The 144,179-nt window shown below is 43.3% G+C and overlaps 1 pseudogene; it reads left to right on the top strand.

Annotated features, from left to right (window-relative positions):
- Window positions 1–21,364: 21,364 nt before the first annotated feature.
- LOC141144834 (glutamate decarboxylase 1-like) lies at window positions 21,365–87,148 on the top strand (annotated as a pseudogene).
- The last annotated feature ends 57,031 nt before the right edge of the window (window positions 87,149–144,179 follow it).

Consider the following 144,179-nt stretch of genomic DNA (forward strand, 5'->3'; position numbering starts at 1 on the left):
TATGCGTCAGTGGATCAGGCAATACAACGTATCATCGGGATGGGAGAGGGCGCTTGGTGTCAGAGGAATAGTAGAATTACAGCCTGTCAGTATCGGTGCGTCCCTGTGCGCCTGCGTGGTGGAGTAGCGCACCAGCACATACTGGTGCGCGATCTGACGGGTGGACGAATGCGGGCGCGCAATACAAACGGGTCAGCGCACGTGGGTGCGCGATGCAGTGCATCTGCGTGGGCACGTGCACGCACAGCATGTGAATTCCCCTGGCGGGCCTATAAAAGGTAGCTCTGCCTCCTGCTAGTTGCTGGTTTGTCTCTTCAGCTTTCAGTGTTCCTGTTCCTAGCTCTGTGTACCTGTGCCTGCCTGTTGTGACCTGGATCGTCTTGACCACTCCTGAATCTCTCCAGTACTTGACCCTAGGCTTGTTTAAGGACTTCTCTGCTTGACTACTCTCCGTGTTTGACCCCCGGCTTCTCTCAAAGGACTTCGTCTCTGTCTGACTTCTGTGCTTGACCCTTGGCTTTGCTCAAAGGACTTGCTATTGTTGATGCCCTGTGTTTGACCCTCGGCCTGCCCTAAGGACTTGCTTTTGCCTGACCCTGTGTTTGATCCTCAGCCTGCTCCAGGATCCCTTCTATTTGCCTGACCCTTGTGTATGACCTCAGCCTACCTAAGGACTCCTCTACACTCGGACCTCTGTGTTCGACCCTCGGCCTCTTCAGCTGACCCAACTCCAGTTCCTGTCTCTGGATTGAGGTGTTTGAGTCCCAGTCGGGCGTCTCATCGGTCCAGCAACAAGTCCACTCTGCATGGGTCTACTCTTCACTTGAAGATATCCTCGCAAGCCTTGACCACCTGCTGGCAACCCGTGCCTCTCCGTGCCCGATACCCTCTGTGCCACCTTCAGGGGTATAGCGCACTCAGTTGCAAGGGAAGCCGCTCTCAGCATTTCGGCCCTGGTGAGTACCTGACACTTGGCTGTCCAAAGCTGACATAGCAGACGCTTTTAAACTTCTTCCGATTCTGTCATCACTCTGGCAGTGGCATGGAGTGGAAGGGGTTTTATTATTTTGTCACCAAACTTACCTTTGGCTCTAAAAGTATCCCTTGGCTGTTTAATTCTTTCGCACAAGCACTCAGCTGGATCCTCACACACAGAGAAAATTGTCAGGAAGCTATCCACTATTTAGATGATTTTCTCCTCATTGAGAGTTGTAAACAGGCCCCTGCTGACCTACAGGAACTGACGTCAGTTTTCTTGGCACTCGACATCCCACTGGCAGTTAAGAAGATGGAAGGCCCGGTTACTAAACTTACGTTCCTGGGGATCATGCTTGATAATCAGTCCATGCAGGCCAGTCTTCCTGCAGACAAGTTAGTAAGGATCAGAGATCGTATACATGCATTTACGTTCTCCCAAGTCTGTACCAGGGTTGAGTTACAGTCTCTGCTGGGTGCTGAGACGCTGAATTTTGCGATGAGGATCATTCCCCAGGGGAGGGCTTTCATTTCTAGGTTATTGGCTTTGTTACCCTCAGTTCCCGACCCTGATTCTCATATTAAAGTAGATCCTTCTGCTCTATTTGATTTACACATGTGGAACGAGTTCCTCCAACATTGGAATGGTGTCACCATGTTTATCCCCGCAGAGTCAGAGTTTTCCCCTCAAGTCTCAACAGATGCAGTGGCCACAAAAGGCTATGCAGCTATTTTTGACTCACACTGGCTGGCGGGGCTTTGGCCGGATGAGGTTTTGGCTATTCCAGGGTTTACAGAGACATCAGCTTTGTTTGAAATCTACCCCATAGTTGTGGCAGCACAGGTGTTGGGGTATTTGTGGTCAGGTCAGACTGTGTTTTTTCCATGGATAATCAGGCTACATCAGAAATTGTCAACAGAGGCAGATCCAGGTCTTTACTTATCATGTGTTTTGTAAGTAGGCTTATTTGGCTGTCCCTCCAATCTAACTTTCGCATACACTGCAGGTTCATCAGTGGTGTAGAGAATATAGCGGCAGATGCTCTGTCCCGTTTTAACTACCCACTGTTTTTCCAGCACACCATCCCCTCATTAATGATGGACTAGATACCCATTAGGCTGACGCGGCAGCCTTGATCGACAAATCATTGTCTGTGAACACCAGAAAGGCTTATGTCACAGCCTGGAATGTTTTCCAGGCCTTCCAGTCATGGTATCCCAGGGTTGATGGCTACAGCATTCAGTATCTACTGGCTTTCACTGCCTTTTGCCACTCTCAGTTTAAACTGGCGCACAACACCATCAGAACTTATCTGGTGGGTATACAGCACCTTTTGTCTTTACAGGACCCCAATAGGCCGTCTATTTTTTCAGCACACCCCATTAAGGCTATCCTTAAAGGGATTCAGAAGAGTAGCCCTCCTACTGTGGTTAGCAGACTTCCCATCACTGGACACATATTTCGGGACATGTCTGTGTATTGCGTTTGTTACAATATGATTTTTTTTTATTTAATCAGACTTACGATACATGGGACATAACATTACACAATAGTGGTTGGTCATAGAGATATTATCAGTTTTTGGCTTGAGTAGATTTCTCAAACAAATGCTGTTTTATACAATGGGGTAAATATCATTGTTGTATTCAATTGACAGTTCAATTAACAGGCTATTGTCTCTATTGGTACAGTACACAAGAAAGAGATTTAGTTGTTTGAGGTCTTTTTCAGCTCTCAAACTGAAAGAATGACTGTTAGACAGTCAGGTGTTGGTTTGATTAGACAATGGGTACGTAGATACAGTTTACAACAGTCCATTGTCTACACAGCTACAGCAAACAAGTATGTTTTCTGTTGTTTGGTAACTATAGTAAACAGCCTAGCACATAAAAGCGGGATTCAGGCATAAGACACACACACACCATCATGCTGTAACATCTGACGCCACTCATGATAGAAGAAACTTGCCTGATGCTCCAGGAGAAACGTTGCCAATGGAGATCACGAACATACAGTAACAGAAGATAAGTAACCTTTAAGTGTATTTGTACTATTATAGACCATAGGCTGTTCAGTTTGCTAGGCATTTTGCTTGTTATAGATATCTGTCAGTCTTGTATTGTATTCCTAATATTGTAATAGTTTTTGTATGTACAGCATCTTTGTATAGTAAAGCACATTTACACACTGCAGAAATTTCAGCTTCCTTGCTTATACCACAGAGGAACCTTGGTAGATAGACCCAAGCAAAACATTTGGGGGCTCGTGCCGCGGTCTGTGCTATAGTTCAACTGAAGCAGACCTGTTTTTCTGTAGTGTGTTGTGTAGCTTGTGCTAGGTAAAATGCTGCATAAGCTGTTTAGGAAAAGCAAGGCTGCAGAGGGTTCTGGTGGCCAGAAGGAAGTGTGCAGCTTACCTATCTGGGCCAGAGACAATGAGTGGGAGCCTCTTGCTAAAGAATTTGTGAAGTATGCTTCTCCCTTGAAGCTGACTTGGGGTGATAAAGTCTCAGATCATTTTGTAGATTTTAGCCTTAAGGGGTTGGATTTAAAAGGGAAGAGGACAGTGTCCACAGTGGGCTGGTATTTCCTTAATGCTATTTACACTGAATTGCAGAGAAGGGAGAAGGCAGAGGCAGAAGTTAAGGTATGAAAAAATCAGCTAGCAGTTGCTTCAGAGTGTGTGCGTTAAACTGCTAGTCGGGCCGATGATTTGCAAGAGCGGTGTGCAGCCCTCATGACCAAATCAATTAATGTCTTAAGGAAAAGGAAGGGCTGTGAACCTGTTAGTAAAGCCAGGGTACGTGCCATTGTCACATCCCAAAATTGGGATTGTGAGGATGTGCTCTCCTCAAATGATAGTGAGGATGTGGAGATAGAGTTTGATATTTCGCATGATAATCTGCTAGTGCGAAAGAAAAAGTATGCGAGACCTCTCATTACTAAGCATAGGAAAGGGCAACATAATAGAGAGGATATGGCAGATGGGGAGGTGCATTATCGCAACCCCAGAGATGTTGAATTTGAAGAAGTACGGGAGTTTACACAAACTGAACTCCATGAGCTGGCAAAACAATACAAACAAAGGTCTGGGGAGCCCCTATTGACCTGGCTCCTACGCTTATGGGATGAAGGGGTGGACAGTGTTGTTTTGTCAGGTAAGGAAGCAGTGACTATGGGAGTGTTAACCCATGATCCACAATTGCGTCAGGCAATGCGAAAAGCCCGAGAGTTTAGCGTGAATTTTTCACTGTTAGACCTCGTGAGAGATGGAATAGTCTGAGTATACGCTAGTCCTACTGACCTGGAAAATACCTACTCCTGGAGATCAATAGGAGAGGGTATTTCCAGGTTACGTGAGATGGGTTGTATAACCGGATTAAATACGTTTCCAGAATGGATGGGTCCAGATATGGAACCCTTTACGTCTGCTCTGCGCTCTAAGCTGATGAAGTCTGCGCCATTTAATCTCAGGGCTCCATTATTGTCCTTGTTGAGAGGCCTGGGATTAAACAGCAAGATTCATGAAGCCACAACCCTTTTAAGCCAGTTGGGGGAGCTAGAGGAGACTAAAACAAAACCTGTCAGGGCAGTAGATAAGGTCAAGGCCAGACAGGAAGAATACAAGCAGAAAAAAACAGAGAAGAAAGGGAATGGGGTAGAGAAGACAGGAGGTGAAGAGAAAACCAGGCTAGTTATTTCTAGGAAACAAATGTGGGTGGACCTATTAAAGGCAGGAGTACCTAAATATGATATAGATGGCATTTCTACTGCAGAAATGCTGAAGAGGTGGAAACATTTAGTAAGGAAAACTGTCAGGGTTAGAAACACTACTCCTAGTGAAGATAACATCAGCCTGGACTTAGAGAAAACAGAACAGACCCCTCCTGTTAGCCCCAAACCAAGTCCCAAAACTGAACATGAACCCAAATCCCTTTATCCTGGGGAGGAGTTAGATAGAATCAGAAAAGGGGATTGGGAGGTTCCTTATCCTTTATGAAGGGAAGGTGAGTCTCCTGTAATAGCCGTGAGAGCAGTGACAGCAGGAGACCGACGCCCATATGCACCTGTCACTGTATGGTGGGGGAAGTCATCTTCTCCTACACACGTAATGGCTTTAGTTGATAGTGGAGCCGAAGTTACAGTTTTGCAAGGAAATCCTTCCCATCACAAAGGAGAATTGATTTATGTAGAAGGTTTGGGAGGGCAAACTACACCAGCAGTTAAGTTACGGGTGAAATTGGCTATTGGCAAGGGATCAGGATTTATGACAAATGTTTTGGTATCAGAGTTACCCGAAAATATTCTTGGGATGGATGTACTTCCTGAACTTCCTGTACAAGGACAGTCAATTCAGACTGAAAGAGGTACATTCACATTCGGGTATCCTGATAAAGCGTATCTGGTTAGGGCGGTAAAGGCTGTGGTCAGAGGTCATGCGAAATGGACCCCTGTCTACATTCCTGCACCAGAGAAGCCAGTCTGTCTCAAGCAGTACAGACTTCCTGGAGGCCACAAAGAAATTGGGGAGAAATTGGGGATTCAGGCATAAGACACACACACACACCATCATGCTGTAACATCTGACGCCACTCATGATAGAAGAAACTTGCCTGATGCTCCAGAAGAAACGTTGCCAATGGAGATTACGAACATACAGTAACAGAAGATAAGTAACCTTTAAGTGTATTTGTACTATTATAGACCATAGGCTGTTCAGTTTGCTAGGCATTTTGCTTATTATAGATATCTGTCAGTCTTGTATTGTATTCCTAATATTGTAATAGTTTTTGTATGTACAGCATCTTTGTATAGTAAAAGCACAATTTACACACTGCAGAAATCTCAGCTTCCTTGCTTATACCACAGAGTAACCTTGCTAGATAGATGCAAGCAAAACAGTCTGATATACTCACCAGGTCTCCTTTCATGTTGCTTACCTAGCTTGGTGCTTAAGGCAGCCATGCATCTGGCCTTTTATAGTTTCCTGAGGCTTGGGAAGTGTACACGTACTGGGACAGGGTTCCGTATACTTTTGGCCAATCAGCTAGTCAGGTACCCCGGCCACTACCGGTTGCATCTGCACGCTTGCAAGACACAGCAAATGGGAGTCGGCACTGACATCAGATTCTTCAAGACCAGTAATGGTTGGTGCTCGGTCTTTGTCTTAGACCAGCTCGTTAGGGCAACAACGGACAAGCCCAGGGAAAGTCCATTGTTGCCTTTCATTTCTACAGCTCAGTTCATGCAACATTGCAGCACCCTACTGTCTAATTTGGGTTTGGACCCCAAAGCATATTCTGGCCATTCTTTTAGAATAGGAGCAGCTTCCACTGCTTCTCACCAAGGGGTCCTTGTTCATGAGATTAAAAAATTAGGTAGGTGGAATTCATCATGCTTCGCCAGATACATCCCGAATCCACTGGTTGAGATGTCACAAGCTTTTGCTAATTTGACTGATTAAATGTTACATTCAGTTTTCAATAAATCTGTTGATAGCTTCATCCTACTGTTTTTATTTTTGCCCTCTTTTAGGCATACTGACCACGTGACCACGGCACACCCCAGGTCAATTCTCTGTTACTCCTTCCTTTTCTAAAACAATTCATAAGAAGACTCCGAGTACAAGTTTAAGGCTGACCGCAGGTCAGCCGGTGTTTGTAGGAGGAGTCAGGCTGCATAAAGGCTGCCTTCCGTTCCTCCTCCCCTGTCAATGTTTGCTCACGTGTCCCACCCACACATTCCCTTCCTTTTTTTCTTTTACTTTCACTTTCCATTTAAATTCATACTTGGGTATGCCCCCTTTTAAGCATACTGACCAAGTGACCACAGCACACCCCAGGTCAATTCTTGGTTTCTCCTTCCTTTTCTAAAACAATCCATAAGAGTACAAACAAACTATGCTAATGTTACAGTGTGTAAACGGATACAATCCATGTATGTGCAAACAGAACACAAACGTGACACCTAAAGTAATCATCTCTTTAATTGTCTTCAAAGAAGGAGCCATGTGGCCATTTTGTTGTAGCCCATGTTCTAAAAATGGTAGTAAACCTGATTTTTTTTAAATTGCTGACAGACAGGATATCTATGATAGAAGGGTCTCTTCTGTCATAAATGCTTCCTTCTGCCTATCTGCCAGCATATACACTAAGCCACGCATGCGTAGCTCAGCGAACATTTACGGCCCTGATCTATGCCTCTGTGACGTGATGTGACATCATTGTGGTCCACCCATTCAAGAGACTGAAGTTATGGAAGACCGGGGGCAAAGATGGAAGTGCCTGGGACCTTCCAGATGGATCACAAAGCAGTCCTAGAGGGCTCAGTTTGACAGGTAAGACCATTGGCCTATTGGTATTGCATTTGCTTTAAACAATATTTTTACAAACTGCACATTCTATTTGAAACTATTGGGTCTCCTAGTCTGTATGGGCAAGTTTATGAAAAAAATAAATTTTACCTTTAACCTCTTAAGGCCCGCCCCATGCAGATACACTGCGACAGGGTTGCCCTCCTGTGCGAAATCACATACCTGTACGTAATTACGCTTATTGGGATTTTTTTTTTACAAAAAATATGTAGCATAATACATATTGGCCTAAATTGATGAATAAATTTGATTTTTTTAAATTTTTTAATGAATATGTTTTATAGCATAAAGTAAAAAAAATATTTTTTTTTCAAAATTGTCTGTCTTTTTTTTTTTATAGCGCAAAAATGTAAAACCACAGAGGTGATCACATACCGCCAAAAGAAAGCTCTAATTGTGGGAATAAAGGACATCAATTTTATTTGGGTACACAACCACGCAATTGTTAGTTAAAACAATGCAGTGGCGTATTGCAAAAAATGGTCTGGTCATGAAGGGGGGTTAACCTTCTGGGGCTGAATTGGTTAAACAAATAAAGGAAAGCTGTGTTCACTTAAATTTTCCAATTATGTGCAAGCAAAGAATATCTTAACGCCTATACACGCGCTTTGATTTTCCGATGTCAATTGTGTTACGACGACCGGTCGTCCACAAATCTTACTGTTGGTATGGTGCTTTCGACAGCCGATTTCACTTTTTCGTCAGACAAAAGCTGGGTGTGCAGACTATAACATTTTTGTCGAATGTGAACTCAACATCTGATTTTCGTTTCATTAGTACGGTTTTCATATGAAAAAAATCATAAGAGCAAGACTACGCATGCTCAGAAATGAAAGAATACATACAAAACTATTCAACACGTTACGTCACTTCTGATGTTGTCTTCTTTCAAATGAAAATTCTCGTATTGTTAGTAACCTCTTCACTTTCGACATGAGACTAGCATGCCACAAAAATCGGACATTCTGTCGTCCGAAAATCAAGGCGTGTGTGTACAAAGCTTTACTTTCTCTTGCACATCATTGGGTAAAACACAGCTTTGTAAATATTTATCATTTAACATTCTCTATACCTTTTAGAAAAACATCCCCAATGAATGTAACTTCAAAAATAACAAGGAATCCAACCTCATCTTTAGATAAATAAAATTTACAAGTGATTTGCAAGTGCAACAAAAAAGCTACTTATGCAAATCAATCTCTCTGTTACAGAGGTACTTTTGGCCTGATGTAAATCTTTTAAGCAAAAGTTCTAATGTTCCATTTATAGTGTATAAGCAGCTCTGCACAGGACCCAGTCATAATAGAGTTTGCAGAAACTAAAGCTGAACTTTTATATGTGGTTATATGTGGTTATATTATATGTGGTTATAATATTTTGTTTTGGCATGTAAGGTTCACTGCCCACGGGCTGCCGTGTCCGCTCCGTGTCCCGGGGTTGACATTCCCTTCTCCATCTGACTTCCCGGCACGTGGGGGGGAGACGCATTTAACATTTGCGATTCTCCCCCTTGTGATCTCCACGGCAAGGCTTTTGCCCAAGAGCAGCCGTGAGGAGCTTCTCCCGTGCCAGCGGCGTCCTGTGATCACCGCCGGACTGTCAGTGACGTCACGTGTGTGCAGGTCCTCTCACGCACGCGTGTGGCGTCGTGACGTCACGCAATTGCGTTGGAGGTGACGGCGATTGCCGGGGCTTCCGCCTTCCGGAACGCCGAGAGGGCCACACAGACGCCGCCAGTGGACGTGTGGGGGTTGGTGTGTCGGGGAGGAGTCTACCACCTGGAAGTCGTAGGTGAGCCTCCTGAGACCATATAAATTGGGAGTTCCCGAATGATCCTTAGCTGTATTTCGGGAAAGCTGCCACTATATTGAGAAGCACTAGGTAAGTGCTATGTTTCGTATACCTACTACAGTTGACATTGATCTTCTTATCATTATTAGCACTATCACTAACTCACTACTTTTTGGCTTTAGGTATGCCTATATACCATACTTGTTTCACTTTTGCCATCACCACTCACACACATGTCCTGGTCCATACTTCATCTTTTTACACTTACCCCATACAACTTATGGTATCTAATTTAATAATTGAGACATGGCTTTTCGTTCACTGGCATTCAATTTACATTTTCAGTTTTTATCACTGTTTGGTTTGTTTTAGTTTTTCACCATTTTGTTTCCCACTTTACGCTCCAGTGCACTCTCACACGATTAATTCACATCCATTATCATCACTACTCACCTACCCCATTTAGACACATTTTTATTCATTTGTATCTTATATTTATTACACTATTACTAAAATACATATTTTAAAGTAATAGGTTCAATCAATAATATATATACATATATACTAACAATTATCTCAGTGAGGACTAATGGGCTATTGCCCTACGGCACTAGATACTTTTAGAATATTTACCATTAAGGTTCCTAATAAAGTCCTTTTATATATAATGGCAGGTGCCTCGCCCCCTGTCCTCTCCCCCGTCCAAGTGTGTGGTCCCTTGTAAGTCTGATGGACTGCGGATGCGCCTGTGGGGCACGAAGGGATATGTGTGGTCTCTGGGATCTCTGAGCCTTCATGTTTTTAAACAATCTGGTTTGTGTGGTGCATCTCCACCATATCATCCACTCAATGGTAAATATACCTCCATAGATATGATGTAATACAGTTATTTACTAACGGAAAATGCTGTGTAAATGTTTTACATCTTGAAAAAAGTTTCAAGTTTAAACTCTAACTGTGATATATTTCCCTAGAATCTAAATCCCCCTGAAGAAGACCAATGGGTCGAAATGCATCGGGGTGTTCATGTGGATATTAATTTTATGATACGCTATTCATCTGGGGGCCCTTTTAGCCATAGGTGATGTTTTATGCTGATGTTTGTTACACGTGAACCAGAGTCTCTATTTTACAATAAACTTGTTGCATATTCAAATTTATTATGAACTTGATTTACTTTATGTTATAATATTATTCAATGTATTGCTGCCTAAAAAACCCCCCTGGGGAATCTTTGTCTTGCTTTTTTTGTATTACACCTTTGGGCTGTGCAGCCTTGAGTGCTCTCGTATGTGTTTTCTCCATTGTTTTCTTCTATTTGGGTGGTTAAACACCCACTTCCCCCTCCAACACATGAGAGACCCAACATAAGCCAGAGCATATTCCAATGGTTTGAAGATGTTGCCTGGTATAGATTGCACTTATCATCAATTGGCATAGGAGAACATTACTCCTGGGATGGAGGAAAACATTCAATCCCCCCCCCATCCTTGCTCCAATTGGTTTTCCATTCCAACGGTTTAAGAATGTTGCCCGGTATAGATTGCATCTACCATTCAAGCATAGAAGAACATTACTCCTGGGACGAAGGAAAACATTATTTTTCCCTCCCCATCTTTTGACCTTTTTGGTTTTACAATATGTCCCTGGCTTTTTCAACAAATTGTTTAACATCTAGATATAGATTATCAGATCAATATTACCACCTTAAATATTTATGAACTATTATATGTGGTTATAATATTTTGTTTTGGCATGTAAGGCTCACTGCCCATGGGCTGCCGTGTCCACTCCGTGTCCCGGGGTTGACATTCCCTTCTCCATCTGACTTCCCAGCACGTGGGGGGGAGACGCATTTAACATTTGCGATTCTCCCCCTTGTGATCTCCATGGCAAGGCTCTTGCCTAAGAGCAGCCGTGAGGAGCTTCTCCCGTGCCGGCGGTGTCCCGTGATCACCGCCGGACTGTCAGTGATGTCACGTGTGTGCGGGTCCTCTCGCGCACGCATGTGGCGTTGTGATGTCACGCAATTGTGTCGGAGGTGACGGCGATTGCCGGGGCTTCCGCCTTCCAGAACGCCAAGGGGGCCACACAGATGCCGCCATTTGGCGGCGTGGACGTGTGGGGGTTGGTGTGTCGGGGAGGAGTCTACCACCTGGAAATCGTAGGTTAGCCTCCTGAGACCATATAAATTGGGAGTTCCCGGATGATCCTTAGCTGTATCTCGGGAAAGCTGCCACTATATTGAGAAGCACCTAGCACTAGGTAAGTGCTATGTTTCGTATACCTACTACAGTTGACATTGATCTTCTTATCATTATTAGCACTATCACTAACTCACTACTTTTTGGCTTTAGGTATGCCTATATACCATACTTGTTTCACTTTTGCCATCACCACTCACACACATGTCCTGGTCCATACTTCATCTTTTTACACTCACCCCATACAACTTATGGTATCTAATTTAATAATTGAGACATGGCTTTTCGTTCACTGGCATTCAATTTACATTTTCAGTTTTTATCACTGTTTGGTTTGTTTTAGTTTTTCACCATTTTGTTTCCCACTTTACGTTCCAGTGCACTCTCACACGATTAATTCACATCCATTATCATCACTACTCACCTACCCCATTTAGACACATTTTTATTCATTTGTATCTTATATTTATTACACTATTGATAAAATACATATTTTAAAGTAATAGGTTCAATCAATAATATATATACTAACAATTATCTCAGTGAGGACTAATGGGCTATTGCCCTATGACACTGGATACTTTTAGAATATGTACTATTAAGGTTCCTAATAAAGTCCTTTTATATATAATGGCAGGTGCCTCGCCCCCCGTCCTCTCCCCCGTCCAAGTGTGTGGCCCCTTGTAAGTCCGATGGACTGCGGATGCGCCTGTGGGGCACGGAGGGATATGTGTGGTCTCTGGGATCTCTGAGCCTTCATGTTTTTAAACAATCTGGTTTGTGTGGTGCATCTCCACCATATCATCCACTCAATGGTAAATATACCTCCATAGATATGATGTAATACAGTTATTTACTAACGGAAAATGCTGTGTAAATGTTTTTACTCAGCAGGCAGGATACCTGCATGAGGCAAGCCATCACTCCGGAGCAGAGGCTCGTCGTTACCCTGCGGTACTTGGCGTCAGGGAGAAGCCTGCAGGACTTGAAGTTCTCGACAGGCATCTCCCACCAGGCTCTGGGTATCATCATCCCAGAGACCTGTTCTGCCATCATCCAGGTCCTACAGAAGGAGTATATGAAGGTAAGATTTTTATCCTTTAATGTCACATTTTATTGTATTGAATGTTTGCTAATATATTGTATTTCTTTCCTCATTCCCTAATTACCATGATTGGAATATGCTGTGAATGTCCCCTTTCTCCTCATGCATGCTGGATTTTTATGTAATTATTATTTTAGGTCCTTCATACATATTTGCCCTTCAATAACCTCCCCAGCATGGTGTCTCCTGGCCTATATTCACCTCATGTAGTCACTTAACAATGTATTTTATCAGCTCCATAGTAGTGCTTTACCCCAAACACCCCCTAAAATGTTTTGAAATGTTATTTTTTCTTTAAATTCAGGCAGAGTGCCAGAGGCTTTTTTTTTGTGGTGTCCCCAAATAATTTTTAGTAACCCTCCCTCCCCCAACTGCTAACTCAGCTGATCCCAATTCTCTATCTATCCTCAATCATCTATCTGCTGACTTTGCCAAACCCATACACACTATACCCATCTATTTTGTGCTCAGATGTATGGATGAATTACCCAAAGTATGTAGTGCAAGGGCCTGCCTGTATACTTTCCAATGGTACTGGTTAAAGTTTTTGTATTCTATTATTATCTTGATAGGTAATAGCAGAATGTCCAAATGTCCTCAAATGTGTACAGTGTGTATTTATATCTTTGTATTGTGACACTTCTTACCTGTTCAGTGGGCTGCCAATAGTGTAACTAAGGAGGGGCTGTTCCAAGTAATACCCATTATTTAGGCATTCATCTCTCAATGAAGTGAAGAGGGTTACCTGTCCAATATTTCCACACACCCCATAATGTTAGAAATGGCCCATGAGAGGGGGGGGGATGGGGAATATGATAGGTGTACCTTATACTTTGGCGTTGATAAATTCCTCTTACTAAATGCTATATGGAGGTTGACCCATAATGTTTGTGCCTAATCTGCTTGCCATGTTTCTGAGCAAAAATAGTAATGTTTTATTTTTTCCCTCAACAGTTTCCTTCAACGCCACAGGAATGGCAGACTGTGGCCTCCCACTTTGCCCAGCGGTGGGACTTTCCTAACTGCGGAGGGGCAATTGATGGGAAACACGTCCACATCGTCCCACCACCCAACTCGGGGTCGTACTATTTCAACTATAAGGGGTTCAATAGTATAGTGATGTTGGCGGTGGTGTAGGCTAATTACGACTTCTTGTATGTGGACGTGGGGAAGAATGGCCGGATGTCCGATGGTGGAGTCATCACCCAGACGGAGTTCTACAGGCGTCTCCAGAATGGCAGCTTGGACTTGCCACCTCCAGAGGACAATGTGGAAGGACTCCAATTTGTGTTCGTTGCTGATGAAGCGTTTGCGCTGGGGGACCACCTGATGCGGCCATTCCCGATGAGGACCCTCACCCCGGAACAGAGGGTTTTTAATTACCGGCTGGCCAGAGCCCGAAGAGTGGTGGAGAACACATTTGGAATCCTGGCCAGCCGGTTCCGCCTATTTATGACACCCATCCATATGGCGGAGTATAAACTGAACCATATTATACTGGCGTGCTGTATTCTCCATAACTTTTTAAGGAAACATTCAGCCAACTATGCTGGCTCAGTTGGGCCTGAGGCCGGAGTGATACCTGAAACACTGACGGCGCTTGAAAGCGGCCGTCCTGGCTTGCCCTCCCTGAGTGCCCGTGATGTCCGGTTACGCTACCTGGAGTTCTTTGCGTGTAGGGGGGCTATCAATATGCCAGCAAATCTGTGAAGCCTTTTTATAATAAAAAACAAAAAGAAATTCTTTGTGGACATTTACTGCTTGTGTTTGTTTTAGCTGACCCTGACAGAAATGTGTTGAGTGCAGAAAATGGCGTGATTGTGTAACCTTATACAAAGCACTGTTGGCTGTTATTTACTAAATGCAAAAACACTTTTCACCACAAGTGCACTTGCAACTGCACTGAACCTGCACTTGTAGTGCAACGTGGATTTGCCCTTAGGAAATAACCCCCATTTTCCCTGAAAACAGCAATTACATCACCCCAAAAGTGTTGTAGTGTTGAGACAATAATAATCCACACATTCTTGATGAACCAACTTTTTTATACCTGCACAATCACATGTGCATTTACCAAAGGTTTTTAAAACAAACCAACATGTTTGTTATATAACAATTTTTTGGGTGGCATTATCAAAAATAGAAATGTCCATTTATGATAAAACAGGCCTGTGTAAAACCAAGAAGAAGACAAAAAACTTGAACTTACAAAGTTCACATTAGGTAAAACCTGAAGGCAATATCAGACATCAGTATTTAGGAACTGTGTTTGATATTGCGTTCAGATGGGGGGAAATCACCCCTGGAAAAGCCAAATTTGGAAGATGCACAGCAATTTACGAATGTCAACATGTGCTAGCTGCCATCACGGGGGATCAAGGGACGTGTTTTAGGGGAGCAAGCCCTTCCTCACCGCTACTTTATAATTGTGGAAGGGGTTGCACCCCCAAAATGCGTCCATTGATCTCCCGTGATGGCAGATAGCACATGTTGGCACACTGTGTGCATCCTCCAAATTTGTTTTTTGAAAACATTGCAAAAAGATTTAAAACATTGTACCACAATCAAAAAAGTGATTTGGTGGGGTTTTAAATTCGCCCCAAAACATCAATGATGTTATTATTTCTTTTAATCACATCATTGATTTTTGTCTTTAGGTTCTCCAATTCCAAATTACACCCCATGATCTCCCCGATCAGCATCTGGGCACTTTCGGATGTGAAAGGATCTCGATCATCTAAAAAGAGAGAAACCAAACAAAAACAGGTATCAAAAATCTGCCAGCATCCATCTCTTACCTGAGTCTGTGGTCGCAGACACTCACCTGTTGTGGTGGCAAGTTCAACCACATCTTCTTCCTCCTCCTGCTCTTCTTGGGATGGTGGTATTTCCCCTTCTTCCCGAGGTGGGAGGCCTCTGTTCTCCTCAGATGAGGGGTGTCCTCCGAGTCTTCTCTCCCCTATATAAAACAAAAATTGTATAATTAGCACACAGTGATTTAATGGCAGAACTATAAATAGGAAACATTGCTTGGAAGTGGGGTACAATGGTCTATTTTAGCAGAGTTCCAAGATGTCACTTTTTTTTTGTCCTTTGCCAACCTGCAATACTTTACCTGTTTAGTACAAGCTTCACAGATGGAGACCCCCCTATAGTATACACTGGAGCACCTGTGTGCCCCCCCTAATAAAAATGGTGTTCTTGTGTCCCACACTAGTGCTCCGGTGTCCAGATGTGAAAACAGCTGCTGAGTGTCCTCTCCTTACACAGAATCTAGTTTGCATTTCATTCTAGTAACAAACCCATCTACACAACCAAATATTTTTCATCCAAGTAGGCCCTAAAAAATGTGGGCAAATTCAAATGGCAGAAACAATGTTGTTTTAGAGGGTAAAAAAAATTTTTGTAGAAGAACGAATAATGGGTCCATGAACATTAAAGTTGACAGTTTAAACTGTACAATTAAGATAAGCATATGGAGCAGCACGAACGTAATAAAGACAAAAATAATAGGAACACAGCACAACTACTTACTTTTTTGCAGCACTCTCCGGATCTTTCGGTACTGCTCGGGCTCTCTTAATTTTAGGTCCGACCACCGCTTCCTGAACTGATCTTTCAATCGTCGTACCCCGAAGTTTCTGTGCAGACTTTTGATCACTTTAGCAATGATTTTGGCCTTTCTGATGTTGGGGTGGGGGTAACGTCCATACTTGCCGTTATAGTTGGCCTTCTTCATGATGTCCACCATCTCCAACATCTCCCCAAAGGACATATTTGTCGCCTTAAATCATCTCCTTCTGGATCGGGACATTTCCGGATCCGGGCTTTCCTCCTCCTCCTCCTCGTTGCTAGAATTAACACGCACCTGCTCTAACTCCGCCATGTGCTCTTCACCCACTGCGCCGAACGAAAAGGGGCAGGGAATAGACTAGAAAGAACGTCAGGGGAGGGCGGAGTTACACGCATGCGCAGTGTGTATAAAGCGTAACACGCACGATCTGTGAGAGGAGGAAGGAGCATTGGACGCGCCGATCATAAGAACGAAGGTAAGAGACAAACTTGTGCCTATACTGCTTCTATATTGAGGCCTATATTGTAACAAGATTAGGAGAGTTTAATCTGACATTAGGCTTTGTCTTGTGTTGTGTCTTGCAGTGAACATGGATATGCTACTGAAAGACAATGACTTCATGTCAGTATTCCTAGATATGTTAAGGGAGCTGCCATGTCTGTGGGAGGTTAACCACCCACATTACAAGAACCAAGCAAAGAGGAAGACAGCACTGGGGCAATTGTGTGAAATTGTGAAGCAGGTGATCCCCACGGCAGACATCACATATTTGAAGATCTTAATTGGTGGCCTGAGGAGCACATATCTAAGGGAGCACAAGAAAGTCCTGGATTCGCAGAGATCCGGAGCAGCAGATGACATCTATGTCCCCAGGATGTTGTACTACGACAGGCTGCATTTTCTGGCAGGCCAGACTGAACCCAGGCCATCCCTCTCCAGTCTTCCTTCCACGCTTCCTTCCCCCCCGGCTGAGGCTTCTGACGCCCAACCTGGGCCTTCCAGGCCGCATGTGGAGGAGCCCAGATTGAGCCAGGTATAGCATTCCTCTAAATATTTCTGCTTGTCCAATCAATGATGTTACCTAGATGTTAGTTTGGAGTACTAATTTAGGATTGTGATTGAGGAAGCAAAAACTAAAACCATGTCCCTTTTTCATACACAGGGAAGTCTCAGCCAGGAGGTGGCCAGGCCGAGCCAGCTAGCTGATCTGCAGGTCCCTCCCCTATACCTGGAAAGAGAAAGTGGCAGGAGGAGGAGTGCCCTAGAGGAGGCTGCCAGAGGACTCTTTTGGAGGGCTACAGAGGCCCTGGGAGCACCACACACCGTGGAGGAGGACATTGCTGCCACCATTGCCTATAAAATGCAGAGGATGGAGGAGGGCCAACAAGCCATGTGTGAGTCGCTCATATTGGAGGCTCTTAACAAAGGTATGAGGGGCCTAATTACAGCTCAGACACACCTTTGCGATGGTCCTCCTCCTCCTCCTGCAGGTCCTCCTCCTCCTCCTCCTTCTCATCCAGGTCCTCCCAGTCCTTCTCCTCCTCCAGGTCCTACTCCTCATCCTGCCACATCTCCAACAGCACAGCCACAGCCCAGAAGGAAGCGTGGAAGGAAGACCAGAAAGTGAGGACCCTGGATCCAGTCTGGTTGGCCAAAAAATGCAGCCTCTTTTGGTACCACAGCCTGGGGACACAGATGTCATCTGCTGCTTTCCAGATCTCTGCGACTTCGGGACCAGACTGCCCTCCCTTACATATGGACTCCTCAGGCCACCAATTTTGATGTTCAAGAATTGATGTCTGCCCTGGGGGTCCCAGGCTTCGCTAATTTCTCCTGTTGATCCAGTGTTGCCTTCCCCTTTGTTTGGTTCTGATCCCTTAATAAACGATTTTTGTTTTGAATTATACTCTCCTATGTGCTTTACTTCAAAAAGGACAGTTTGTTTGTTAGGATTCAGGTACATTTCAAATATACAATGTGAAATGAACAAGGGACACCAACACCAAACAATCTCCTTGAGATTAAATAATACAAGATATCAATGGTGTTGGGGTAACTTGACACACAAAACACACACAAAAATATTCTGGAGTAAAAATAAAAATAACATTGAACAAAGATCAGCCTTGGAAAAAATACAAACATTAAATCTAAAAAAAAAAAAGGCTTAAAATCCCCAAAAAAATAAATAAAAAAAAAACATTCTGTCAGATGTGACAACTAATAACAATATATTCAGGGAATCCCAATAAAAAAACAAAAATAAAACTTTGTGAGAAGTGTGTGTGAATATGAGCAGCAAAACTACTTAATTCTTGTCACATTATAAAGAAGAAGAGAGTGCGCTGTATTAAACCATTTTTGACATTGCAGCGTGACGAAAGTGCTGTATCCATTGCGAACGCTAAGTTTACCAGAACGAGCTGTTCCGTGCCGGAATTTCTTCTGAGCATGCGTGGCACTTTGTGCGTCGGAACAGGCCACACACAGTCGGAATTGACGCGATCGGATTTTGTTGTCGGAAAATTTTATCTCCTGCTCTCCAACTTTGTGTGTCGGAAAATCCGATGGAAAATGTCCGATGGAGCCCACACACGGTCGGAATTTCTGACAATACGCTCCGATCGGAGATTTTCCATTGGAAAATCCGACCGTGTGTACGGGGCATAACTGTGATATATTTCCCTAGAATCTAAATCCCCCTGAAGAAGACTAATGGGTCGAAATGCATCGGGGTATTCATGTGGATATTAATTTTATTATACGCTATTCATCTGGGGGCCCTTTTAGCCATAGGTGATGTTTTATGCTGATGTTTGTTACACGTGAACCAGAGTCTGTATTTTACAATAAACTTGTATTCGAATTTATTATGAACTTGATTTACTTCATGTTATAATAATATTCAATGTATTGCTGCCTAAAAAAACCCCTGGGGAATCTTTGTCTTGTTTTTTTTGCAGAAACTAAAGCTGGCCATACACTAGTAGATTTTCAAACAACTTCTCAGTGCATTTGACAGTTTGACAAATTTTGATTTAGCATGCGTCAAAATGTTGGGCTTTACCAAAGGAAAACCACATTCACTGTTAGAAATTTGCTAGTTCTAGAAAAATTTTCCATCCTGCTCCTTGGAATATTCTCATCACTGCGGTCGAAAATGAATGTCGTTTTGACCCCACTGCTGATTTGAAAATTATATGATTTTTCTCAAAAAGAAAGATTTCAAACAAAATTCTACTGGTGTATAGCCAGCTTAAAATCCAAACCGTACATTTTGGATAGAGTGGAAAAATGTTATACCATCTGTCAAAATTTTATTGCTAACTATGCCCCTCTTGGGTAGCTTCATCTTTTCCATTTGTTCTAGTGACCATTGTCACCAGGATGAAAAATCAATCTAAATCTTAGAGTCACCAGAATAGGAGGTGAGGGTAAGTTTTCCAGTGGAGAAAATTGTTCTAGTGACAGTGGTCTACAAAGTGAATTCACCTCACTTTGGGAGAATTTCTTTAGGCTGAGTACACACTTATGCAAACTGAATGCGGGTTTCCCTGTATCTAATTCACATGACAGGAGACTGTGACCGGCTCTCAATGGTTCTGGTTCACACATCTCTGGGGCGGCTGCAGGATGAATTGCACAAGGGTCCTATGCGTCTTTGGCTCAGTTTCAGGTCCATAGAACGGACGCACCTGACCCCTGCTGTCAGCCACATCTGAATCAAGTGTGAACCCAGCTTTAAAGTGGTTCTAAAGGCTCAATATTTTTTACCTTCATGCATTTTAATGCATGAAGGTAAAAAACCTTCTCTGGGCAGCATTTCCCCCCCCCCCAGGCCCCCTAATACTTACCTGAGCCCCATCGTGATCCAGCAATGTGCACGACAGCCTCGGCTATCTCAGGACTCTCACTTCTTCCATTGGCTCCTGCTGTTGTCAATCACAGCCAGTGAGCCAATGAGGAAAGTGAGAGGGCGGGGCCAAGCTGCGGCTCTGTGTGTGAATGGACACGCGCAGCATCGGCTCAGGAGTGCGCAAGCTGCTTGCACTGGGGGCACTCAGCAGGAGGGAAGGGCCTGGAGCGCCGATGGGGGACCCAAGAAGAGGAGGATCTGGGATGCGCTGTGCAAAACCACTGCACAAAGCAGGTAAGTATGACATGTTTATTATTTTTTTTTTAAACAACAAGCCTTTAATATCACTTTACATTTCTAGTGTACATCTAGGAGAGATGCACAAAGGGGGATCTCCTGAACAGCACACAGACAGCAATACGTAATCCAGCAGGGGTTCTAACCCTTCCCTACTCTATCGAACTAAGTAGAAATGCTTATCTATAAATAAAATTTAAGCCTTTTATGACCATTTGTTTAAGCTTAAACGCCCAGGATGTTTAGCAGTGTTGATATGCATCAGTGAATTTGACAGTAACTCTATGGCCTCATTCCCACGGCCAAATTGGCTGTGGTGCGCCAAGTTTCTTGTGAAAAACTGAACCAGGGAACCCAGGTGTGTGAAGACAACTGCCTGTACAAAGCAATGATAGGCTGACAATGGCCACAGATGTCTGCCTGTGTTTGGATGTACTTGCACAGCTGTGGTTGCTACCTCATCCCTTTAAACCCGAACACATATTAATTACACAGGTTCTGTGGCTGATTAAGGTGGTAATTAAACTTACTTGGTGCCTTATCTGCATTTAATTAGCCTCAGAACTTGTGTAATTCAAAGGTGTTCGGGTTTAAAGGGATGAGGTGGCAACTCTATGCACAGACAGAAATTACCTGCTGTGATCATCTGTCCCTAACCGCTGGTAATTGTGCTATTACTTCCAAACACCAGTGCACAGCTGCAGACAGCTGAACCCAGCCTGTTAGTACTGTGCATAGGCTTCCTGGCCACAAATGTCCATGCATATCTTTGCTCCCAAGCCATGTTTTTCTCTGGATACTTGCTGCACCATGGCTTATTTGGCTGTGTGAATGAGGCTTCTGATAGACAGCAACCTGTGAACTAGGAGCATATGCAGCTGCACAATCCTAGATCTTTGCTGCAAAATTAGTTACATTTTCACAGCAATAGGCATACAGTATATATGAGGATTTACAAAGTTGTTTTGAGGTCACTCACAAAGAAGGAACAGAGCAAATATAGAACTATTATTTTTGCTGTAATCAATCATATTGAATTTACCTGGAAAGTTTAAAGTTGCTGTGAAGTAACAGCTGCAACCTTACCACGTTTCTGCTCCAGGCAAGAACAAGAAACTACAATGTGTGCTACTAATTGTTAGACTGTCACACCCGCTGCAGAGGGGTACAAAAGGTACCATTCTGCCTTATGATCAGTTTTGTTGTGTTGTAGGTGGACATGTTTCTGTGAAGGTGCAGGCTTTCTGGATGTGGTGTCTGTGCAGGGATGGATTTTAAGACTGTTATCAGTGATCAATGTAAGACTTCTTTTACGTTTGTATTTCTGGTAATGTTGCAGCTATATAATAGGAGCCCAATAGTCACTTAACCTGTTTTAGAATCCTGACATGCTACAGCTTGACATGTACTGTGGTTGTTTTGCTTACTTGAAAGTACATCCTGCTATTGATTTAAAATCTTGTATGATGTTACAATATATACAATTGTCTTCAGCTCTTGGACATATGAATGTTGGGAAATATTAGAATGGAGAACAAATTTTTTTTTTTGTCCCTGCCGTAGCAAATTGGATCATGCTTTGCTGGGGCTTTTCGCCTTCCTCTGGATCAACTTTGGGTATAGGATTGGGTATATGGAATTTTTTTTTTTTTTTCTAGATGGCCTTATCTTATTTATTATTATTATTATTATTATTAAAATTTATTATTATTATTATTATTATTATTATTATTATTATTATTATTATTATTATTTTTTTTGTCTGACTACACATAGGGGGTTATTTACGAAAGGCAAATTCACTTTGCACTACAAGTGCACTTTCAAGTGCAGTCGCTGTAGATCTGAGGGGGACATTCAAAGGAAATAAAAAAACAGCATTTTTAGCTTGCACATGATTGGATGATAAAATCAGCAGAGCTTTCCCTCATTTCAGATCTTCCCTTCAAATCTACAGCAACTGCACTTCCAAGTGCAAAGTGGATTTGCCTTTTGTAAATAACCCCCATAGTGAGGAATGCATTGCATCCAAAATACAGGGCATGTACAATGTAAAGTGTCTGTGCATCCTTTCATTGCACAAAGTGAAAATAAAGACCCATTCAGGACAAATAGGAAAAACAATCCAGAGCTATGAACACCGTACTAACCCCCAATTTATTTTTTCTTTTGCAGGATGAGGAATGCAGTGTTGAAGGGGGATAGGAGGGAGGAGTAAAAATTGGAAAGGGGGGGGGGAGGGAGAAATCCCTTGGGATAGCAAGCCAAAGTGAGCAGAATATCAAGGGTCCCCATCCACAGCAAGTTAAATTAATTGAAATGTCATGGGTCTCCAGCTAGATGTGCATTTTCTTCAGAAAATCTAGTAATTCCAGTGGAACCTCTTCCCCTTTTTTTTTTTTTTTTTTTTTTTTTTGGGTAGATTTGATGTTTATTCTGGGAGGGGAGAACATGATCTTCTATACTGTTTATGTCCTCAACCCAGCCAAAGTGTGATTTCAGGGGGATACAGGCATTTGTTGTGTTCAAGAGGTGGCGCAGTACAGATTCCTTGTAGGTTTTGAGAGGGATCGAGAATGATGTAGTAGGAAAAATGAAGGACAATCGGGGACACTAAAGTTTCTGAATTTGTAAGCTATTGATCTGATCTCTATCCAGAAGAGCTGTATAAGGAGGCCAGACGAAAATATATGTGAAGCTGAGCCTATAGCCTCTTTACATCTCCTGCATCAATCTGTAGGGAAACTGTCTATAAAATTTTACGGGCATTCTGTACCACCTCGTAGAGATCTTAAAGTTAGTTTGCGGAGTACATGTACAAATGGAAGATTTTTGGGAGAGGTGGGGGATTCTGTGTCTTAGCTGCGGAGAAAAGGTTAAGGTCATCTTTCTATTTGGCCAGAAATGTAGGACAATGGTCATGCCTTATTCTTTTTATTATTGGAGACTAATAGAGACAATGGGGGTTATTTACTAAAGGCAAATCCACTTTGCACTACAAGTGCACTTGGAAGTGCAGTCGCAGTAGATCTGAGGGGGACATGCAAGGAAAATAAAAAACAGCATTTTAGCTTGCATATGATTGGATGATAAAATCAGCAGAGCTTTCCCTCATTTCAGATCTACCCCTCAGATTTAAAGGGACTGCACTTCCAAGTGCACTTGTAGTGCAAAGTGGATTTGCCTTTCGTAAAAAACAACCCCCAATGTCTGCATCTTCTCAAGCTCTCCCTGCACCAGTCACAGCAGTGTGGAGATCAGTGGGAGGCAAAAGCTGACCAAAGTAAAATGCTACTTCACATGCCTGACCAGCCCCTCCTATACAGGCACACACACAATGCAATATTTCATGGGACTTGTAGTTTACTATTAACTTAGTAAACTACAGTCCCAGATGACCTTGCCAGAAAGCAGTAGAAAGCAGAAAGGTAAGCTATGAGTGCATTTAAAAAAAAACAAAAAAAAAACTTAAGAAAATGAGAGATACAAAACACGGAGGTAAGTAATTAAAGAAAAAAAATTGTCATCCATGTTGGGCATGATATCTCAAGGGATTAGATTTTAGTGTTGAAGGTGAATTTATGCTTTATTAAACTTAACAATGGCCCCTAATTTCCTTTCTTCTAAATACATTCCTTAACAGATAAATCTCCCAAGATAAGCCAAAATGAAGAGAATGATCAAGACAGCAAATGTCTGAAGGATACATTTATTGGTAATCTGAAAACTGGAGATAAATTGGATAAAAATCACTCCGGGCAACATAATGACTTTTCAAATGTATTTGCTTCAGGTAAATAGCCATCTGTAAGATCAATCTAATATTGTACTGTACATAATATACTGCTCAGACATGAATGCCACTATTGGCTTTGACACTTGGTGTTTCCAGATCTGTAGGGCCATAATGAACTTAATGAATACAGTTGACAAACAGCTTAGTTAAAGCTGTCACAAGAGATAAAATGTATGGAGTGTTGCCATGCAGGAAAGGCTGGCAAAGGATGTGGAATCCTTGTCAGACACAGAATGATCTTCTGTTCTTTGTTCTTTCAATTATTCCTAAAGTAACTAGATAACCCAGTATTTTTAGAACATCCAGGAAAAAGCTATCTGCTTTTTATAGAACACAGAACTTCTCATACACTGTAAAATCTACTTTTGGGAAGAGAGTATCTTCACTTTATGCTATGTGTGAAATGACTCCTGTTGATACATATGCTTTGGAGATGCCATAAATTATGAAGGGCAGGAGAGTGGTAAAATGAGTGCCTGTCTGCAGGCAACGGTGAAGCATAAAGGAGGTTCCTTGCAAGTTTAGGGCTGCATTTCTGAAAATGGAGTTGGAGATTTCGTCAGGATCAATGGTGTTCTCAATGCTGACAAATATAGGCAGATACTTATCCACCATGCCATACCATCAGGAAAGAGTGTGATTGGGCCCAATTGTTTTTCTGCAGCAGGACAATGACCCCAAACACACAGCCAATGCAATTAACTATCTTCAGACTAAAGAACAACAAGGAGTCCTGGAAGTGGTTTGGCTCCCACAGAGCCCTGATCTCAACATCAAGTCTGTCTGGGATTACATGATAAGACCAAAAGCAGACAGAAGGATTTTTAAACAGTTGGGCAATAAAGGATTGCATAAAGGACTATGCTAACACCCCCCCCCCCCAATCCCGCTAAATCTCATATAAATAAGCTTGTGTAATGCAGGTATGTGGAAGTTGGATAAAATCTTAAATCTACCTTGTTTAATTTTGGGTGGGGGGATCTTTCAGCTTAATCTGGGTAAATAATTCTAGGTCTTGTTTGAATATATATCTCCAAACAATCATTTCACTGTAGAGTTTAAAAATTACCCCAGTGAAGTGGTTTTGAAGGTGATATGCCAATGAAATGTTCACAAACAAGCAAAATAATTATTTCCAGTGTGTTTTTAATTGCAGAACCATGTTTATCTATAAGAAATGGCAATATGTTCCAATGACAAAGCCTTGCTGCTACACCAATGACTTCCCTTTGTTGGAAGTATTGGGGATACGCTAGACTTCTAGAATCTATTCATGGAAGCCTTCCAAGAAGGGCAACGCTGGGCATGCACAGTTTGAATGCTAAGACTGGACTAACTCTTCCATGAAAAGTTTTTTCCAAGTCATCTTCCAGGACGGCTTACAGAGTGATGGGCTCTTCCCACCTAGCACAGGAAACACATGATCCAAATGATAAAAGTACAACACATGCAATAGCCCCTCGGTATTTGTGTTTTCTCCAGCCAGACAGGAGCTCCAAACAATGTTTATTTTTTTTTTTTTGTCCGGCCTTCATGCTAGGTGGCAGGGGCCACCTGGCGTCCATACCCAGTGTAACAGGGGCAATCCCCCAGGGGTATGAGTCAGCTTGGGCCACCCATAGACCTGGAAAAGCGGTCGGGGTGAAGGTAAGGGACCCCCTCTCCTGCTTTGTGGTTGTAGCCTCAGTGAGGTACCTGTTAGGAGTGGAGGAGGTGGCCCAGTGGGGTCCATCTAGAAGCACAGCAGGGTGTTCTCCTGGTGGAGGTGTGGCATGCCACGTAGTTCCAGGTGCTCTTCTCCGTTGCTCGTTTACGGAGATCCCCATGTTTCAGGGCTTCTCTATCCTCAGTGTGTGGACCGCGCTGGGGGCGCGGAATAATGATGTCGCTTGCGGCAGGAAGTGATGCAGCAGCCATCTTGGTACACCCAGACACCGTGAAATAAATCCCTAGCAAGGGTAATTAAAAGATAACAGGCGTGCTGTGCTAGAGGGCAACACGGGATCCATATTGCCGCCCCGGATTCTCAACACCTCCTTAACTAGGGGCCTGAATAAGAAGATGGTGCCGAAGGCTTCCAGGAGCAGCATGGAGATGCTAGGATCCATGGAAGCAGGTCTGGAGGCGCCATTGGTGGAATCAGGCCTTAAGGTAAGAAAATAGGGGGCAGGCTGCTCCTTTCCTTTTCTTATCCTGCTGTGGTGGGGGCACAGGGGCTTTTTTTCCAGAGTCTATTTTGTTTATGCTTATGGTGGACAGGTGTCACACATACTAGCATAGACTCTGGTGGTGGGTACTTTAAAAATTCTTAGATTAGAATTATGTTATCTACTGGGTGTTTTGATAATTGCTATTTACTTCAGTGGAAGTAATGTGCTGGTGTTTGTCATCTGATTCATTGCAGGACAAAGCCCATGAGCCCAAAGATAACAAAACAGACACCCAGAAAAAAGTGCCCAATGTGCACCAAGAAAATGACTTTTCTTATCGTACATAATGGGACACAGAGCCATAGTAGTTACTATGTGGCTTATAGGCCACCTTCAGATGATGGACACTGGCATGCCCGAAGACAAAATGTGCACTCCCTATATAACCCTTCCCACTACTGGGAGTACCTCAGTTTTTTCGCCAGTGTCTAAGGTGTTGGTCACGAGTGAAGATGTACTGTGCTGAGCTCCTCTGGAGCAATCCTTGCTGGGGCTAGCTATGCAGCTGGATCCATTCAAAGTGTCTTTTAGGCCGAATTGAATGGTACCCGGGCCTCGTGTCCGAAGAAACAATGTTTTGCCTGTAAAAGCTTCTCTTTTAGAGAGCTGGACCCCAGGATCCAGTACTTTTGGTATTAAGGCCATAAAGTTTTACTGGCAGTGGTGCTATTACAGGTCCAGGATTGTGGGTTTCCCTGAGGATCCCCGGCTCCTGAAGGTTTGTTAACAGAACCCACCATGAGGGGTGAAGATTCTGTTGGTTTTTACCACAAAAAACCCTGCGGCTGGAAAGGTAAGTGGAGTTTTCTAAGAAATTTTTTTGAATTTTCATATGAAATGTCTCCTTTTAATCAGTAAATGTTGTCATGCCTAGGTGTCACCACTGGGGGCTGTATAGAGCACATAACTTCTCATGCTTCCTCAAGAGAACATACTGGGTCCGGAGCAGCAGGCTTCTTTTCTTTATCGTACATCATAGGACACAGAGCCTCAAGTAATTACTTGGTGGGTTATGGGCCTACCTTCAGGTGTTGACACTGGTATAACCAATACAGGAAGTTGACTCCCCTATATAACCCCTCTTCCTTCCAGGAGTCCTCAGTTTTTTCACCAGTGTCTAAGGTGTTGGTCACGAGTGAAGATGTGCTCTGAGGAGCTCCAGGGAGGGATCCATGCTGGATTTAAAAAAACCTCCACAACCGGATCCATCCTTGCCACTGGGCCTCGCATTGAAGAACAAGGTTTTGCCTGTAAGCTTCTCTGTGAGAGCTGAACCCTAGGAACCAGGACTCTTTTTGGTTTTTCATATTACCTAAAGTTGTTCCTGAGGGGTGCTATTCAGGTCCAAAGGAGTGGAACCCCTATTAAAAGGGCCCCAGTCTTTGAAGGTTTAACTACGTTGCCCGCAATGATGGGTGAAAGTTGGATCTGTCTGTTAAATCAGCAGTATCCTGCAGCGAGGATAAGGTAAGGGGAGAAGCCTAGGAACTGTAAAAAGTCCACCTATGCCTTTTTCTCCAAAAAAAACCCAACAAAATATATAACTGTATGCCTTAAAATGTCTCCTCTAGAGGGAGTATATTACACTTACCTAGTACGATGCTTTTTCAGCAGCTCTGAGTCTGGCTATAGCAGCGGGTGTGGTCCCTGCAGCCAGGGGGGAGTTCTTAATTGAACAGTTGGTGTTCCTCTTCTGAGGGATCTAAAGGGGTTACAGCATTTGCATTTTTTTGTATAAAGTCTTCCTTTAAAACTAGGAGCTTAAACACTGCTGATAAAAATTACCCTCCCCCTCCCCTCTCCTCCTGGTGAGGTGCGGTAACAGCTGACACTTATGTGTAATCAGGTTCTCACCTGATGCTTAACACAGACGCTCTCAGTTCATATGCTGAAGACAGAAGTCTGTCACACTAAGAGACACAGGAGCGCTGGGCATGTAAAGGTGTGTAAACAGGCATTTCCAGAACAGGAAATATTATGGTACTCAGCATCAAAGGCTGATCCTTATGGTGACATTGTTTTCTTTTGCTAAAACTATTGTTCAGCAAATACCATAATTTGTTAAAGTGCCTCTGCTGTTGTGCTTAGCACATTTTGATTTCCAGTGTACCACAAAGGTACCAAGGATTCCACCCCCAGGTGCTGTGAACTCCAGTCATGCCTCCACGCTGTCATCCTCTCCGGAGATACCTGACATGGCAAGCCAGGGTGAATCATTGGAAGCAATTGGTGGTGCAACTGCTTCTCACACTTCAGCCCCTGTGTATGTGACTGAAGATGCATTCTCCTCTGCCCTGTTGGGCTTAGAAGGAAGATTAGTGGCTTTAATCGCATTCTCCATCCAAGAGGATAGGAAGCATGCTAAATCCCCCTCCCCCACCTCAAACCCCTTTTTCCAAGGGAACAGTGGGCACAGGATGAGGTGTTATCCTCAGGTGATCATGGGGAAAAACAATTTTCCTCTGCGGAGGAAACAGTTGAGGAACCTTATGCAACCTCACAATCTGACAGATTAAAGGTACAAACTCTTACAGAGATGGTTCATTTCACTTTTTATACTACTCCTAACAGAGTAAGCTGAAAGTCCAGGTCCCTTCTTTGTTTTTTTTTGTTTTTTTAAAAAAAAAACCTTTTACAGCCCTTATTTATGCTGAATGGGATCATCTGCATAAGCATTTTTTCCCTCCAAAGAGTTTCTCAGTTCTCTATCATAGAGGAAAAATTCACAAAGGTTGGAAAGTACCAGCAGTAGATGCTGTGATTTCCAGCATCAATAAAGATGCATAATTGCTTAAGCATCCAACAAATGAGTCAGCATTTTTTTGGTTAAAATCCTCCTTACCTGGAAAGGTCTGGGTTGCGTTCTCAACCTAGTAAAGTCTCCATTAAAATCGCTAAAAAAGGGGCTGCAGTATTTGGGTCTGATCATAGATACAGCCCAGAAAAAGGGTCTTCTTGCCCAGAAAGAGAAAAACAAAAACAAAAAAACACAACTCCATAAAAGAGTTGGTGCGGATGGTCAGGTCAAAAGGAGGTTCCTCCATTCGCCTTTGCATGAGGTTGTTAGAAAGGATGGTGGCTTCATTCGACGCAGTTCCCTTTGCCCAGTTCCATTCGAGAATGTTGCAAAACAGTATTCTATTTGCTTGGAACAAAACGATCCAAGCTTTGGACTTGCCAATGCGGCTGTCCCCAAGGCTGTCCCAAAGCTTCAATTGGTGGTTACTAAAGAATATCCTAAAGGGTAAATCCTTCAGACCACTTATCTGGTAAGTGGTAATGGCAGAAGACAACTGTCCAAGGACAGTGTTCAAGTACCGAAAGAGCCTTGCCCAGCAACATCCTAGAGATTCGGGCAGTGCGCCTGGCTCTAAAAGCCTGGACTTCCAGGTTAAGGGATTGTCCCAACAGGATCCAATCCGTCAATGCCACGGCTGTGGCCTATATCAATCACCAAAAGGGGCACCAAGAATCTATCAGAGCAGAGAGAAGTGAACCATAATCTAACTTGGGCAGAAAGAAATATTCCGTGCCCATCGGCAGTCTTCATTCCGGGAATAGAGAATTGGCACGCGCACTAAATGTGCCGCCAGCAGATTATTCCCAGGGGATGGTCTATTCACCCCGACATGTTTCAGGCTGTTTGTCAAGGATGGGGGACTCCGGATGTAGATCTTCTAGCATCCAGTGCAACATAAAGTTGGTCAACTTTGTGTCCACAACAAAGGATCCATTCGCATGCAGAACAGATGCGTTGGTGATACTGTGGGATCAGCTTTTACTGATCTATGCATTTCCCCCTATTCAGTTGCTACCTCGACTTCTTTGCAGGATCAAGCTGGAAAGAAAACCAGTAATTCTGGCAGCACCAGCATGGCCCAGAAGGTCATGGTATGTAGAGGTCGTAAAGATGGCAGTGGAGGATCTGTGGTCCCTTCCACTAAGGCCAGACCTGCTCTCACAGGGGCCGATATTCCATCCTACTTTACGAATGCTAAATTTAACGGCCTGGCTATTGAGACCCACATTCTGAAAAGACGTGGGCTTTCCAGGGCAGTTATTTCTACTTTAATGCTAGGAAGCCAGCTTCTAGAGCTATATATTGTAGAGTCTGGAAAGCTTATGTTTCCTGGTGTGACTCCAAGGGTTGGCACCCTCGGAGATATATTAGAGGCAGAATTCTTGCCTTTCTACAAGTAGGCGTAGAGATGAAGTTGGCCCTGAGTACTAGTGCTATGACAGCTCTATCCTTTAGGCCTTGCGCCCTTCGCTAAGCATCATGCAAGAAGCTCCTGGCTAGTTTTCCTTTTTTGCGGTAAAACCGCTATCTGGGGATATTTTGGATAAATATATCCAAAGTATTTCTAGTAAAAGAAAGATACCCCTTTTGCCATTTAAGTGAAGGAGTAAATGTATTTTTCAAAGCTCTTTCTGTGCCAGGGGCATCAGCCTCCAGGCTGTCACGAAGGTTTCCGCCATCAGGTTCAAAGGGTAATCCTCAGGGTTAACCCCAGGGACAAAAGAGGTCTTAGGGGAGGAAGCCTACAAGATACTGTAGCCTTTGAGGAGGTGCCCCCCACTTGCTCAATAGGGTGAATTCTTCTGCAGCTCTTGGGGATCTGGCAGAAGGAGTCTCAAGACGAATGGGGGACTTTCTCAATACCTCAGAACAAATGTTTCTAAGGTTCCAGAGAAAAATAAATCTTTCTCTAGCATTGAACCATCTTTTGGCAAAAAGGGTTCATGGTGGCCCCCCCATGTAAAAGCAGAGGTTGGGGTTTGGTTAAATCCAAATGGACATTCTGTATCTCAAAGGTCTAAAATTCAGTTCCTGAATATAATCTCTTTTTTGGCATGAAGTCAATCCAATCTCTTTCCATCCTACAAGGAGGAGAACTTCTGGTGTCAATTGACGTAAAAGATGCCTATTTCCTCGCTCACTAGTAATATTTTCTTTCAAAGTGGAAAATCTTCATTTTCAGTGTGTAGCTCTGCTTTCCAATCTAGCTGCTACACCTTGAGTACAAGGTTCTGGCTCCTTTTTTATAGCCAGATTGAGGGCCGAAGGTTTAACTATTATGGTTTACCTAGTCGATCTGTTCTTGTTGGACCAGTCAGTAGCCCGCTTAGACCAAAGTATGGTCACCACATTCGACTACCTGGAATATCTAGGTCACAACCTAGGAGGAATCTTCTTTAAAACATGAAGAAAATACTTGGGTCTGATCATAGGTACACCCAGAAAAGGGTATTCGTACCCCAGGCTAAGATCAGCGCCATAAGGGAAATTATTTAAGTAGTCAAACATGATTTTCTCCTATTCAACTTTGCGTGAGGTTGTCGGGAAAGATGGTGGCTTCATTCGAGGCCGTTCCTTATGCTCAGTCTCATTTTAGACTGCTGCAAAACAGTATCCTATCGGCTTGAAACAAAAAGTTCAAGCTCTACATTCCCAATGTGTCTGACTCCAAAGCCTATGGCCACATCAACATGATAGTGCTCGATCCCGTCTGATCTTCGGGGATTTGCAGGGTCAGGCCTGGTTAGTACCCGGATGAAAGACCACCTGGAATTACCAGGTGCTGTGGGCTGGGTGCGCTGGAGCCTCAGTTTGATTAACATCCAAAAATCTGCAAAGGGGAAACTCCTTCCTTCAGTTACCTGGGAAATGGTACCAACATATGCCAACCTTCTTCTCCCCTTTTTTTTTTTTTTTTTTTTTTTGGAGAAGTGGCCTAGATCAGAAATGGCTTTACCCATTAACATTTTAGTAATTCAGGCAGAACTCTTGGTCCTGAGGGCCTGAACGTTCAGTTAAAGGTATTGTCCTGCTAGGATTCAATCCGTTTATGCCACAGCAATGGCTATATTAATCACCAAGGGGGCACAAGAAGTTGTGCAGCCCAGAGAAAGGTGAATCTTATACTATCTTGGGCAGAAATCGATGTACTTTCGGCAGTTTTCATTCTAGGAAAAGAAAATTGGCAGGCGGACTACATGAGGCGCTGGCAGTTGTTCCTGGGAGAATGGTTCCTTTACCCCAATATCATCTTGTCAATATGTCAAGGATTGGGGATCCCAGACATAGATCTGTTTGTGTCCAGGATCAACAAAAAAGATTGACAATTTTGTGTCAAGAACAAAGGATCCGCTAGCATGCGGAACGGATGCCTTGCTATTCCTGTGGATTCGGTTCTCACTGTTTTGTGCATTCCCTCCTATTCTGCCTGCATCCACGACTTCTTCACAGAATCAAGCAGGAAGGGAAGTCATTGATTCTTGTGACCCCCAGTGGGGTCCAGGAAATCTTGGTATGCAGAGATCATAGGGAACCCATGGACCCTACCTTCACGACCAGACCTTCTCTCGCAAGGTCCGGAGTTTCATCCTACTTTACAAACACTAAATTTAATGGTTTGGCTATTGAGGCCTACACTCTGAAAAAGTGTGGACTGTCAGGTTCGGTAGTTTTCTACCTTGGTTAATGCAGAGCCGGCCTCCATGGTTATATATTATGGAGTCTGGGAAACATATGTCTCCTGGTGTGAAACCAGGAGCTGCACCCCAGGAAATAAGTCTAGGTAGAGTCCTTGCCTTTTCTGCAGTTGGGGTGAGAAATTAAGCTGGCCTTGAGTGCTTTCTAAGGACAGGTCTCGACCTTATCGATATTATGTCAACGACCACTTGCTTCACATTCTTTGGCCCATAAATTTATTCAGGGGGTAACACTGCTTAATCTCCAGTTAAGTAACCCCTAAACCCTTGGGACTTGAATTTAGTTTTGTCGGCATTACAAAACAGCCTTTGTTGGGCCGATACGACATATTCCCCTGGTCCGTTTTTTTGACAAGTAAACTATTTTTTCTGGTAACCATATCTGCTGCAAGAAGGGTATCAGTATTGGCTGCTCTTTCTTGTAAAGGGCCATATTTTTATTGTTCACAAGGATAAGGTAGTAGTGCATCCTCATCCAAACTTTTTTACCAAAGGTAGTATCAGGTTTTTATCTAAACGAGGATATTGTTCTACCGTCGTCTTCTTCCTCTCCCCCCCCCCCCCCCCCCCCAGAACCCTGTTATTTTGGAAGAAAAATCACTACTTTTTTTTTTTTTTTTTTTTTTTTTTTTGATGTGGTGAGAGCAGTCAATATCTACTTAGATGATTGCTCAGATTCGGAAAATGGATGTTTTTGTTCGTGTTGCCTGAAGGTCCTAAAAGAGGACAGGCAGCATTGAAATCTACTATTCTAAATAGATTCGACAAGTAGTCATTCAAGCTTATGGTTTAAAGAGGTGGATTCCACCCTCTCAAATCCTCCTCCTCCTCCTCCTCCTCCTCCCCATCATCCATCATCCATCATCCATCATCCATCAATATCATCATCCAGGAGGAGGATTTGAGAGGGTGGAATCCACCTCTTTAAACCATAAGCTTGAATGACTACTTGTCGAATCTATTTAGAATAGTAGATTTCAATGCTGCCTGTCCTCTTTTAGGACCTTCAGGCAACACGAACAAAAACATCCATTTTCCGAATCTGAGCAATCATCTAAGTAGATATTGACTGCTCTCACCACATCAAAAAAAAAAAAAAAGTAGTAGAGGGAGTGGTGTTTTTTTTTTTTTTTTTTTTTCTTTTTTCTTCCGCTCATTTTATTTGAAATGCTTGTACTTTGTTGTCTAGACACAATACCAAAGTTTTACACATTGTAAAGGGGGAAAAAAAGCGTCCAGAGAGAGAAATACAATTTGATTGTGCTTTTCTTCTTCTTCTCTTTTTTTTTTTTTTTTTTTTTTCTGATGTTTGGTTTACAGACTTACTCCCTGCAGGAAATGGATACTCAAGACTTTCTGTTAGATGTTTTCAATATTCTCTTCAATCATATTCAAAAGACCTTTAATGGGAAAAGCAAAGTTCTTGATTTCCACCATCCTCACCAGCTGCTGGAAGGTTTGGAAGGATTTACCTTGGAACTTTCAGATGAGCCAGAGCCTCTGGAGCAGATACTTGTAGACTGTAGCGATACCCTAAAATATGGTGTTAAAACAGGTATTGGGCTGCTGCTTTTTGACCAGTTTTTTTTTTACTTTCCCAAAATGGGTATTTGCTGTATTCCATGGAATTCAGTTTGGTTGCTATACCTTGCTACACTGAACATTAGACGCCCTCTTCTATTATTTTAACTAAACTGAATAAAGATGTAATTTAATTACTAGATATGGCAGCTTCATAATTATACAAAAGAGAAATCAAATTCAATATTTTTAAAAATAAGCAAGCATATCTAAGAGCAACTTCAATATGCAGTACTAGTTGTGTATTTAATTATGGGCTTCCATTCACCCATCAACCATGGAATGCTGTTTCCTGAGAAATGCTAGTTACAGTATATATCTTCATTACCCCAGATCATTTTCAGTTCTGTGATAGTTTTAATGACAATTACTCAGCCATGCAAGTGCAAAGGTGGCAAAAATATGTTTCATGGTAATGGTGCACTACACTGCATGTACAGATCCTACATACAGAAAGAAGGTGACGGAGATGTGGGAGGATGGTGATGCAAGGGGTTATAGGCAGATGCTCGGGATAAGAAAAGCGAAGTGTTAACATACATCCACTCTGATCGGTTCTGTACACTGTGGCTATGATTTGAACCATCCATGATGTCTCGTATACAGCAATTATCTGCATATAGGCCGTGCCACTTATAAATGGCACTGCAGAAATTAAAGTGCCATAAATTTATGGTGGTGGACAGGTGGCCAGAAGAATAGAATGACAAGCAAAAAATATGCAGAGTAGGACATAGCCTGGACGTTTTTCTGTACAATAAAGGTCTGACATGCACGTTGTCATAAAAGGTGAGAAAAAATGGGAGGGGGGGTGTAATGCAAAATGTAGGATGTTTCTCTGATGTCATTTTATGACTGGCTATAACCATGAATTTGCATTGAAAACAGGAACGCTCTGTAGCTCATGTTCTGCACTTAATTTTCTCCAATCTTATTTTAACAGGTCCAGGAACTTCCATAATCCTCAAATGCCATTTAGACCCATTGCACCCATAAAACTTAACTTAATTTTGCCTGCACCCAATTCCCAACCCCCCACCCATTTACTTGCGTTTTACCAAAATGGCAACGGTTTCCTGTTTGAATTTTTATAAAAATTTGGGGGAAATAAAATCTCAGTTTGTCTTATAATAAAATTGGGAATAGACTTCAATGGGTATATTAATAAAAATAATTGCAGAGCCGCAAAATTTACAAAGCTGCATATACCTCTGTTCTGTGCTGTTGAGGAGAAAAAAATCTAATGTATGTTAAGCTATATTCTCTCCAAGTCAAAGGTTATCCTTCCATACCAACTTGTGAAATTGGGTATAAAAATATCTAGAGAGGGAGAAACTTAAACTTAAGAAAAACCCATCCCCTCTGGGTGATCACTATACATTGGAGAGATTTTTACTTTGTAGCAGACTTGTTGCCCTGAAGAAATAGTGGTTTTGTTTTACCTTGAATGGAAGGATCATTATCACCCAGTGCACTCTTATGCTCCGCACACATGGTCGGAAATTGATCGGACATTCCGACAACAAAATCCTAGGATTTTTTCCGACAGATGTTGGCTCAAACTTGTCTTGCATACACACGGTCACACAAAGTTGTTGGAAAATCCGATCGTTCTGAACGCGGTGACGTAAAACACGTATGTCGGGACTCTAAACGGGGCAGTAGCCAATAGCTTTCATCTCTTTATTTATTCTGAGCATGCGTGGCACTTTGTGTGTCGGATTTGTGTAAACACGATCGGAAATTCCGACAACGGATTTTGTTGTCGGAAAATTTTATAGCCTGCTCTCAAACTTTGTGTCGGAAAATCCGATGGAAAATGTGTGATGGAGCCTACACACACAAGGTCCTATCACACATTTTCTGTCGGAACGACCGTGTGTACGGGGCATTAGTGTTCTAAGCTACAGGGTCTGCATCTCTTCAAGAGTATTTAGCCCTTAGGGAGTAGCTTGCCACAATTGAAATTCCTTTTGCAGTGGGTGCCTAAAATTTGTGTTGGTGCTGACTTCTTGAAAAATCAGTGAGCCAAGCAGGAAATTAAATTTCTGGGGATGTTCTACACATGACTGATGTACAGAACACCTCCAGGGTGCCATATTACATTATATTTAAAAAAAAAATATGTATATCTTTACTTCCTAATGCATGGTCCTTTTTAGTAAAAAATTCTGCCTGACCATTTTTTACTGCTAGAGCTATCTGCAAGTTGTACCTTAAATGCTGGCAACTCACTATTCTCGTAGATAGGGGCACTCTACGCTTATCTTTTTACATTTGTGTGTTCATGGGGACAGGTAACTTAAAATATTTCTGTGTTTAACATCATGGTTATGATTCTCTGACATTGGGGTCTGCTCTCCATACCTCTGAACCCAGGAATGATGAAATCTTTGTTGCTTCCATGCTCATTCACTGGAGGGCTGATGAGTGAACAGAGGTTTGCTGATCTCCCTCTGCTCTACCCATGAGACCCTCCCAAGGCCATCCTGCCAGCATTCAGCAATGTAAATACCCCCAGCCGCTGCTGATGTAAGCCTTAGGCTGGTGGCAATGAAGGGGGGTTAAAGGGCTGAGAAACACTTTTACACGTTGACATGCCACTCATTGTCAATTGCACCTCAATGCACTAACCTGATGCACTTTTGGGTACCACAACACATGGTAGCATGCTACGTTCCCCAGTTACTATCCATTTATTTTAGTAACCGGATTGTTTAAAAGTAAACAAGTAATATTACCTCGGCTAAAGCGCCATCCACCTTCAGTAAGGTAAGGATGTACCATGTTGCAGTGTTCAATGTTAATTCTCTGCAGTTATGCAGCTTGCATTATATATGGTTCCTGCACGATCACTTTTATATTTGAAACCTTTTTATATTTCTTTTCAGGCCATCCTCGTTATTTCAACCAACTTTCTAGTGGACTTGACATGATTGGCCTCGCAGGTGAATGGCTGACAGCAACTGCAAACACAAACATGTAGGTAGCAATGGTGTGTGTGTGTGTGTGTGTGTTTGTTTTGACCCCACCCCCATTCTTGCATATTTGTTTAATATTTCTGCAAATATCTAAACTAAACCAATTACTAGCATTTCTGTATTCAACATCCTATATGGATTTAGGCATGGAACAGGTATTTAACATCTCTGACATTTTAGGCAAGGAACATGTGAGCATATGAACACAGCTCTATTTATTGACTGGCAATGTTTATTTCTACACTTGTCCATATCCTGTTTTGAAGGACTGCTCCATCCATACATAGATGCAGCAAAGCCTGACTAGTTGCTTGAGGAAGAAGAATTGGGAGCTGAATCTATAAGCCACAGATCATCACTTGTTGCAAGAGCCCTAAGATTCTACATGCTGGGTTTTGCTTCATCTGCAGTGCTGGAAATAATGTCCTCCCACATCTAACGCAAATATGCCTGTGTACAGTTGTGCTAGTTTAATCATTGGGTTAGTAGCATCTGGTCACACAGATTCTCAAAGGCCTCCAATTTTTTTCTGTGATCGTTTTTTGTTCGTTCATCTTGTGTCTCCAGGGTTTAATCCAGTCTCCCTTTGCAATGCACACTCTAGTGCATGGGTGCTCAACCTGTGGCACTCCAGCTGTTGGAACTACAAGTCTCATCATGCCTCTGTCTTTGGGAGTCATGCTTGTAACTGTCAGCCTTGCTATTTCTCATGTCAAGTGGCTATGCTTCCCTTCATGGCTTGTCCAACAAGTTGATGGTATAGTTGTACATGAAAAAGGGGAAAAGACCACCGCGCTGTATAAATGCAAAAAATTAACACAATCAAGTAATAAAGTGACAAACAATTGAATGAAGAGCAAAAGCAGCCGCTAAAAGGTGAGATGCACACACTAAAGACAATCAATAAACAAAGGAAGCAGCGCTGTGAATTAGGTGAATATAAATATGAGTGATTAAATAATTTAAGTAAATATTTAAATTAAGTAATAAATAATATAGTTTATGGTCAAATCATATAAATAACCATTCTACTCCATGATCAACCATCCAAGAGGTGCGGTAGATAAGGAACCAAAGGCAGGGGTCCCCGTCTGAGGCAGGATTGGAAGTAAGACTGGGTAAATCCTTCACCGCACAACTGTGATATGAATAAAATGCGCGCTTACCAACCGGCAAGCTTAGGGAAGCTTGCGACCTTAACCCGGTCGGGGCCTTTCTTGGGATGGAGACACCACTAAGTCGCTCCTTAGATCGTAAGTAGCCCACTATCCTCCACGCATAGACAGAGCCTGGATGTTAGGGATACTATACTCCTAACCAGGAGTTGTTCTCACAGACAATGCCCCAAAAGAAAAGGAAGAGCAACATAGCGTAATCCTTGTTGGATATTTATTAAAGGAAATTTAAAAATACACTTACAATGTGTTGAATGCACAAACGCATATAGAGCCGGCCGGCTAAACACGAACACCCGTCCTGCAGACAGTAAATACGGCACGTCAGCACGCCCGACATACGTTTCGTCACACTCTGACGTCGTCTGGGGCATAGTTGTACATGAAGTGGCAAACCGCCATGGGATAGTATAGAAAATTGGTTAAGCCATAGCCAGATGTCCTGTAACTTTTTAAATTGGTGGCAGAGATTGGGTTCAGCAACCAGTCTTTGCCTCTGGGTCTAACCGCTCAATGCAGAAGGCCTCCCTTATGCTCCTCTAAGTGTTCAATCCTCATCCTTCCATGGGCCTAGAATCAGGTTGACTTCTTTCCATTTTCTATCATGGCCTCATTTATTCAGTCTCTCTTGACCACACACTGGTGTGGCTACAATTTTGTGGTCTAGCGACCATTTCTTCATCTCCTTAAGCACTGCTCATTTTTCACTTCAGAATCTTACCCTAGCTTGACTCAAAGACCATGAAAACTCACTTATCCGCATGCTTATGACCTCTTAGTAAATTCTACAGGGCATATAATGAAATCTTGTTCTACAGACCAAGCTTCACTCACTTTAATGAAAGTTTTTCATCGCTAGCTGATGGCATAATGATGATCTGACATTTTCTTTTATCTGAGTATTTTGCATACCTTTTTAAGGAAGGCTCTCGGGGTAACATTGTCCTAATGCTCCTCTAGGGTTGGGAAACTAAAATCTATCATCTACAGTAGTAAGGTGTGCCATGCACCAAAGTATGACCTCCATACTTTAGCAAGTACCCTTTTTTGGTCTGGAGTAAAGTTCCACAAAAGAACATGGTAGGAACATTGTATCAAATGACCCATGTTTACTACATAAACCTGGACCCATGTTTGCTACATAAACCTGTGAAATTCTATATTGTCGTGTGTATGTTTTTTTTTCTTTTTTGTAGGTTTACATTTGAGATTGCCCCATTATTTATTATTATGGAAGAGTTAATAATCAAGAAAATGCAGGAGCTGATTGGATGGAGAGAAAGGGAAATGGATGGCATATTTTCACCAGGTAATATTTTTGAAGTGTGTATGTGTTCACCCTGATTTTTTTTTTTTCTCTCTATAGCTACAAAATGTTATCCCCCTCCACCCAGAGTTGACATAGTATTTCTTTATCATTTCTTTATCATCAGTATTTATTTTATTCCTTATTATACATAATGGGACACAGAGCAGCTATAGTAATTACTATCTGGGTTATATGCCATCTATAGCTGAATGGACACTGGTAGATCAATCAAACAGGAGGTCCTCCCCTATATAACCCCTCCTTCACAGGAAGCACATCAGTTTTTTCACCAGTGGGCATGTGTTGCATAAGCACATGCTTCCATAAATGCATGCTTCCATAGATGTATATTGCTTAACTACTTCCCACCCAAGGTACATCATATGACGTCCTTGACTTTGCGGGGGTATAGCTGAATGATGCCTGCAGTACCAGGAGTAGTGGCTTTTGGTCTGTGCTGTTTCCAGGAGGAGGATTTGTGATCTGTATATGAGTTAAATAGCCACCATATGTGAGAGGAATTACAGGAGGATCTTTTAAGCTGCTGATTAGGGATGAGCTTCGTGTTCGAGTCGAACCCATGTTCGACTCGAACATCGTCTGTTCGCCGAATTGCGAACGATATGGGCCGTTCGCGCCAAATTCGTGTGGCGTGTCACGGCCCATAATTCACTGCCAGTGCATTGCTGGCTGATGATTGGCCAAGCATGCACTATGACCCGCATGCTTGGCCAATCAGAGCCGTAATTGGCCAAGCCAAGGAGGCTTTGGCCAATTATGGCTCAGGGGATTTAGTACACGCCCCACACTATATAAGGCCGCCTGCACGGCGGCCCTGTGTAGTGTGTGTTCCGGCGTTCATAGAGAGAGAGAGAGAGAGAGAGAGAGAGACAGTGTCATTTGATTTGAGTTAGATAGATTAGGCAGAACAGTCAGTCAGCTGCACTTACAGTGTAGTGTGTGTGTATGTATGTGTGTGTGTATATATGTATGTGTGTGTGTGTGTGTATGTATATGTGTGTGTGTGTGTGTGTATGTGTGTGTATATGTATATATATATATATATATATATATATATATATATATATATATATATATATATATATATATATATATATATATATATATATATATATATATATATATATATATTCACTGTATTCAGTTTAGCTAGATCCGTTCCTGTTATCTTCTTACTGGCAGGCTTGTCTTGTTACAGTATTTACAGCTACCTGAAGAAAATTGCTGGTGTTCTTTTGATCCTATTAGTACCACAGTCAGGCAGCTAGACTATTTACAGTTAGTGCAGAGCATCCTGCTCAGTGTTCAGCTAAAACTACAAGTTAGTGGGGTGCGTCCTGCTCAGTGTTCAGCTAAACCTACAAGTTAGTGCGGTGCGTCCTGCTCACAGTGTTCAGCTAAAACTACAAGTTAGTGTGGTGCGTCCACCACAGTGTCCAGCTAAACCTACAAGTTAGTGTAGTGAGACCTCTGCACAGTGTTCATCTAAAGCTACAAGTTAGTGCAGTGCGTCCTGCTCAGTGTTCAGCTAGATCCGTTCCTGGCCAATAAGTTCCAAGCCAATAAGAGAGGGCAAGCAGGCTCTGTGTCTAGTGCTGGTCGTGGAGACCGTGCATCTTCATCAGCACGTGGCCGTGGGACACGCTTGGCCTTTTTTTCGGCAGCTGGCTGTGTTGAGCCGCAACATGCGGAAGACTTGGTCGAGTGGATGCCGTCCTCATCCTCTCTCACCCAGCACCTTGACTGCATCACACCCCAAAGCTCCACATGTGCAGGGCGCTGCAGTCTCTGCGCGTTATTCAAAAAGTTCTTTGGTGTGGGCCTTTTTTGAGACGAGTACATCAGATCGCACCGCTGCTATTTGCAACATATGTCTCAAGCGTATCTCGCGTGGCCAAAACATCTCCCGCTTGGGTACCACATGCTTGACCAGACATATGTTGACCTGCCATGCAGTTCGTTGGCAAGCGTATCTAAAAGACCCACACCAAAGAACAAAGAGGACCTCTCCTTGCTCCTCATCAGCTGAGATCTCCAACCCCACTATACCTTCAGTCCTCTCTGAGACCTGCACTGAGAGGAATGAAGGTGTAGAATTAGGTGTGTCACAGCCAAGTACTTGTGGGCAATCTGCTTTTGGTACACCGATGTCAGATTGTACCAGGCAAATTTCCCTGCCCCAGCTGCTGCACCGCCGAAAGAAGCTTGCTCCCAGCCATCCACATGCCCAGCGGTTGAATGCTAGCTTGGCAAAATTGCTAGCACTTCAACTGCTGCCTTTTCATTTGGTAGACTCTGCCCCCTTCCGTGAGTTTGTGGAATGTGCGGTTCCTCAGTGGCAGGTACCCAAACGCCACTTTTTCTCACGGAAGGCGATTCCGGCTCTCTACTGGCATGTGGAAGGCAATGCCCATGCCTCGCTGGACAGGGCGGTCAGCGGTAAGGTGCATATTACCGCTGACTCATGGTCCAGCAGGCATGGACAGTTACGTTACCAAAGTTTCACGGTGCATTGGGTGACTCTGCTGGCAGCTGGGAAGGATGCAGGACAAGGTGCAGTAGTGTTGGAAGTTGTTCTGCCACCACGCCTCCAAAATGCTAATGATTGTGACACACCTCTCTCCTCCACCCCCTCCTCTTCTTCTTCCTCCATGGCCTTTTCCTGTGCTTTGTCCTCGGAACCAGCGGTGCTCTGTAGCCGTTCAAGGGGCTACGCAAGTACGCAGGCCAAAAGATGCCATGCGGTGCTTGAGCTGGTGTGCTTGGGGGACAGGAGCCACACTGGGGCAGAGGTTCTGTCAGCTCTGCAGGGGCAGGTTCAGAGGTGGTTGACACCACGCCAACTTAAGGCAGGAATGGTGGTTTGCGACAATGGCACCAACCTCCTCTCTGCCCTCCGACAGGGACAAATGACCCATGTGCCCTGTTTGGCTCACGTCCTTAACTTGGTGGTGCATCGGTTCTTGGGCAGGTACCCGGGCTTACAGGATGTCCTGAGGCAGGCCAGGAAAGTCTGTGTGCATTTCCACCGGTCATATAATGCCAGTGCTCAGCTGACAGACCTCCAAAAGGAGTTTAACCTGCCCAAGAACTACCTAATCTGTGACATGGCCACCAGGTGGAACTCAACGTTGACCATGCTGCAGCGGCTGCACACACAGCAGAGGGCCATCAATGAGTACCTGTGCGACTATGGCACCAGGACAGGGTCAGGGGAGCTTGTTTTTTTTTCCCCACGCCAGTGGGCCATGATCAGGGATGCATGCACTGTCCTGTCACCATTTGAGGAGGCCACGAGGATGGTGAGCAGTGACAGTGCATGCATCAGTGACACTGTCCCCTTTGTCCACCTGTTGGAGCACACGCTGCGTGGAATAATGGACAGGGCACTTGAGGCAGAACAGAGGCAGGAAGAGGAGGACTTCCTTAGCTCTCAAGGCCCCCTTTATCCAGACAGTGTTCCTGCGTGCCCGCCGATCACACAGGAAGAGGAGGAGGAGGAAGATTGTGTCAGTATGGAGGTGGAGCCTGGCACTCAGCATCAGCAGCAGTCTTTAAGGGATCAGTCCCAAGAAACACATGGACTTGTACGTGGCTGGGAGGAGGTGGCTGTGGACCATGTCGTCCTTGGTGACCCAGAGGACTCAGGACCGAATGCCTCAGCAAACCTACGCTGCATGGCCTCCCTGATCCTACAAAGCCTGCGTAAGGATCCTCGTATTCGTGGTATCAAGGAGAAGGACCAATACTGGCTGGCAACCCTCCTTAATCCACGTTACAAGGGTAAGGTTGCGGACCTTATCTTGCCATCGCAGAGGGAGCAGAGGATGAAAAATCTTCGGGAGGCCTTGCAGAAAGGTCTGTGCAACGCGTTCCCAGAGACTGGAAGGTTACAAACTCCTGTTTCTGGACAACGTGTTGCTGAGGCTTCGGTCAGTCAAAGAAGGAGCGGTGGAGAAGGTGGCCATCTGACCGATGCGTTCAGACAATTTTTTGGTCCGCAGCCCCAAGGTATGATCGGTTCCAGAAACCATCGCCAGCGTCTGTTTTACATAGTGCAGGAATACCTAGGGGCAAGATCTGACTTGGACACCTTTCCCACGAAAATCCTCTGGGTTACTGGGTCTTGAGGATGGATCACTGGCCAGAGCTTGCACAGTATGCAATTGAGCTACTGGCCTGTCCTGCATCCAGCGTTCTTTCGGTGCTGCTGGAGGCTTTGTAACCAATCACAAGGTGCGTCTGTCCACCGACTCGGTCGATTGACTGACCTTCATAAAAATGAATCAGTCTTGAATCGCCACCAGCTACCAAGCACCTGATGCTGATGTAACCGAATATTTTTTTTTTTTTAAATCTCAGATCCCTTCAAAGACTGCCTATGCTGATGCTGAGTGACTATCCCTGAGTAATTATCCTCTTCCTCCTCAATGATCACGCTAATAGCTTGTAAGAACATTTTTGGTTCTGGGCGCCACCACCAGTGCCTAAGGCCCAATTTTTGATGCAATACTTTGCAGCAGGGCTCGTTTCTGCGTTACAACTAGAGTATCTGTGAGGGGTTGCAGTGTTGTGGCACCAGTGCCTAAGGCCCAATTTTTCAGCCCCTGTTCAACAGGGGCATGTAATTACAATTCTTGATCTAATATTTCACAGCAGGGCCCTGTGAGGGCTTACAGTGTTGTGGCCACAACAACACCTAAGGCCCAAATTTCTGCTGAGTATATATGGGGCAGGCCCCTACTTTCAAACATCTAACTTACAAACGACTCCTACTTGCAAACGGAAGGAGATAAGGAACATTTCTCCTTTCCACTGATGCTTTCCAATCCTTGTTCCACAAAAAAACCCAGATTTTCAAAAAACATTTGTCATTGGGACAAAAAGTGAGGTGAAATCTTCTGAAGAGGAGGAAAGACAGCAAAACAAATGTCACAGGGGTGATAACCCTTCCCTATGTTTTCCAAAAAGCTTAAAAAAGATTTTTTGGCTGGAGCTGGTGGCCCCACACCTTTCCTTATTTTAATTTGAGTGTGGGTTTCCCCTTAATACAAGACTCAAAGGGCCTGGTAATGGACTGGGGGGTACCCATGCCGTTTGTCTCACTGATTTTCATCCATATTGCCAGGACCCGACATTACATTAAACCCGCAAGCAGTTTTAAATGAGATTTTTTCCTTTAAAAATGACATTTTGTGCAGGGACTGTTCTAAACACGGGAAACACGTGCCACTTTACAGGCATACTATAGACACACCCCAGGTACGATATTTAAAGGAATATTTCACTTTTTTTTTCTTTTTTTTTTTTTTTTTACTTTAAGCATCATTAAAATCACTGCTCCCGAAAAAACGTCAGTTTTTAAAAGTTTTTTTTGCATTGATAAATGTCCCCTGGGGTAGGACCCGGGTCCCCAAACCCTTTTTAGGACAATACCATGCAAATTAGCCTTTAAAATGAGCACTTTTGATTTTGAACGTTCGAGTCCCATAGACGTCAATGGGGTTCTAACGTTCGTGCGAATTTTCGGTCCGTTGGCAGGTTCTGGTGCGAACCGAACCGGGGGGTGTTCAGCTCATCCCTACTGCTGATATATACTACAGGCTTATTTATAAAGCCCTTAAGGCGAGGGTACACCTAGTGGAGGGAGCGTGCACACTGCATGAAGACTCTATTATCAACCATTATCACCTATTTTATGCTATTATTATGGACTGTTATTGTTGTGTGTATATATATATATATGTATGTGTATATGTGTGTGTGTGTGTGTGTGTGTGTGTATATATATATATAATATATTGGGATGGAAAGTATTCAGACCCCCTTAAATTTTTCACTCTTTGTTATATTGCAGCTACTTGCTAAAATCATTTAATGTCTTATTTTTCCTCATTAATGTACACACAGCACCCTGTATTGACAGAAAAACAGACTTGTTGACATTTTTGCAGATTTATTAAAAAAGAAAAACTGAAATATCACATGGTCCTAAGTATTCAGACCCTTTGCTGTGACACTTATTTATTTAACTCCGGTGCTGTCCATTTCTTCTGATCATCCTTGAGATGGTTCTACACCTTCATTTGAGTCCAGCTGTGTTTGATTATACTGATTGGACTTGATTAGGAAAGCCACACACCTGTCTATATAAGACCTTACAGCTCACAGTGCATGTCAGAGCAAATGAGAATCATCGGGTCAAAGGAACTGCCTGAAGAGCTCAGACAGAATTGTGGCAAGGCACAGATCTGGCCAAGGTTACAAAAAAAATTCTGCTCCACTTAAGGTTCCTAAGAGCACAGTGGCCTCCATAATCCTTAAATGGAAGACGTTTGGGACGACCAGAACCCTTCCTAGAGCTGGGCGTCCGGACAAACTGAGCTATCAGGGGAGAAGAGCCTTGGCGAGAGAGGTAAAAAAGAACCCAAAGATCACTGTGACTGAGCTCCAGATATGCAGTCGGGAGAAAGTTGTAGAAAGTCAACCATCACTGCAGTCCTCCACCAGTTGGGGCTTTATGGCAGAGTGGCCCGACGGAAGCCTCTCCTCAGTGCAAGACACATGAAAGCTCGCATGGAGTTTGCTAAAAAACACCTGAAGGACTCCAAGATGGTGAGAAATAAGATTCTCTGGTCTGAGACCAAGATAGAACTTTTTGGCCTAAATTCTAAGCGGTAAGTGTGGAGAAAACCAGGCACTGCTCATCAACTGTCCAATACAGTCCCAACAGTGAAGCATGGTGGTGGCAGCATCATGCTGTGGGGGTGTTTTTCAGCTGCAGGGACAGGACGACTGGTTGCAATCAAGGGAAAGATGAATACAGCCAAGTACAGGGATATCCTGGACAAAAACCTTCTCCAGAGTGCTCAGGACCTCAGACTGGGCCGAAGGTTTACCTTCCAACAAGACAATGACCCTAAGCACACAGCTAAAATAACGAAGGAGTGGCTTCACAACAACTCCCTGACTGTTCTTGAATGGCCCAGCCAGAGCCCTGACTTAAACCCAATTGAGCATCTCTGGAGAGACCTAAAAATGGCTGTCCACCAACCATCCAACCTGACAGAACTGGAGAGGATCTGCAAGGAGGAATGTCAGAGGATCCCCAAATCCAGGTGTGAAAAACTTGTTGCATCTTTCCCAAAAAGACTCATGGCTGTATAAGATCAAAAGGGTGCTTCTACTAAACACTGAGCAAAGGGTCTGAATACTTAGGATCAAGTGATATTTCAGTTTTTCTTTTTTAATAAATCTGTAAAAATGTCAACAATTCTGTGTTTTTCTGTCAATATGGGGTGCTGTGTGTACATTAATGAGAAAAAAAAATTAACTTAAATTATTTTAGCAAATGGCTGCAATATAACAAAGAGTGAAAAATTTAAGGGGGTCTGAATACTTTCCGTCCCCACTGTATGTGTGTGTGTGTGTATGTATGTGTGTGTGTGTGTGTGTGTGTGTGTGTGTGTGTGTGTGTGTATATATATATATATATATATATATATATATATATATATATATATATATATATATATATATATATATATATATATATATATATATATATATATATTCTTTAGCTCACTTTGTATTCGTATTGTAACTTGTTATCTATTGATGAGCAATTAATTGTTAGTAGCGCCGCACATTGTATTGTTTAAATTTGTTATTATCACATTTGGGGAAGTGTGGGGAGTGTTGGCAGCTGTCTTTAGTTTAGTTCTATTTGCACATTATTTTTTTTTTTAGCTTGGCAGCTCACAAGGTTTTTACATATCTGTTTCCGGGGTGTTGCAGAGCAAAAATTGGTGGTTGATATTCTTCCTTTTCAGGAATTTGGAAAATAACCACTGATGCCTGTCTCTAAGTTGATTTGAGGCTGGCTACAGTTCAGTGGGCTTGGTCTCCACAGGATACTGTCCAATAGCTTCGAATTTTTGGCCAGTACGCCTTACTCTGGATTATAGGACAAACCTGTTGTAGGTTCAATCTGGAAATGCCTCTGAAGGTATATATATATATATATATATATATATATATATATATATATATATATATATATATATATATATATATATATATATATATATATATAGTGTGTGTGTGTGTGTGTGGAGGTCATGCAACTCGGGGAGGTGTACCACATTCTTTCTGGGACAGTACAAATGCTGTCGCTATCGCCAATACATATTCCAGGTATAGGATAGTGACCAGGGGAACTCTGCAGGGGATTCTGCTAGATTCTAAGTTCTACAACAGTTTGGAACAGGTGTGTCCAGGACAAGAGTCTCACTGCCAGTAGGGGTAGATTTACTGGTAACACCTTTTTAAGGTCAGGTTCTCCCTTATTTGACTTTTTTTCCCCTGTTTTGGATTCTGCCACATCTCTTGCATAGAATCCATGAGGTGGTAACACTGATATTAGTGTTGGCTGAATTAGCCCAGGAGGGCTTGGTACACTGACCTAGCGAGTCTTGCAGGGGGTTGACTTGGACACTCCCAGTCCAGTGGGACCTGATGGTCTTGAGTTCTGTATCTCAGCACTGTTGAGCCACCGGAAGCCAGCTTCAGGGGAATTTCAATTACAGGACTTGCAAATATTTTTTTGCCTGCCACCCACAGAAATATGTGAGTGGGAGATTTTCTTTTTCTTTCTCCAATCGGTAAAGAAAAGGAGTTTGGGCTTAAGTACCGTTAAGGGTCAGAGTTCGTCCCTATCTTTCTCCTTCTCCTCTATCTTTCTCCTTCTCCTCTTTCTTTCTCCTTCTCCTCCTTTTTCTCTTTCTCCTTCTCCTCCTTTTTTCTCTTTCTCCTTCTCCTCCTTTTTTCTCTTTCTCCTTCTCCTCCTTTTTTCTCTTTCTCCTTCTCCTCCTTTTTTCTCTTTCTCCTTCTCCTCCTTTTTTCTCTTTCTCCTTCTCCTCCTTTTTTCTCTTTCTCCTTCTCCTCCTTTTTTCTCTTTCTCCTTCTCCTCCTTTTTTCTCTTTCTCCTTCTCCTCCTTTTTTCTCTTTCTCCTTCTCCTCCTTTTTTCTCTTTCTCCTTCTCCTCCTTTTTTCTCTTTCTCCTTCTCCTCCTTTTTTCTCTTTCTCCTTCTCCTCCTTTTTTCTCTTTTTCTCCTTCTCCTCCTTTTTTCTCTTTTTCTCCTTCTCCTCCTTTTTTCTCTTTCTCCTTCTCCTCCTTTTTTCTCTTTTTCTCCTTCTCCTCCTTTTTTCTCTTTTTCTCCTTCTCCTCCTTTTTTCTCTTTTTCTCCTTCTCCTCCTTTTTTCTCTTTCTCCTTCTCCTCCTTTTTTCTCTTTCTCCTTCTCCTCCTTTTTTCTCTTTCTCCTTCTCCTCCTTTTTTCTCTTTCTCCTTCTCCTCCTTTTTTCTCTTTCTCCTTCTCCTCCTTTTTTCTCTTTCTCTTTCTCCTCCTTTTTTCTCTTTCTCTTTCTCCTTCGACAATTGTTTCTCACTTGTTTCATTCCTCATACAGCATGTAACTTGGACAGTCCCACCTGTCAGGCCATTCTTTTTGTCCTTGGAACTTGAATTTGTTTTTGACTGTCCTTGCAGAGGCCACTTTTTGAACCAATCGGGGAATTCTGTTCTAGTTTTCACTTGAATCAGGACAGTGTCTTGCCTTTTATTTTTCTCCTAATCCACAGTCAGCAGGAGAAAGATTGTTACCCACTTTAGAGGTAGTTCAGATGCTCATGGTCTACTTGAGTTGTCGGCACAAGTCAGGAATCCTGGTTTGTGCTGCCGGAAGAGCCCAGGAAGGGCAGGCGGATTACAGGTCGAATATTTAGCAGTGGAACTGCCAGTTTACCAATGATGCATATGGTTTAAATGGCAAAAACTAATTTTTCTCTGGAGACATTCTCTACCAGGTGTGGGGGAGTATCTTGGGTCATCAGTCATCGGGTGTCAGTGGCCCAGGTATACAAGACCTCTATTTGGTCTTTGACATGGTAAAAATCCTGTAGATGTATAAACCAATGTCAATCACGTCGACGATACTGCCTTTGGCCTCAGCATATTACAAATGGCAGAGTAGGTCCTTCTTTGGTGGCAGTTTCTATGATGGTGTTTCCCTCCCCTCAGGGGCATTGCTTTGGCACATCCCAAATAGTAATTATTATAGCTGCTCTGTGTCCCGTGATGTACTTCAAGAAAAGCATTTTACAGGTAAGCTGTAGGAAAACTCCTATTTGTGTTTTTTTTTAATTTTTTTTTTCCCAAATACAACAATTGATTTTTGTATTTTTCTATGTCATGCATAGAATTAATTTTTGTTTTTCAGGAGGTACCATCTCTAACCTTTACAGTGTCCTAGTAGCTCGGTACAAGTTTTTCCCTATAGTAAAAACAAAAGGAATGGCAGCGCTACCGAGAATTGTGTTATTTACATCAGAGCATGTATGTAGACTTTTTATTATACCATAAATATAAGCCAGTTTCTTCAAATGACTAGGAAGTACCTGTAGCTTAGAACTTCTAGACCACATATAAAACAAAAAAATAGCTCCACAATCCTAGAAGTATAAAAATTTAAGACAAAATTGATATTTGATCTTTACGGTTATATGGTCTACAGGAACAAGCATGAGTCTTTTGCCTAGGTTTTGTGGTAAATATAGTGGTGGGCATTTTTGTAAATTCTATGTAGCTTTCTGCTGTGTGGTTGTTTTTTTTTTTTTTTTTTTTTTTTTTTTTTTAGATTAAGCTGAGAAGTGAGTAAGCTGCCCTTTGGTTTATCACTTTTCTCCACTTGAACTAGACTTAACTTTTAAAGGAATAAAAAAAGAATACAAAACCTTAAGCTGGCCACCCACTCCCCTATCCACACTAAATTATGTGGGTGACTGAATCTTCCACTGCTCTTCATATTCTAACAGAAGGCACCCACGACTGTTGGAATATACAAATAGCGACTGCAGCTAATTGGCTACCATTACTGTTCAGAGGACCCTCCCTGGATTTCCAGGAAATTTTAGGAAAATTATTCAAGCCACATATGGCCAGCTTTAAGCATGCCTGAAGAAGCATGGGGACACATTATTTTGCCAAGAAAGGATACGGTTTAGTTTTTAAAATTTTAGTTGATGCAAGCCTCCAACCTTCATTGGTGTCCACTATCTTATTGCGACTCATGGGCTGTTTGTCAGTTAATACTGGTTAAGCCCATACAATGTCCAAGTCTACTGTTCCAGAGTAGTTGGCACTCTAATGTCAGATCAGTGAAAATCATATTGTAAATACATAATGTGCTTTTATACAACAGTTGGCTGCTAATCTATGGTTCCTTGCATGAATGCGCCACAGTTTGTTTTTCAACTGAATTATTTCACCTGAATTACTTAACATGTTATGTTACTTATAGAGTCACTATTCTTTTGAAAAAACATCTGCGGTCCTTGGCATTGGGACAGAAAATGTAATTGCTGTAAAGTGTGATGACAGGTAAGGGTCACATACAGGTTTCTGTTAAAGAATACATCCTCTGGGGACTTTAAACTGGTCACATAACACCAGTCTATTACAATTCACCCTACCTTCTTTATCAAGCATGAGCCATAAAACCTAGTGTGTAATTTTTTTATGGTCAACATCAATTTTAAGAGAAAACTATAAAGTTTTTATATACAATATGCACCAGCTTCACCTTGTTGACATGGTGAAGGTAAGAAGGACAAGGACTATTTAAAAAAACAAAAAAACTTGTGGCATTGAACTTTGGAAAATAGGCAGAGGAATCAAAACAATAACTACTAAAGGCAATTTTGTTTTAATGTAATGGTGAGGGGCTAGAACCTCTGAAATTCCCAGTTAGGGATATTTCACCCTCTCGAATGTCCTGATCAACAATGTCATCTGAAATGAAAATGAGTGTGAGGCCTCATGTACACTGCTGCTGGTAAACGGACGTTTAGGAGCAGATGGGCATTTTTTTTTTTTCAACTGCTCCTGAACTCTCCTCTGTTATCTTATCAGTACATGTACACAGGTTAATTTTATAGTTGTTTCTAGGCATTTGCGTTTAGAGGCTTTTTTTTTTTTGGAACACAAAGCTGTGTTTTAGAGGCATTTCAAACGCAGCTAAATGCAGTAACTTGCATTTCGTTTACAGGCGTTTTTCATTTTTGGCTATTTTGAAGAAAAACATTTTTTTATTTTCAAATGCTTCTAGATGCAACTGCGGTATTTAAACGTGGCTTAATGGCCATTTTTAGACGCCAGTTTCTAGCTGTCAAGTTAAATTGTTCAGGAGAGGTTGAACAGCGTCCCATGTACATGAAGCCTTAATCCGAAACTTTGAATTGCCACCAGAAGAATCTTCCAATAGATACTTCCATGACAACTGTTTTGAGAGGGAATATCTTTCACAATGCAAATATCCCCTCACTTCCTGCTGATTCCATTCCATGAGTCCTCGGCATCTGATTCTAGCTGATTCTACAAGTGGCCATAAACAGAATTTTCTGCATCCATGTCACAATTCCTTTGACAAATTATGGCTTTCATTCAGCCATCTATGTCCAGAACTCGGAAACGCCCCTCCTTCTCCTATTAGTCAACTGGACCATTTATATGCTAGTCAGAGGATGCTGAGTTAGAGGGGAATGAAACTGACATTGAGGCAGTATTGGATGAGGCTGCAAAAGTCTTCTCTCCCCCACATTATCACTATAGGCTTCACACAACGTGCTTGCTAATATTAAAAAGGTTATTGCCATAGGTGTGCGCAGCCTATTGCATTAGGGTGTGCACCCCAAACCTCAAACACTCGTGCCTTTCGCTGCAACCTCAGCTGCACTGGACAGTGAGTGAATGGTAAGTGCTCTGTGCTGAGCGTCTTCCTGTTAAAGTGAAGCCCAGTAAACACTTCACTACAGTATGCTTCAGATATGAAAGAACAGTGAGTGTTCACTGGGTTCATTTAGAAAAGGAAGGCATTGGCAAATGAGTTACTAGCCACCCCCCCCCCACCCCCCCCAATCTCCTTCCTGAAACATCCCCACATCAGCTGAGAGGAGAGAAGGGAAGCCAGCAGCACTGCGAGGTGGGGGAGCTAAGGCACACCTGGCAATCCCCTATTCACGCCTATGGTTATTGCCTCTGTTCGCAAAAGCCTGGGCATAATGCAGATTGACTATTGATCTCCATATGCCCCCTTGGGCACAAAAACTTACAAAAGCTTCCACAACATTCCTTCATTATGAGCATACAATGACTATTGGGTTGCTCCTAGAAGGATTTTCACCCTCCAAAAGTCTTTGCTGAATACTATTCATTGAAAAAAACTGGCTATTCCTGTAATTGACCTGCTGTCTTTGTCCTGAACAAACCTCTCACAGTACCTACTGAAGATGTAACTACGTATAGGACTCTGCTAATGGAAAACTTGAGCTCCTCTTAAGTTGTTACATACCTTTTATGCAGAGCTGGAAATAATGAGGGTGGCCTCTTGCACAGTTACTGTCTGAATACCCCTGGATGTTGAGAAAGGGACTGCAGGGGGGGAAGGGAAGGCATAAGTGCTAAGGTGTACACATTATGCGCAGAAACTTGGGAGCACTGGTATCTGACGAGCACAGGTACAGTTGGTGATGCACCAAGTTCAGTTGATGGTGGAGTGAGGTCCCACACCCGTTAAGTGACAGCAGAATGGATGAACTCCAGGAGGTAAGCAGAATCCGAGACAGGCAGAGATCGACCACAATCAGGCAGTGAGCTACAGAGTTATTAGGCAGAAGCGTGGTCCGTAGTCTAGGCTGGGGTTTGTAGCGAAGGCAGACTGCCCAAACATGCAGGCAAGGGAAATTCGAGAGCAAAGTCAGAGAGGAAGCCAGAACAGTAACCGGATGAAGGATGTGCATCAGGACTGGATAACTGAAACCAGTCTGAACAGACCATACAGCAAAAAACTAGTGAAGCATTCAGGCTTAAACTGTTTGTCAGCAGTGGCTGTGCATGTGCATGTACGTGCTCATACGCTTCGCCAAATGTGCCATCTGTCTTGTACTGTATGCGCTAAAGAATGTACACACCTATGCACCAATGCATTAGCCAAATGGTGTGTCTTTCCCTGACAGCTGCCACCATGTTCCTGAGAAAATCTCTTTAACCTAGCAGACCCAGCCCTGCAACCAGCTCTTGCTACTATTTCTGTGTCAAACTGCAGCTAACTGGATTAGGACAGGACAATGAATAACCAGCGTGCTCCTTTCGGGATCATGTGGTTTCAGCGCAATTGCAACAACTGCCTTCTGCTCTTATTTACTGCTTTTTAAAAGTGATCATTTGTATTTCCTTCCCTAGAATTGGAAATTTCTTACAACAGACACAAGTCTATCTGGGAGGACTGGTTGGAAATTCCTAGTTTAGCCCCTACCAAGTTGATTCTCAATAGGTTATTAAGCTAGATTCATTGTTTCTTTCCTTGGCAATCAAAGATACTTTTTTTTTTTTTTTTTTTTTTTTTTTTTTTTTAAATTTATTTATTTATTTATTTATTTTTTTGACAAGGTTTACACGATGAGTAAATAAGTACATGTACCATTTGCTCTTTCATTTTATCAATATTTATTGACTTTCAAAATTTACATAGTATATGGAAGGCTATTCTCATTATTGCAGTACTTTATTACAAAGCATATTATTATATAATCCACAATTCAAACAATAATAGCTTGCAAGACTGTTAATGCTCTTTATGTTATGATGCTGGTGAGTTTTGTTATATTACAGGGGTATTGTATAGCCTATACTTGTTTGATCTTGTATATGTAATCTCAAGCACTTCGGTTGAGTGCTCCTCGACTATTCTTGCTATGTTTGTAACAATGATGTGATTTGAACTCCTGCTTTATTGTGTGTGGTTTTTGGTATGAGCTTGTTATTGGCTTATTTTAAACATTTAAAAAAATGCTATTACCAGGTCGCAATTCTTAGGCTCTCCCCATGAGGAAATGAGCAAGCTGGGGTCTGGTAGCAGGTAGAAATCAAGCATAAACGTAGTCCGTAAACCAGTGATAGTGAAGATGCGGATGGCAGTAGGAGTGAAAGGAGCAAGATTTTGGCTTAAATGAACAATAATCTGGCAAACAAGATACAAAGTAAGGTTGTCCAAAGGGATCATGCAGGGAGCTTTCCAGCATCTCAAGTGGCACAGAGAGGCGAACCACAACAAGACACTGCAGAGCTCCCAGGGTCAGATCCGCTTCCCAACAAAGATGCTTAATTTGTGTGCAGCCAGACAATGTCACCACAGTGGCATATATAAACCATTTCTCTGGTCCAAATCCTAAGAGTGAGCAGCTGTCATTTGGACAAACTCAAGCTGCCACTGCTTGGACTGGGGGAATGGTCTCTCCATCTAGATTTGTTCAGTCTGTTATGCCAAATGTGGGGGTGCATTGGATGTGGCTATCCTACGATCCAAATACAAAAAACACCTCCTGTATCCAAAACCAGAAATCTGCAATGCTCTAGGTATTCCCTGGTCTCAGTTCAGGCTAACTTATGCCTTTTCTCCACTGAGTACGTTACTGCACTTGGTCCACAATTTTGAGCAGGAGAGGAAAACCGTGGTTATTCTTGCACCCAATTGGCCCAGAAGAACCCAGTGCACAGTTCTACTCAGATGACCCCTGGCCTCTTCCCAACAGGCCATATCTGTTATCCCAAGGCCCACCCTGGCTAGGTCTCGCCTGATATAGGAAGTTGCTAAATCTGTGATTCCTACCTTGCTGAAAGCAAAAAGCTTCTTCCAGGAAGACTTCTATCTGTAAATTTTGCTTTGCTTGGTCTGAGCATAGTCAATCCAGTCCCAGGGATTACTCTGTCAGGCTTGTTTCTGAACTGGCAGCTCTTTCCTGTAAAGAGCTTATGTTCATACTACACAATGACAAGGTTGTATTAAACCCAAGACAATATTTTTCTTCCAAAAGGAGTTTGATTATTCCATCCCATGAAATACATTGCTCTACCATCCCTATGCTCTGCTCCTCCTGTTCTTCCCACAGGATCTCCTCCTAAGGGGCACCCTGGTTAAAAAATCCACCATAGCATGGTGGATAAGCAATTTGGTTACAAAAGCCTATGCTCAAACAAAAGTGAGAAAAATTTATAAACAGTGCTTGCAGGATATAGTGCAAACATACAAAACAACTGATGAATATCAAAGCATAAAGTGAAATAAATACAAGTTAAATAGTGTAGCAGCTGTCACAAAGGTGCTAGAACCTTGAGATATAGATGGATAAATATAACAGTGCTTGCAGACTATGACTAAGTGCAAGTGGATAAACATAATAAAGATAACACAAAAGGTATATATTAAATAGTGCGAAGTGCTCCAATAATAGTGCTGGTGCTCCACAAATGATGGTGTCGTGTGTCACACTCCCCTCTTGTGCCCCACTCGCCAAATAGCATGGACCCACAGCTTTGCAGTCTGAGGTCAAAAGTGCTGAGAGCAATGGGATCGAGTATAAGACAAATGGATTTCTCTGGAGCCTCTCAATAGTGGTTTTCATAGACGTTCAAAGGCGGTTAATCGTACTCATGTCCTTGATGATGCCCTGGAGGGGGGGGCGAAATTCATTGGCACACTTCAGGCTTCTCAACCATTGACGCAACTTCCGCTCTCCGTGGAACGCACTCCGATTAGTCGCACACCCGGAGCTCCATACTAATGGCTGTTTTGAATTGGGTTTTTTATAAGAAGCGCCAAGCCAGCGCATTATTCTCCATTTTTAACAGTTTTTCACAATTAGCTCCTCTGTCTCCAGCATATGAGTACGATTAACCACCTTTGAACGTCTATGAAAACAACTATTGTGAGTGGCTCCAGAGAAATCCATCTGCCTTCTACTCCATTATACTCATTTTTGACCCCAGACTGCAAAGCTGTGGGTCCAAGCTATTTGGTGAGTGGGGTCATGAGGAGTGTGATACAACACCATCCTTATTTGTGGAGCACCAGCACTAATATTGGAGCACTTATGCAATTTTTGGAGCACTTGGCACTGTATTTAATATATACTTTTTGTGTTATGTTTTTTATTATGGTTATCCACTTGCACATGGTCATAGTCTGCAAACGCTGTTATATTTATCCATCTATATCAAGGTCCTAGCACCTTTTGTGACAGCTGCTACAATGTTTAACTTGTATTTATTTCACTTTATGATTTGATTTTCACCAACTGGTTTTTGTATTTTTTTCACTTATGCTCAAAAACAAATACCACCTCCTGAGCTGTTACACGCCCACTCCACCAGATCTGTTGGGGTATCGTGGCCCCTTAGGCTCGCAGTCTTTGTTGCATAATTCCAGTTTAAACCATAAATTAACACTGACAAACTAGAATTAAAGTGATTGTAATTTTTTTTTTTTTTTTCTATAAAAATAACAAACTCGTTATACTTACCTGCTCTGTTGCAGGGGATTAGCATAGAGCAGCCCAGATCCTCCTCTTCTCGGGTCCCTCTTCTGTGCTCTTGGCCCCTGCCTCCTGTTGCGTGCTCCCACAGCAAGCAGCTTGCTATGGGGGCACCCAAGCCGAGCTGCAGCTCCGTGTGTCCATTCAGAAATGGAGCTGTAGTTTGGTCTCTCTATTTTTCTCTTTTTCTGTTCTCTCATCAGCAGGTGGTCTCCACCATCCAGCAGGGCATTTTTGGAAGTTCAAGGGGAAGCCACCTTGAATATCCTTTCTTCCAACCAGGTTTCCAGATCAGTAGAAAAGGCAGAGATACTATGGCAGTATGTACAGATGCTGATTCTCCAGCAAGCAGTGGTGCCTGTTTCAGAATCAGAGGTACTCAGGCTTTTATTTTCCAGTTTTTCTAGTGTGAAAAAAGATAGGAGGTTGGAAACTGGTGCTGGATCTAAAAAGATCAAACAAATTAATTCTCATAGAATGGTAAGATGGAGTCGCTGGAAACTAATTCTCGCAGTTCAGCCAGGCGACTTTTTCCACAAGATATCATCTGCCAGAGGTCAGCGGGGGTGAATACGCTAGCTGAGCCATGGAGTTTCCATTTGGCTTATGCCTTTCCTCCAGTACCACTAATCTTACCTTTTCTCCAACAACATCAGGAAGAGTTATGATGATGGCAATAATTCCTTTTTTGGAATAGAGAGACCTTGGTTCTCCCTATTTTCACATTTTGTACCTCTGCGAATCTCTCCCTCTCCTAAATCTTCTAGAGCTACTGAGGCACTGAAGTTGTGCGGAAGAGACCAGAAGGAGTGAGGTGTTCCAGCCGAGTTATAAAAACTCTGCTTCAAGAAAGGGAAACTACCACAAATTACACCTATTACAGGATTTGGCAGAAATTCCTTGAGTTTGCACAAGATTTTGACTCATTAAGACCAAAAGTATATTCTACAATTTCTCCAAACAGGTCTAGACTTGGGACTGGGCCTTAACACATTGAAGGTTTGTCTCAGCCTTTTTTGGCACTTATGAACACCACGTGAGAATTTTTACCCCGATTGGGTTAGTGTTAGTTTTTCTTGCTGCACCCCACCTTTGTACCCACAGAAGGCTGCTCTTTGGAGAACCTCACATTTAAAAGCAGCTTTTCTAGTGGCCATTGCATCAGGTCAGTTTATCGGCACTACAAGTCTTAGGCTCTCAGGATCACTATACCCAGACAGGGTAGTCCTTCAACCTATTCATCAAGTCAAACCGAAGGTTCCATCCATATATCACTCCAACCATCTCTTTAACCATGTGATTGGCTGTGTCCAATCACAGCCGGTCACATGTAAATACAGGCATCGCACTGTTCATCAGTGCCCTGATTACAGTAAAGCCCCAGAAATGCCACCAATCAGTGACACAAATCAGTGCCCATTACTGGTCCCAGTCAGTGCTGCCTTTTTAGTGCCACCTAATCAGTGCAGCCTATCAGTGCCACCTCCTCAGCACACATCCGTGAAGGAGAAAAATTACTTATATACAAAATTTACTGACAAACTTTTTTTTTTTCTTTTTTTTTTCTTTTTTAGCAAAAAATAAACCCCAGCAGTGATTAAATCCCATCAAAAGAAATCTGTATGAAGAAAAAAATGATTTGTCATTCAAAGTGCGACAGCGCTGAATTCTGAAAAAATGGCCTGGGCAGGAAGGGGGTGAAAGTGCCCTGTAATGAGGTGGTTAAAGTTAAAAGCCCTCTTGTTGTTTTTGCCTTGGCATTTTAGCTTAGCCTAGCTTTATAAATGTTGCAACAACTATGTGTTCACACTTGCAGTATAACATACATCAATTCGTAAAAAGGTCTCATTCAGCAGAGCTTTTGCTGTCACCTGACACTTCCCATGTGGCTGTAGATCAGAAGCTTGTAATGGAGGTATTCCAATTCCTTTACTTGTGGCACTGCTATGAGTAGGTCTGAAGATCAATCCATGTAAAAAAGGGTGTAGACTCTATCCAGAGCTGGTGCAGTAGACTCCTTTTTGGGATTTTCATAATTCAACCATAAAAAGTGAAGCCTGTGCTAATCAGTGGTCCCCCCCCCCCCCCCCCCCCCATTCATGCGTCCAGCCCCCTAATCTACATGTGGTGCGCCGGACGCATATATTCCAATGGGGTGTTTTTTTTTTTTTTTTTTTTTTTTTTTTTTCTTTTTTCTTTTCTTTGCACGTGATTGGAGGCTCCAACCAGTTAAAAAAAAAAAAGGGTGGGCGCAGGGTGCATATTCACTATTGTCACACTGATCCTCCTCCCGGCCAATCAGGAAGCGGGTCTTGAGACCCATCATCCGATTGGCTGAAAGGACAGGCGATCCTATAGAATGCCTAGGAGGAGGGAGGAGATGCACAGCGGAAGCTGCCTTAATGCAGAGGAGGAGGAGACACGATGGAAACTGCCGCCCACATGCGACCTAGATGGGGTAAGTGGGGGGGGGGTTGTTTGCCTAGGTAGAAAGGATCTGAAGCACAGGAAACAGTTGGATATGTGAGCAGTCACTTGCCAATGCTGCACTCCTGCTTTTGTAATAGGTTTGTATATTTTGACAATGTCTTGTCTTGATGGATTGTGGGAGAATGTAGGAAAGGCATATGAGAGGATGAAACCACTATAAGGTTGATTCATGCCACATGTGATTTCCTTTAGATATAAAAACTCTGCTGATGGTTTAGGTTTAACAAATATGATTAGCTTGGTGGTCGGCAACGTATAGCATGTAAGACCGGACTATACAATAATTTCCGTTCTGATGGGGGGGCGCTTCCTTTAAAGCCACAAATTACAACTTTGGCAACATATAATGGATGACTACCTCTAAAATGTGTTTGTTCACCACTAAAATATGGTGCTGGTAGCCCCGGGGCCAACCATAAGAAATGCCCAATATAATGTACAATGCAGCATAGACCTATTAATGTGAGATTACAAAATAACTTCCATTCAATGAGATTGCAGAGTGGGATTAGAGGGCATTCAGTCTGGGGATGCTAACTGACTGTTAAGGGTGAGTGTGAAATTCTTGGCAACAGGGTATCAATATGGAAGGTGTGACTTTGGCTTGTTTTTTTGGCCTTGTTTCTTGTAATGCAATATGAGACCAGTGTAGTGACACAACAGATATACAATGTCAACAGTTATTACAATGCCAGATAAGACTGACTGTTTACTTCCATACTTACAACTGAGGGTACACCACACGCAGAAATGTAACTATTTTTTCTTATGCCGCGTACACACGACCGGTTTTGCTGTCGGAAATAAACTCCGAAGGTTTCTCCGACAGAACTCCGACGGAATTCCATTCAAGCGGTCTTACCTACAGAGAAGTTCCAATAGCTGTCTGAAGTGGGTGATGGACCTGTGAGGTGTGAGGACAGGTGCACTTTGTCCCTGTGGTCATGGGAGCAAGGCTTTGCAGCAGGTACAAATGGTGGCTTCCTGCAACATATATGTTATGGGGTAAACTATTTCTACAAACATGGAATTCATGAATTAAGTGTCCAGAGTGGGACAAGAGACTGGTGGGACCCATCCTGTAATTGTTAACAACCAGGGGAGAGAGGAAGAGGAGATAGCAGTGTCTGTTGGTTCCAGGTCGGAATAGGATTAAACCCCTGTGCACCAATCTGTGATAACCTGACTAAATGGCTGGTAGTTTAAGCTTTCCTCTAGGGGGCAAATTCCCTACCTCAGTGGTGCAGTCTGCCCACATGTTGCAGTGCCAGGTAGAAACAAAAAAAAATTTTTACCCTGAAAGACTGCTCAAAGTGGAAAAAGCATCCTTTACTGGCCTACGTCTCTGCTAGCATCATGTACCATGGTAAACACACCTGCGTTTACTAATTTGGGATTAGCCAATGATTCAGTCAGAGCCTAGGCTCAGACCAAACTTTTGGCTGTTGGAGGGTTCCCTTCCCACCCCCCATTTGTTTGAAGTCGAACATCACATACAGAAGCGGCATTACTAATGTTTCTATATGACTGCTTCCCACTGTTCATGATTGCTAAGGAAGGGGTGGCTGCTAGCACATGCCACATTTATAGCAGCCATTGATGTCCCAGCACCTTTGACTTGCATGCCTGGGAAACCCCATTCATGTAAGCCAAAGTTAGGGGGATAGCAGGGACATTGCTGCCCAAATATGGCCACTGGACATACTTGGGCAATGCCTTTAACCAAATATGGCCATCTCAACTATCCCAGCCCCTTCTTTTTATATAGCTTGGGAAGTGGCCACTCAGCAAGGAGTAATGCTTGGATTAATTTTTGTGCGAGCTGGGTCCGTTGATGGTTTTATAGTAACTGACTATGGATTTACAATGAGGGGCTTCTTGGGGGATTTTATTCTTAATAAAAAAAAAAACTTGTCAAGTGTTTGGGTGTCTCTTTTCTAGGACTTTTTTTTTTTTTAATATAAAGGAGTACATGTGGGGATCCAGTAACTTTTTTTTTTTTTTTTTTTTTTTTTTTTTTTTTTTTTTTTACAGTAACTGTGACTGTTCCAGTAACCTATTTTAAAGGGGGCTTCCAGATTCTGATAAGCACTCTGTCCACGGACCCTAGCCACCACGCCAGGGTTGTGGGAAAGAGGCCCGTTCAAGGGGAGAGTGCACTGTCTTTAGTGAGACTGAATACTTGGGTTACATTTTTGCCAATGGTGATGTATAACTTGCAATAGTCAAGATCGGTGTTATTAAAATTCCAACCCTTGCATCAAAAGTTCATTCTTTTCTAGGTCTGGTTGGATACTACAGAAGGTTTATTCCTTTTTTTTTTCAACAAATGCAGCACCATTTAATGAGCGCCCCAAAAAGGCAAAAAGGAGTATAAAATGTGAAAATCTTTACCCAAAAGTTAACCTTTTTGCTGCCACCAATGTAAGGCTTAAATCAGGAACTGCGGTGGCATTTACATACTCCTGACTGCCTCTTCATGTGGAAGTGATATCAAGTGGTTTCCTGAGTTAGCCAACCATTTTCTCGGTGCTTGGGATGGCTATGGTAGATGTTGGTGAGCCTCTAGTCCAGTTTCAGCACTGTTGGCTGCTCTGGTCAGGGAAGAAGCTGATGAGGCACAATCTGTGACTGATCAGCTTTTAAGGAAACAGGTGTATTTTCAACTTCTAATGTGTCCTCTGAACCCAACTAAGTCTGAATTCCAGGAATTCATCCACTCTGATAAATGTGCAGGCAGGCGTTAAGTCCAACGAGGTGCATGGCATCTCCTGCACTCCTTTCTAATATTTACATCTAACGTGTTTATGGCACTCCTAGTGGCTCTGAGAGGAGAGACACACACACACACAGCAGCCATGCCTGTCCATTCTACGCCCCATCCCCTCCGCTCATTTAACCAAAGTCTTTTGTATTTTGAGAATAAGTTCACCTAATACAAATGCTTCTGGGATTGGGCAGAAGGAGCTCCAAAAAAACCTGTCATATATATATCCAAGAGATAAGACACACACACACACACACACACTAATTATTATTATTATATATTTATACACACATACATAATCGCACATGAAGGGGGCACCTGCATATGAAACCACGATTGTGCTACACATATTGGATATTGCACACATGAGTGAAGGCAACAATTCTAGGGCCATCATTCATGGTTCACTCAAAACCTATTACCTATACAATTGCCTGTGGTCAATTTTGGGAACCCTAGTATGTCACGGTTTCATGGATTTGGGATTGGTAATATGTTTTTGTGTATACCAAAATAAAATTACCTTTTTAATGTTTTTTACATTGTAAAGCGCTGCGTAAACTGTTGGCGCTATCTAAATCGTTAATAATAGTAATAATAATAATTATTTTTTACTGAAAACATTGGTTTAATAAACTGCTGTGCTAGTATTGTGTGACATGAAAAATTTAACCAAAACTACCACTATTTTATATTCTCTAGGGTTACTGTTTTTAACAATATACATTTGGTGCTTTTAGCTAATCTCCAGGCCTGAAATTTGCATTTTATCATGTGTGCAGAAATTCATGGCTCTGGCATCAAAAAGGTCAAAGACATACTCCGTAATAACATTCTGAAAAGCCCTGACTTCTAAAGTGTTACTAAACCCACAACAGTAAAAACAGTCTGTATCTGCAGTAAAGCATGCTTGTTATACTCACTGTGGAACCTAAGGTGTTTATCTTCTGAATTGTGTCAAAAGGCTTTTTGTATGCGCAGATCCTCCCCTTGCATTGCCTCCAGTAACTTTCTTATCCGGACATATTTTGGAGTCAGGCTGCACATGCTCAGTTTGGTGTGTCGGTGCTAGTTTTTCTTGGGAGAGTGCATGTGATCAGCACAGTGTTCAAACAGAGTTAGGGGTCCTGCATCCTGATAGGTTAGCCAGTGCAGTATAAAAACTCCTACACACTTTAATCAGGCCTTGATAGAAGTCACAAAACTGCTATATAATGCGGATGAGAAAAGGTATTTAGCAGTTTATGTATTTCCATGTTCTGTGTACTGTGGGAGACCAGATGTAGTGAATGCAGGGTCCTGGGTTTAAAAAGTCTTTTATTAAGTCCTTATCAGCCAGGAATTTAATAGGAAAGAGCACCCAGTGTCCTATAGAAGCAGAAAATTGTTTCCCAGGGAGACTAGATATGTGGTCTTGGAGAAAGATTGTCTGGCTACAAAGTAGACATTAGAGTCTGTTGGGACAGGTAACGATCACCATCCACCTCTGGCTTAATTTTATGAAGGATAAAAAGGACACGTGGTTTTAGCAAAACCCATATTTTTTTGTTTTGACATAGTAGACATGGACTAGAACACCTAAATTGTTTTTTATTACTGTCTGTGCCCTGCCCCCATTGGGGAGATTCGCCCTTTCTATTAGTCCTATATTACCATTCTAGGTGAAATCGAAAAAAAATCCCACATTTTGGGTTGTCCCCTGAAAATTAATAGTGGGTAAATATTCCAGTGGAGACATTATGGTGACCTGGGGGGCTCCCAAGGGATTCCCTTAATTTGCAGGGATTTCCTCTCACTTCCTGTTTTTTGGGTATGGGACAGGAAGTGATGAGTAATGTCCTCCCCCAATGGGATGCAGATGGCAAAAAAAAATAAACGGCCAGAAGGGTGCCATGTCTTAGGCTGTAGTCTTGTCTCAAAATGCTTTTGCTTTTTTCGAAAACAACTTGATGGTGATGATTACTGTAAAAGAACCATATATCACACCTAGGAATCATGGCCCAAACTTGCATGTTTGGATAAGGGTCCAAACCCTCCTGAGCTATCCTGTTAGGAAGTGATCAAAGCGGATAGCCAATCCTAAGTGGCAGAGACCTTCTGTATCTTGCAGCTGCACGTATACTATCTACCAGGGTTATGCAATTAACGGACCTCCAGCTGTTTCAAAACTACAAGTCCCATCATGCCTCTGCCTCTGGGTGTCATGCTTGTGGCTGTCAGTCTTGCTATGCCCCATGGGACTTGTAGTTCTGCAACAGCTGGAGGTCCGCTAATTGCATATCCCTGATATATACCCTGCCCCTGCTGCCTTTGGTGGTCCGCTTTGATTGCTTCCTGGTGTGATAGCTCAGGTGGATTTGGGCTTGTGTCCAAACACCCCTGAGCTCATTCCTGCCTATAGATTCATTTGAGCAAGTCAGAACTCATTCTTCCCTAGCAGTGGGTTGCACTGGTCTCCAGCTCTATTGTGATCATGCATAGCAGTATTATTGGTGTACCTATTATCTGATATAGTTTTGTCTTTGTGTCAAGGTCTGCTAAGTAATGCAAGCATAAGACAGGGTTCACATATGCGATTGGGTGTGGGGAAACCCGAATCCAAATTTGCATGACAGGGGAGTGACCGGTTTTCAATGGTCTGGGGCAACCATGGAGGAGATTGCAGAATGGTCCTGTGCGTGTTTGGGTCCGGTTCAGGTGCGAATTCAGGCAAAAATTCTGTTCATGTCTGTTCACCTGAACCGGTGAACAGACACGCATCGGACCCCAGTCACGAACCCGCGGCCGCACAAATGTGAACCCGGCCTAAAGTATGTAATGCATAGACAAACCATTTAACAACTTGAAGTGTACTTTTTTAAAAAAATTTTTTATTCCTTCAGTTCTTAAACGTAACACGTTTTTATATATAGATCATTAAAACAAATCTGCACAAAATGGCAAAAGTGGAGAGGGAACAAGGAGTTGATTGGGGTTTGATTAAGATTGATTTTAATAACAAATTTTAATTAAAAAAAGTCTACTTTTGAATTTTTTAACAAACACTCCACTTTGATCTGCAGATTAATGAAACAAAATAAATGCAAAATAACAATGTTTCTATTAATCTCCCTTCTAAAAAAAAAAATTGATAAAGGTGCTGTGGTGAAGATTTTTTTGGCTGTATTTAGCATGGCCAATGCCCACAACAGGTTAACTTAATTCTTAACCTACTTGGGACAATAATCACAGACTATGCAAGTAGGCATGCAAAGATGAATAATAGGTAATTGAATCACACATTTTATTCAAAAAGACCATTGGTGGTGGGGTTTTTTTTTCTGCTTAATCTAACCATGTTTGTTTTAAATGTGTTTTTATTTTTTTTATGCTCAGAGGAAAAATGATTGTCTGACTTGGAAGAGAAAATATTAAAGGCGAAAGAACAGGTGAGGAACTAAAACAAAGTATTGATATTTTAATCCCATTAATGCTATGGGTGAGGCTATCCTTGAAACACAAAGCCATGACTGCCTTCAAAAAAATTGCATACGTCTGTACTACAGTAGCATTTTCTGCAATTCTTTTGCTAAAAACATTTAAACATCTGAGTACCAATACAAGATATCTAAGATGTGCTTTCTTTGTAATCTTGAAATGGGCACAATGCTTTTGTGTTCCATTACCTGATATTATTTTTTTTTTTTTTGCAGGGACATGTTTCATTTTATGTCAGTGCCACAGCTGGGACCACAGTGTATGGAGCTTTTGATCCTTTTTCAGAGATTACTGACATTTGTGAGAAATATGGACTCTGGATGCATGTTGATGTAAGGCCTTTTGTGTGTCCTTTCTATTTACTTTAATAGGATTAAAACTTCAGATGTGTTATGCCTCTAAAGCCTCGTACACAAGCTTTGATTTTTGGACAACAGAACGTCTGATTTTTGTGGCATGCTTGTCTCATGTCGAAAGTGAAGAGGTTACTAACAATATGAGAATTTTCGTTTGACAGAATGCAACGTCAGAAGTGACGTAACGTGTTGAATAGTTTTGTATGTATTCTTTCATTTCTAAACATTCATAGTCTTGCTCTTAAGACTTTTTTCGAATGAAAACCATACTAATGAAAAGAAAATCAGACGTTGAGTTCTCATCTGACAAAAATTTTATAGTCTTCGCGCCCAGCTTTTGTCTGACGAAAAAGTGAAATTGGCTGTCGAAAGCATCGTACTAACGGTAAGATTTGCGGAAAATCGGTCGTCGTAATACAACTGATGTCCGAAATTCAAAGTGTTTGTACAGGCCTTTTGATGCAGCTGGCAGTGAGTGTGATTGTCAACACACTGCTACAATTTCTTTGGTTGTACTAAACAATATTGTCAGCCTTACTGAATATTGTTTTGCCTTTGGACAAACTAAATGCAACAAAGGTGATGATTTTGGCCATGTCATGATGCAAAGCAATACAGCTTGTGAACACCCCCATCTGCTGCCTTTACAGCTTGGGGGGGCGCAAATAAGTGATAATTTGCAGCTTTACTGACTCCCAAACTGCCAACTAAGCCTTGGGTTTTATACCGGGGTACACCCGTCAAAGGCAAACAATTCAAGTGAAATTGGCCACACCGCATGCGATGCACAGTGTTATGGTGCAGATTTTTAGGGGTTAAAACAGGCAGTGAGGAGTTGACACTGTCAAACACCTTTTGAAATGGATTCAATGCAGACTGCTCTTCAGAGTGCTAGTGTAATAGAGCTCTTAATGAGTCTTGCTATTTTGCTAATTGTCCTACTATGGCAGCATGTGCTATATCCAAAAAGTAAAACTTATTTTATTTTCTTTATTGTATTGCAGGCAGCTTGGGGCGGGGGATTGTTGCTTTCAAAGAAACACAGATTTAAGCTGAATGGCATTGAAAGGTACTAGAAACTGTTTTACTAGACACTTGTATTGGTTTTGGGTTCCAGAAGCAGGGGCTGATTCCTAGGCCTTTGCAGCACACTTCTGGCACCCTGATAAAATGCATAATGTCATATAATATGAAGAGGCTGTAAAGGATATATATATATTTTTTTTTTTTGCCTCTTATGCCTCCTATGCTCAAGGTATAACTTGAGCTATCATTTCATTAGGGCTAATTCAGTAACCTGGAATCCTCACAAGATGATGGGTGTACCCTTGCAGTGCTCTGCGATCCTCATTAAAGAAAAGGTAATTTCCTAAAATGCACTGTGTTGGTTGAAATTTAAACAGGATGGAAAAAAGACAAACCGCAAAACACATACTGTAGCACAGCATAAACCCTTGAACTGTGGGATTATAATCATAATCACATTATTTATATTTATTTTTTTTTATACATGGTTACAACAAAACCGCTCAAACTGATTTACACATAATTTCAACAAACCCATTTAAAAAAGTGTGTTAGGGGGTGTGGCCTGACGCATGGAGTGAGAGGACGTGCAGAGCTCCAGCTCCCGGATCCCTCGGCTCCACAGGGCATCTCTACACTGATTTCGGCTGTGCAAACGATCCACATGGGGAAAGCTAAGTACAGGGACCAGCAGGGAACAGGGTGTTCTCGTCCCGGAGGGGATTTGGGGACCTTTTTCACACGATCCTCGGCCACGAGCCTGGATCCAAGATGGCGCCTCAGTCCCTGGCCCGCTCTGAGTCGGCTCTGGACTCTATGGCCGGCTCTCAGGCATCCCACCCTATCCCAGCGACACAGGATTCTCCCCCCTAGACTCTCCAGAAGCCACTCAAATGCATCCTTAGGCTCTGAGGATGGATGGGATCTGGAAACACAGATGAGATCCCTGCACAGCTACATGCGGTCTCTTCCTACAAAGGCTGACTTTGAACAGTGTGTTCATCGCATAGAGAAAACTTACAAGCAGGAGATCTCTGAGCTTAAAAGGGACATCTGTGTTCATTTTTGAAGATATAGAAGCCACCACTGAGACCCTCCATGCTACGGTACAGACGCATGAGGAAATTCTTAACTCCCACACAGTCATGCTGCAACATCTTGCGTACCAGCAAGATGACATTGAAAACAGAAACAGGCGTAATAACATCCGCATTCACGGCATTCCTGAATCTGTGGAACCCAAGGATTTGAAAGTGGCGGTAATGGCCATTTTTAACCAGCTTTTACAATTGCCCAAATATAATCCCCTTGAGCTTGACCGGGTTCACAGGACCTCCGTCCCCAGGAACTCTGACCCCTCATTTGTTCGTGATACGCTCTGCAGAGTGCATTTTTATAACATTAAGGAATCCATCATGTGTGCCGCCAGCACGCAGGACTCTATTCTTTTCAATACCACCCCCGTGATGCTGTTGCCTGATCTAACTCTAACTATGCGGAAAGCCTTGAAGCCCCTCACACAGCTACTTCAATCACGTCAACTGAAATATCAATGGCGCTTTTCTTTCCAATTGCAGGTGCACCATGATGGTAAGACCACCATTTTCCACACGCTGGGAGACCTTCCTGCATTTCTCAGCACACTGGACTTGCCTCATGTTTCTATACCGGATTGGCCCTTCACTCCTCCTACACCAGGCCTGCCATACATACCTCAGTGGCAAAAACAGTCGCAAACGACGCCCTGGTTCCTCGTCTCGCATGGACCCTGACGATTGATGTCCGCTAGACCGGCTGGTCGTTTATCTTTATCACTCTGAAAGCAGGAATACCTCCTGCGTCAACTTGGAACCTTTGAGTTTATCCCTCCGAGACTTTCCTGGTATTCTTCTCCTCCCCGCATACCTTCCTACTAGTTGCTGCAGTTAACCAAGATTAACATCTGAAGGTTTTATTTATTTTTTTACCCACGTTGGGTTTCTTTTACTTACAGAAGTTACCAGGTTCATTGTTTTAAGGCTGTAAGGATGAACTCAAGCTATTCAATGGAGAACTTACCCTGAATCAACAGCCCCGTCTCTCACAACTACTGCCCTCCTCCTTCTTCTAGGACCGGTCCCTAAGTGCATCCATCTATTTAATTCTGGAGGTTCTCGCTTCTGGAACTTTTTATTTTTATATTTTTTTTTTTTCTTCCCAGAGACATGTGCACTGGATTACATCCCATAATTGTTTTCGTGGCGGGCATAACTGCTACTACTGTACTATTACCTCATGTTTTACCCCTATGTTATTTTTTTGTTTTTCTCCTTATATGGTTTAGAATTTTTTCTTTTCCCAATACAGCTTATTTAATACTCATGTATTAGCTACCCTGTGGGTCCTGGGGCTTCCGGGAGCCCTCCCATGCTAACCACTAACCCCCCCTTGGGAATCTGCGGTGCTTATATTTGGCACCGTACCCTGGTTTCTAGATGCTCCCCACATTATTCCTTTATGTTTTTTCTATTTTTGCATTTTTGATTACTTGGCGCCACCTAGTGGCCCTTTTCAGTGTTTTCAGTTTATTGGTATATATGATGCTGTCAGGGTCCCAGCCTCTTACACCTGTTCTCTACAAAACATGTGGCCTTGCTACATTACTAGTTTTGGCTCCTGGGACTCTCTCTCTCTTTTCCTTTTTTATGCTTTTCTCCTACTACTTACCTGTCTCATCTGTTCCCTCCTATGTGCTATCTATCCTCATCCCTCCTCTGTCCCCCCCCCCCCCCCTCTCCTCCCCTCTCCTCCCCTCTCCTTCCCTCTCCTCCCCTCTCCTTCTGCTGGCCGGGACTGTCCTACGAGGGACCCCAATTATTTTACTTCCCTTTCCATCTCTAATCCTCACCCCCCAATATGGCTACTACTCCACCTCTTAACCTAGCCTTCTATAATTGTAGAGGCTGTAATACCCCTGAGAAGCGTAGCCAGATCCTCTACCACTTCCATAAACAGAGAACTAACATCCTCCTACAGGAAACCCACTTCCGCTCTGGCTCAACACCCACGATACGAAATCGCTATTATACTTCCTGGTTCCATAGTACCAACCCGTTAGCTAAATCCAAAGGGGTCTCAATTGCATTTCATAGATCTTTTCACCCTATAGTCCTTGACTCATGTATTGATGATGATGATGATGATGATGGCCATTTTATGTTTCTTAAATTAAAATTTAATAATTTTCTTTTTACAGTAGCCAATATCTATGCTCCCAACACGGACCAGGCTCGTTTCCTATCTTCCACTCTTGCCAGACTAGCCTCCTTTTGGAGGTCCCTGTGTTATCATTGGAGGCTCTGTCCCCGACTGCCGACACATCCACTGGTAAGTCTTCCATAACCACGTCAAGTCCCTTCTCCACTCTCATCACTTAGTGGACATGTGGCGCATACACCATCCCACGGACAGATTTTTCTTACTTTTCTATAGCCCACAACTCATACAGTAGACTAGATAATTTCCTCATTTCACAATCCCTCTTAGATACACCAATACAGACTTCCCTGGGACATGCCCTCTAGTCTGACCACTCTCCGGTATACATATCCTTCGCCCGACCTCCACAATCACGCAGAGGGTTCTCATGGCGTCTCAACGACAACCATCTGCGAGATTCAGTATGTATCGCTGAAGTTACTAAAGCGATCAAAAACTTTCGATCTGATCACATAGCGGATACCACCACTCCACTTATTCAGTGGGATGCTCTGAAGTGTGTGGTCAGGGGAGTCCTGATACAAAATGGTTCTCGTTTGAAAAAAATTAGATCTGATGACATACGGCGCCTCCTGACCACCATTTTGGATCTGGAATCCCTTCACAAACGAACTCTGGATCCCGCTACATTTGTTACTCTCTCGAACTCCCGTCGTGATCTCCTTCAACTACTAGATTCTCACTCTCTAATAGCCAGAGACCGGGCCCGCAAATCTTATTACTCTATAGCTAATGTGGCCAACATCTAGCAAGGGTCATCCACCCTAGATCACCCCGCCACCCCATCCCCTTCATCACTAAACTAGACCAGAATAAAGTCTTCGACTGCAAGGGCATATCCACTTCTATTAAAGACTTTTATTCTCAACTATATAATCTCCCGCATACGACCCCGCATAGTCCTGTGCCTCTCTCTCAGGACCCAATGCAGACATATATCAGGGAGACTGCATTACCTGTCGTTGACCCCCAGGAATCCGCTGATTTGGATGGCCCAATTCCTGGGCGTCATCAAAGGGCTAAAACTGGGTAAATGTCCGGGTCCCGATGGCTACACCCCGAGGTTTTACAAAACCTTTGCTAGTACCATTCCTAACTAAGGCCTTTAACATTATGGATGATACTACCCTCCCCTCCAAAGAATTTTTGTCAGCTAACATATCCATTCTATTGAAACCTAATAAAGATCCTTCCCAATGTAGTAGTTACCGCCCCATTTCTTTATTAAATATAGACCTTAAACTCTTTGCCAAAATCCTTGCTAACCGTCTTTCCCCTTTACTCTCCGGGATCATACATAGAGATCAGGTTGGCTTTGTTCCAGGCAGAGAGGCCCGAGACAACACAACCAAAACAATTCACCTCATCTCATATTCTCCATCGCCAACAGGTTTGCCTTTTCTCCTTTGCAGAGAAGGCATTTGACTGGGTCAATTGGCGCTTTTTGAAACTCTCCCTTGAACAAATTGGTTTAGGATCCCCTTTATTTCCAAGATTATGTCACTTTACTCCCATCCCTCTGCATCGGTCTTGCTGAATGGTACTTCGTCATAAGGGTTCAACATCACCAACAGGACTCGCCAAAGGCTGTCCCCTCTCTCTCCCCTTTTTGTTATTGTAATGGAACATTTGGCATGTGCTATCCATCAAAATGACTCAATACAAGGCATTCGCACGCCGTCCGCACATCATAAGCTATCATTATATGCGGATGACTTACTCATTTATGCCTGACAACCCCATATAACTCTTCCTTCCCTTTTTTTAGAATTCCAATGCTTTTGGACGGTTAAGCAATTTTAAGATTAATATTTCCAAGACTGAGGCCCTTAACATTTCTCTCCCTGCATCTACCATGTCCTTCCTTCGCTCCAACTATTCATTTCATTGGCAGACCAAGGGCATCACCTACCTGGGAGTAATCATTTCGGCTAACCTTTCCAATCTTTTTACGTTAAATTATATTCCCCTCCTTTCCCGGCTCCATAAAGACTTAGCTTCCTGGGGGGCCAAAACTATACCCTGGTTTGGACGCATTAATACCCTCAAGATGAACTCTTTACCCAAACTACTATATCTATTTCAGACCATACCAGTTACTGTCCCCAAATCTTTTTTTCTCTGCACTCCGTTCCCTCTCCATTCACTTTATATGGAACAAAGGTTTATCCAGAATTAAATATAAATTACTCACACGGCCGACATTGCAAGGTGGTACGGGTTTACCAGATTATGAGCTATACCATAAAGCCACATTGATGGCTTGTATTCTGGAATGGTTCCCGCGACCCTTTCAAAAAGCCTCGGTGATGGTTGAACAGGATATGTCCCCAGTAGACTTAAGGGCCCTCCTCTGGGGCTACAAGGACAAACTACCTGACTTATCCAGCTCTTCGCCACTAACTATAGCAGCCCTTGTGCTCTGGTATAGGAGAGGATTATGTGAGCTTTTGTCCTCGGATCCATCCCCTTTATCTTCTCTTTTCGATAATCCAGCCTTCCCACAAGGTATAGCGGCTCATGCTGTAGGTTCTTTCCTCCGCACCTCCTGGCCACAAGCTCATACCTTCATTCATGCAGACAGTGGCACCCCAAACATCCCAACCGGAACCCAGGACTGGCTTTACCTCCCTACACCTAACAACCTTCACTAAACACTTATTCAGTTCTTCCCAGACCCACCGCCCCCAGACAGAATTTGAACACCTGGGCTCTCTTCAGGATTTACCTGGACATTTACTTTCACATATTTACAGTCTGATTCAATCCCTCACATAAACTGACTTACCTACCTACACCAGGATGTGGTCGGCAGACTTGGGAAAGACTATCTCCAGGGCGGACTGGCAAACTGCATTCCATTTCGCATACAAGTCCTCAATCTCTTGTTCACAAGAGAAGAATTTTAAAATTATGTTGAGGTGGTACAGGGACCCCACTACTTTGCGGAAAATATTCCCCTCCACTCCATCCACCTGCTGGCGATGCAATGCAGCCACAGGCACGTACCTTCATGTCTGGTGGGAGTGTGATCGGATCCGACCCTTCTGGAAAGGGGTATTTCAGGTATATGAGAAAATCTATGATGACCCCTTACAATTGACTCCTGAAATAGCTCTTCTCTCTATCCTACCAGGATCTATAGCTTCCCAAAAATGCTGTTTATTACGCTTCTTTCTGTCTGCTGCTCGCCACCTCCATACCTCTCTTTTGGAAGACAACTACTATCCCCCCGATGGCTCTTTGGATCTCCACCATGAACGATATTATGCGTATGGAGGAGATGCTGGTGCTGGACAATGATACCTATGATAAATTTACTGTACTATGGTCGGTCTGGCGGCGCTTCTCCTCCTCAGACACGCTGGTTACGTTGCTTCCTACCGTCCCAAAGTCAGATCCCCCTATTTCTTGATCTTCACCTGATTTTTGATAAATGACAGTATTTGATAAAAGTGGGGTCCCTCCTCTTCGGTCCCGGCTAGCAGTTCCCTTTCCCCTCTCCCCCCTTCTCTCCCATTTGTCTATCCTCTATCCCCTTTCTTTTCTCTTCCTCGTCCTTCTTTTTCTATTTGTTTTATTTTTGTTTTGTTTGATATAACTTGATAATATGACTCCTTATGTTTCATAGTTACCAGCCTTGCTGTAGGCGATAGCCATTTGGCGCGCTGGATATCCTTGCTTTGTAAAACATTTTTTGTGGAATGTTTGTCTTTCATTTCTGTTTTTTTTTATTGCTAATAAAAACATTTTCAACGCTAAAGTGTGTTAATTGCAACTGCAGTAAGAATACTTAGTTGCAGCGATCTACTGGTGGGTTTTATTTTTTTTTCCCATGTTCCTGTATAATTCTATTGAATCTGGAATTATTTCACAAACACAGATTAATGTTTTACTTGCTACTTGAATGTATTTTTATAGAATACTCTACTCTATATACCCTTAAATTTACATAATTCCTCCTCTTTTCTCCTTTCATTCTACTGTATGTAGTCTGATTTCATTTTTATTATAAATCATGCCTAACTTCTTCCAAAATCTTAACTTTTCTTATTTCAGGGTCTCCTGCAAGCTTGTAACCAGATGTGTGCCAAATATCTCTTCCAGCCAGACAAACCATATGATGTGACCTATGACACTGGAGACAAAACAATCCAATGTGGTAGACATGTAGATATCTTTAAGCTTTGGCTTATGTGGAAGGCAAAGGTAAGTGGTTTGTAAGAGGAAACTCAATCACTGGGATATTGCTACATGAAGGGAGCAGGAGCTTTTATAAACTGTAATTCCAAAGTTCACAGTTCATTTTTATTTCTTTGCACCATTTCTATTTGCAATAGTTTTTGTTGTTCCATCTCTTTATCAGAATCATGTTGAAGAGGAGTTCCACCCAAAAATGGAACTTCCGCTTTAACCACTTCAGCCCCGGAATGCTTTACCCCCTTCCTGACCAGAGCACTTTTTACAATTTGGAACTGCATCGCTTTAACTGGTAATTGCGTGGTCATGCAATACTGTACCCAAACGAAAGTTCCGTCCCTTATTTTCCCACAAATAGAGCTTTTCTTTAAATATCCTCAAAAAATGTTTTCAAAAACCAAATTACTTCATCAGTTTAGGCCAATATATATTCTTCTACCTATTTTTGGTCAAAAAAAAAAAAAATCGCAATAAGCATTCTTCTCTAGTAACCTAAAAAGGTTTCCTTTTGATGAGGACACAGCGCAGCCGTGGAATAAAAATCCTAAGTTGGACGTACCTCTTTCAAAGGTTTCAAAAAACTCGGATCTAGCGTTCGATGATATGGGCACACTTAAGGATCCGGTGCATATACAGTGTAGCGCTAATTATAACCAATGAATTTTAAATTGTAGTATTGCATACACAAAAAACACAATAACAAAATAAATGCATATATCAAATTTTGGTGTGAGACACCCTAGCAGGTATCTGTTAAATGTGAAAAAAAGTTTTATAGTCCCATAGAAATAATAGGTCTTATTCCTTATGGGCCATTTCACCGAGACCAAGTTACATGTAGAAGAGTCCTTTCTAAAGTCCTTGATGTAATTTGGACCTCATCACTGTCTGGCTGAGAGACCCTACTTCATTGCCTGTTGGCAATACAAGCCTTACTGACTCATGAGACATATGTTTGTATGAGTCCAACCTTTCTGGTAAGCCTGCACTGCTTCTACGCGGGGGATCCACCATATCTATGTTGCTTTCTTACCAGCTATCCACGTGGTGAACAGCATTATTATTTCTATGGGACTATAAAACTTTTTTTCAAAACTTTCTTTAAAACTTTTTTCACATTTTAAATTGTGTTTTTTGTGTATGCAATACTACAATTTAAAATTCATTGGTTATAATTAGCGCTACACTGTATATGCACTTGTTCCTTTTACAAATTTCCTTGTTTGTTGTGTGAGCTGCTATTGAATTGAGTTTATTGAATTTATTTTATTGTCCACACTTAAGGATCCGATGGACACGAAAGGTGTTATCCTTCTCCACAGAGCTTGGGATTCAGCGGTTGGGAACCTGAAACCAGCTCTGGCCTTCACTTGTGTGGCCAGAAATCTGGAGGTTTGGTTGACTCAGATTCAGTCACATCTGTCAGCAGGTACCTCCAGAGAGCAAATTTTTGAAGTATTTTCCTCTCCTTTTTCAGGCTGTGGCCTTTTTGGCGGATTCTTCCGCTGAGTCGGTTAGAATGTCGGCCAGGACTTCCGCTCTAATAAACTCGGCCAGGAGAAGCCTTTGGCTTAAGACCTGGTCAGGGGACTCGGCCCCCAAGTTACGCCTTTGTGGCCTTCCCTTAACAGGTAATCATTTATTTGGCCCAGGTCTGCAGGAGGCACTGGAACGCACGGCTGATAAGAAAAAGGCGTTTCCAGAGAAAGAGAATCCCGACAGCCAGAACAATTTTTTGTGGCCAAGGCAGGCAACAGAGTCCTAGAGAAAAGGACAGCAGGTCGAAAACACTGGACTGGGCACAAAGGCAGAGGCAAAGGGGGAGTGCTGTTTAACCCTCCTCAACAGCCCGCCAAGCCACAGTGACTTGTGGTCCCCGGTGGGAGGAAGATTGAGGGCCTTCATCCCACAGTGGGCAGAAGTCACTTTGAGCCCCTTCATCCTGGACCTAGTGACCAACGGGTACAGGCTGGAGTTTGTTCACCACCCACCAGAACGATTGTTGGTCACCTTTCCTCCACAAGATCGAGAGAAAGCGAGGGCTCTGGGTCTCCAGATCAGAGACTTATTAGATCAAAAAGTCCTGATTCCTGTTCCACAGTCAGAGCAGGGCAAGGGATTCTACTCCCATGTATTTGTGGTCAAAAAGCCGGCGAGAAAATTTCAACTTATCCTGAATCTCCGGACTTTAAACAAGTCCATCAGATACAAACATTTCCGGATGGAGACGGTTTTTAATATCAAAAACCTACTATACCCAAACTGCTTTAAGGCCACATTGGAGTTAAGGGATACCTATCTTCACATCCCTATCCATCCAGCCTTCCAAAAGTTTTTAAGGTTGGCAGTGAAGACGAATATGGGGACCCAACATTTTTCAATTTCAGGCTCTCCCTTTCGGTCTTTCCTCAGCCCCACGCATCTTTACGAAAGTATTGGGGGAAGCACTGGCTCCACTGAGGTTAAAGGCGATAACTGTTATCCCTTACTTGGACGACCTCCTGATAGTGGCAAAATCATACCAGAGAATGTTGGAGGATCTCCAGGCTGTACAGGACTTCTTACAGTCCCTAGGCTGGTTGATAAACAAAGAAAAATCGTCCTTAATCCCGGCCCAGAAAGTAACTTATCTGGGTTACGATTTTTGCTCAGTGAACCAAAGTTTTTCTTCCTCAGGAAAAGATTTCCAAAGTGTTCCAGACTATGTCAGCATTGCAGACCAACCACCACGACCAGAGTCGGTCTCTCTGAGACAGGTGTCGAGGGCAGTGGGGCTTATGACCTCATGTTTTCCTGCAGTACCATGGGCGAAACTCCGTCAGCGTCCATTACAAATGTTTCTATTAAGAAACTGGGACGGGGACGTAAGGTCCCTGGCGTCAAGGATCCGGCTTCCTACCAGGATAAAAAGAAGCCTGTGGTGGTGGAGAACTGGCCAGCACCCAACAGGGGGTCTCCCATGGTCATTTCCCATATCCAGAAGAATTACCACGGATGCAAGTTTCTGGGGATGGGGGGGCCCACCTCAGCAATGCAGTAGCACAAGGAGAGTGGTCCTCAGAGGAGGCAAGGGCCTCATCCAATCAAAGAGAGCTGCTTGCAGTCCAGAGAGCCCTGCAGTCTTTTCAGATGGAGATCAAGGGTCACAACCTCCAAATTCTGTCAGACAATATCGTGACAGTCGCATATATCAACAAGCAGGGAGGCACGAGAAGCTGGATGCTTCAGTCCATTGCCCAGGAGATACTTTCATGGGCAGAGGGGAATCTGGCTTCAATTTCGGCAGTACACCTGAAGGGGACAAACAATTGCCTGGCAGATTATCTCAGCCATCACAGGATAGACCGAGACAACTGGTCCCTTCATCCCCAAGTCTTTGCAGACCTCATCAGGAGATGGGGTTATCCCGTAGTGGATTTGTTCACGAACCAAAACAACCGCAAGACGGAGATATTCTTTTCCATGAACCCGGCAGACCAAGCCTTGGATCGATGCTCTGGCAAACCCGTAGCCTACAGGCCTATGTTATGCCTTCCCGCCTATCAGACTGATTCCAGAAGTCCTCCGGAAGTTTCTGCTAGAGGAGACGGACCTCATTCTAATTGCCCCATTTTGGTTTTCCCTGCTACAATCTGTTTTCGGAGACTCAGGGTCCAGTATCACACCCTCAGGTGATTTTCCTTAAATTTGACAGCCTGGTAGCTGAAGAAAAGATACTGAGCGACCAGGGGTTCTCTGACAAAGTAGTCAAGACCCTTGTAAATTGTAGAAAGCCGGTCACTAGAGCCATTTATTCCAAAGTTTGGAAAAAGTTTAACTCATGGTTATCTGATAATGAAAGATTAACTCATGATATTCCGTCTATTTTGGAATTTTTCCAAGAGGGTGTCGACAAAGGTCTTTCAGTTAGTACCTTTAAAGGTACAGGCGGCAGCTATTAGTGTGTTCCTCCAGTTTTCTCTCCTGGAAAATCCCACTATAGCCAGATTTTTCAAATCTATCTCTAGGGCCAGACCAGTAGTGGTGAGAAGTTGTCCAACTTGGGACCTGTCCCTAGTACTTCAAACTCTGGTAGAATTTCCATTTGAGACTCTGGGAGATATTTCAGTTAAGTTACTTACATTAAAGACTGTTTCTTTTTGCTGTTACCTCAGTTCGTAGGGTAAGTGAGTTGCAGGCCCTATCAGTAAGGGAGCCCTTTCTCACGATTTTTGAGGATCGCGTTGTTTTACGAACCGATCCAGGTTTTTTGCCCAAGGTGGCCAGTACATTTCACCGATCTCAGGACATTGTACTACCAACCTTTTGTAGTTCGCCAAAGGGCGACCTAGAAAGAAAATGTAGTTTTTTGGACGTAAGAAGGATTCTCTTAGTCTATCTCGGTCACCAAGACCTTTTAGGAAAACTGATACCTTATTTGTCCTCCTTTTCTGGAGTTCACAAGGAGAATAGTGCATCTAAAGCCACATTGGCTAGATGGATAAAGCAAGCCATCTCTGAAGCTTACAAAATTAGGGAGGTTCCTACACCTTTTGTTAATGCGTACTCAACTAGAGCCTTGTCTACGTCTTGGGCTGAGAGGGCTGGTGCCTCACCGGAACAAATTTACAGGGCTGCCACATGGTCCAGTTACTCGACCTTCATTAAACATTTTCGCCTGGATCTCCTATCCGCTCAGGAGCAGGCGTTTGGTCGTAAGGTCCTTCAGGCAGTTGTCCCTCCCTAGACTGGTAAGTTCTGGCTCATCGTCTCATGGGCTGTCCTGGAAGACGCTTGGAGAAAAGCTGAGTTAGACTTACCGGTAACTCCTTTTCTGAGTGTCTTCCAGGACAGCCGGATTCCCACCCGATATTGTCTGAAGTTATGTGTATTATGCATATGTTTTGCAGGGTCCTACGGTTCTTGAGAAGACTGACATGGGCCTGGAGGACCGCCCTTTTATCTGGTGGGAGTAACGTGTTTCCTGTCCTGGTAGGAGGAGCCCAAGGTCTCATGGGCTGTCCTGGAAGACTCTTAGAAAAGGAGTTACCGGTAAGTCTAACTCAGCTTTTTTTTTTTCCCTCATTAATGTACACACAGCACCCCATATTGACAGAAAAACACAGAATTGTTGACATTTTTGCAGATTTATTAAAAAAGAAAAACTGAAATATCACATGGTCCTAAGTATTCAGACCCTTTGCTGTGACACTCATATATTTAACTCAGGTGCTGTCCATTTCTTCTGATCATCCTTGAGATGGTTCTACACCTTCAGTTGAGTCCAGCTGTGTTTGATTATACTGATTGGACTTGATTAGGATAGCCACACACCTGTCTATATAAGACCTTACAGCTCACAGCGCATGTCAGAGCAAATGAGAATCATGAGGTCAAAGTAACTGCCTGAAGAGCTTAGAGACAGAATTGTGGCAAGGCACAGATCTGGCCAAGGTTACAAAAAAATTCTGCTGCACTTAAGGTTCCTAAGAGCACAGTAGCCTCCATAATCCTTAAATAGAAGATGCTGGGGCTGACCAGAACCCTTCCTAGAGCTGGCCGTCCAGCCAAACTGAGCTATCGGGGGAGAAGAGCCTTGGTGAGAGAGGTAAAGAAGAACCCAAAGATCACTGTGGCTGAGCCCAGCGTTGCAGTCAGGAGATGGGAGAAAGTTGTAAAAAGTCAACCATCACTGCAGCCCTCCACCAGTTGGGGCTTTATGGCAGCCTCTCCTCAGCGCAAGACACATGAAAGCCTGCATGGAGTTTGCTAAAAAACTCCTGAAGGACTCCAAGATGGTGAGAAATAAGGTTCTCTGGTCTGATGAGACCAAGATAGAACTTTTTGGCCTTAAATCTAAGCGGTATGTGTGGAGAAAACCAGGCACTGCTCATCACCTGTCCAATAGTCCCAAGAGTGAAGCATGGTGGTGGCAGAATCATGCTGTGGGGGTGTTTTTCAGCTGCAGGGACAGGATGACTGGTTGCAATCGAGGGAAAAATGAATGTGGCCAAGTACAGGGATATCCTGGATGAAAACCTTCTCCAGAGTGCTCAGGACCTCAGACTGGGCCGAAGGTTTACCTTTCAACAAGACAATGACCCTAAGCACACAGCTAAAATAACGGAGTGGCTTCACAACAACTCCGTGACTGTTCTTGAATGGCCCAGCCAGAGCCTTGACTTAAACCCAATTGAGCATCTCTGGAGAGACCTAAAAATGGCTGTCCACCAACGTTTACCATCCAACCTGACAGAACTGGAGAGGATCTGCAAGGAGGAATGGCAGAAGATCCCCAAATCCAGGTGTGAAAAACTTGTTGCATCTTTCCCAAAAAGACTTATGGCTGTATTAGATCAAAAGGGTGCTTCTACTAAATACTGAGCAAAGGGTCTGAATACTTAGGACCATGTGATATTTCAGTTTTTCTTTTTCACTAAATCTGCAAAAATGTCAACAATTCTGTGTTTTTCTGTTAATATGGGGTGCTGTGTGTACATTAATGAGGAAAAATTGATTTTAGCAAATGGCTGCAATATAACAGAGTGAAAAATTTAAGGAGGTCTGAATACTTTCCGTCCCCATTGTGTGTGTGTGTGTGTGTGTGTGTGTGTGTGTGTGTGTGTGTGTGTATATCTTCTCTTCTTCTTCTTCTCTCTTCTTCTTCTTCTCTCTTCTTCTTCTTCTCTCTTCTTCTTCTTCTCTCTTCTTCTTCTTCTCTCTTCTTCTTCTTCTCTCTTCTTCTTCTTCTCTCTTCTTCTTCTTCTCTCTTCTTCTTCTCTCTTCTCTTTCTATTTTTTTTTTTCAACTTTCCATCTATCAAATCTTCTGCCCTTGTTTTAACTTTGGCTAGTATTATTATTTTTTTTTTTTTGCCAGTAAATACCTTTATACAGCCCACTTCCTGTTTCTTGTCTGGTAAAAAGCCTAGGCTTATGACATGCACAGCTCTTTTCTCCCTCTCCCCCTAGTGACTGGGGTGGACAGATCGGACACTTTTAACACTATTTTGGGACCATTGGCATTTATACAGCGATCGGTGCTATAAAAATGTACTGATTACTGGGTAAATGTCACTGGTAGGAAAGGGGTTAAACACTAGGGGGGGTTAAGTGTGTTCCCTGGGCGTGTACTAACTCTAGGGGGGATAGGCTCACTAGAACATGACAGAGATCACTGCTCCTGATCACAGGGAGCAATAGATCCCTGTCATGTTGCTAGGCAGAACAGGGAAATGCCTTGTTTACATAGGCATCTCCCCGTTCGGCTTCTCTGTGTCACGATCTCAGACATATAGTCCATGGGACCCGCGAGCACACTCCCGTGGCGAGCGGCCGCTAGCCACCGATGACGCAGCGACATATGGGTACGTTGTTTTGCGCACCCGTGCCACTTTGCCGAAGTATATCGGCGTGAGTAGGTCAGCAAGTGGTTAAAGCGAACCTTCAGTCATTTTTTCAACTTTCCATCTATCAAATCTTCTGCCCTTGTTTTAACTTTGGATAGTATTTTATTTTTTTTTGCCGGTAAATACCTTTTATACAGCCCACTTCCTGTTTCTTGTCTGGTAAAAAGCCTAGGCTTATGACATGCACAGCTCTTTTCTCTTTTTCTCTCTTGCACACTTTCTCTCTCTTTTTTTTTCTTTCGAGAGTTCCCCAGGAAGGGAGGAGGGATAAGTCATAAGAGGGCCAATGAGAGCAGCAGAGCTGGAGGGGTGTGTGTAAATCCAGGAAGTAAACAGGCAGCAGCTTCAGCTGCCCACGGTTAAAATGGCTGCAGCCAGACTCAGTGGAGGGAGATTTCTGCAGTATATTTGGCAAGCACAGGATCATAGTATATATAAACTAATATGCAAAGTGGTTGGAGGAAAGCTTCAGAATGGCAAAGATGTTTTTATTACAAATTATATGAGCAGACTGCAGTTCCACTTTAAATAGTGCAAAATTGTATTGGTACTGAAATTTCTAGTTATAGTGAAATTAACCAATACATCTGGATGCTACTATGTTTTGACATGGGCATCAAGGCATTTCTTATCCTAGTAATGAAAGTGTTAACATGTCGATAAGGCAGCACCGATTCAGTCCACAATATACTGTGTATCCAAATGTTCATGACCCTAATGCCGCGTAAACACGACCGTTTTTTTCCGTCAGAATACACTCTGATGGTTTTTTTGACCGAGTTCTGTTGAAACGGACTTTCCTACACACGATCACACCAAAGTCCGATCGTTTAGAAAGCGATGACGTACAACGGGACTAGAAAAGAAGTTCAATAGCCAGTAGCCAATAGCTACCCTTGTGTCATTTTTGGTCCGTCGGAATAGCATACTGAAGAACGGTTTTCCCGATAGGAATTGATTCCGTCGACAAGATTTAAAACATGTTCTATTTCTAAGTCCGTCAGAGTTTTAGAAAGAAAAAGTCAGATGAAGCCCACACACTATCGGAATATCCGATGGAATGATTCCATCGGACCTTTTCTGCCGGAATGTCCGGTCGTGTATACGCGGCAATAGACTCCTCCACCCAGTCCAAATGTGTATGCATGTTCCTGAGTGCTTATCACAAAAGGAACATACGCTATATAATACAACAACCTTGCTTTTAATGGGAGCCCCCCAGTGTCATATGCTGCACTTGAAGCTCTCAGCCTATTGTATGGCATATTACACAACCCACAGGAATGTAGGCTATTTCCACGTGAAAGTAGAAAGGTTTCTTTCATTTAAAATGGATACTAGAATAACCCTTTGCAGTAGTAACACAGTTAAGGTGTGGGGATTTTCAGGGCATGCATTCCAGATACAGAAACAGCAACCATGTGGCTCTCTGCAACAAAGTCCTCCCCAGAGTCCTGGCAATCGGCAGCAAGCCTAAGTGACTCCCAGCAGCCTGGTCTCCACAGCAGTTCTGCTAGAACAGAACTGTGTCCCTGGGTGGTCTGCCTATAGCAGGGTTAACCCCAACAGGTGGTCCCATGAAGCACAGCAGCCCTTGAGCCCTTTACTCCTGGGCTCCAGCAGCAAGCACCTTGGTACTATCCCGGGACTCAATGCAGTACTTCCCAGACACAAACTTTCAGCTTGGGTCTCAGCAGACTAACATTTTATTCTGAGTACCGTCAGCCCACTCACACTGTGGGTGTCCCAAACAGGTGGTGGGCAGGACTTAATATCCCCCTGGCCCAAGTCGTCAGTCGGCATCACTCTGGCCTGTCCAGCCAATTAGAAGTTGTCCTGCCCAGGGTTGCTAGAGGGAGGTCCTCTTCAGCTGTGGCAGCAGCCAATCAGGGCACAATCCAGCCTCCTTTCTCTCCCTGGACTGGCCATCAAGCAGGGGAGAAAAGAGCAAAAAAATAAAACCTTTAAAATTGCTGCTGAATATTTTTAGTGCCACTGGGCAGGCTTTAACGACCCAAGTCTAAGATCATGTGAGGAAAGTACTGAGAAGATTAAAATAAGGAGATAAGGGTACAAAGCAGGAAAAAAGAGTAAAGGGGAGGAGGGGTTGAAGGGAGAGGGAAGGGGGAATTATTTCCGGTTTCTAATTGTTTCCTTAAAACTGATTTTATGGAAGATGCTTTAGTATAGAATAGCTTCCAGTTTAACATGCAATTTTCCACCCAAGCTTTCAGTCTTTAACCCTTTGTCAGGACAGATAGTGTGCACATCTAATTTGCAACTGATTTTGAGATTTGCAAGCACTGTACAGACAGTGTTAATATTGGTAAACATTCCTCCACAGCCCTATCTTTGAAGCTGAACTCCAGGAAAACTGGGCTGTGCTCACACTACAAGGGTTACCTGTTCTCTTATGTCTAGTGGGACAGGGTACAGAAATCTGCATATCGGATTGTCTACTCTCACAGGCTCCTCCATGGTGCTAGACCAGTCACTACAGCCTTATCTCCCCGTACTCTTATCTGTCTACCGTCCTCCGACATCCTCAAGAGTGATGCCCTGAATTGGATGAGAGGATGTCGTAGGACAGTCTACTGCCAGCCCAACTGCTAGGGGGGTTTTTGTTTACCTGGATCTTGGCTTTGACATTACATAGAAGGGGAAATCACTGTAGGATTTTTGAACAGGATGTTTATTTGTTAAAAAAATAAAAAGTAGGCATCTTCCCAATGTCTCCACAAAAGCTGAAATACAATTTAAATGTAAAATTGACCCATAACTATTTTCCTGAAATATAATCAATGGACATTGCTTTTGAAGGCCGTAAAACACTTTTATTTAAAATATAAAAGGGCTCAAATTATTTTACTATTAATCTGAGTTTTGCATTTTTGTTTTAATGGTACTTGTGGCTTTGAGCTTCAAATTAACAAATGCCTTGAAAATGCAGAGTACTTGTACAAAAAGCTTAAAACACTGGAGTACTTTGAACTCGTTTTTCCTGATGAGGTAAGAATTGAGCTTTTAAATATGTACTTGCGTCTTCTTAGTCTACACTTGGTGCTTTGCCTTGCTTGATTCTCCTAGTAGGAGATATTTCTAATGTATAAAAGTTAAGGTGTCATGGGTGTTTCTTTTAGCATGCAAATGTGTATTGCTTAACAGATCTTCAGTATAGGAGTATACAAATTAGGGAAGACAAGTCTGTGTGTGTGTATAAGCACACCATCTGTTTGTGCAAGTGGCAATGATTTTGGTGGCAGTGCGTTTACCCAGAACAATGTAAACACATTGGGGCTGATTTAGTAAGAGTTGTTTTTCAGTTCAATTATCCCAACCTGTTCAGCTGAAATAAGCGAACAGGAATTTGCTTTTCACATGATTTGGAGCTGAGAATGTTCACACAATTGTAAAGTTATTAACTTCTTTAGTAAATTGCCCTCCAGTATAACTCTCTCATCAACCTTAACTTGCTTACAAAACATTTTGTATTTTGATAATGGAATTCTTTTCTTATGTCATAGCCTGAGCATAGTAACGTTTGCTTTTGGTATATACCACCCTGTCTCCATGGTATGCCGAGAGATGGAGAATGGAATGTAAAGCTGCACAAGGTAAAATTGTGTGTGTGTGTGTGTGTGTGTGTGTGTTTTTTTTTTTTTGTCTGGCTGTCATCTTAGTTCAACAGGTAATCTAGGCAGTCATTGTGGCAGCTGAGCTACCCTGCCTCTAGCAGTAATTTACAAATCCTGTACATTTTATGACAAGGACAAACCTGTAATAATGCACATTTTAAAATGAGGTATTGATCTAAGATAAATACATATATTCTTTTTGACTTGTTTTTGATCATGTTCAGTAATTCATCTTCTGGATTAGCTTTGAATCTTCATATGTTAATTTTTTTTTTCCTGCCAACCTGCTCATTTCCCAAGTGATTGGCATCACTGAAAAGGAGGCTGACTGTATCCTAATTCTGCCATCCTTCAGTAAGCAGTGCACATGAGAAAATGTTACAAACTATTTTTTTCTTTTAAAGTCAACCTTCTACACAGTTAATATGTCAACTCTGTTTGGGGATGGAGGGCAGAAAGGGGGGCTCAAAATACTAGTGTCTTTAACTCATCTGATAAGCCCTGGATGGATTTTTATAACCTGTATGCTAGATAGCGAGGATAGAAATTCTGCATCCCTAAGTTCCACTATTGTCTCTAGTTAGGACTCTTAGGCTGGCCATACATGTTCACTTTTTGGGTACAATTTTTATTTTTTTTTTCTTTTGGATTTACCTTTAAACTATGTAGCACAAGGGCCTGCCTAATTGGATACAGTTGGAAGTTGTTTAGTTTTGACCTCATATTTGATGGTTTTTGGTAAATCTAGGAAAACTGTACAAGATAATTTAAACATGTATGGCCAGCCTTAGACAAAAACTAGCTTTAGTCTTCACTAAACTGATATGTTCAGCAAATCTGGCAATCCTATGGGTGAAAAGAACTATAGTAACAAATAGCATTTTGTTATAGTTTAGTGAATTGAGCCTTTTGTAATTTGAATGGGATAATCCCCATTTTAGAATTGCACTGGGTTGCTCAGTATTCATTGTTTGTAATTTCAAAAATTGTATAGGTTGCTGCCATAATTAAAGCAAGGATGATGGAAGAAGGAACTGCAATGGTCAGTTACCAACCTCTTAAGGACAAGCCTAACTTCTTCCGAATGGTGTTTTCCAATCCCGCCTCTGATAAGACTGATATAGATTTCCTTTTGGAAGAGATTGAACGGCTGGGGCATGACTTGGAATTATGACTATGTTGTTGTTATTACACTCCTTACTGAAAAAGCAAAGGAGTGCTGTAAATTGATCTTTAATTAAAGTGGATTTTATTAACCATCCTCTGAAAGGGATACAGATTTTAAACCCAAGACAGATGTGAAAAATTTGGTTTACATAAGTATGATGCATATCCTATTGTATAGTGGTGTTTTTATCTAATGGCCTTATTTTATGTTTGAATGTCATAATTTTAAGATAAATTGTTAGTTTTGAATAGTTTGTGTTTTTATAAATAAAACTGAATTCATTGCAATTTGCTTGGCTTTTTTTATTTATTTATTTTTTTGGAGATACAACAAATTAAGCTTTTACATGAAGAAACAGTCAAGATATCACACGGATTTCAACATTGCGTATTGTATTTTAATGTGAAAACCTTATCAATAAGTATTAAAAAATCAAACTGCTGGCCATTGTCCTTAGGGCGGACCCTAACATCAATGGCGTTCCCTATGCAGGAGAATGCTATAAACTGAACATGTTTGCGGACGATGCCCTCCTGGCCCTCATCAACCCTATCGTCGCCCTACCAAACCTTCAGGCCCTTCTAGCCCACTTTGCTGCTATTTCTGGTCTTCAATTTAAGCCACACAAAACTGCCCTGAACATTACTCTACTGTGTTCCCTAGCCTCACATCTCCAATCTTCCTCCCCCTATTGCTGGGCTAGCTCCTCTCTGGACTACTTGGGAATCAACTACTACTCACTCACTGCTGGCAGCACTTCTACTACCCTTTCTTATGTGATTAAATGGGAACGTGACCTGTCCCCCATAGACTTTGCAGACTGGAGCAAAGCCTGGTCCAGCATAGCGAAGTGCATTCATGCTCTGCCATGTTGGAGGCAGCCTATAAGGTTCTGGGTCCCAGCCCGCATCGCCAAGTCAAACCTATCATGCAGTGACGGATGCTTCCGGGGGTGTGTTCAGCGAGGAGATGAACTGCATATATGGTAGTTTTGCTCCTGTCTCATGAGATTCTGGTCAAGGGTCTTTGGTCTCCTATCTTCATTCTTTCACATACCCTTCCACAAGGACCTCAAATTTTCATGACTCCATTTCCCGATCCCAGGCCTCTTCTCTCACCAGCAGAAACTAGCCACATACCTATTTATCACAGCTAAATGCACAAAAGCAAGGGCCTGGAAAAAAACAGCTCTTTCATTTTCCGAGGTAAAGAATATCTTGATGACCCTCATGCTTCATGAAAAATGTCCAGTATCCTCCATGACTCCCATGCCAAATTTCTGTCTAGGACTCTAAAAATGAATTCAACCCCCATCCCCAGCCTGGGGGACATTCCTTTTCCTTTCCCACTCCTTTGCCATCCCTCTTACTCAGTTTCTGGGCCTTTTGCCCACCGCTCTGTTCTCCACCCCCCACAAATTGGTCTATTCCCCCCCCCCTTTTTTTTTTTCCCTTTCCACATTATTGCGGACAGCTTCACTCTCCCTTGCCTACCTTAGCTCCTTGGTCTATAGGCTTGGGTATAATGAACTGACCCCCCGGCCTCGGCTTGAGGGTCGTGTCAGTCTATAACTTGTATCCTTTTAACATGTTTTATTTTGTAATTTCACGTGAACTTCTATCTTTTATGTTTCATTACCATATCCCCTTGTGTGGGAATGTTATCTGGTTTCCTTATCTGGTGGAGGGTGAAATATAATGATCCACATATCTTAAATGGTCATACAATATCAGTTGGCATCAAGATTTATAACTGATTCATGGTGATTAAGGAGTTAACCATATGAGTCCAGGCGCTTTTGGTCAGGGGTTCATGTGAGATGATAGATATTTTCTGGCCACAAATAGGTTTTCTTATAATTTTGAGTTTAAGGGGTGAGAGGAGGCAGGTAGCCTAAAACAGATGGTAGAGAGTGAGGTTTTAGCATGGTTGGGAAATAATGGGTAACTTTTGCAGAACATCCTCTCAGTACGTATTGAGATGACACCTTGGGGCACTCAGGTTGGTCTTATTGTGTTACTAAACCCAGTAATATGAAAATGATTCACCCCCCCCCCCCACACACACACACACACACACACACACACACACACACACACACACACACACACACACACACAGTGCCCACAGCTTATAAATACTCTTTTTACATTAAAATACTGCCACTATATACCTTTTTTGGATCATCTGTATAACACGGTTACATGATAAACTGCAGAGTAGGGATGAGCCGAACACCCCCCTGTTCGGTTTGCACCAGAACATGCGAACAGGAAAAGTTCGTTCGAACACCGTTAATCAAAAGTGCTAATTTTAAAGGCTTATATGCAAGTTATTGTCATAAAAAGTGTTTGGGGACCTGGGTCCTGCCCCAGGGGACATGGATCAATGCAAAAAAAAGTTTTAAAAACAGCCTTTTTTTTTCAGAAGCAGTGATTTTAATAATGCTTAGTCAAACAATAAAAGTGTTATATCCCTTTAAATTTCATACCTGGGGGGTGTCTATAGTATGCCTGTAAAGGGGCGCATGTTTCCCATGTTTAGAACAGTCTGACAGCAAAATGACATTTCAAAGGAAAAAATTTAAAACTACTTGCGGCTATTGCATTGCTGGTCCGACAATACACATAAAAGTTCATTGATAAAAACGGCATGGGAATTCCCCACAGGGGAACCCTGAACCAAAATAAAAAAAAAACGCGTGGGGTCCCCCCAATAATCCATACCAGACCCTTATCTGAGCACGCAACCTGGCAGGCCACAGGAAAAGAGGGGGGGATGAGAGAGCGCCCCCCCTCCTGTACCGTACCAGACCACATGCCCTCAACATTGGGAGGGTGCTTTGGGGTAGCCCCCCAAAGCGCCTTGTCCCCATGTTGATGAGGACAAGGGCCTCATCCCCACAACCCTGGTCGGTGGTTGTGGGGGTCTGCGGGCGGGGGGCTTATCGGAATCTGGAAGCCCCCTTTAACAAGGGGACCTGCAGATCCCGGCCCCCCTGTGTGAAATGGTAAGGGGGTACTTGTACCCCTACCATTTCACTAAAAAAACTGTCAAAAATGACAAGAGATAGTTTTTGACAAACTTCTTCTTTCCTCTTTTCCCCCCTTTCCTCTTTTCCCCCCATGGTGACTTGACGGGACGTCACGGGGAAGTCCCGTGCGTCAGAGGGTTATTTAAGAACCGTCAGAAGAGGAGACGCGTCACACAGTGGGAGCCTCTCCCCATGCCATGGGTGCGGAGTGGCCCGAGGAGAAGAAGATAGAAGACCCCGCGGAGGAGATGCTTGACGAGAACACCGGAGGAAGAACCAGAAGAAGATGAAGGAAGAAAGAAGAAGCATTTAAATAAAGGAATTGTCAAAAACTGTCTCTTGTCATTTTTAACATTTTTGACAGTTTTTTTAGTGAAAAGGTAGGGGTACAAAAGTACCCCCTTACCATTTCACACGGGGGGGCGGGATCTGGGCGTCCCCTTGTTAAAGGGGGCTTCCAGATTCCGATAAATCCCCGCCCACAGACCACCACAACCACTGGCCAGGGTTGTGGGGATGAGGCCCTTGTCCTCATCAACATGGGGACAAGGTGTTTTGGGGGGCTACCCCAACGCACCCTCCCAATGTTGAGGGCATGTGGCCTGGTACGGTACAGGAGGGGGGGCCACTCTCTCGCCCCCCTCTTTTCCTGCGGCCTGCCAGGTTGCGTGCTCGGATAAGGGTCTGGTATGCATTTTTGGGGGACCCCTACGTCTTCTTTTTTTTAAAATTTCGGTTCGGGGTTCCCCTGTGGGGAATTCCCCATGCCGTTTTTATCAATGAACTTTTATGTGTATTGTCGGACCGGCAATGCAATAGCCGTGAATAGTTTTAAATGACTTTTTTCCTTTTGAAATGTCATTTTGCTGTCAGACTGTTCTAAACATGGGAAACATGCACCCCTTTACAGGCATACTATAGACACCCCCCAGCTACGAAATTTAAAGGGATATTACACTTTTATTGTTTGACTTTAAGCATTATTAAAATCACTGCTCCTGAAAAAACAGCCGTTTTTAAAACTTTTTTTGCATTGATCCATGTCCCCAAACACTTTTTATGACAATATCTTGCATATAAGCCTCTAAAATTAGCACTTTTGATTTCTCCCATAGACTTTTAAAGGGTGTTCCGCGGCATTCAAATTTGCCGCAAACACCCCAAATTGTTCGCTGTTCGGAGAACTTGCGAACAGCCGATGTAGCTCATTCCTACTCTTCGCTTCTCACTCTTGAAGAGAGGTCCACCGCTGTATTCTCCTTTTTTTTTTTTTTTTTTTTTTTTCCTTCACTTAGATGATTGGACCGGTAAAAGCTTGGAAACCCCTTACCACTTCACCCCAGCTAGGTTCAGCCTCTCCTAGTTGGAAGCCCTGACTGTACAGTCTCTAAATGAGCTTTATGCAGGGAACCCCACTCTGGTGGTCTCAGGGGTATGTAAAAAATTATCTAAACCTTAAAGAGGTTTTGGTGACATTTTCAGTGGTCTCCAGGGCTTTTTTTTCTCTCTTCTCTGTAGTCTAGCACACGCTTCCCTTGCTTGGGCTCTCCTGTATGTATAATTTAGCCTGTGTTTTTGTTTATGGTACCGGGCGTGCAGGCTCTGACACAGGTGGCATCCTATTTCGCCAGGTTCCAAGATGGCGCCAGACACTGCAAATGGCTACTGCGCATGCTCAAGCGTGACGTCAGAGACGCCACGACGGTGGTCTATTTAAAAAATGGAAAATTCTGTCTTTTCAGCCCCTATGCAGGCAACAGCCTCATACCTCACAGGTTCTGCTCCCCACATTGCTGCCTTGTGGTCATAGCTTTATCTCTGACACTGGTGAGTTTGTTTCACCCTCCAACACTGTATGGTAGGGATGAGCTTCGAGTTCGAGTCAAACTCATGTTCGACTCGAACATTGGCTGTTCGCAAGTTTGCCGAACAGTGAACAATTTGGGGTGTTCGCGGCAAATTCGAATGCCCCGGAACACCCTTTAAAAGTCTATGGGAGAAATCAAAAGTGCTAATTTTAAAGGCTTATATGCAAGTTATTGTCATAAAAAGTGTTTGGGGACCTGGGTCCTGCCCCAGGGGACATGGATCAATGCAAAAAAAAGTTTTAAAAGGGACGTTTTTTCAGGAGCAGTGATTTTAATAATGCTTAAAGTCAAACAATAAAAGTGTAATATCCCTTTAAATTTCGTAGCTGGGGGGTGTCTATAGTATGCCTGTAAAGGGGCGCATGTTTCCCGTGTTTAGAACAGTCTGACAGCAAAATGACATTTCGAAGGAAAAAACCCATTTAAAACTACTCGCGGCTATTGCATTGCTGACAATACACATAGAAGTTCATTGATAAAAACGGCATGGGAATTCCACACAGGGGAACCCCGAACCAAAATTTAAAAAAAAATTACGTGGGAGTCCCCCTAAATTCCATACCAGGCCCTTCAGGTCTGGTATGGATATTAAGGGGAACCCCAGCCAAAATTAAAAAAAAAAAGTGATGTAGGGTTCCCCCTAAATTCCATACCAGACCCTTCAGGTCTGGTATGGATTTTAAGGGGAACCCCATGCCAAAAAAAAAAGGCGTGGGGCCCCCCCAAAAATCCATACCAGATCCTTAGCCGAGCACGCAACCTGGCAGGCCGCAGGAAAAGAGGGGGGAAGAGAGTGCGCCCCCCCCTGAACCATACCAGGCCACATGCCCTCAACATTGGGAGGGTGCTTTGGGGTAGCCCCCAAAAACACCTTGTCCCCATGTTGATGACAAGGGCCTCATCCCCACAACCCTGGCCGGTGGTTGTGGGGGTCTGCGGGTGGGGGGCTTATCGGAATCTGGAAGTCCCCTTTAACAAGGGGACCCCCAGATCCCGGCCCCCCCCTGTGTGAAATGGTAAGGGGGTACTTACCCCTACCATTTCACTAAAAAACTGTCAAAAATTTTAAAAATGACAAGAGACAGTTTTTGACAATTCCTTTATTTAAATTCTTCTTCTTTCTTCTATCTTCCTTCATCTTCTTCTGGTTCTTCCTCCGGCATCTTCTATCTTCTTCTCCTCGGGCCGCTCCGCACCCATGGCATGGGGGGAGGCTCCCGCTCTTCTCTTCATCTTCTTCTCTTCTTCCTTCTTCATCTTCTTCTCTTCTTAATTTTCTTCTCCGGGCCGCTCCGCATCCATGCTGGCATGGAGGGAGGCTCCCGCTGTGTGACGGCATCTCCTCGTCTGACGGTTCTTAAATAACGGGGGGCGGGGCTACCCGGTGACCCCGCCCCCTCTGACGCACGGGACTTCCCTGCGGCATTCCCCGTGACGTTACACGAAAGTCCCGTCAAGTCACTGTGCGTCGGAGGGGGGCGGGGTCACCGGGTGGCCCCGCCCCCCCGTTATTTAAGAACCGTCAGATGAGGAGACGCCGTCGCACAGCGGGAGCCTCCCTCCATGCCAGCATGGGTGCGGAGCGGCCCGAAGAAGAGAAGAGCGGGAGCCTCCACCCATGCCATGGGTGCGAAGCGGACCGAGGAGAAGAAAATAGAAGACGCCGCAGAGGAGATGCTGGACGAGAACGCCGGAGGAAGAACCAGAAGAGCCAGAAGAAGAAGATGAAAGAAGATAGAAGAAAGAAGAAGCATTTAAATAAAGGAATTGTCAAAAACTGTCTCTTGTCATTTTTAACATTTTTGACAGTTTTTTAGTGAAATGGTAGGGGTAAGTACCCCTTTACCATTTCACACGGGGGGGGGTGGGATCTGGGGGTCCCCTTGTTAAAGGGGGCTTCCAGATTCCGATAAGCCCCCCACCCGCAGACCCCCACAACCACCGGCCAGGGTTGTGGGGATGAGGCCTTTGTCCTCATCAACATGGGGACAAGGTGTTTTGGGGGGCTACCTCAAAGCACCCTCCCAATGTTGAGGGCATGTGGCCTGGTACGGTTCAGGAGGGGGGGCGCACTCTCGTCCCCCCCTTTTTTCCTGCGGCCTGCCAGGTTGCTTGCTCGGGTAAGGGTCTGGCATGGATTTTTGGGGGGACCCCATGCCGTTTTTTTTTTTTTTTTTGGGGGGGCGGGGTTCCCCTTAAAATAGGTCTGGTATGGAATTTAGGGGGAACCCCACGTCTTTTTTTTTTTTAAATTTTGGCCGGGGTTCCCCTTAATATCCATACCAGACCTGAAGGGCCTGGTATGGAATTTAGGGGGGACTCCCACGTCTTTTTTTTTTTTTAATTTTGGTTTGGGGTTCCCCTGTGGGGAATTCCCATGCCGTTTTTATCAATGAACTTCTATGTGTATTGTCGGCAATGCAATAGCCGCAAGTAGTTTTAAATGGGTTTTTTCCTTCGAAACGTCATTTTGCTGTCAGACTGTTCCAAACATGGGAAACATGCGCCCCTTTACAGGCATACTATAGACACCCCCCAGCTATGAAATTGAAAGGGATATTATACTTTTATTGTTTGACTTTAAGCATTATTAAAATCACTGCTCCTGAAAAAACGGCCGTTTTTAAAACTTTTTTTTGCATTGATCCATGTCCCCTGGGGCAGGACCCAGGTCCCCAAACACTTTTTATGACAATAACTTGCATATAAGCCTTTAAAATTAGCACTTTTGATTTATTCATGTTCGTGTCCCATAGACTTTAACGGTGTTCGCGTGTTCGAAAAAAACTTTTTTCCTGTTCGCATGTTCTGGTGCGAACCGAACAGGGGGTTGTTCGGCTCATCCCTACTGTATGGCTAACTTTTGCACCTCTTACTTAAAGACCTCTTCCTTTCAGGTACACTCTATCTCCTTCCATGGAGGCCGCTGCTCCAGCAGGCCATCCACGAGCTGTAAGGTAAGGGGGCATACATTGGGTAAGTAGTGAAGAGGAGAAAGAGAGCCTTGCCACTAATGCTATCTCATTCTGATAGCTCTGGCAGATCATCAAGGTCATCGCACTCTAATCGCAAGGACCGCTCACCTTCAAGACACTCCCAATCCCGAAGAAGTCGGTCAAGAACCTCCTCCCATCACCATAGAGATGTGGCTTCATCCCGTCAACCTCGCGATGACCATGTACCCGTGGTCATCATGCTTATAAAACTTGTAGCCTAGAAGTGGTTATCTTTCTCACCACCTTATTCAGAATGGTTAAAAGTGGTTAACAACTCACTAGTGAGAGAGAAATGTTTGATGTGGGGATGTTTTGATAAACCATGGAAACCATGACTAGATGCTCCAGGACTGGTACCTGGATCTGCAACTGTCAAATACTTTTTATTTAATGTTAAGTGTGTGTTGTATGTATTGTAGAGAGGAAATGGAAATAAAGTGACTTAAACCTGCTTCCGGGTGGCTTCCAAAGGCACCTGTACATGCGCAAGGAAAAAGAACAAATAGATTTTTCTTAAAAAGCAGCACATAATACACATTAACACTTGTTAGGCACACACTTAAAGTGAAGTTCCACCCACTTTTACAACTCTTCAGCATCCCTCATTAAACTGTGCACTGTAAATGAATTGGATATTTTTTTTTTTTCCTCAGCACCTACTGTATATTTGCTGTATTCATTTTTCACTTCCTCCTCCCTGGCTGTGGCCCATAGCATCATTTCCTGTTTGCAATGCCTCCTGGGAAGGGTTGGCAACTTCCACTGACACTGCCATTGCTATGGAAACCTGACCTGAAACTTATTACACTGCTTGTGCTGCACTGAGCATGTGCGAGATCTGCAAGGATGAGATCCAGGAAGAAATACAGTCTGGCTTCAGATGCCCACACTTAAGATGGCCACGGCCTGCTGTAAGTTTATAAAATAACAAACTACTGCTATAAACTAACAAAACAGACCTTAGTTTACAGACTAGCTTTACTAGAATACATTAAACTTGTGTATTATAGGGGTATTTTTATTTAAAAAGTATAATTTCGGCCGAAACACCTCTTTAACCCTTGGATTACCCTGAGATGTTGACCCCTTCCCAACCAGTGTCATTAGTACAGTGACAATGTGTAGTGATGTCAATGTCAGTTAATTAGTTCCCACCCAGTGTCAGTTTGCCTGTCGCACTATCACAGTTCCACTATAAGTCGCCGATCACTGCCATTACCACTATATTAAAAAAAAAAAAAAATCCAGTGTGTGTGTATATATACCATAGTCTGTAGATGCTAACTTTCACAAAGACCAATCGATATACACTAATTGGGATTTTTTTTTTTTTTTTTTACCAAAGACATGTAGCAGCATACATTTTGGCCTAAAATTATGAAGATTATTAAATCTTTTATATATATATATATATATATATATATATATATATATATATATATATATAATTTATTTTTATTAGAAAAGTTTTATCGCAGAAAGTAAACAATTTTCAAAATTTCAGTCCTTTTCGTTTTTATATAATAAAAAAATAAAACAGTGGTGATCAAACACCAAAAAACTCTACTTGTGTGGGGAAAAAAGGGCATAAATTTTAATTTGGGTACAACATTGCATGACTGTGCAATTACCAGTTAAAGTAGCGCAGTGCTAAATGGCAAAAAATGGCTTGGCCATAAAAGGGGTAAAACCTTCTGGAGCTCAAGTGGTTAATGCTCGGTATGTTAGAGAAAAACTGAGCAGAAAATATCAAGCAAATATCTAACATTGCTTTTTATGACTTGAGCAATGCATCCTGGACTAGGTATAAAACCTAAAAGGCTTGCTAAGTTTCACCAGCCCTGGCTCTAGTAGGATAGAGAATTAAAATGTTAATGCAGCAAATGGTATACAGGATATGGCATGCACCTACATATGTGGAATGTTTAACTACTCCAGTAATGGAAAAAATTACTTAAATGACTTGATTGACTTTTAGGCTGCATTACTTTTCTGCATTGCAGTTAAACACTTAACTGCATTGCTACAACTCCTGGTAATGCACTTTATTTTTGCAGTGCCATTCATTTTTGAATGGTACCCAAAAGCATTAAGACCATGCATCTGTGTTCTAGGGTGCTGCAATGCATGGTAGTGCTTTGCAATAGAAAAAGTGTTGTATGTGAATGCACTGCCTTAAAACGCTGGTAAAGTCTTTAAAATTATACTAGCACATTATGAAAGACTTTCCTTTAAAACAAAGCCCTTCAGTGTTGTGTTGCCACTGCTTCAGAGACTTCTATCTTCACCCGGTCTTCCTCCTGGGTTTGGGGACTTCGGCCTTATGATGTGCCTAACCACGATGACGTCACTCCCGCGCATGTGTGCGGGAGTCTCGGCCATGGCACACAGCTCTGAAGGAATGTTGTGGGTTTGCCGGCTGCTGTTTGCTAGAATATTAGCTAAACAAAGGTCACAGGCACATTATATGAATTATTAGGAAGGATTTCATTTTTATTGAATTTTTTTTTTTTTTTTGGTTTAGTGACATTTAATACATTGTTTTAAATGGTGACAATTCTTTACAATGCAACACCTTAACGTGAGCTGTCCATTTTTGTATGCATCAGGGCATGTTACGGTGCCTATTAATGACAATCTTAGTACATAATAACTGATAATGCAAGTGAAAATGCATGAACACAAAGCTGAAATTCTATTGTAAAATTATTTAACGTTTGGTGCCTAGTTATAGAAATTTTTTTTTTTTTTACAGAAATAACTGATTCTGGCATTTCTGACTATTTTTTATATAGCTGTTGCGGGCAACGTCTCTTACAAAATGCCAAAATAGTTAATTGCTTTAAACAGCATTATTCATTATTTTTCATAGAAGCTAATGTGGGGATGTTTCTCATAGCAACAGCATTATTTTCAATCTCTCTGCATTTAGTTGAAATGCATTTTTTTTCCCCACAATTTAATTTTTTTCACATATCTTCTCTTGTTAGAGTTTTACGGACTAGAGCATAACAAGACATGATTTGGCAGTAAAATTGGGCAAAGTTCTGCAAAGAGGAAAGTTATGATTTCAATGAATTTTACCAATTGGCTTCTTTGATACCTATCCTTCATCAGCTGTGTCTTTTTCTATTTAACAGCACCACCTAGTGCTAAAGTACATGAATTTATAGATCAAACACATTTAATCAACTTTTGATTACAAGTGCACCATATTAGTGTTACAAGCGTTCCCTAGCACTCAACAATGAAAAAAAAAATGTCTCTAATATTTAGTAAAACACAGAGATAGCTATTTAATTACATTTCTAAAGATATAGGAAAGTCAAAGTGTCCTTGCACTCTGTTCTACGGTACCCTGTCTGGATTATATAATGCAACAAATACACTTACAGGTAGCTGAACTCATTCCATCATTATTGCGAAGATGTTTGTGTACTGTATATGCACTCAGTATAGCATTTTTAATTAGGGGTGATATTTGTGTTTTAGAAAACCATAGGTTCAAGGCAAATTCAACTTGTTTGATTTTTATGATTCCCAGGGCTGAAACCAGGGGTAGGCAAGGGTAGCATGTGCCCTGGGGGCTGCATTGGGAGGTGCGTTACTGCTGACTAGGGATGAGCCGAACACCCCCCTGTTCGGTTCGCACCAGAACATGCGAACAGGAAAAAAGTTCGTTCGAACATGCGAACACCGTTAAAGTCTATGGGACACGAACATGAATAATCAAAAGTGCTAATTTTAAAGGCTTATATGAAAGTTATTGTCATAAAAAGTGTTTGGGGACCTGGGTCCTGCCCCAGGGGACATGGATCAATGCAAAAAAAAGTTTTAAAAACGGCCGTTTTTTCAGGAGCAGTGATTTTAATAATGCTTAAAGTCAAACAATAAAAGTGTAATATCCCTTTAAATTTCGTACCTGGGGGGTGTCTATAGTATGCCTGTAAAGGGGCGCATGTTTCCTGTGTTTAGAACAGTCTGACAGCAAAATGACATTTTGAAGGAAAAAACTCATTTAAAACTACTCGCGGCTATTGCATTGCCGACAATACACATAGAAGTTCATTGATAAAAACGGCATGGGAATTCCCCAAAGGGGAACCCCGAACCAAAATTAAAAAAAAAAAATGACGTGGGAGTCCTCCTAAATTCCATACCAGGCCCTTAAGGTCTGGTATGGATATTAAGGGGAACCCCGGCCAAAATTAAAAAAAAAAAAAATGACGTGGGGTTCCCCCTAAATTCCATACCAGACCCTTCAGGTCTGGTATAGATTTTAAGGGGAACCCCGCGCCAAAAAAAAAAAAAAAAAAGGCGTGGGGTCCCCCCAAAAATCCATACCAGACCCTTATCCGAGCACGCAACCTGGCAGGCCGCAGGAAAAGAGGGGGGGACGAGAGTGCGGCCCCCCCTCCCTCCTGAACCGTACCAGGCCACATGCCCTCAACATTGGGAGGGTGCTTTGGGGTAGCCCCCCAAAACACCTTGTCCCCATGTTGATGAGGACAAGGGCCTCATCCCCACAACCCTGGCCGGTGGTTGTGGGGGTCTGCGGGCGGGGGGCTTATCGGAATCTGGAAGCCCCCTTTAACAAGGTGACCCCCAGATCCCGGCCCCCCCCCTGTGTGAAATGGTAAGGGGGTACAAAAGTACCCCTACCATTTCACGAAGAAAGTGTCAAAAATGTTAAAAATGACAAGAGACAGTTTTTGACAATTCCTTTATTTAAATGCTTCTTCTTTCTTCTATCTTCCTTCATCTTCTGGTTCTTCTGGTTCTTCTGGCTCTTCTGGTTCTTCCTCCGGCGTTCTCGTCCAGCATCTCCTCCGCGGCGTCTTCTGTCTTCTTCTCCTCGGGCCGCTCCGCACCCATGGCATGGGGGGGAGGCTCCCGCTCTTCTCTTCTTCTTTTCTTCTCTTCTTCTCTTCTTCATTTTCTTCTCCGGGCCGCTCCGCAATCCATGCTGGCATGGAGGGAGGCTCGCGCTGTGTGACGGCGCTCCTCGTCTGACAGTTCTTAAATAACGGGGGGGGCGGGGCCACCCGGTGACCCCGCCCCCCTCTGACGCACGGTGACTTGACGGGACTTCCCTGTGGCATTCCCCGTGACGTCACAGGGAAGTCCCGTCAAGTCACCGTGCGTCAGAGGGGGGCGGGGTCACCGGGTGGCCCCGCCCCCCGTTATTTAAGAACTGTCAGACGAGGAGCGCCGTCACACAGCGGGAGCCTCCCTCCATGCCAGCATGGATTGCGGAGCGGCCCGGAGAAGAAAAGAAGAAAAGAAGAAGAGAAGAAAAGAAGAAGAGAAGAGCGGGAGCCTCCCCCCCATGCCATGGGTGCGGAGCGGCCCGAGGAGAAGAAGATAGAAGACGCCGCGGAGGAGATGCTGGACGAGAACGCCGGAGGAAGAACCAGAAGAGCCAGAAGAACCAGAAGAACCAGAAGATGAAGGAAGATAGAAGAAAGAAGAAGCATTTAAATAAAGGAATTGTCAAAAACTGTCTCTTGTCATTTTTAACATTTTTGACACTTTTTTCGTGAAATGGTAGGGGTACTTATGTACCCCCTTACCATTTCACACAGGGGGGGGGCCGGGATCTGGGGGTCACCTTGTTAAAGGGGGCTTCCAGATTCCGATAAGCCCTCCGCCCGCAGACCCCCACAACCACCGGCCAGGGTTGTGGGGATGAGGCCCTTGTCCTCATCAACATGGGGACAAGGTGTTTTGGGGGGCTACCCCAAAGCACCCTCCCAATGTTGAGGGCATGTGGCCTGGTACGGTTCAGGAGGGAGGGGGGGCCGCACTCTCGTCCCCCCCTCTTTTCCTGCGGCCTGCCAGGTTGCGTGCTCGGATAAGGGTCTGGTATGGATTTTTGGGGGGACCCCACGCCGTTTTTTTTTTTTTTTTGGCGCGGGGTTCCCCTTAAAATCCATACCAGACCTGAAGGGTCTGGTATGGAATTTAGGGGGAACCCCACGTCATTTTTTTTTTTTAAATTTTGGCCGGGGTTCCCCTTAATATCCATACCAGACCTGAAGGGCCTGGTATGGAATTTAGGGGGACTCCCACGTCATTTTTTTTTTTTAATTTTGGTTCGGGGTTCCCCTTTGGGGAATTCCCATGCCGTTTTTATCAATGAACTTCTATGTGTATTGTCGGCAATGCAATAGCCGCGAGTAGTTTTAAATGAGTTTTTTCCTTCAAAATGTCATTTTGCTGTCAGACTGTTCTAAACACAGGAAACATGCGCCCCTTTACAGGCACACTATAGACACCCCCCAGGTACGAAATTTAAAGGGATATTACACTTTTATTGATTGACTTTAAGCATTATTAAAATCACTGCTCCTGAAAAAACGGCCGTTTTTAAAACTTTTTTTTGCATTGATCCATGTCCCCTGGGGCAGGACCCAGGTCCCCAAACACTTTTTATGACAATAACTTGCATATTAGCCTTTAAAATTAGCACTTTTCATTTCTCCCATAGACTTTTAAAGGGTGTTCTGCGGCATTCGAATTTGCCGCGAACACCCCAAATTGTTCGCTGTTCGGTGAACTTGCGAACAGCCAATGTTCGAGTCGAACATGAGTTCGACTCGAACTCGAAGCTCATCCCTACTGCTGACAAGAGTAGTAAGAGAAGCATCACTACTCTTGAGGACAAGCAGGGATTGGTACGTCTGGAGGGATGCCAATGCAGTGACAGATCAGCCAAGTAAATAAAGAGCCACAGCAAAGGAAGACTTCCACCATTGGTTTCCTCTGCTAGGCTCTGAATTAGAGGAGTCCTCTGTTGGAGCCTGGCAAATAAATGAGTAGAAGTCTTCTTTTGCTGCTGGCTCTCTGTTTAAAAGTGGCAGCAGTGATCATCCGAGCTATCACTGAACATTGGGGGGGGGGAATGAGTCTTCTACAAGATTCCAGATAGCTTCAAGCAGCTAGGTACCTGGGCACCAGTTCCCCCCTCCCCCCACTGACTGGCAGTGCACCTTATGTACCCCATTGAGCACTATGACCCCCATCTCCTCCCACTATGCACTAGGACCCCCCATCTCCCCTGACTGAACACCAGTGCCCCCCTTGCCTCCCCACTGAGCACCAGAATCCCCCATCTACCCCGAGTGAGCATCAGTGCCCCCTTGTCTCCCCACTGAGCACTAGGACCTCTCATCTCCCCTGACTAAGCACTAGTGATGGGCAAAACACCCCCCAGTTTGGTTTGCACCAGAACTCTTGAACATGGAAAAAGTTTGGACCCGAACCGTGAACCCTATTAGAGTCTACAGGACCTGAATTTGAAAAATCAAAAGTCCCCGTTTATGAAGCCTTATATGCAAGTTATTGGCCATAAAAGGATATGGGAGCCTGGGTACTGTCCTGGGGGACATGTATCAATGCAATTTTTTTTTTTAAAGATTGTTTTTAAAGGAGCAGTGATTTTAATGATGCTTAAAGTGAAGCAATAAAAATGAAAAATTCCTTTAACCATTTCCCGTCTGGCTTATAGCAAAATGATGGCCGGGTGGAAGGGGTTAAAATAATTTTTCATTTTTATGATTTCATTTTAAGTAATTCAGTTATCCTGAATGGATATTATGTGACGTCCACCAGGATAAGCCGCGACCGCGCGCCCTCGGTGGTGGGGCGTGTCAGTCTGACACACCGCATCACCGATCTCAGTAAAGAGCCTCTGATGGAGGCTCTGTACAACGTGATCAGCCATGTGCACTCACGGCTGATCACGATGTAAACAGGAAGAGCTGTTTATCGGCTTTTCCTCACTCGTGTCTGACAGGGGGCTCTGATTGTTTATCAGCGCAGCTCCCCTGCAGATGCCCACCCAGAACTACCAGGGATTTCCATAAAGGACGCGCACCAGGTATGCCACCCTAGACCACCAGGGATATGCCAATCAGTGCCCATTAACAATGCCTGCCAGTGCCATCAGTGATGCCTATCAGTGCAAGCCATCAGTGCCAACTATAAGTACCCAGCAGTGGCGCCTAACAGTGCCACCCATAAGTACCCATTAGGGATGAGCTTCGTGTTCGAGTTGAACCCATGTTCGACTCGAACATCGTCTGTTCGCCCGTTCGCCGAATTGCAATGATATGGGCCATTCATGCCAAATTTGTGTGGCGCGTCACAGCCCATAATTCACTGCGGCATCACAGTGCATTGCTGGCTGATGATTGGCCAAGCATGCACTATGACCCGCATGCTTGGCCAATCACAGCGCCGTCTGAACAGAGAGTCATAATTGGCCAAAGCCAAGGAGGCTTTGGTCAATTATGGCTCAGGGGATTTAGTACATGCCCCACACTATATAAGGCCGCCTGCACGGCGGCCCTGTGTAGTGTGTGTTCTGGCATTGAGAGATATAGAAAGAGAGACAGTGTCATTTGATTTAAGTTAGATAGATTAGGCAGGACAGTCAGTGAGTTAGCTGCACTTACAGTGTATTGTGTATATATATGCATCCCAGGTGGTGTGTGTGTGTATATATGTATATATATATATATATATATATATACACTGTATTCAGTTTAGCTAGATCCGTTCCTGTTATCTTGCTACTGACAGGCAGGCTTGTGTTGTTAAAGTATTTTACAGCTACCTGAAGAAAATTGCTGGTGTTCTTTTGATCCTATTAGTACCACAGTCAGGCAGCTAGACTATTTACAGTTAGTGTAGTGCGTCCTCTGAATAGTGTTCAGTTAAAGCTACAAGTTAGTGTAGTGCATCCTCTGAATAGTGTTCAGCTAAAGCTACATGTTAGTGTAGTGCACAGTGTTCAGCTAAAGCTACAAGTTAGGGTAGTGCGTCCTCAGTGTTCAGCTAAAGCTACAAGTTAGTGTAGTGCATCCTCCTCACAGTGTTCAGCTAAAATTACAAGTTAGTGTAGTGCGACCTCTGCACAGTGTTCAGCTAAAGCTACAAGTTAGTGTAGTGCGTCCTCCTCGAAGGTGTTCAGCTAAAACTACAAGTTAGTGTAGTGCGACCTCTGCACAGTGTTCAGCTAAAGCTACCTGTAGAAGGTTGGTGGTGTTTTCCTGATCCTATCACTACAGCAGGCAGCTAAATAAGCTACAAGTTAGTTTTTTTGCGAGCTCTGCACAGTGTTCAGCTAAAGCTACCTGTAGAAGGTTGGTGGTGTTTTCCTGATCCTATCACTACCGCAGGCAGCTAAATAAGCTACAAGTTAGTGTAGTGCATCCTCCTCACAGTGTTCAGCTAAAACTACAAGATAGTGCAGTGCGTCCTCCTCACAGTGTTCAGCTAAAGCTACAAGTTAGTGTAGTGCGTCCTCCTCACAGTGTTCAGCTAAAACTACAAGTTAGTTTTTTGCGAGCTCTGCACAGTGTTCAGCTAAAGCTACCTGCTACCTGTAGAAGGTTGGTGGGGTTCTCATACTACAGGCAGGCAGTTGATTTTGCTAGCTGCAGTATCAATATATAATATATATATATATCTCTATATCTCTCTCTCTCTCTCTATCCCAGCTTAGTGCAACTACAGACCATTAGTATGTCTGGAAGGCCAATAAGGAGAGGCAGACTGTCACAAGCCAATAAAAGAGGGCAAGCAGGCTCTGTGTCTAGAGGCAACAGTGCTGGTTGTGGAGACGGTGCATCCTCATCAGCACGTGGCCGTGGGACAAGCTTGGCATTTTTTTCGGCAGCTGCCTGTGTTGAGCCGCAACATGCGGAAGACTTGGTCGAGTGGATGACCAAGCTGTCCTCATCCTCCCTCGCTAATGCTCAGGGTACTTTGGCAAAGCAGCTGCCAACGCGGCCTCTTCCCTCGGCTCAATGGCATCAGTGACTCCTTCCCTAGCCCCAACATGTCCTCCTGAGAAGTCCCTCGAACTGTTTGACCACAGTGTTGGGTACATGCTCCAGGAGGATGCCCAGCGTTTAGAAGGCTCTGATGATGATACTACGCTAGATGAAGGCAGTAACGTGAGCACGGACAGAGGGGGTGCCCAAGAAGGACAGCAATCTGGCAGTCATGCTCCCCCCGCTGCAGCATACTGCCAGGTTCACTCCAGTGATGAGGAGGGAGGGGATGATGAGGTCACTGACTCAACGTGGGTGCCTGATAGGAGAGAGGAGGAGGAGGCACATCACCAACGAGGCAGGATGCCCTCCAGGGGCCAGCCTAAGGGCAGCACACTGACTGCATCACACTGCAAAGCTCCGCATGTGCAGGACGCTGCTGTATCTGTGCGTTATTGTAAAAGTTCTTTGGTGTGGGCCTTTTTTGAGACGAGTGCATCAGATCGCACCACTGCTATTTGCAACATATGTCTCAAGCGTATCTCGCGTGGCCAAAACATCTCCCGCTTGGGCACCACATGCTTGACCAGACATACGCTTGCCAACAAACTGCATGGCAGGTCAACATATCTAAAAGACCCACACCAAAGAACAAAGAGGACCTCTCCTTGCGCCTCATCAGTTGAGATCTCCAACCCCACTATACCTTCAGTCCTCTCTGAGACCTGCACTGAGAGGAATGAAGGTGTAGAATTAGGTGTGTCACAGCCAAGTACTTGTGGGCAATCTGCTTTCGGTACACCGACATCAGATTGTACCAGGCAAATTTCCCTGCCCCAGCTTCTGCACCGCCGAAAGAAGTTCGCTCCCAGCCATCCACATGCCCAACGGTTGAATGCTAGCTTGGCAAAATTGCTAGCACTTCAACTGCTACCTTTTCAGTTGGTAGACTCTGCCCCCTTCCGTGAGTTTGTGGAATGTGCGGTTCCTCAGTGGCAGGTACCCAAACACCACTTTTTCTCACGGAAGGCGATTCCAGCTCTCTACCGGCATGTGGAAGGCAATGTCTTGGCCTCACTGGACAGGGCGGTCAGCGGTAAGGTGCATATTACTGCTGATGCATGGACAGGGACGTTACCTAAGTTTCACGGCGCATTGCTGGCAGCTGGGAAGGATGCAGGACAAGGTGCAGTAGTGTTGGAGGTTGTTCCGCCACAATGCCTCCAAAATGCCACGACTAATGATTGTGACACACCTCTCTCCTCCACCCCCTTCTCTTCTTCTTCTTCCTCCATGGCCTCTTCCTGTGCTTTGTCCTCGGAACCAGCAGTGCTCCATAGGCATTCAAGGGGCTATGCAAGTACGCAGGCCAAAAGATGCCATGCGGTGCTTGAGCTGGTGTGCTTGGGGGACAGGAGCCACACTGGGGCAGAGGTTCTGTCAGCTCTGCAGGGGCAGGTTCAGAGCTGGTTGATGCTACGCCAACTTAAGGCAGGAATGGTGGTTTGCGACAATGGCACCAACCTCCTCTCCGCCCTCCGACAGGGACAACTGACCCATGTGCCCTGTTTGGCTCACGTCCTTAACTTGGTGGTGCAGCGGTTCTTGGGCAGGTACCCGGGCTTACAGGATGTCCTGAGGCAGACCTCCAAAAGAAGTTTAACCTGCCCAAGAACCGCCTAATCTGTGACATGCCCACCAGGTGGAACTCAACATTGGCCATGCTGCAGCAGCTGCACATGCAGCAGAGGGCCATCAATGAGTACCTGTGCGACTATGCCACCAGGACAGGGTCAGGGGAGCTTGTTTTTTTTTCCCCACGCCAGTGGGCCATGATCAGGGATGCATGCACTGTCCTGTCACCATTTGAGGAGGCCACGAGGATGGTGAGCAGTGACAGTGCATGCATCAGTGACACTGTCCCCCTTTATGTAGAAGTATAAATCAGCACGAATACGTATATCAATGCTCAGCAGCTGAACACCAGGGTCAACAATCAAATCCCTAAAATAAATGTATAAGCAGATGGTGCAGCGCTAAATAAGGACAAATCAAAAAATAAACATATAAAATAACATGCAATGCGGAGAATGTACGATGTATATCATAAAATAAGTAACACAAATATAATATGACTACGTGCTGTGATTGTGTCAGTTTCCACAAAACACAATAAAAGTTAAATCTCTCAAAGTTCAAAACAGCACAGAAAGTCCATAAGTCATCCAGTGAATCCAAACAATCATGTGTAATCAAACAGCATGCCGGAAAAAGTGACAAATCGACGTGCCCACCACCATTATACAGAGTGGCCTCTCACCTGACAATGGGGACCCTTTAATTATAGAGGGTCATAATAGGCATTCCCTTAAGGGTCATACAGATATGGAGCACAGCGGTTCAGCGTTCAAAACTTCCGTCATAAGGCTGGATAAGGACACTCTCGGATAGTACAGTGGCATATGGAACAGAGAATAATGGCAAAGATAGTGCTCTCCGTATAATCAATTTTATTTAAAAAGATACACTCACAAGTAAAGCACATAACCAGTGCAAGTAAGCAGGCTAGAGCGATGATGTGTAAACACAACTCTCTGAGGATGTGCGATGGCCGCGGGTGACGTCACGATGTATCCTCGTTCTGGACGCTTTGCGTTCCAGTGGGCGGGGACTTCTTTAGCAGATGGAGATACGACGTGGGCACCCGCGCTTTATACTAAGTGAGTAACCATGGCATTAATAAATAAACCATGGCCGGCGTATCCAAGACCAGGAAATCAATTCCGGAAGTGTCCCCTTACAGCGTAAAATGAACAAACGGAAACTGGTCTGTGTACACCAATAGTGAACATATATAAATAATAACATAAAAATAGCACTAATTAATTAATTAAATGCATCATTCCACATAGGATATGTGCAGTGTAAAAACATTATATTATATATAGAGGATTAAGATATAATCCTCAAAATAAAAATAATACTATTTAAAATATATTATAAAAAATATATATGATTAAAAGTGGATGTAAATGTATAAATCATCCGCGGCCATCGATTGCTCCTACAATATTAATACATCAACGATCAGAAATAAAACAATTGGTATCAAAATCTACATTTAACCCTTCAGGACAAAGAACTCTGGTTTCATATATCCAGTAAGACTCCCTTTTACTTAGTTGTCTAATAAAATTTCCACCCCTCCAGTGCTTAGTAACCCTTTCGATCCCCCAGAATTTCAAAGTCTTAGGATTCTGTTAATGGACTAATTTGAAATGTCTGGACACATTATGGGATTTGAGGCCTTTTTTAATATTGTTAACATGTTCAGCCAACCTTACATGTAGGGGTCTAGAAGTTCTACCAATATACTGGAGCCCGCAGCCGCACTCCAGCATATAGACAACACCTACAGTATCGCAAGTGATTAATTGCTTAATATTATACTCCTTGTTGGTGACTGACACAAGAAATTTTTTACGTTTTTTAATATTTCCTTTGGCATGCTTACATGGGACACATCTTCCACATGCATAAGAGCCTCCCAAAAAGGAAAACAACCTATCCGAAGTGGGGACTGGGGGATTTAAAACACCAGGAGCCAAACGATCCCTTAATGAGGGGGCTTTTTTGTAAATAAATTGTGGTCGGTCTGGTAATGCAGGGCCTAAGACTCTGTCCTTCTTAAGGATAGACCCATTCTTTTGTGTGATCCTCTCAAATTTGCGATATTGTACATTATAATCCAACACTATTTTAAAATTGTGGTTATCTACATTACAATCCTTGATGGTGTTGGAAATCAATGTGCTTATATCCAACAATCTGACTCTGGTAATTTTTTCCTCTAAGACAAGTCGGTCATAACCTTTTTTCTCAAACCTAGAAGTAAGGACTTGAGACTGCATAACAAAATCGTCCTCAGTGGTACAGTTACGACGTAACCTAATAAACTGTCCCCTGGGGATGTTGCACAACCAAGAACAGTGATGGCAACTCCCCAGGGGGATATAAGAGTTACGATCGGTAGGTTTGAAATAGTTGGTAAGTGAAAAATGATCATGATTGATACTAATAAAACAACCTTTTCAGGATCAATCGTCCATGTCAAAGATACATTCCTTTGATTGTTATTCAGAGATTCGATGAAATCATCAAGCTTTGATCTGTCACCTTTCCAGATCAAGATGAGATCATCAATGAATCTCCGGTAACAAAAAGGTTCATGGGGTCGAATATGAAATACAGCTTCTTCCTCCCAGTGGGTCATAAAAATGTTAGCCACACTGGGAGCAAAGCGAGCCCCCATGGCAACTTCCCTCGTTTGCAAATAGAATTCCCTGTTGTACCAGAAATAATTCCTGGATAAACAAAAGTTAAGACAACTTAAAAGGAATTCTTGATGTCTACCCGATAGGGAAGACGAGGAGAGAGCCCATTCAACGGAAGACATGGCATCCTTATGACCTATAATGGTATATAGCGAACTTATGTCCGCTGTCACCAAAAAGGTGGAGGGAGAACATTCAAGGGTTTCTAAAATCTGAATGATATGCTTAGTATCCTTCAAAAATGCAGGGGTTTTCATAACAAGCGGCTGTAAAAAGAAATCAATATATTGTCCAAGCGTCGCAGAAACAGAATCGATCCCATTGACAATGGGTCGTCCTGGGGATTGGTGGTGTCTTTGTGGATCTTAGGTAAAAAATAAATAATGGGTGTTCTACAAAACAGAGGATCAAGATACATGGCTTCTTTTTTTATTGAGGATCCTTTGATCCTTACCATCCTCTATAATGGTATGTAGTTCGTCTTTGAATGCCAACATAGGATCTTTATTGAGGACACTATATGTATCCCGGTCTGAAAGCAAACAACACATTTCTGTTTGATAGTATTTCTTACTTAAAATGACTAAACCCCCCCCTTGTCTGCAGGGCGGATTACTATGTCTTTATGTTCCGCTAAAGATTGAATACCACGCTTGATGAATAATGGTTCAGAAATTTTCTTAACCTGCACTTTATCCAAATCATTGGATACCATGTTCTTGAAAACTTCAAGAAATTTATTATCTGAATTATGAGGATTAAATGTAGATCTATTCCGCAAAGTTGAATGATTTTGTACAGAAGGTCTCAATCCCTGATTTGGGTGGGCAAGAAAATATTTTTTCATATTGAGAGTTCTGATATATTTTTGAATGTTAACATAAGTATCAAATTTGTTGAGATTTTTTATGGGCGCAAATTTCAAACCTCGGTCAAGAACTTTGATTTCGTCATCATTGAGTGTTACCTGACTGAGATTATAAATGCCAACACCTAACGTGGTTTAGGCCTTTTGTGTTCTCCTGCCCCCTTTCCTTCCTCTCTTTCTTTTCGCTTTCGGGGACCGGGGTTTGGAGGAGTGTGTGGTGCAGGCTGTCTCCATGGTTCTCCTCAATAGGGCTGGTGGGGCGGAGGGGGGTATCTCTGTTCCCCCCGCTGATCTAAAAAATCCCTATCACGATACGCCTTCTGGCGATATGGTGTATCATAATAATAGGTCCCACGGGCATGATCCCCTTCTTGGGTATATGACCTAGAGCCTCCACCTCTGCCTTTCCCTCTAGTGTTTTTTCCTTTTTTGTTGTTATTTTTCCTATGGGTATTAGGGTCTTGATAGGATGTAGGCACATTAAATTGGAAATGATCATAATTATGAACAGGGTTAGTTCTGGGGGTGTCAATTATGACTACTCCTACATTAGGTTGGGAATCAAAGTGGTTGGTACAGTGTCCTCTGACACAGGAGTGTTTTGCCACTTAAAAATGACCCCCCCATTAAAATCATCAAAATCCCTAATGAATTTCTTTTTCTCTTTATTCTGTGTTTCCAAATCCCATTTGATGAGCTTATTTTTAAGTTCACCTGACAATCTAATAAACTCTTCACTATCTTTTAAAGATTCTAAATTCTTGGTAATATCCTTGATTTGAGAGTCAATGGTGGCCATTCACTTCTTCTTACGGACTAAAAGAAACTCAAGTAATTCAAAGCCTCTTTTAATGAAAAAATCACTCCATTCTGACATGGACTGAACATCCGTCAGACCATCGTTGGGGGGTAAATCCCACCTTAAACGTCTTGGGATGAGTCTGGCAGCAAGATACTGCTCAAACGATGTGATATCCCACCAAGTTTTAATTTTTTTTTCATAGATATAGCCTAATTTTCTAAAAGATTGTGGTAAATCATTGGTGGGTTCAAATAAAGAGTTCCTAGAAAATACTTCATTGATCTTAATGTCCCGTTTCTCAAAATAATTGAAAACCTCCATATCGCAGCTAGATTAATGATAATTGCACAGAAAACTATATGTAGAAGTATAAATCAACGCAAATACGTATATCAATGCTCAGCAGCTGAACACCAGGGCCATCAATCAAATCCCTAAAATAAATGTATAAGCAGATGGTGCAGCGCTAAATAAGGACAAATCAAAAAATAAACATATAAAATAACATGCAATGCGGAGAATGTACGATGTATGTCATAAAATAAGTAACACAAATATAATATGACTACGTGCTGTGATTGTGTCAGTTTCCACAAAACACAATAAAAGTTAAATCTCTCAAAGTTCAAAACAGCACAGAAAGTCCATAAGTCATCCAGTGAATCCAAACAATTGTGTGTAATCAAACAGCATGCCTGCTTACTTGCACTGGTTAAGTGCTTTACTTGTCAGTGTATCTTTTTATCTTTTTAAATAAAATTGATTATACGGAGAGCACTATCTTTGCCATTATTCTCTGTTCCATATGCCACTGTACTATCCGAGACTGTCCTGATCCAGCCTTATGACGGAAGTTTTGAACGTTGAACCGCTGTGCTCCATATCTGTATGACCCTTAAGGAAATGCATATTATGACCCTCTATAATTAAAGGGTCCCTGTTGTTAGGTGAGAGGCCACTCTGTATAATGGTGGTGGACACTGTCCCCCTTGTCCACCTGTTGGAGCACACGCTGCGTGGAATAATGGTCAGGGCACTTCAGGCAGAACAGAGGCAGGAAGAGGAGGACTTCCTTAGCTCTCAAGGCCCCCTTTATCCAGACAGTGTTCCTGCGTGCCCGCCGATCACACAGGAAGAGGAGGAGGAGGAGGAGGAAGAGGAGGATTGTGTCAGTATGGAGGTGGAGCCTGGCACTCAGCATCAGCAGCAGTCTTTAAGGGATCAGTCCCAAAAAACACATGGACTTGTACGTGGCTGGGAGGAGGTGGCTGTGGACCATGTCGTACTTAGTGACCCAGAGGACTCTGGACCGAATGCCTCAGCAAACCTACGCTGCATGGCCTTCCCTGATCCTGCAAAGCCTGCGTAAGGATCCTCGTATTCGTGGTATCAAGGAGAAGGACCAATACTGGCTGGCAACCCTCCTTGATCCACGTTACAAGGGTAAAGTTGCGGACCTTATCTTGCTGTCGCAGAGGGAGCAGAGGATGGAACATCTTCGGGAGGCCTTGCAGAAAGGTCTGTGCAACGCGTTCCCAGAGACTGGGAGGTTACAAACTCCTGTTTCTGGACAACGTGTTGCTGAGGCTTCGGTCAGTCAAAGAAGGAGCTGTGGAGAAGGTGGCCGTCTGACCGATGAGTTCAGACAATTTTTTAGTCCGCAGCCCCAAGGTATGATCGGTTCCAGCAACCATCGCCAGCGTCTCTTTTACATGGTGCAGGTATACCTAGGGGCAAGATCTGACTTGGACACCTTTCACACCGAAAATCCTCTGGGTTACTGGGTCTTGAGGATGGATCACTGGCCAGAGCTTGCACAGTATGCAATTGAGCTACTGGCCTGTCCTGCATTCAGCGTTCTTTCGGAACGCACATTCAGTGCTGCTGGAGGCTTTGTAACCGATCACAGGGTGCGTCTGTCCACCGACTCGGTCGATCGACTGACCTTCAAAAAAATGAATCAGTCTTGGATCACCACCAGTTACCAAGCACCTGATGCTGATGTAACCGAATAATTTTTTTTGAAATGTCAGATCCCTTCAAAGACTGCCTATGCTGATGCTGAGTGACTATCCTGTTATGCTGAGTAATTATCCTCTTCCTCCTCAATGATCATGCTGATAGCTTGTAAGAACATTTTTGGTTCTGGGCGCTGCCACCAGTGCCTAAGGCCCAATTTTTAAGCCCCTGTTTAACAAGGGCATGTAATTACAATTTTTGATGCAATTCTTTGCAGCAGGGCTAGTTCCTGCGTTCCAACTAGAGTATCTGTGAGGGGTTGCAGTGTTGTGGCACCAGCACCAGTGCCTAAGGCCCAATTTTTCAGCCCCTATTTAACAGGGGCGTGTAATTACAATTTTTGATGCAATTCTTTTGCAGCAGGGCTCGTTCCTGCGTTCCAACTAGAGTATCTGTGAGGGGTTGCAGTGTTGTGGCACCAGCACCAGTGCCTAAGGCCCAATTTTTCAGCCCCTGTTTAACAGGGACATGTAATTAGAATTCTTGATCTAATATTTCACAGCAGGGCCCGTTTCTGCGCCCACCAAGATTAACTGTGAGGACTTACAGTGTTGTGCCACCAGCACCACCACCAAAGGTCCAATTTTTCTGGCCCTGTTCAACAGGGGCATGTAATTACAATTCTTGATCTAATATTTCACAGCAGGGCCCTGTGAGGGCTTACAGTGTTGAGGCCACAACAACACCTAAGGCCCAAATTTCTGCTGAGTATATAGGGCAGGCCCCTACTTTCAAACATCCAACTTACAAACAACTCCTACTTGCAAACGGAAGGAGACATCAGGAAGTGAGATGAAATCTACCGCATAGGAAGGGAAATTCTCTCCTGTAAGAGTTAATATGGGAAAAACTTTTCTCCTTTCCACTGATGCTTTATCACCAATCTTTGTTTCACTAAAAACCCCAAATTTTCAAAAAACATTTGTCATTGGGACAAAAAGTGAGGTGAAATCTTCTGAAGAGGAGCACAGACAGCAAAACAAATGTCACAGGGGTGATAACCCTTCCCTATGTTTTCCAAAAAGCTTAAAAACAGATTTTTTGGTTTAAGCTACACTTTAAAAATGTACCAGTTCAAAATTACAAACAGATTCTACTTAACAACAAACCTACAGTCCCTGTTTTGTTTGCACCGCCTGTATACTGCTGTTCAGAGTATATAGGGCCTGGGGGCCCCACGCCTTTCCTTTTTTTAATTTGGGTGCGGGGTTCCCCTTAATACCCATACAGGACCCAAAGGGCCTGGTAATGGACTGGAGGGTATCCATGCCGTTTGTCTTACTGATTTTCATCCATATTGCCAAGACCCGACATTACATTAAAGCCGCAAGCAGTTTTAAATGACTTTTTTTTCCTTTAAGAATGTCATTTTGTGCAATGGACTGTTATAAGCACGGGAAACACGTGCCACTTTACAGGCATACTATAGACACCCTCCAGGTATGATATTTAAAGGAATATTTTACTTTTTTTTTTTTTTTTTTACTTTAAGCATCATTAAGATCACTGCTCATGAAAAAGTGGCCGTTTTTAAAATTTTTTTTGCATTGATACATGTGCCCTGGGGCAGGACCCGGGTCCACAAACCCTTTTTAGGACAATACCATGCAAATTAGCCTTTAAAATGAGCACTTTTGATTTCGAACGTTCGAGTCCCATAGACGTCAATGGGGTTCTAACGTTCGTGCGAATTTTCGGTCTGTTCGCAGGTTCTGGTGGGAACCGAATCGGGGGGTGTTTGGCTCATCCCTAGTACCCATCAGTGCAGCCTTTCAGTACCACATATCAATGCCCATCAGTGCCATCTCATTAGTGCCCGTCAGTGCAGCTTATCAGTGCCCATCAGTGAAGGAGAAAACATACTTTTTTACAAAATTTGATAACAGAAGCAAAGAGAAACTTTTTTTTTCAAAATTTTCAGTATTTTTTTTATTTGTATAGCAAAAAATAAAAACCGCAGAGGTGATCAAATACCACCAAAAGAAAGCTCTATTTGTGGGAACAAAATGATAAAAACCTTGTTTGGGTACAGCGTAGCATGACCGCGCAATTGTCATTTAAAAAGCGGAAGCGCTGAAAACAGAAAATTGGCTTGGGCAGGAAGGGAGGGGGGGGTAAGTGCCTGGTATTGAAGTGGTTAAATATAGTCCGTGGGGGGTCCATTTAGTCTGCCTGTAAAGAGTACATCTGTATTTTGTATAGAACCTTCTGCAGCAAAACTGACATATATAAAGAAAAAAAAAATGACATTTAAATTGATTTTCCCGGCTGCAAACTTATTAAAAAACAATAAAACCATTGCCGAGAAGTGAAAAAAATGGCATGGGGGTCCCTCCAAATCCATTCCAGGCTCTTTGGGTCCTATGTAGATTTTAAGGTGAATCCCACGCCAAAATTTAAAAGAAAAACGGCGTGGGTTCCCCCCCAAAATTAAGGGTCTGGGATGGATTTTGAGGGGAACCCCTAAGCCAAAATAAAAAAAAATGGCGTGCAGTCCCTCCCAAAATCCATACCAGACTCTTATCAAAGCATGTAGCCTGGCAGACCAGGAAAGAGGAAAGGGACGTCACATGGGGGTGGTGCCACCAGGTGACATCGCTACTCTGCCCCTTACCTACACCCTGTTCCAAATTATTATGCCAATGAGATTTTTCTAAATTATTTTCTAAATAATTGATGTAAACAGTCAGCATAATTCTCATGTTATCAACTATTAAAAGTGCAATTCAAATTTTATTGAACAAACCTCCTAATGATAAGTTTTTTTTTTTTTCAGAATAAAAAACTTACAATGCACTGTTCCAAATTATTACGCACAGTATGTTTCAAAACACTTTATAGGTTGTAAAGAACTAAAAAATGTCATTTGTTGTGTTTGCAGCATATTTACTGGACTCAAAAGCTATTTTAATCAAACTTTGAACAACATTTTAACTTTTTAAACATTTTAACATAGGACCCCTTATTTGATAGCAGCTTCACAAGTCTTGCATCCATTGAACTTGTGAGTTTTTTGTCAGTTTCTGCTTGAATTTGCAAGATGTCAGAATAGCCTCCCAGAGCGGCTGTTTGGATGTAAACTGCCTTCCACCCTCATAGATCTTTTGCTTGAGGATGCTCCAAAGGTTCTCAATAGTATTGAGGTCAGGGGAGGATGGAGGCCACAACATGACTTTCTCTCATTTTATCCCCATAGCAGCCATTGATGCAGAGATATTCTTTGCAGCATGAGATGGTGCATTGTCATGCATGAAGATGATTTTATTATGGAAAGCATAGTTCTTCCTTCTGTACCAGGGAAGGAAGTGGTCAGTCAGTAACTCCACATACTTTGCAGAGGTCATCTTTACACCTTCTGGGACCCTAAAGGGGCCGACCAGCTCTCTTCCCATGATTCCGGCCCAAAACATGACTCCACCACCTCCTTGCTGACGTCGCAACCTTGTTGGAACAGGGTGGCCTTCCACCAACCATCCACTACTCCATCCATCTGGACCATCCAGGGTTGCACGGCACTCATCAATGAACAGGGCTGTTTGAAATAGTCTTCATGTATTTTTCTGCCCAATGCAGCTGTTTCTGCTTGTGAGCATTGGTTAGTGGTGGCCGAATAGAAAGTTTATGCACAGTTGCAAGACTCTGGAGGACCAGAGGCACCAGCAGCTTCAAATATCTGTTTGCTGCTACTGCTATTTAATGGTGTTTTAGCAGCTACTCTCTTTATCCGATGCATGGATCTGGCAGAAATCTTCCTCAATGTGCCTTTAACTGCACGAAACCCGTCTGTTCTCTGAATCAGCCACAAATCTCTTAATAGTGCGATGATCACGCTTAAGTTTTTGTGAAATATCGAATGTTTTCATACCTCTTCCAAGGCATTGAACTATTTCACTCTTTTCGGCAACAGAGAGATCCTTTTTCTTCCCCATATTGTTTGAAAATGGTGCTCTGCTTAATAATGTCCCTCCTTTAGTAGTTTTTCCTTTTAATTGGGCTCACCTGGCAATTTAATTATCACAGGTGTCCGAGATTGTTTTCAGTGATCAAAAGAGCCCTGAGACACAAAGCCATCCATGAGTTAAACTGAAAAACAAAATATTTAATCTTTGTGACACTGAAATAGAATTTGCATAATAATTTGGAACAGGAGTATTTAAGACAGCAGAGCAGGCAGTCGGCGGGGAGCCTTCGTCGCAGGTGGAGCGTTTTTTTTTTCTTTTTCTAGGTCCGGCAGTGCAGCAGATGTTGTGATTGACAAAGGGTCTACATCAGGGGCATTGTTTTTTTTTAATTTTTTTTATAAAGAAATTGTCAAAAACTGTGTGTGTATTTTTATTTTTGACAGTTTTTTTAGTGAATGAGTAGGGGTACAATGAACAATACTCATTCACATGGGGGGTGGGATCTGGGGGTCCCTTTGTGAAAAGAGGCTTCCAGATTCTGATGACCCCCACAGCCACAGCCCATGGTTGTGGGGAAGAGGCCCTTGTCCCCATCAACATGGAGACAAGGTACTTTGGGGCAGGGAGTGCAGAGCCCTACTAGGCCCTATTAGCTTGCCATCCAACATTTGTTGGCGGAAAGTTGGCCAACAATTGTCTGATGGAGATACTAACAGTTGGATTTTAGGCAAAAAGTCTGTCATCACACAATACCCGGACAAAAATCTGATCATGTGTACGAGGCTTATATAGAGGCTTATATAGAACCACTCTGTGTGTTGCAACAAATTTTTGGTTAATTTTAACAGCATATTTCCCACCCCTGCTGCTATTTATATAAACAAAAAGAAATGCTGGAGCCCAGAGTGCAGTGATTTATTTGACGTGTAACTTCCTGCATCATCAGTCACATTAACATATCCAAATGCAGGACTGAATCTATTTTTATGGCTGTAAAGAACTCCTTATTAAAGATGTTCCAGCATAACCATCAGGCATGTTTGAGGCTGGGTTCACACTGCATATGGAGTGGCTGACAGCAGGGATCCGGTGCGTTTCAACGTTTCAGGTCTGATTTCAGTCCAAATTTTGGGCTGAATTCGGACCTGAAACGAACCGGAAGACACACAGGACTTCTGTGCAATTCTCTCCAGAGCCGCTTCGGAGATATGTGAACCAGCTCCATTGAGAGCCAGTCACAGTCTCCTGTCATGCGAAATGGATGAGGGGAAACTCTCACCCAATTCGCAATAGTGTGAACCCAGCCTTATGATCATCAGACAACAACATGGAAATTAAATTTTAAAATTTATGAATTAACTGAAATGTTTACCAAGCAGACCATGCTCTCTTTATGTAATGCAAGGTATAATGCTTAAGGTTTTTTTGGCTGGATTGTCACTCTAAAACTCACAAATCAAAAGATTTCTTTAAATCATCGAAAATGAATTTAGAGCAAGAAACTTTATTTTTTTTTCCTAATTAAAAGATATTCTCATTGCCACTAGTTTGTTTACATTTTATTTTTGTAAAATGTTGATTGGCTTTGTAAAAACTAAAAATTTCTCATCAAATACTTACCATAATTTTCCTAACCTGATGGACTCCATGGCAGCCTATGTATGGTTTAATCCCGCCCCTCATACCTAATAGGACCCTTCTCCCATAAATCTCTGCTCCGAGCCAGAGGCCGTGTTCCGTAACTTAGCCTACTCCAGCAAATGGGATGGAACTCCTGCTGCCATGGAGTCCATCAGTAAGGGAAAAATACAGAAGTTTTCCGCTTACCTGACAGACTCCATGGCAGCCTACGTATGGGAAATAACTAGCCATACACACCTGGGTGGACAATTGCTGGTTAAAGAAAAAAGGTTTAATTGGCACCGTCAACAGACAGAATATGCAAACCAAATTAACAGAAGACAAAGAGGCTGGTTCTACGCAGTAGTGCTCCATGAATGTATACATTGAAGGCAGCTTTGCAAATCACTTCTAGGGCGACATGTTGGGAAGCCGCCCACGATGTAGAAACGCTCCTGGTTGAATGAGCAGTCACCACCTCCGGAGGTGCCAAACTCTAAAGCCCCCGTACACACGATCCGATTTTCCAATGGGAAATGTTGGATGTCTGGCTGTTGGCAGAAAATACAACTGTGTGTATGCTCCATCAGACATTTGTTGTTAGACTTTCTGCCAACAAATGTTGGCTAGCGTGTCTTCAAATTTTCCACCAACAAATGTGTGTTGTCGGATTTTCCAATCGTGTGTACACAATGCCGTCGGACAAAAGTCCAAAGTACAAACACGCATGCTCGGAACCAGAAGCAGTTGGTCTTGTAAACTAGCGTTCGTAATGGAGAATTAACATTCGTGACGTGGTAAACGATTAAATCTCCAAATGCAGCGCACAATTCTCTTCTTCTTTAATGGGATATTAATGAAGCTGCTTTGCTGGTGATACTGATGGAGTTATTGCATATTCATTTTCAAAGGCTTTTTTTTTCTAGTGATTTCAAGAATAATAATATTATGGTTTTTATTTTTATTTGTGCAAGTTACCACAACACCATTATCCCCTAGTTTATAGAATCAAAGATCCAACTATGTTGGTGTTCCTTGTCAATTTTACATTGTATTTTTTAAAATGTAACTGCCTACTCCCAAACTGTCATTTGAAGTAACACATAGCCAAGTATTCTCCACATTTTTTTTTATTGTGCTTTAAAAAAAAAAAAAAAAGACATGCTATCTGCTAATAGAACGTAACCAAAAAGTGCATTCTATGCATTCAAAAATATACCAAATCAAATCATTATTCAACCAAAAAAACAAATGTCAAAGCAATAACTCCAATGCCAATAATAAATAACACATTATCTCCTCTGATTCTGCAACATGTCTGGTTGACAAATGGCCGTTCAGAAACTAACTGAAAAGCACGAAATTAAAGCACTAGATGAAAAACGCGAAAAGAAAAGCGCAAATCAACGCTCATCAAACTTCTACTAACACGAAATTAGCAGAAGGAGCCCAAAGGGTGGCACTAAAGAGCTGAAGAAGTACGTAGTATGTCTAGTACATGAGGACGTTCATAATTGTTGGCCAACCGTGACTTTTTGTATGCAAGACAAGTTTGAGCCAGAAGAGGCATGCAAGGCTTTGTTTTTCCCATGGAAGAGAAGGAACAGATGCTCAGACTGGGGAAAAGGAGCTGTGGCTTCTAAATACTGTTTCAGAGCTTCTCCAACATCTAGAGGGTGAACACTAGAGTCCTCAGCTGACCTAAACATTGGAAGAGCAATCTCCTGATTCTCGTGAAAGACAGATGATACATTGGGGTTTGAACCCAGCATAGGAATCAAAACAACCCGACTGGGAAAAAATGTTAGGGATGACTCCTTTTATTCTAGAGAGCCAATTTCGGAGACCTTCTAGGCCGATGTTATGGCCACCAGGAAGGCAACTTTTAGTGAAAGTTCATTGATAGAAAACTGATCCATGTGTTCCATCCCTCTTCCTGAAGAGAAATCCAGGACAAGGGGAAGATCCCACTTGGAAAATCTCGGCTTTCTTTGAGGTCTGAGCCTTATTGCTCCTCTGAAGAACTGCCTAGTAAGAGGATGTCTAGCCCAGGATATGCCCGTGAAGGCAGAAATTGCAGAGACTTGAACCCATAAGGAGCTGACTGACAAGGAAAGATCCAGGCCCCTTTGTAGAAAACTTAGGATATCCTGTATCTTTGGATTATTGCAGTAACCTTCGGTGGTGGAAACGTAGTCTGCAAATTTTGACCAGATCCTTTGAGGACTCTGTTGGTACCTGCTCTTCTGGCATTCAGCAACATAGAGATAGCCCTGCTTGGACAACCTAGGGTCTCCAGCCTTCCTCTCTCAAAAACCAAGCCATCAGGTGCAGATGGGGCGGGCATGGATGTAGAGTCGTCCCTTGCGACAGGAGATCTGGCTTGGAGGGCAGAGGAACTGGGTCCCAGAAGCTGAGTTGCATCAGCAGAGGAAACCATGGCCTGTTTGGCCAGTATGGGACTATTGCCACTATCTCCGCTTCTTACCACCTGAGTCTCAACAGGAATCGGAGAATGACAGGAACTGGGGGAAAAGCATAGGCCCTGTGAAATCTCCACTGGTCCGTCAGGGCATCCACCCTGAAGGCCGGGAGACAATGACACCTCGTGTAGTACCTCTTCAATTTCGAATTGCACAGGGAGGCAAACAGGTCCACCTCTGGGATGATTCCTAGTGACAGGACCCAATTGAAGACCTCGGTGTGGCGAGCCCATTCATTGTTGTCTAGAGATACTCTCGAAAGAAAGTCTGCCTGGACATTCTGATCTCCAGGGAGGTAGAAAGCTGTCAGATTTGCCAAGTTCACCTGGGCCCAGGTCATGATAGGCTCCACTTCTTTCAGCAGTGAGAGACTGCGAGTACCTCCCTGCCTCTTGATGTATGAGACTGCTGTTGTGTTGTCCAGTCTTAGAAGGACTGAGGCTCCCACGGTCAAGTGGTGAAATGCCTGTAGAGCGCAGAACGCTGCCCGGAGCTCCAGAATATTCTAGACTACCCTGCGGGATGGAAAGCTCCATTTGTCTTGGGCTACTTTTACCAGGCAGAGAGTGCCCCAGCCTCTGTTGCTGGCATCCGTTGTGACTGTAATCCAGGAAACGGGTGCTATGGAGTGACAGCTGAGGAGATTTTCCTGCTGCAGCCACCAAGGAAGGCTCTCCCGCATGGACGGGGTTATCCGGACAGAATGATCTCGGGACCCCAGATCCCACTGCTGGAGGAAACCCTGAGATGAGAAGAGGAAATTGCGAGATGAATTCTGTGCCGAATCAACGGACATTTCTCCAGGGTTAATGAGATTCAGTGTGTTGGATTCAGCCCCGAGGAATATCAGGGACTGTGAAGGTTCTAGGTGGCTCTTTTCCCTGTTTAACGGCCAACCAAACTCGGTCAGAGTGGAGATGACCTGAGATCGATGCACTAACAGCTGCTCCCTGTCTTGAGAAAGTAACAGTAGGTCGTCCAGATAGTGATGCAACTGGATACCTCTGATCCTGATTAGTGCCACGACAGCCAATAAGAGCTTTGAAAATACCCAAGGCGATGTTGTAAGCCTGAAAGGGAGACATGTAAATTGAAGGTGGACTTGGTCTACCGCAAATCGAAGATACTTCTGGAACTCTTCTGCTTTTGGGACATGAAAATAGGCATCCTTCAGATCCATGGGACACAAGCCAGTCGCCTGACTGATTTTCCTGACGGAGCAGCGTCTCCATCTTGAATTTCTCCTTCTTGATGAAAGAATTCAAGTGGGTCAGGTCTATGACTGGCCTCCAGGAGCCACTCTTTTTCAGGATCATGAAGAGGGGGCGAGTAGGCCCCTTGAAATCTTTCGCCAGATGGAACTTGTATGGCGACGCCCTGAGCCACTAGAGAGTCTGCGTATGACAGAAGGACTTGCTTTTTCTCTACTGAGTAAGACAAAACTTGGGTACAAACCGGAGTGTGGGTGGACTGCTGAATGTCCAGGCATGTCCTGGACAACCTATGCAACCTTGATCCTCTCCCATCTATGTGGCTTCAAACATCACATGCATTTTTCAAGGTAATCTTCCAGGTGCTTTTTTCAATCACCTTGGTGATATCTGCAGCTTATATCATCTCGTTTTTTGTTACTTGTATCATCATAGATACATTTTATATATTTCCTACATTATAGAAGTCCCCTCCACTGCGGGTTGTTGGTGTGCGCAGTTCGGTGTTCCTCGTTGAGGTCCCCCTCTCAGCTCCCGGGCCAGGCTCCATGGCTCACCCCTGGCTTTGTTTTGTCGCACGGTCCCAGTTTTGGCTATCATGTGAGTAACCCTTTTTGGCATGGCCCATTATGCCCAAATGTCCCCCTTTTCTGCTGATCTTGTTAGACCCTGAAACTATATTGCTTTTCATACATTTTTTATAGAATTTAGATGCATCTGGCTCCTGAAGAGTGGATTGAAGTCCATGAAACACAGCGTCGGGCCTACCTTTGATGCATCAAACACACATTGACCAATTTTTAGATGTTTTTTACTTCACATGACTTTTATCTTGCTTGGGGGATTAAGATGCATAATTGTACCTACCCATGTCCTATGGTTGTATATACATAGCTTTATTGTCTATATGCAATTTTTTTTTATGTTTAATGTATGCAATGCGTTTTTATGCCATGTTGATCATTGGTCCTTAATAAACATACATATGTTTGCACCTCTGTGAGTGTGATTGGGCTGCATCATGCGCACCTCATTCAAAGTCCCAACCTTCCCCCCTCTTTTTCATGATATTAAGGATGGGGGCGCAAACTTTCCCTTGCGTCCCATTTAAAGTCCTAAGTTCGCTTTCCCCCCCCATTGCTTGCAATGTCCAGGCATGTCCTGAGGAGACCGTTTTGACGGTCCAGGATTCTTTGATCGAGGCTGCCCAGACATGTTGAAAATGGAGTAAACGAGCCCCAATTTGCTCCGCCTGGACAGGCTCTATATAGAGGCTTCACGTCCACTGGAAGATGCTCCCTTTGAGAATTTTTGGCCTGAGGGCTGGTTTCTCTTACAGTTCTTCCTGAACTTAAGGCCAGGTCTATAGATCCGGATCTTGCCTGGGTTGAACTCTTCTCTGACTTAGCAGGCGACCATCCTGGGGTAAGAACCCTGACTTGCCCCCCGTGGCACTGGTGATGGCACTATCTAGCTTGTTCCCAAAGAGAGAGAAGCCCTCAAAGGGAATCCTGCACCACGCCTGCTTAGAGGCAGGATCAGCTACCCATGGGCGCAGCCACAAGGCACGCTTAGCCGTGACGGATGAGAGCATGACTCGTTCCACCAGGTGTCAAAGGAGGCTTCCCCCAGAAACACTGTCTCCAGCTTTAGTTCATGTACTGGTGAACTCCTGACATCTCTTCAGAGACTCTTCCTAAGGATGCATCCACTTCATCCGTCCATGCCTCCATCGCTTTGGACAGGGCTGCAAGGGCCAGGGCTGGTTTACAGGCCATACCCGCTGTAATATAAATGCGTTTGAGGTCGGTATCGATCTTCCTCTACAAGCCATCCCTGAAAGAAACAGTGTCCTCCAGTGGGAGCGTGACGGGTCTCACCAATCTCATTAGGGCTGCGTCAATGAGAGGAGCCGACTCTAGATGTTTCACATCCTCGCTCTTGAATGGGTACATTTTTGCTATTTTTCCTCTCAACGCCACCCCATTCATCTGTAATAATTTCACCACGTTCACCCAGGAAGGGGAAGTTTGGGTGCTCTTTCTTGAGGTGTTTGAAATACTTCCTCTGCTTAGAGGGTGCTTCCACTGGCTCTTCCCACCTCAAAGCTTCTTTGACTGCTTTAACCAACTGTGGTACTAGGGGAAAAATCAAAACCCGTGCCAGGGTCATCCACTTCCACCTCACTGTCGGAGGCTTCACTTAAGGAGTGGCTATGATGAGAGGGACCCGGAGCCCCAGGGTCGTCCCTCGCAGGGGCTGATGCTGTGTCAACAGAAGGATTGATGGTACGGCCAGAGTCCATTCTGCTTAGGGATTCCTGAACCACCTTTCTGACCAGTGCTTCCTCTTGTTGGTCTCCACATTCTCTTTCCCTCACAGCTTGGGTATAGCACGGCTCACAGGGGATTTACCATCATGGACATGAGCCCCACATCCCCAGCAAGCTTTCTTTTCAGAGCAGCTGGAATGGCGGTGAGAATGGTGCCCAGACATAGCTTTAGGCTCTTCCCTTTGATGCCCACATCTAGAGGATGATCTATGGCGTCTGGAACTTGACGAAGAGTGATGGTGTTGTGACCTAGGATGGTCTTTATCTTTGTGTGCCGTATGTTGGTGTTCAGACCTAGAAGGGCTGAGAGGAAAGGAAGAGATAACACGCTCCTGGTGAATAACCCCAAACAAACAGGCAGGATAAACCAAAAAAAAAAGTACTCTTCTTTTTTTTTTAAATCAATCCTACTTGCAGCATAAGGGTTTGCCACAGGGGGGCGATGACACATCCATGGCAGTCACCACACCCCGCAGCACTCCTGTGCCGGGACCATCTCCGCCCGGTGGCAGCCGTGCGCTACCGCCGCCATCATGCCAATACCGCACATGCGCGAACCAAGGCTCTATCCCACTCACGGCCAGCGGCTGTTCAGAGGGCTCTGAGGACTCAGGGATGGCGGATTGGAACGCAGATGCGTTCCAGCCGCCATAGCAATGGGCACCAGTGTTACTCCTGTAAAAGAAAGCACAGACAACACAGATAACAGCTGCCATGATACTTCTACTTTACCACTATCGGCACTATCGCGACCAGACCTGGAACCAGGAGCTTATGCTGTACCCGCTGCATGACCGGGGCATGTGGTAAGGCGGCCTCCCACTAATAGCTGGAACATTTGGCCATATTGCCACTTGCCTGCCAATGGCCAGGCTAGTAAGCTCTTCGTGGCATCGCAGATATCGACTGTATCCACCCTGCTAATAGCTAGGGATTGCTGGACTCAAAACAAAGCAACGCCATAAAGAGATTGCATGCACACCACCAGGCCTGAATCGCAGAATCTTCATAAAAGGTAAGACTTCATTATGGTTCTAGGAGGAGGGGAAAAAAAGGAACACGACCTCTGGCTCAGGGCAAAGATTTATGGGAGAAGGGTCCTATGACTTACAGTGCCTTTCAAAAGTATTCACCCTCCTTGGCATTTTTTTTTTGTTGCCTCACAACCTGGAATTAACATGAATTGTTTCAGGATCTGCACCATTTAATTTACAGAACATGCCCACTACTTTGAAGATGTTTTTTTTTTTTTTGTGAAGCATTTAACAAATAGGACAAAAATAACAGAAGAAGTCAATGTGCATAACTATTCACCCCCCCTAAAGTCAATACTTTGTAAAGCCACCTTTTGTGGCTATCACAGCTCCAAGTCACTTTGGATTTGTCCCTATGAGCTTGCCACATCTTACCACTGGGATTTGTGCCCATTCCTCCTTGCAATACTGCTCCAGCTCCTTCAAGTTGGATGGTTTGTGCTTGTGAACAGCAATCTGACCACGGATTTTCTATTGGATTGAGGTCTGGGCTTTGGCTAGGCCATTACAACACATTTACATGTTTCCCCTTAAATCACTCAAGTGTTGCTTTAACAGTGTGTTCAGGGGTAATTGTCCTGCTGGAAGGTGAACCTCCGTACTAGCCTCAAATCACACACACACAGTGGTACAAGTTTTGCTCAAGAATATGTCTGTATTTAGCACAATCCATCTTTCCCTCAACTCTGACCAGTTTCCCAGTCCCAACTGTTGAAAAACATTCCCACAGCATGATGCTGCCACCACCATGTTTTACTGTGAGGATGGTGTTCTTTGGGTGATGTGATGTGTTGGGTTTGCGCCAGACATTGCGTTTCCTTTTATGGCCAAAAAGTTAAATTTTAGTCTCATCCAGACCAGAGCACCTTCCTCCATACATTTTGGGAGTCTCCCACATGCCTTTTCGCAAACTCAAAACGTGCCATTTTGTTTTTTGCTGAAAGTAATGGTTTTCTTCTGGCTACTCTGCCATAAAGCCCAACTCTATGGAGTGTAAGGCTTATTGTTGTCCTATGTACAGATACTCCAGTCTCTTCTGTGGAACTCTGCAGCTCCTCCAGGGTTACCTTAGGTCTCTGTGCTGCCTCTCTGATTAATGCCCTCCTTGCCTGGTCTGTGAGTTTTGGTGTGCGGCCGTCTCTTGGCAGGATTGCTGTTGCTCCAAACACAAAACAATCTCCTGCGCTCAGGAGTTTAGTCCATATGTAAGTGGTGTAGCCAACCCTTTGGATAGAATATGAAAAGTCATAGGTCTTTCTGCCCTCCTCAGAACAATGGGTGTCCTTAGAGCTGAAACATATAGAAAAACAGGGGGGCTTACCAACCTTGCGCATTACCAAAGATAAATGTATTAAATAGTAAAAGCAAGAGTCAACAAATGTTTAAAAAGGCTTAACACAGCTCCACAAAATCGGAACTGTATCTTCTGCAACCTGAACCAGGTATAGAGTCTATCACCGAGGCTCTGATGAAGAGGGTACTCCCTTGTAACGCGTAAGCTATTTGTGATACCATCTAGTTCCTCTTTATACCCGCTCCAGGTTGCAGAAGATACAGTTCCGATTTTGTGAAGCTATGTTAAGCCATTTTAAACGTTTGTTTGCGAGTATGACTCTTGCTTTTACTATTTAAATACATTTTATCTTTGGTAATGCGCAAGGTCGGTGCGCCCCCCCCCCCTGTTTTTCTATAGGTTTGCTGTTGTGCCATGTTCTTTCCATTTGGTTATGATAGATTTGATGGTGCTCCTAGGGATCATCAAAGATTTGGATTTTTTTTTTAACCTAACCCTGACTTGTACTTCTCAACAACATTATCCCTTACTTGTTTGGAGACTTCCTTGGTCTTCATGGCAGTGTTTGGTTAGTGGTATCTCTTGCTTAGGTGTTGCAGCCTCTGGGGCCTTTCACAAAGGTGTGTATATGTAATGACAGATCATGTGACACTTAGATTGCACACAGGTGGACATCATTTCACTAATTATGTGACTTCTGAAGGCAATTAGTTGCACCAGAGCTTTTTATGGGCTTCATAACAAAGGGGGTGAATACACACGCACATGCCAATTATCAGTTTTTTATTTCTGAAAAAGTGTTTTATGTATATATTTTTCTAATTTTACTTCACCAACTTAAACTATTGTGTTCTGATCCATCACATATAATTCAGATTTTAAAAAAACATTGAACTAAAGGCTGTAATGTACGGGATTGACCCATATGTAGGCTGCCATGGAGTCTGTCAGGAAAGGTACATTGTGCATCTTTGTAAAACTTTTTTCTACCTGCTCTAAAAATAGTTGAGTGAAATATGCATTACCTTTCTTTGTACACAAGGTGGTGCTAGATGCTATGATTAGAAATTAGTGTAATGAATAGAATGGAGAGAAAAACCAAAATGGGATGAAATGTATTTAGCTTTGAAATATTTTTATAGATGATAACAGCAGTTATTCAAGGCACTTCAGTATTGATACATTTAGTATAAATATATAGACATTATCCAAAAATAATTATGTGTCATCAATATATATAAATCTCATTCTGTGTTACAAAATGAAGGCCTTTACCGGGCTCATGTTAATCAGCAACAGGTTTTCAGTGTTAGTTGATCTTTAGAAGTGTTACTATCAACATTAGCTCCAAGCAAAATGCTGTTTTTCCAAATTTTCCTAAATTTTCAAACTGTATTATTATTAAGGATCTCTGTATTATTGCCAGTAGCCAAATGTTGTTGTCCAAAATGACGGATCAGGTAATAAAAATGAATGGGGTATGAGAAAGTTACTGTAGTTTCAACAGCACACATTCATTTGTGTTCTATGGGTTCTAGGTTATTCTAGGTGTTCTAGGAAACAGATTGTATTTCTGATTTCCTGTGTTTTTTATTTGTACAGCTTCAAAAGTTAATGAACTTAACAAATTAATATATAGTATGCTCTGAACAATTCAAAATATAAACTTTATGGTGTATCCAAAGTCAATTTTTCTCAGTTTTGCATAGACTGTGGAAGGGTTATAACCCCTATTTATTCTGGTCTAGGTACCTGCAGGGGAGGTTCAACCTTCAACTTGTCCCAGTGATCATTGTCATTAGGACAAAAAAATAATAATTAAATGACACAATCACCAGTACATGTATATTTTGTATGAAAATCTTCCAATTGACACCAGTTCCCATACAAACGTATAAAAAGGGATTTCTCTTCACTAGGTGGATGCAGCATCAACCTGGTGCTGCATCTATCCCCTGCCAGCACTAAGACAGAGAGCCATGTGAATAAACACAGCTGATTGCTCAGCTCTCGGTCTTCAGGCTGCAGAGACCTGGTGACTATCAGTCACCAGATCTCTGATTTGCCCCTCCAGTGCTCACTGGAGTGCTGGGCTGGGAAGGGGGGCGGGAGCGGGAGCGGCTGGCTCAGGCTCTCAGAAGTTCTCTGAGAGGCTGAACCAGCTGCTGGTCGAGACATCTGGGTGGATCCCGACCAAATGGTAAGGACCTTTTCAGAGCCTGGACCGACTCTGTGATGTCAGCCAACAGTGGCTGTCAGCTGAAAACGGTCACAAGAGTGCAGAACGAACTACACAGCTGTGATCCATAGGGGACGTACAGCCAAAAAAGCTTTAGCTATACTTCTCCTTTATTATTATTATTTCAGGTACTTATATAGTGACGTCAATTTACGCAGTGCTTTACATATACATTGTACATTCACATCAGTCCCTACTCTCAAGGAGCTTACAATCCCAAGGTCCCTAACTCACAATCATACATATACTAGGAGCCAATTAACCTACCAGCATGTCTTTAGAGTGTGGCAGGAAACCGGAGTAAACCCATGCAGGCACAGGGAGAACATGCAAACTCTAGGCAGGTGGTGTTGTGGTCGGGCTTTGAACCAGTGACCCTTTTTGATGCTAGGTAAAAGTGCTAACCACTACACCACTGTGCTGCCCCCTTTAGCCCTGGTTCACACTGCTGTGGGATTGAAATCGTGCAAGTTCAACTGAACTCGCACAATTTCATACCCACATGTCGATCCGACTTCTAGGACAATTGCAGAGACATTTGTGCAGGTTCCTGCACAGCTGTCTACTGAAATCACACCCGAAGTCACAAAAAGTAGTACAGAAACTACTTTTGGGAATCAGTGTGGCACTGCAAAGTCAGCGTTGCACTGATTCAGACGGTGCCATTGCCAGCAATAGCCGCCGATTTTACATGTTCAATTGCATGCCAAATTGCATCAATGTGAACCTAGGCTAAATGTGCAGTTACAAAGCACAACTTTTTAGTCTGCATACTGTGTGGAACTGTAAGCCCTTACTACAATGCATTACATAAAAAACTCAAACTAAAGTCAATTGAGTTAATGTTCTAAATTGTTCTGTACATAAGCTCCATAAAGCTTCAAATAATGTTTGTTTTTCTGTCTTCAATGTCTCCAATAATTTTACTAGATGGAGGTTAAGGATTTATCCAATTCTGCTGAGTAATTATATTGGTAACTGCTACTGAGTTCCAATTTTCTATCTCTCTCATGCCTTGTCCTTTAAAAAATGTAAAATAATGTACATTCAAATGTTAGGAAAATAAAAGGTAGCAATACAAAAAACATAGCATAAACATTTGTTGCACAGACCATATTGGAAGTTAATGTTATTAAATGTGACCTTTCCATTTCAATCTTCAGCTGTGTAATTTTCTGAAAAATGCAATTCAATTTGGCAACCTGGGGGCATTCTGTAGACCATTGGTTACAGAATGCCTCCAAAAATGTCATTTCCTGCTTGTGTAATTGACCGATTTTCCCAGAAGTCTGCACTAACATGCAAGTCAGCTTTTAGGCATCAACTGCAAAAGAAATCTGCTGAGAAAAAACAAAGCAACAGTAAGACTGTTTGAAATTTAATAGCCAAATGCATTAAAATACACACATGTATCTGTTATCAGGCACAGGGGAGTCCAGTGAAGTCACATTTGATCTCTGCAGTCAGGATGGTAGTAAGCTCTATTTCTCCATGCAGCCGGCATCCTGTTCCACAGGAGCATTACAGTATTCGGGCGGGATCCAAAGCGAGGCTTGGAGCACAGCCGGACAGTCAGAGAGGGCTGGAGTGCAGTAAAGTGACTGTACTGCCGTAAAGCGACACGTTTCTGAGCATGCGCACCATGGGAATACACGAGTTGCGCGCTCCTTTCTCAAGCTACGGTGTATAGGCTGTATATGGTCTATTTATGTGCCTTGGTGGCACTGCCACCTAGTGGTGAAGTTTGATATCACTAGCTGTGTAAACACAGGAGCAATATAATCATAGCGAAGAATCACTATGATAATGGGAAAAGAATAAAGTGTGTATACATGTATATGCTTCACTATAAACTTTTACAAGAAATAACATAATACTGGTAATGGATATTTTGATACAAAAGCAAAAAACATATTAAAAACATATATTAAAAAATGACCATACACTTAAAAAATTAATAAAGTTCAAATATCAATCAATCAATAAATACATCAATCAAAATACTAACATACTGATGTAGATATTTATATAAAAAAACGTAAATGCCAACGCAAAGGCTATATTATACACCAGACTGTAAGATTAAAACTAGATGGTACTGAACTTCAATGTTATAGGTATAATAAGGTGATTTTTTTATTTTATGGAATAGCGTTATTTTTTATTTTAATTTGGACTGGAATTGGGAAGTTTTAAATATAATACAGGGTGTTAAAATGAGAGATAATAAAATTAATAAAATGTAATATAATTTAAAAAAAAATATTGGCATTGTGCTGATGAATAATATGTTAATGTGCTATGAATTCACATTATAAGTTCACATAGATCGATATATATATATTTTCTCTATAGGTAATATTTTTTGAGTGAAGAAGGGAAGGAAAGGGAAGAGGGAAGGGGGAAGGGAGGGAGGGGAGAGGGGGTTTAGGTAAGGAGCGGAAAGAGGGAAAAAGAGGGGGGTGGGTTTGGGGGGGGTGAAGAAAAAAGGGGGGGGAAGAGGAAGAAGAGAAGGATGGGAAAAAGGAGGGGAAAGAGGGGTTAGTTTGATTACTTACGAAATGGCGAAAGGACCCATCAACCCAATGATCTTAAACAAGACTATTTTGCTTTTAAGAGATCAACATGTAACATCACCTAGGGCAAAGAGGAAAATTGGAAAATGTTCAATGACATGCAATAACATTTTACAAAATTGTGGAAATTTCCAACTCCTCATTGATTCCTCCAGGATTTAAAATGTCTAATGAATAAATCTAGTAAGTCTCACATTCACACATTTTGTGAAATCCTTCTGCATCAGAAAGATTTTTTGGCATTTGCTCTAAAATCCAAACTTTGAGACCCTCTGTGGATTTATTGTGATGTTCTGCGAAGTGGCTTGGAACACTATGTTTGTCCTTGCCTACCTCTATTTTTCTATAGGGTTCACCAAACCTCTGTCTAAGTGGACGTATGGTGCGTCCCACATACATTAGGTGGCAAGGACAAATGAGGCCATAGGCTACAAAGTTAAAACTACAATTATTAGGTATTGTCTTTCCATTTTCGATAATGACAGCTCTTGTAATGGAGCAAAGAATTCCCTGCCGTAGGCTTAAAGTAATTTTTTGTGTGTATTTCATTATTTATATGATATAGATCAAGATCTAAAAATGCCAGTCTATCTCGATCCATAACAGAAGTAAAACTAAGGCCATATGGGTTATTGTTACAATGGGAAACAAAGTCATCGATGACATCACCCGCACCATCCCAGATGATGATGATGTCATTGATGAATCTTCCATAAAAAATTAGGTGTTTTAGGTAGGGATTGTTCTGCCAAATATGTCTATGTTCCCATAGACCCATGGCCAAGTTGGCGTAGGAGGGTGCAAAGTTAGCGCCCATAGCTGTTCCCTGGACCTGAAAATAGTACTGGTCATCAAAACTAAAATAGTTGTGTGTTAAACAGTACCTTGCGCAGTCCAGGATGAAAGCAGCTTGTCCATGGCTCATATATGGATCTTCGGAGAGAAAGTGATCGAGTGCTGTTAGTCCGAAGGTATGGGGGATCGAGGTATATAATGAGTTGACATCTAAGGACATCCACGCAGTGCCGCTGATAAGCCAGTACAACTGGCCCTGTTGTACCAGGCCTGGCCAGCAGGGGGGGCCTGGACAATATAAACAGGGAATGAAAGAATGCATAGTAATAAAAAAATAAATATAATAATTCTCCAACAAGCACCCACTCCGACCTATCTGCGTGTTTTTTAAACTTTCCGGTTGTTGTGGGTTCTTGTGTGTGAGGGACTACTTCTTGTATTTCAGGTGCATGTCACTTCCCTGGCCGGTGCGCATGTCAGTGCAGTGGCCGGGACTTCCCTGAAGGGGTGATTTATCTCCCTCTACTCATGGCGCTCTGCTCTGTTCCCCACTTGGCCGGGCCTGAGACTGGAGAAGAAGCAGTGAGGCAAATGGCAGCGGCAGAGGAAGCAACTCAGCTGAGCTGACAATTGAAATTGTGACTCCAGGCAGCAGCTGGATCAGAGAGGAAGTGGGGCTAACACAGGTGTGTGCTTGGTTGGGGGTGATTCAAGAGATCTACTATATGATGGTGATACTGATGATTGATTACACACTGTATCTGTCTCTGCAGCATCTACACATTATGGCATTGGCAGCATGGGTGGCACTATCTCTGCAGGCAGCACATGCGTTATGGGCCATAATGCATGTGCTGCCTGCAGAGACCATACCACCCATGCTGCCAATGCCATAAAGCATTGCCTGCAGACAGTGCCACCCATGCTGCCATGCTGCACTTTGTTTCAAGGCAGGGTCTGGTGAGGGGCCAGGAGTGGGGCTACATAAGGGACCAGGGGCGTGACCAGAGGTGGAGCTGAAGGGACCCCATCAGGTAGGCTGTACGGGGCCCCATGATTTCTATCAGCGACCCTGCATCCAGGTATATTCGTCTTCCCACCTTTATGGCTTCAATAGGTCCAACAAGTGGGCTCCATCACGAATATACGACTGTAAATCTTAAGCCAATGGTTGCAGGTAATAATCTATATATTTGGACAATCCAGAGTTAATGCTGTCCATGGCGGTAATGATAGGTCTTCCTGGAGGGTTTGTCTGGTTTTTGTTCTGAATTTTTGGGATGTGGTAGAAATACGGGGTGTGATAGTAGTTTCTACGTAGGAAAAAAGCTTCACTTTTATTGATAATGTTTTGTTGAATGACTGTGTCAATGAGTTTATTCATTTCTGTTTGCAACTCTGGTAATGGTAATGGATTAACGCTTAGTGACCCCGCCCCCTCTGACGCACGGGACATGACGGGACTTCCCTGTGGCATTCCCCGTGACGTCACAGGGAAGTCCCGTCAAGTCACCGTGCGTCAGAGGGGGCGGTTATTTAAGAACCGTCAGAAGAAGAGACGCGTCACACAGTGGGAGCCTCCCTCCGTGCCAGCATGGATGCGGAGCGGCCCAGAGAAGAAGATGAAGAAGAGAAGAAGAGAAGAAGATAAAGAGAAGAGCGGGAACCTCCCCGGATGCCATGGGTGCGGAGCGGCCCAAGTAGAAGAAGATAGAAGACGCCCCGGAGGAGATGCTGGACGAGAACACCGGAGGAAGAACCAAAAGAGCCAGAAGAACCAGAAGAAGAAGATGAAGGAAGATAGAAGAAAGAAGAAGCATTTAAATAAAGGAATTGTCAAAAACTGTCTCTTGTCATTTTTGACAGTTTTTTTGTGAAATGTAGGGGTACTTTTGTACCCCCTTACCATTTCACACAGGGGGGGGCGGGATCTGGGGGTCCCCTTGTAAAAGGGGTCCCGCCCGCAGACCCCCACAACCACCGGCCAGGGTTGTGGGGATGAGGCTCTTGTCCTCATCAACATGTGGACAAGGTGTTTTGGGGGGCTATCCCAAAGCACCCTCCCAATGTTGAGGGCATGTGGCCTGGTACGGTTCAGGAGGGGGGCGCTCTCTCGTCCCCCCCTCTTTTCCTGCAGCCTGCCAGATTGCGTGCTCGGATAAGGGTCTGGTATGGATTTTTGGGGGGACCCCATGCCGTTTTTTTTTTTATTTGGCACGGGGTTCCCCTTAAAATCCATACCAGACCTGAAGGGTCTGGTATGGAATTTAGGGGGACCCCCAAGTCATTTTTTTTTTTAAATTTTGGCCGGGGTTCCCCTTAATATCCATACCAGACCTGAAGGGCCTGGTATGGAATTTAGGGGGACCCCCACGTCATTTTTTTTTTAAAATTTTGGTTAAGGGTTCCCCTGTGGGGAATTCCCATGCCATTTTTATCAATGAATGTGTATTGTGTATACTTTTATGTGTATTGTCGGACCGGCAATGCAATAGCCACAAGTAGTTTTAAATGACTTTTTTCCTTTGAAATGTCATTTTGCTGTCAGACTGTTCTAAATATGGGAAACATGCGCTCCTTTACAGGCATACTATAGACACCCCCCAGCTACGAAATTTAAAGGGATAATACACTTTTATTGTTTGACTTTAAGCAATATTAAAATCACTGCTCCTGAAAAAACGGCCGTTTTTAAAACTTTTTTTGCATTGATCCATGTCCCCTGGGGCAGGACCCAGGTCCCCAAACACTTTTTATGACAATAACTTGCATATAAGCCTTTAAAATTAGCACTTTTGATTATTCATGTTCGTGTCCCATAGACTTTAACGGTGTTTGCGTGTTCGAACAAATTTTTTTCCTGTTCGCATGTTCTGGTGCGAACTGAACAGGGGGGTGTTCGGCTCATCTCTACTTACCAAATATTTGGATAGCAGAATTTCACCCTGAGGCCTTCGGATTCTAAAGAATTGTTCATTTTTGGAACCTGAAGATGCTAAGGAATGGGGTAGCTTGGCTGAATTTTGCACTACAAAGTGGATTCATATCCTAGTTAAACACAGAACTGCAAAGTTTGAGCAACTAAAAAAGTCTGTGCAAATTTTGTCGCAAGAGATAATTGATATGGGACATAAAGTCCCTCTCCCTTGGTTAGAGAAACACTAAAGAAACAGTAAAAAACAGGAAGGTGACGTTTTTACAGTAAGTTTTCACAAGGATGCAAAAATCCACATTATCTTCATCGTCTACTGATCACTTTGCACCAATAGACCAGCAATACTTACCAGTCATCCCCACTGTTTACTATTCCCACCCTCCTCATCCCCCACCACTAATACCCATTAAACAGAATACTCAGTCATCAAAACGCACTGCGACTCCCACCCCTCATTGGTCACATTGCACAAAAAAACAAAAATCCAATTAAACCACCACAAACCAAACTACTGGATAATCTCCATCACTTTTACAATCGATCACGCCCTGAGACTAGTACCCAGACCCATACCAACATACTACCTCAAGATAAAAGTGACCCAATGCAAATAACAGAATCTCATGATTCCGTTACATTAAATGGGCCACATAACAAGGTTTTGACCTTAATTACCACCAACATCAATCCAATCATACCAATAGATCTAGCCAATTCTTCCTATCCAGCTCCCATTGTGGCACAACTAGAAAGCTCTTCGATATTAGATAAATCTTCAACTCATAATATTGATACACCTATCCTAAATTCTTTGGGAGTTGTTGACAATGTACCCCTCACCTTTGGTTCTAATAGTACCTTAGATAGTTCTTTTTTATTGGTACACCCCTCTCCAGTCGCTCCAATATAAAGAAAGTTCACCGAAGATGCTGCAGAGGGGGAAGAGATAGAAACAGTAGGCAATCCTTGCAAAAAACGCAAACTATTAAAATCTTTAATTTGTCAAGGGTGATAACACACCCTATCCCCCGCGGAAACTTCCTTGTTGAGCCGTGGCCTCAATTTTGCACAGTCCAACAAACCCGATCCGTTTGTATTGTTCAGAGTTGAACAGATACGTGAGGAATCTTACACTAAAAAGATTTTTCCAAATAAAAAATACTAAAAGTGCTCCCAACACAGATAATCCTAATACAATGGCCACACCCGATTCTCCTTCAGAGGTATATGAATTTGATTTTGATGCAGATATGATCGAGATGCTTGAGCATCTTTATCATGATGTCTCATATACTGGATTAGACTTGTTTACACAACATTTACACACTTCCCCACCAGTCATACACTCTGGATTAAAACCCAAATCAATATTTTATCCCTACCAATCCAAAGGCCCACACCTTGCCACATTTTACAATATGGTATTTTCAGACTTTTTGCGATTCGGCACTGCGTCGCTTTAACTGACAATTGTGCGGTCGTGCGACGTGGCTCCCAAACAAAATTGACGTCCTTTTTTCCCCACAAATAGAGATTTCTTTTGGTGGTATTTGATTACCTCTGTGTTTTTTATTTTTCGCGCTATAAACCAAAAATGAGCGACAGTTTTGAAAAAAAGCAATATTTTTTACTTTTGCTATAATAAATATCCCCCAAAAATATATATAAAAAAAACAAATTTTTTCCTCAGTTTAGGCCGATATGTATTTTTCTACATATTTTTGATAAAAAAAATCACAATAAGCGTATATTGATTGTTTTGCGCAAAAGTTATAGCATCTACAAAATAGGGGATAGTTTTATGGCTTTTTTATTATTAATTCTTTTTTACTAGTAATGGCGGCGATCTGCATTTTTTTTTCTTTTACCGGGACTGCGACATTATGGCAGACACGTCGGACAATTTTGACACATTTTTGGGACCATTGTCATTTTTACAGCGATCAGTGCTATAAAATTGCATTGATTACTGTAAAAATGTCACTGGCAGTGAAGGGGTTAACCACTAGGGGGCAGTGCAGGGGTTAAGTGTGTCCTATTGTGTGTTCTAACTGAAGGGGGGATGGGACTGTGCAGGGAAGATAACAGATCGTTTGTTCATATTCTATTCAGACGATCTGTCTGTTCTCCCCTCAGAGAACTGGAAACTGTGTGTTTACACACACAGATCTCGGTTCTCCATGTGCCCCGAGCGAACGCGGGAGCCCGGCGGTGATTGCGACCGCTGGGCACTCGCATCGGCTCTGTGGGTGAGCAGGGGGCGTCTATGGTACCGACGTACCATGACGGCGATTCGCGCAGCCGAGCCATGTTGCCGCAGTTATAACTGTGGCGGCTGGTCAGCATGCAGTTAAAACTGCCAATAAAGGCGGTGGAATCGTTATCCAAAATAGACTTGATTATATCAAGGAAGCGGATCGCTTGCTTGCGGATACCTCTACCTATTGCAAACTAAGCGTTAATCCATTACCAGAATTCCAAACAGAAATGAATAAACTCATTGACACCACCATTCAACAAAACATTATTAATAAAAGTGAAGCTTCTTTCCTACGTAGAAACTACTATCACACCCCATATTTCTACCACATTCCAAAAATTCACAAAAACCAGACAAACCCTCCAGGGAGACCTATCATTGCCGCCATGGACAGCATTACCTCTGGATTGTCCAAATATATAGATTATCACCTGCAACCATTGGCTCAAGGTTTACAGTCGTATATTCGCGATGGAACCCACTTGTTGGACCTATTGAAGCCATACAGGTGGGAAGACGAATGTACCTGGATGTCTTTAGATGTCAACTCATTATATACCTTGATCCCCCATACCTTCGGACTAACAGCACTCGATCACTTTCTCTCTGAAGATCCATATATGAGTCATGGACAAGCTGCTTTCATCCTGGACTGCGCAGGGTACTGTTTAACACACAACTATTTTAGTTTTGACAAGCAGTACTATTTGCAGGTCCAAGGAATAGCTATGGGAGCTAACTTTGCACCCTCCTATGCCAACTTGGCCATGGGTCTATGGGAACATAGACATATTTGGTAGAACAATCCCTACCTCAAACACCTCATTTTTTATGGAAGATTAATCAATGACATCATCATCATCATCTGGGATGGTGCGGGTGATGTCATTGATTACTTTGTTTCTCATTGTAACAATAACCTATATGGCCTTAGTTTTACTCCTGTTACGGATCGAGATAGACTGGCTTTTTAGATCTTGATCTATATCATATAAATAATGAAATACACACAAAAAATTACTTTAAGCCTATGGCAGGGAATTCTATGCTCCATTACAAGAGCTGTCATTATCAAAAATGGAGACAATATCCCCAAAGGACAATTTTGTCGACTACGAAGAAACTGTACCAAAATATCAGATTACATAGACCAAAGCCGCTTACTAAAAAATAAACTTAAGGATAAAGGCTATCCTGAATCTTTGGTAGACCAGGCTCAAAAACATTATCTACAACACACTCCCCCTGTTACCCAAAAAGGAAGTTTCAACCAATCAGGCCGCTTTATCACTAGATTTCACACCGACTTTTCTAAAATGAAGACAATCTTCAAGAAGCACTGGCAAATATTGCTTGAAGACCCACACCTTAGACCTCTTCTACCTGACCACCCTACAATAACTTATAGAAAAGCCCTGAATTTAAAAAACAAAATTGCGCCTAGCAAACTAAAGCCATTAAAAGGTACTACATTGGCACATGCCTGCTTGATTCCTTTAAGGAGCATGTTCCAGTGTAGAAAGCCTTTGTGTAAGATTTGTTCTTTTGTCAAACATGGCAAAAAAGCAATTTACAACAAAGGGAAAAACCTATATCCTAGGAGACTTCTATAATTGTAGTTCTGACTTTGTAGTCTATGGCCTCATTTGTCCTTGCCACCTAATGTATGTGGGACGCACCATACGTCCACTTAGACAGAGGTTCGGTGAACGGGGGGAGAGACATGACGTAACGTGCTGTGATCTGGGGGCGGGGCTCGGTGTCAGGGGCGATGAGAGCGGTGAGAGCTGCACGCTGCTGGAGGTCAGCGTCCTAAAAGCCCGGGGTGAGAGACCGTGGCCGTCAATCGCTTCTCCCCCTCCTCCTCCCCCCAGCCATAGGTGGGCTCGTCAGCAGCTGACCAGAGTGAGCGGGGGAGGCCGCCCGACGAACACCGGAGATCGGTGCCATCTTTTGAGCGGCTGACTCAGCAGACGGAAGGGAGACATACCTCACCATCCTCCGGCGCCTCTGGTCCCCTGCCCCCCCCGCGAGGTTGTCGCCACAGGACTCCTCGGAATCCGCTCCTCCTCTGCATCACCCGCGCTGTGACAATCTGAGGGAGTACGGCAGCGCAGACAGGACCGCCTGGCAATCTGACAGTGCGGTGAACCGTGCGGGGAGAGGATTCCCCCCCGCCTCCCCCCCCCCTTTTCTACTCCTCTTCGCTGAACACGGCATTGGCGTTGGTAAAGGTCCCTCCCTGGCACGTGGATATCGTCCCTGCAAGAGGTCCTCTGGAGCCCACCTGGAGTCAGGTAGGATCAGCCTGGCTGACATCAATGCCACATGAACTGGTCTAATTGCTATATTAAAACTATGTGTGGAAGAAAAGCCAACTAAAGCATTGCAAAGGGTACAAGAAGAGGTGTAAACATGATACCATTGCTGCGATTAGAGTGGACATTTTGTAATTAAAGTGGGGCTATGCTACTTACCTGATATCGCTAAGAAGGTGCTCGGTTAGCCCGTGCGACTCTAAATCATAAGCACCCCCCAAGGACATAATATTTTTGCATTTCTCTCAAAGGTGGACCTAAGTTGGGTCTAAGGGAGACCGCGGTCGGAGACGTTAGGGCTCCCGCCCCAACGATAGAGCATTGTTAAAAGCCGGGTTAGATCAGTTAATTTAATCTGAACAACACGTTGGGTGCACTATCGTGCCCTCTCTAAAGTGAGGGCCTCCGGGTTGGGTATCCACCCCTGTGTTAGAGTCTCTGCACTGGTAGAAGCGGAGCCTTGAGCCAGACTGTAACAACAGGTGGTGGGACCTAACTAGGTCAATCAAGGCTCAGGCAGCTAGTGGGGAGCGGGGTTGAACATGAGAGGGCGCCCCCAAAGATCGACGGACCCCAATAAATCTAGAGACAGTCTGAACTCGAGTACTATTCAAAAGTTTCTGAAAAGCCCAAGTACGGATAATAAACAACAAGAGCCAAAGGAAGCTAAAGATAGAAAAAAGGCCGTTACCAAAAGCAAGGGAGCCCAGGGGGGGGGGCAGCTACCACTGGGACATTTGCGGAAGGATTTCCAGCTTTAAATATGGAGGCAGATCCGACAAGAGAGGCGCTCCCCACAAAAATGGAGATTCAAGATATGTTTGAAAATCTAGAAAAAGTAATTAAAGCAGAAATCTTGAATGTAAGAACTGACATGGGACACCTCCTAACAAGAGTGGAGGAGATGGAGAGGGGGGTGGAACAGCAAGGTGGAGAAATAGCCATGTTAAAAAAAACAAGTAAAAACATTACAGAGGGGACTCAGAGAGCTGCTTTATAAGATGGAAGAACAAGAAAACCAAAACAGATGACAAAATTTAAGAATTAGATCATTGCCTGAGCACAGAGATGAGGACCTGTTGTTAGTCTGTAAAGAGCTTTTCAACCCCCTCTTGGGAAGAAACCCGGACAGTGAACTGAAAATCGACCGTGTCCACAGGATCAGGAAACCTCATAACTTAAGAGGAGATGCACCTAGAGATATCATTGTGAAATTTCATCAATTTGAGGACAAAGCCAATATATGGAGTAAACTAAGAGAGGCCCGGCCGGTCAAATTCAACAATCAAGAGATACAGATTTTTTCTGATTTATCCGCCGGTACATTGGCAAGAAGGAGACAGCTGAAGCCACTGCTGGACTTACTAAGAGATGCAAACCTAAAGTATAGATGGGGGTTCCCGTTGTCCTTGAATGTAGCAAAAGAGGGTAGGACTTGTAATTTGAGACAAATGGAGGACCTACAGGACTTTTGTGGGAAACTAGAAATTGGGGTCCCTATCATGCCTGAAAGTGTCTTCCCGTAGTGTACTTGGGGGGGGGGGGGGAGGTGGTGAGTGTGGGGGGTTTGGCTGGGGGTGCGGGGGGGCGGGGGAGGGAAAAAGAGGGAGGGAACAGGCGCAAGTTATAAAGGTTTGAGTAGTCACCGCAGCCGCCTTTCACCGGGACCCACCCCAGGGCACATCGGTCGCAGAGTGGGCGTTCAGAGATGGCCGCCCTGCGATCCATTTGCCTAGTAGTGGCGGGGGGTGGGAGGGCTGGTCGGGGGGAGGGAGGGAGATGTGGAGGGGGGATGGGGAGGTGGGGACAGGAGGGGGGGGGTTGGGGGGAGGAGGGGGGGCTAGGGGGGGTGTCGCCCTGTGCAGACAGATTATTTATAGAGCTCGCTTTTTTTCCATAAAGTTGCAAATAAGGCACAAGGTTTTGGTCAAATGGATTTTTTATGTTTAACATACAATGTTAGGGGCCTAAACTCCCCTAACAAGAGACATAATCTACTAAGAGAGCTGTACCACCACAGAGCAGAGGTAGTTTTTTTACAGGAAACCCATTTTTCGTGGGATGCAAATATAAAACTCTATTCTAAATACCTCCCATCTTGGTTCTACAGTGATTCTCCAACAAAGCGAGCAAAGGGGGTGGCAATTGGTTTCGGGAAAAATGTTAATTTCCGCTTGATAGATAGGAAGAGTGACCCTGAGGGGCGATTCCTGTTTTTGAAAATTAGGATAGGAGTGAGAATTCTCACCCTTGCCAATATCTACTGCCCGAACAGAGACCCATCAAAATTCTTGATGAGGGTCCTAAATGAGTTACTGGAATTTAGAGAAGGGGAGGTGATCATAGCAGGGGACTTCAATTTCTGTTTTGACCCACCACTAGATAGCTCATCAAATGCACTGGGGATGAGTAAAGACACCCTGCGAAGAGTTGGGAAAAAATTGCATGAATGTCAGTTGTTAGACATGTGGAGGATTCAGCATGTGGGGGTCAGGGATTATTCCTTTTTCTCCCCCGTGCATAACACACATTCTAGATTGGACTATCTCCTGGTGGATCATCGATTGGTGGATTCAGTAGTAGAGACCAAGATTGGGATCCGATCTCTGTCAGACCACGCCCCCGTTACGATGAAATTAAAATTAAAAGAAGTGCTTAAACCTCCGTTTACTTGGCGCTTAAATGAGAACCTAATTAAAGACCCCAAAAACGTAGAAAGAATCCAGCAGGATATAGATGATTTTTTCCTAACCAATGATACGGGCGAAACTCGGGGGACGATGGTCTGGGAAACCTTTAAGGCGTACATAAGAGGGATACTGATCTCGATAGGTGCAGGGCAGAAAAAAGAAAGAATAAAAAGAAAAAAAGCTCTCATTGCAGAAATTTTTAGGATAGAGCAGCTACACAAAGCCTATAAAGGCCCAGATAAGACACTACTGTTGCAACTAACCACCAAGAGAGACGAATTAAGGGACTTAATGGAACAGGAGACGCAACACATAATGAATAGATATACAAGAGAAAAATTTAAGTGGGGTAATAAAGTAGGAAAACACCTGGCCAAAATTTTGATGAAAAAACGGGACATAAATTTTATAGATAAGATTCAAAATAAAAATGGAGTATTGAAATACGCCTCGGGGGAAATTGGAGAAGAATTTAGGCATTACTTCACATCCCTATACTTAGTGAGTAAAACAGGTTGCAGCAGAGGGAGTAATAAAAGAGCAGAGGCCTTCCTTACAGAGGCAGGGCTTAATAAACTGTCCGAAATGGACTCAAAAGACCTCGACAGACCCATAACAGAGGAAGAAATTCGTCTCGCCCTGAGATCTACTCCCTCTGGGAGAAGCCCAGGCCCAGATGGCTTTACAGCTGCCTTCTTCAAAACATTTGGAGAAACGCTGATCCCAAGGATGTGTAGGCTTTGGAATGAGCTTGGATCCCAGGGCGAGATGAGTGAAGGTGCCCTGCTGGCGGCAGTGACCCTGATCCCTAAGGAGGGCAAGGACCGCACCCTCTGCTCCAGTTATAGACCTATAGCGCTTATAAATGCAGACATTAAACTGTATGCAAAAGTGCTCGCATCCAGATTTAAGGGGAGAATGGCGCATCTGGTCCACCCGGACCAGGCGGGCTTTGTCCCCGGGAGAGAGAGCAGAGATAATGGGGTGCGGTCCTTGCTCCTGGTAGAGGCCTTTAAGAGCAACGGAACCCCAGGTCTATTCCTGTCAATTGACGCCGAAAAGGCCTTTGACAGGGTAGACTGGGGTTTCATGTTCAAAACGTTGGAAGCCATGGGGGTGGGAGAAAAAATGTTAAAATGGATTAAAGCTCTATACGACCACCCCTCCGCTTTTGTTAAAGTTAACAACACCCCCTCAGCTCAGTTTGAAATGAAAAACGGCACTAGACAGGGCTGTCCGTTGTCCCCCCTCTTATTTGTGTTGACATTAGAGCCTTTGCTAGCTACCTTCCGAAAAAATCCGGACATTAAGGGGTGTACAGTAGGGAAAGAGGAACACAAACTGGCTGCATATGCCGACGATGTCCTCTTATACATCACAAATCCGAGTATTTCGATCCCTAATGTATTATCGGTTGTTAAGAAATATAGTGAGTTATCAAATTATAAGATCAACCTGGGAAAATCTGAAGCTTTGAATGACAACATGGAAAAGAGGGACGAGGTCTGGATTAGGGACACTTTCCACTTTCCAGTAAGGGACAATATTCATTACTTGGGGGTTAAGTTGTCGAACTCTGTGCAGAGGACATACGCCCTGAACTTTGTGCCTCTGCTGGACGAAGTCCGAACAGAAGCTAAGAGGATGGGTCACTGCCCGATCTCATGGATAGGGCGAATCAATTCAGTGAAAATGGTGCTGGCCCCAAAAGTATTTTATAAGATGCAAATGTTGCCTATCCCATTGCCTCAAATTTACTTTAAAAAGTTAACACAAATAATAAAGGGATTTATCTGGAAGAATAAGAAATCTAGAGTTGCACACAAAGAATTATGTAGAGGGAAAGCACAAGGGG

The sequence above is a fragment of the Aquarana catesbeiana genome, linkage group LG05 (genome assembly GCF_042186555.1).
Source record: "Aquarana catesbeiana isolate 2022-GZ linkage group LG05, ASM4218655v1, whole genome shotgun sequence".
NCBI lineage: Eukaryota > Metazoa > Chordata > Amphibia > Anura > Ranidae > Aquarana > Aquarana catesbeiana.